This window comes from Clinocottus analis, unplaced genomic scaffold (assembly GCF_023055335.1).
Source record: "Clinocottus analis isolate CAN_PGR_092001 unplaced genomic scaffold, fCliAna1.0.p SCAF_3, whole genome shotgun sequence".
Taxonomy (NCBI): Eukaryota; Metazoa; Chordata; class Actinopteri; order Perciformes; family Cottidae; genus Clinocottus; species Clinocottus analis.
In genome coordinates this window covers 2,473,409-2,614,601 of record NW_027176042.1, presented here as the reverse complement: position 1 = coordinate 2,614,601, position 141,193 = coordinate 2,473,409, and the positions used below count along the sequence as shown (strand labels likewise).

The 141,193-nt window shown below is 47.9% G+C and overlaps 9 protein-coding genes and 1 long non-coding RNA gene across 17 annotated transcripts in view; 8 read left to right on the top strand and 2 right to left on the bottom strand.

Moving 5' to 3' along the window:
- The window catches only part of dlgap4b (discs, large (Drosophila) homolog-associated protein 4b), an 85,925-nt gene extending 56,882 nt beyond the window's left edge, over window positions 1-29,043 (top strand). For 2 of the 6 annotated variants that reach the window (XM_068593500.1, XM_068593501.1), the window contains exons 4-15: window positions 9,636-10,960; window positions 11,133-11,347; window positions 12,827-12,946; window positions 13,682-13,832; window positions 15,456-15,708; window positions 16,069-16,221; window positions 22,284-22,723; window positions 23,477-23,577; window positions 24,207-24,709; window positions 25,909-26,000; window positions 27,729-27,902; window positions 28,699-29,043. In XM_068593500.1, coding sequence (XP_068449601.1) covers window positions 9,710-10,960; window positions 11,133-11,347; window positions 12,827-12,946; window positions 13,682-13,832; window positions 15,456-15,708; window positions 16,069-16,221; window positions 22,284-22,723; window positions 23,477-23,577; window positions 24,207-24,709; window positions 25,909-26,000; window positions 27,729-27,902; window positions 28,699-28,941 — 3,696 coding nt within the window. In that variant the 5' untranslated portion in view covers window positions 9,636-9,709 and the 3' untranslated portion in view covers window positions 28,942-29,043. Of the gene's footprint in view, window positions 1-9,635; window positions 10,961-11,132; window positions 11,348-12,826; window positions 12,947-13,681; window positions 13,833-15,455; window positions 15,709-16,068; window positions 16,222-22,283; window positions 22,724-23,476; window positions 23,578-24,206; window positions 24,710-25,908; window positions 26,001-27,728; window positions 27,940-28,698 lie in introns of all 6 variants that reach the window. The other 4 variants (XM_068593504.1, XM_068593502.1, XM_068593503.1 and 1 more) reach the window with 4 other exon arrangements.
- Window positions 29,044-33,336: 4,293 nt separating this feature from the next.
- On the top strand, window positions 33,337-40,065 carry LOC137796534 (uncharacterized). Its single transcript, XM_068594522.1, has 3 exons — window positions 33,337-33,590; window positions 35,154-35,395; window positions 36,638-40,065. Exons 1-3 carry the CDS (start codon window positions 33,572-33,574, stop codon window positions 38,093-38,095), a joined length of 1,719 nt encoding a protein of 572 aa, XP_068450623.1. The 5' UTR covers window positions 33,337-33,571; the 3' UTR covers window positions 38,096-40,065.
- Window positions 40,066-41,025: 960 nt separating this feature from the next.
- myl9b (myosin, light chain 9b, regulatory) lies at window positions 41,026-44,865 on the bottom strand. The gene is made up of 4 exons (XM_068593800.1): window positions 44,778-44,865; window positions 42,118-42,320; window positions 41,321-41,482; window positions 41,026-41,207 (listed from the first exon to the last, which is right to left on the bottom strand). Exons 2-4 carry the CDS (start codon window positions 42,299-42,301, stop codon window positions 41,032-41,034), a joined length of 522 nt encoding a protein of 173 aa, XP_068449901.1. The 5' UTR covers window positions 42,302-42,320; window positions 44,778-44,865; the 3' UTR covers window positions 41,026-41,031.
- Window positions 44,866-46,978: 2,113 nt separating this feature from the next.
- On the bottom strand, window positions 46,979-48,530 carry LOC137796027 (low affinity immunoglobulin gamma Fc region receptor III-like). Its single transcript, XM_068593664.1, has 6 exons — window positions 48,397-48,530; window positions 48,188-48,223; window positions 47,758-48,015; window positions 47,375-47,656; window positions 47,199-47,303; window positions 46,979-47,091 (listed from the first exon to the last, which is right to left on the bottom strand). Exons 1-6 carry the CDS (start codon window positions 48,425-48,427, stop codon window positions 46,979-46,981), a joined length of 825 nt encoding a protein of 274 aa, XP_068449765.1. The 5' UTR covers window positions 48,428-48,530.
- A 1,453-nt stretch (window positions 48,531-49,983) lies between these two features.
- Window positions 49,984-52,702, top strand: LOC137796752 (uncharacterized). The gene is made up of 5 exons (XR_011078604.1): window positions 49,984-50,061; window positions 50,232-51,265; window positions 51,375-51,531; window positions 51,704-51,796; window positions 51,886-52,702. It is a non-coding gene; the product is annotated as an uncharacterized lncRNA (long non-coding RNA).
- Window positions 52,703-54,053: 1,351 nt separating this feature from the next.
- LOC137796026 (coxsackievirus and adenovirus receptor homolog) lies at window positions 54,054-59,634 on the top strand. The gene is made up of 4 exons (XM_068593662.1): window positions 54,054-54,120; window positions 56,502-56,864; window positions 59,169-59,525; window positions 59,627-59,634. Exons 1-4 carry the CDS (start codon window positions 54,054-54,056, stop codon window positions 59,632-59,634), a joined length of 795 nt encoding a protein of 264 aa, XP_068449763.1.
- A 2,281-nt stretch (window positions 59,635-61,915) lies between these two features.
- zgc:123305 lies at window positions 61,916-72,462 on the top strand. Of its 2 annotated transcripts, none has more exons than XM_068594639.1 (20): window positions 61,916-61,976; window positions 65,124-65,324; window positions 65,406-65,501; window positions 65,580-65,842; window positions 65,943-66,044; window positions 66,192-66,300; window positions 66,414-67,125; window positions 67,199-67,292; window positions 67,452-67,663; window positions 67,777-67,870; window positions 68,003-68,072; window positions 68,210-68,302; window positions 68,527-68,582; window positions 69,174-69,324; window positions 69,425-69,573; window positions 69,652-69,738; window positions 70,117-70,269; window positions 70,498-70,612; window positions 70,817-70,920; window positions 71,336-72,462. In XM_068594639.1, the coding sequence occupies exons 2-20, from the start codon at window positions 65,133-65,135 to the stop codon at window positions 71,484-71,486; spliced, it is 3,003 nt and encodes a 1,000-aa protein (XP_068450740.1). In that variant the 5' UTR covers window positions 61,916-61,976; window positions 65,124-65,132; the 3' UTR covers window positions 71,487-72,462. The 2 variants fall into 2 exon arrangements, with proteins under 2 accessions (XP_068450740.1, XP_068450739.1); XM_068594638.1 differs by having other exon boundaries at window positions 66,189-66,300.
- A 161-nt stretch (window positions 72,463-72,623) lies between these two features.
- trim107 (tripartite motif containing 107) lies at window positions 72,624-75,781 on the top strand. Of its 2 annotated transcripts, none has more exons than XM_068594701.1 (2): window positions 72,624-72,677; window positions 73,713-75,781. In XM_068594701.1, exon 2 carries the CDS (start codon window positions 73,748-73,750, stop codon window positions 75,221-75,223), a length of 1,476 nt encoding a protein of 491 aa, XP_068450802.1. In that variant the 5' UTR covers window positions 72,624-72,677; window positions 73,713-73,747; the 3' UTR covers window positions 75,224-75,781. The 2 variants fall into 2 exon arrangements, with proteins under 2 accessions (XP_068450802.1, XP_068450803.1); XM_068594702.1 differs by lacking the exon at window positions 72,624-72,677 and adding an exon at window positions 72,971-73,055.
- Window positions 75,782-76,519: 738 nt separating this feature from the next.
- tpra1 (transmembrane protein, adipocyte asscociated 1) lies at window positions 76,520-81,269 on the top strand. Its single transcript, XM_068595274.1, has 11 exons — window positions 76,520-76,659; window positions 77,246-77,429; window positions 77,592-77,724; window positions 77,954-78,040; window positions 78,563-78,635; window positions 78,727-78,806; window positions 78,887-78,997; window positions 79,088-79,148; window positions 79,266-79,368; window positions 79,487-79,567; window positions 79,677-81,269. Exons 2-11 carry the CDS (start codon window positions 77,257-77,259, stop codon window positions 79,945-79,947), a joined length of 1,173 nt encoding a protein of 390 aa, XP_068451375.1. The 5' UTR covers window positions 76,520-76,659; window positions 77,246-77,256; the 3' UTR covers window positions 79,948-81,269.
- A 363-nt stretch (window positions 81,270-81,632) lies between these two features.
- Window positions 81,633-123,639, top strand: LOC137796925 (MICOS complex subunit mic25a-like). Its single transcript, XM_068595185.1, is given in 10 exon segments — window positions 81,633-81,831; window positions 82,377-82,443; window positions 82,778-82,817; window positions 83,250-83,406; window positions 91,841-91,861; window positions 94,096-94,147; window positions 94,150-94,178; window positions 102,264-102,334; window positions 111,007-111,142; window positions 123,372-123,639. Coding segments are annotated over 10 exon segments (678 nt in total). The 5' UTR covers window positions 81,633-81,750; the 3' UTR covers window positions 123,396-123,639.
- The last annotated feature ends 17,554 nt before the right edge of the window (window positions 123,640-141,193 follow it).

The following is a 141,193-nucleotide window of genomic DNA, read 5'->3' as shown; positions in this document are numbered from 1 at the left end:
CTGCAACACAATAATTACAATGTGAAAATGGGGCAAACGTGACTGTAATATTTCACGGATCATTGAACATCTGCAGCAGCATTGTGTTGCTTATGGAAGGAGTGGATGTTATTATTGCTAAATATCATCCAGCACAAATCCACAAATGTGTCTCTGTCTCTTGAAAGTTCCTTGAAGAGCTTCTCGGCGTCTTCCTCTCCGTCAAGACAATGTGACACAGGGTTCATGCTCCTGCAGCAGGTTCACTTGCAGCATTTTAACCACAAGCATGATCCTTCTCACAGAAGCAATGTCGAGCCCTTCGTCCCTTCTCTTTGTAGTTTCTCTCAAATATTTGCATCGTATATCACACACACAGGCTTGCGTTTGAACACAGTCAGTCCTTGACATTCCCACACAAAGGCAGATGTACACCTCAGACTCACGCATGTGCACACGTATCGCCAGTTGTCTGCAGAAGCGAGGGTCCTGCCGGCGGCGCTGCTGCGGCGAGGAGATAACAGGATGCTCCAATCACAGCGCTCCCCTCCATCCTGCCCAGCAGGCCCCTGATGGACGCCTCCCTCAGGTGGAGGATGAGCAGCTGTAGCTGACATCACACTTACAAAGGGCCGCGCTCCAGGTGTTACAGCTGGATCTGGAGGACGCGTTTGACGCCGGCTTGTGGACAGTAAACGTGCACAAGAGGTGCACCGGCCCGCGGCTCGATAACAAATACAACTTCTCCCTCGGGCGGATTATTTTGTGCATTCCCCTTTTTTAGGTCAAAGTGAGACGCGTGGCTTCAGCCAAGGGATGAGCCGACCAATGAGAGAGAGAAAGGATGCAAACGCTGAGACGCGATGAGGAAAGCTGAGCGCAGAGCAGAGGAGGTCGGCTGCAGAGGAGGTGAAGGATGCGTTACTCCTTCCTTCCTGTCGGCACTCAGAGAAGGACAACGTGCTCATTTCCCTGAATTACAGTGCACGACTAACTGTTTCCCTTTGTCGTCTCTCTCGCTTTACTTTGCCTCACAAAGTGCTGCTCTGTGCTGTCAGAGGCCTCTCGTGTGTGCAAAGAGAGAAACACTTTGACCAGGACAGAAACACACAAATCATAAATTATCCTGAATTCATTCACCCCATTTATTGCCGCCTTAAATTTGTTGTATGCAAACATTTATGTTTGTCTACCTTTTGTTATTTATGACGCCGTAAAAGCCAAGATGAATCAGTTTGTGTTCCCACAGATGAGACGTGCTGTCATCTCTGAACCTCTGGATGAGTCACAGCCGTGGAAACATTTATTTCATGGATATGTTCTGTTACAGCGGGACAAAACTCACACTGCGAATGGAACGTGAACACACACACACATGAACGTCACCCTGTGTTACGATGTCAAGGTCGACATCCTCTCTGGCTCAACAGTCATGGAAAGCATCCCATGTTAGCGGCTGTGAGCAGTTTAAGAGCGTAAAGAGTCTCAGTGGGAAGGAAAGCTCCTGGGAAGCAGATGATTAGGAAGACTAATACTGTGGGAAACTGCCTCTAATTTATTAATCACACCTTGGAACAACACAACAAGGTAAATGGATCCCATTAATTACAGACGTTACAAAGAATTAGTAACATTCATACATTGTTAAATTGGGAATAATCTCAGCCCTGTGGCATTGTGTTCAGATTCAACTCTGCTCTAAAGAAACATTCACATAAATAAAACATTCAAAGGAAGAGAGTCACAAATAACTCTAAAGCTCATTAGAGACATCGTGAACATGGACACACATAACATGGATATGCATAACATGGATATGCATAACATAGATATACATAACATGGACATACATAACATGGATATGCATATAACATGGATGTACATAACATGGATATGCATAACATGGATATACATAACATGGATATACATAACATGGATGTACATAACATGGATGTACATAACATGGATATACATAACATGGATGCATAACATGGATGTACATAACATGGATATACATAACATGGATGTACATAACATGTATATACATAACATGGATGTACATAACATGTATATACATAACATGGATGTACATAACATGGATATGCATAACATGGATGCATAACATGGATTATGTCCGTGTTAACGTGGCTGCATGGGGTCGGATCCCTGGCGCTGCGTCTGTGTTCATGTTCTCCACAGACTCTGCATCAGTGCAGGGACGATGCCGACGTGGCTCTCAAGGTGCAAAATCGGCCTCCACGTTGCAATAACATACCTATATCGCACATGTATGTTGCACATGGGGGCCACGGTGGTGTGACGTTTGAGGGCCGTGGTCCTCGTCTCCTGAGCGTCGGCGTGAACGCGTCCCGTCTCTGCTGCTGCGGCTCATCCGAGAGCTGACAGGTTGACAGACGGCCATTAGAGTATTATTGTGACATCACGGGGGATTGTGAGCAACGGATTCGGGGCGTTGACCCACTTGGCATCCGTCGGGGCCCCTTGTCCTTCCTCCCCGCCATCAGGCGATCAATCCTCACATCTCGACAGGAAGTGACTTTTCACCTTTTCCTCTCGCGGCAGGAAGTCTCACAGCGCTGCTGCTTCCTCTGTCGGGGGGAGGGGGAGGAGGAGGAGGAGGAAGGAGAGGAGGGGGAGGAAGGAGAGGACATGGGAGGGGGGGTCACGGCTACGAGGATGTGTTCAGACTGAACCAGCTATTGTGTGTCAGGCCAAGGGCGTTTTGAAGTGGGTGAGGTTTAAGGCTTATCCCGGTGGGATTTAAAGCTGCGCCGCTTGTTCTGGCCGCGGGTGACTGCTCGTAGCTCGTAGCTCGTAGCTCGTAGCTCGTAGCTCGTAGCTCGTAGCTCACGTGCGACGCAGCGGCTCACTGACAGCGCAGGACGTCACTGAGCTGAAGCTCAGGAACAAGATTTGAGAGCTTTCATTAAAGCGTTCAGGAATTACCAAAGTGACAAAACATCAGAACTCTCTTAACCCTTCATGTGACGTAGTTTGCAGTCAAAGAACAGCTGAGGTTTATGGGTAACGTGTGCAGCGTCAGTATTAAAGATACCAAGATCTTCCAGTCGGTGAAGTGGATCTCCACTGTGTGTGTGTCTGTGTGTGTGTGAGTTCATAAAGATATGCTAATGTCTGGGTGCGTGCGAGCGTACGTGCACGTCTCCGTGTCTGTTTGCATTAGTCCTCGTGTTTGGCCTCGGGGTCCAGCGACAGAGGCCACAGCTGCAGCCCACAACCCTCTGCTCCCGCCGGGCTGCACCGCCATCGCTGTGTCATCCCTCAGTATAATAATACATCTGGGATGGAGCGGCACGGGGCCACGTCTGGTCACCGTGACTCCGGCTTCAAATTGGGCTCATTCTAGTTCTAGCATGAGGGTTAGCGTGGATGCTAATGCCAGGAGCTAACCCACTGTGTGTGCTCCCTGCAGATGAAACAGTGAGGTACAGTTTCACACTGTGTCAACCCCGATGCTACGCTAACACGCCCACCTGCACATCGACAGAGTCATTAGTTTAGTCCACCTGTTCATACCAAGCGTGAAGATTTATACAGTAGAAGATGGAGGAGTGTAAACACTCTGAGTGTGACGGGTTCAAGTCTTTTCAGGAGGACATTCCTCTCTGTGTCTGTGGCAACAAGAGAGCGAATGCTCCCACTGTAAAGTCCTTTTATGTCCAGTAGGAACAATGCATCCAGTCTGCTGAAGGGCATTTGTGTATTGTATTAACGTTTATTAAAATATGTGAATCTGCTGTTAAAATGACTGAATGAGCTTTTAGAAAAGCCGTGACGGACGTCGTTCAACGGCATCACGTCCTCAAGTGTAACTCTCTGTTTGTGCTGGTGATGACACACAGTCGCCTTCACACCTCCAGGTAGACCCGACGGAGCCGCAGGGGGTCAAGGTGAAGGTCAAAGAGGTGGGAGTGGATGATACATGATGGACCACGGCCCCTTGATAATGGCTGCCACGGATTAGAGGAGACGGTCAAAAGAATACGCTGCGTTACCTTATGGCTTTAGGATTAAATGAATTCACTTCCTCTGTGTTATTGTCAAAGCCACGATAGCTTTAGCTTACACCGATGAGACATAATGCAACGATGAATTAACATGTTTTTACATAAACATGCAAAACAAATGGTTGTGACTGCCGTGAAACGCTCATCCTTGAGCCCTCGCACTTAATAACTGCTCCTGAAACGCTGGATTTCTTTCTGGCATGTTGTTTATGTGTAAATATTGTGGAGATTAATGACATAATGCAGTGTGTGTTGACAGAGCTGACCTCTTGACCTGCTGCCCTGCAGGCGGATCACAGGTCAGCAGCTGAATAGAAAAACTATAAAACGCTGTTTGCAAATCGGTGCTTTATAGTCGCCTCCAGAGACGAGCGATGCTCATCAATACACAGCCTTGAAGTCTCTCACCGCTGCTGACAGATTATGAAAAATTCATAAATACTCTGCAAACGTCTTCCTTTACTGTGAAGCCCTCTGGAGGTCCGGTTCAGCTCCTCCACATGTTTTTCAGACTCCGTCGTCGTCGTCTAACGTACAAACAGAAATTGTTTTGAGGACGTGGAAAGTTCCACCGGCGCCGCTCACCGCCTCTCGCCGACTTCCTTTCTGGCGCGCGGTCTTCAGAGACGCGCTAAAACGAGTGGGTCATCCATCACAACAGAGGGGAGAGCGGTAAATTTATCGCTGTGGAAATGGGTCAGAGCGCCGCGCTGATGGAATAGACGGAGTGTAATTAGGACAAGGTTAGCCCGCTTCACACGCAGGCATGCGCACACGCACACGCTATTTATTATTAAAGACGTGACACACATACGTCGGAGGGAGTGTTTGTGCGTCTTCAGCGAGCGACACGTCACGCCATCACCTCTCACTGGAAGCCGGCTTCATAACTTAAAACAAAACCAAGTAAAAATCAAATCTCTCAAGCAGCCGTGATGAATTATTACACTGCACAGGCCTCACACGCACACGCGTGCATCAAACCCTCAGCCAGCTGACACACATCTCCTCCTGCAGCATCGTCTGATCGCTCTTCATCTGAAAGCTCTCAGTGTATACGCATGAGAGTGAACTCCCTCGCTCTTCCTCCCTCATGCTGCTCCTCCCCACTCGCTGGTTCCTGTCTCTCATCTTCCTCTTCATCCTTTACATTTCCTTCACCTTCCCTCAATGCACAGTTTACAACTCGTGCTCATTTTCACACGTCTCCGGTCCCTTTGGATGTTTCTCATTTCCACTGCCGTCAAAACGTCGAAACACCTTCCTCCCCACTTCCTTCTGTCCATTCCTCCTCTGAGACACACACACACACACACACACACACACACACACACACACACACACACACACAGCGCTGCCCCCTGTCGTCCGGGCCGTCCTGTAAGCCTGTGGAGCAGATGGGCTCCGGCTGACTGACTGAGCTGTGCTCTGACAAACTGTCTCTCTGTACAGTGTTGCTCAGATGAGGGATGATGTCCTTTGCACGGGCGCTAATCTAAATCTGGCCGCCCACAGACTTGCCAACGCAAAAGCTGGCAACCGGTCAGACAGATCTGGCATCTCGAGCGCGTCGACACAGACAACCCAGAGACGTGTTTGATACAGAAGAGCCATCAGTTTGACTGTTTCCAGGACGGCAGAGAAAATATTGGATGGAATAATTCTCACCCTGTCTTGGAGAGAGGGGTCCATTTGTTTTGGGAACTATTTCATGGCAGGAAATGTGTGAACTGGGTGATATTGTTGGAAGTGAAATCTTCATCTAGGGATGTTTTTTATCGTTAAACATTACCAGACAAATCCAGTACAGATGGCCAAAAGAAAGCACTGAGAGAGTAGTACTATATTAATACTATATATGTTAGATGTGACTCGTTAGGGTTCAACCCATCTGGGTTTGTGAGAATCAAAAGTTTACTTTTGTATTCATTCCTTCTCTTCAACATCTTGTGTAAACTTCGTCCCCGTGTCCCAACACACATCATCTGCTGCATTTAAAGCTACGACAGGGAACTCTGCTTCTGTGTTGGTTTTGGCGCCCCCTGTGGACGGACGTGGTGGTGTTCCCGGCCACCAGATTCCCTTCTCCAGCAGAAAATACTCCTCTCTCTGTTCGGCATCAGGTCTGAGTCTCAGTGAAGCTGCTTGACCTGCACAGTCGTCAGTATTACACTCAGACTGTTTCATAAGCAGTTAAAAGTTCATCATAATAACTTACAGTTCTAGTATTTATATGGCATGCTTCAATCTACTTCTACTCCACATTTCAGAAGGAAATATTGTATTTTTTACCTCACGTTGAGCTGACAGCAGCAGGAAGCAATATCTTAACTTTACAATATATAAAAGGCTTGTACAATAAAATGTAAATTAATATATTGTATTCATGTAAAACAATTACATTTAGCAATATGCCGTCACTCTCTGATTTATGAACATCATGAACAAAATGTTGGTGCGTCAGAGGCGACGTGGTTTCAGGTTGTGGGAATAATCTGTTTTTAATCCTAACCTAAACATTAACTTGACTCCCTGACAGACTTTTCATCACATCTCCAACGCTTTCTGTCAGACTCGGACTGACAAACAAATCCTCACAACATCCCGCATGAGCGCTTGTATTGAGTGTTGTCGCCCTCTCCTGGTCAGTAGCTGAACTGTGTGTGTCTGAGGGAGCGGTGGCTGAGAGAAGGAGTAAGGTCATGAGTTGGAGACGGTGCCAAACGCCCCTTTTCCCACTTGGAGAGCAGATGGCAGCTCCCCGGTGCACAAGGCTACCAGCAGACGCCCTCAGCAGGGCGTCCGACACACACAAACACACACATCAACAGTATTGTGAGTGTTATTCTCTACGAGCAGCGTACACACAGACGGAGACGCGCTCATGAATGCGGAGGCTCGACCTGAATTACTTTCAGCTTCATCCGGGTCAGGATGCGTCTCCAGCTCGAGCGTTACTCTCTGCAGCCAGACTCTGGCAGGTTGGAGTCACTCTTTGTTTCCTGCTCAGTGAAAAGTGTATTACCTTTAACAGCTGGGACCGCGGCCATCTTTGATCTCAACCCCTCACCTCTAAAGTTTCCTTGCAGCTATCGCAGTGACAACATCTGATAAAAGACCGGGCAAAGTACTCACCTCTGTGGTAGTTCCCACTACAGTCGCTGTCTGCGGGTCCACATTCTGCATATTCTAGGATGTATATATAGTATACTACATACTATATGTGCCTTTAATGATCCATGACTTTCCCTCTTAATGAGCTCCTAATCAGTGCTTTATTAAAGCCAATGCACTGGAAAAATCGATCACTTACTACTATAGAAAATGGCGCCTACATGACAAGGCTGCCGTCTATTTTCTGCCACAAATCTGGAAATAGAGGGATTGAGCTGTCCGTCATTTCTATGTCGCGGTCTATAAAATGAAAAACATACGTCTCTTCTCTCTTTTCCTCGTGTCTTCATTGGGTTCAGTACAGTTACCTGCTAACATTTAGCATAAAGAGCTAACAATCTGTGAACGTGCTAAAGCGTTGTAACTTTTGATTGACAGCACATCGTTTGCGATCCCGCCTCCGTTCACAACGCAGCTCACTGTCACGCCGAGGCGTGCTGGCTGACGCGCTAAGGAGGCTATGCTAAGCTCAGCTGAGTGGCGTGTCGCGACGGGATACGAGGCAGTTAGCTAATGTGGTGTAAAAGGATTTAGAGGATTTGACCCTATCAGCAGAGATGGCACTCAGAGAAGCTCTGTTAATGACTCTAAATGAGTCTGTGCCCGCAGCATGCTAATAATGGTGGCAGCAAAGCCGGGCTTATCATTTATATGGAGGTTGTTTTTTTATTTTTTTCTGCAAATAGTTATTTGCTGAAAGTGTTTTCAAGTCCATGTGTGTGTGTGTGCACAGTGTTATGTAAAGGCGCGGTAACACAGTGGCTTCTCTGGAACAATCGCAGCTTCTCACATGGTGCTGGTGTGAACTTTAAGGGAGCTGCTCTTCATCTTTCGGTGTCTTTGCCATAAGAGTCCGTAGAGTCGCTCCGGCGCTTCGCAGCCGACCGTCTGCAGCTGTGCCGAGCGGCTGAGAATGATTGAATCCGAGATGTCGGCGGCCGGCCCGGCTGACTTCCTCCGGATGAATTAAGAATAAATGTACCGTGCTGAGGATGAAATTGAGTTTTTAACCACTTTATTAGTTTCCTTCACATCTGCTGGAACTCTGCAGGGACTCCGGTGACGAGCTGTATCGCTCATCTTTTTTCCTCCCGTCCAATCTAAACCCAACACCCTCCGTGCTCTGCCACCATTCACTACAACTGCTATTTATCAATCTTGGAGAGGAATTTGACAGGAAAAAAAAGTGTGGGATAAATATATTAGATATCCGATGAGTTAAGCGAGGGCTGATTTAAACATTCAGCTGCAGCTGCCAAAACTAAACGGTGGATTCAGGAAACATGAGCGATCGCTAAGTCTGGGCTTTTAAACCCAAAGCAGAGCAGCGAGCATGCGTGCTGTTGCCTTTTCAATAAAGGTGCCTCAACATGCAGGGCTCCTAGTCAAAAACAAGAAAGATTGATGTACTTCATGAATTTATACATTCCTCATAAATCAGAGCATTGCCAAAGGAATAGTGGTCTTTTTTTTCTCAAAGTATAAGCAGCACAACAACTCTTTAAATTCTTTTACAGACAAATACAGACTGGATCAATGCATGAATACCAGAATATCTCTATCGCATTTGCTTTCATTTCCCATGCATGAAGTCCCATCATTGCAGGGCATTGGCTCAGCTTGACTGATGGGACAAAGAGGTGTAGCTGCCAGCTCCTGCAGCCCCCCCGCTGGTCAAATCCTCTTTACCGGTTTCACTATGACAGTCTGCCCCGCCATCCTTGGCTGGTCATGCAAAGATAGGACAGGAGCTCAGTGGCCAGTGCCAGCGATGCCCGCTAGAGGAGGGAGGAAGAGAGAGAGCGATAAACAGATGGAATAACGGGCAGAGAAAGAGGGCTACGAGCTAGAGAAAGGGCTCTCCCAGAGATTGGGTTGTTCTGGATCACAGCTACCCTGGAGGGTCTGCTGAGAGGCAGCAGGTCGACTATCGACTTCCTCTAAGGGCAAATTATTTAATATCCGATGTTTAATTCATTGATTGATCCACATGAATGGAAATGTTTGCGCTGCGTGGATTCATCTCTGAGAAGAGGAGCTACTTGTTGACTGAAAGCTGGCGTACGCTGCAGCCCCACATAGCTGTGGAGGTGTCTGCAGTTGCAGATGACTGCCAGCACTTGTTCTTTTCCCCATAATGTAATGTACGCCCTGGCCCACGGGCTCCAGCTCGCCATTGTCCCACACGTTGTTGTTTTCCATTAAACTTCCAGCATTTTAACGGCGATGCTCCCAGTGGGAGGCGGTGGAAAGCTGGCTCGTTCCCTTACAGCGAGCCTGTGTGCAGTTGGGCTCATGCGTGGGCGTGTTGTTGTGGCTGAGCTGATGGACGCTGTTGAGATTAAATGTGTGTGTGTGTGTTTTGTACACCACTATATTAACCAGCTCCACATTAAACCTCTTCCCTCTCTCCTGTGTCCTTCTATCTTCCAGGAATCACTTTCAAGGGAATCAGTCATCTCTTCTTGGCCTGGGGGTCTTCTAGAAGGTCGGACCTCCTCGCCACCATGAAGGGGTTGGGTACCAACCGTAACAGACACCTGTCTGACTCCTGTGAACCTTCCCCGGGCCATCCAGAGGCCCTCTACTCCCAGAAGACCAGCACTCTCTCACGCAGCCCCTACCTGCTGAGCCCGGCGATGGACCACTACGGCACGATGGACCCGCACCTCTACCCGTCAGCCAACCCGGGCTCCCTGCCGCCGGACTGCATGCTGCCCCTCAACAACCAGCTGTCCAACAGCAGCACCTTCCCCAGGATTCACTACAACTCCTACGACCAGTCCGACTTCTCCCCACCCGGAGACAGCATCGGGGGGATAAGCACGGGGACCATGGGCACGTCCATGTCCCTGGGCATGGGTATGGGCATGGGAACCGGTATGGGCATGGGAACCGGTATGGGCATGGGAACCGGGATGGGCATGGGCATGGCAGGGCTGAGTGGACGAGCGCCTATGATTACGAGCGGCTCGGCGACTATATCGCATCACATGACAAAGAACCAGGCACCGTCCAGCCTGATGGAGTTCGACAAGCAGCTGCCCGGAGGCCGCGACGGGTTCAGCACGTTGCAGTTTCACCGAACGTCTGCGGTCGCCGCCGCAAAGCAGCACACGGACAGTCCCGGTCGGATCCGGTACATGCTGCATTCGGTGCAGAAACTCTTTGCCAAGTCCCAGTCACTGGAAAGCCACAACATGAAGGGGAATTTCAACGGACGCTCCACCGGCAGCGGCGGGGGCTCGTCCGGCACCGAGGACGGAGGGAAGCAGAATCGCAGATCCAAAAGTAAAGATCGGGGTACGAAGTCAGAGGCCACCGCCAAGCGGCGGCCGCGCTCCAACATGTCCGGCTACTGGAGCTCGGACGATTTGGACAGCAGCGATTTGAGCAGCTACCACAACACCATGGCCATGGTGACTCTGGGGCGCCCGGCTGGCCACGATAGTCAGGGGGTGCAGGCCAGATACATCCAGAGTGGCTACAACACCATCAGCTCCTCCAAAAGCAGCAACGACATGAAGTATCAGACGCTCGCCGGGCCTGGGGGCGCGGGAGGCCGCGGACAAGGTGGAGCGGGAAGAATGGCCGTCAATGATAACGACTACATGAAAGGAGGGTCCTGGTCCACGCTGACCATGGGCCAGCCGAGGCCGGTGATCCAGAAGGGCTCGGCGACTCTGGACAGGTCCATGCTCAAGTCCAAGTCCTGCCAACCTGAACTACCTTGCAACTACCTGCAGGTTGGACGGAGGGTGAGTAGGCCTGGAGTGAATGTAGTGCTTGGTGAAAGGAACATTAGCAGAGGGTTTACTTGCCTTTTGACTTGGTTGCAGCAGGTTGACGAATATCAACGCGCTAACACAGTGCTAAAGGGATGGATTGTGGGTTGATTGACTCGTTGTGTCCGCTTCATGCCGCCTGCAGGGGGATTGGAGCAGCACGTTGGGCCGCAGCGGCGCTGCCAACGAGATCCCGTGTCGCCGGATGCGCAGCGGCAGCTACGTGAAGGCCATGGGAGACATGGAGGACAGCGATGACTCGGAGGGAAGCCCCAAACCCTCGCCAAAATCCGCCGCTCGTCGCCAGAGCTACCTCAGGGCTACACAGCAGTCTCTGAGCGACCAGCTACCCCAACGCAAGTAAGACCGCAGAGCGCCGCTTTGTTATGCAGGACATGTTCATATTCCACCGTAAGGGAGGGGGGAGACTCACGTCAGAGACACAATGCGCGGTCCAAATGTAAACCAATGCAGACACATGATCCAGAACACCAGACTGCAAACAGCTACCAGCAGGGGACAGGTGGTTGTTTTTATAAAGAGACGAACATGATGAGCTGTGAATGTTTTCTGATGCCATTACAAGTCTGTTTACCTCAGTAAAGTCTGCTAGAAAACCATAAAACAGATCTAAGCATCTGTTTAATTGCTTGATGTATAACTTGAAGGCCTTTTATCCGGTTTGAGATCAACTGTACTTGGTTTAAAAGATACCGTGTGGGCATTTTAACACGTGTGGCCATGAAAAGTGTTGCTTTCCAGGGCTCTCAAGAACACTGAGTTATGAATACGGAGTAGCACGCCTTCCCAACAGTCAGCAGAAAATAAAAACGCTCCTCTTTTCTGGACGTAGAGGAAAAGAAACCACGGCCGGCTTCACTGTGACAGTGTGCAGGAAGACACAAACACACACACAAACACACACACGGCACGCCGCGCTAACTCATGCATAGAATTAAGTGGTGTCAGACTCCCTGTGGTGCCCCACATGCCGGCCTTACTGCCGGAGCTCAGCTGTGATCCACCTTCCCACTGTTGGGCCCACAGAACCGGCCCAGAGGACGCAGGCAGCGCGGTGTCGTTTACGTCACATGACGCCGGCTTTTGTTTCCACTCAACCGGTAAATCACCAGGAATCAGCCGCCGCCTCTCCGGCCGACTGGCACCGCGCCTCGCTCGCCTTTAAATTACACGCTTTCTGAAGCAGACACGTTGCGCAATACGTCCGCTGTGCAGGCGCGGCGGGACGAAGAGGAGTCGACTGAAAATGACAGAAAATGCATTCGCAGTCTTATATTTGTGTCTGAAAGGCGAAGTCGAGCAAATGTAAGCGAGACAGAAGCACAACGAGAGATAGAAATACTTTGCACGTTTCTATTTGAACTGTCTGCAGGGTTTAAGGAATGTTTATCAAGACAAGACATAAAACGCAAACTTATAGGTCAACATATTGTCCTGAGCCAGAGGTGAATGGATAAACTTTCAGTTTTCATCAGCACATGAATATTTTAATCTTTTTAATGTTAACTCCAGAGATTGAACACTTTCTTCTTTACAGCACTAGTTGTTGTTGTCTTAATCTTATAAATATTAATATCTGTGTCCGCTCCATGCAAACACTTGATGCACATTCCCGGTTGCATCAGAGGAAGATTGATGGAAGGTTTCTTTCTCGTCCTGAGCGACACATGACACACATCCAACATTTCAAGTCCGTTTGAAGTCTATGTTTAGAAGCGTATGGATTTATTCTTCCCCGAATGCGTGCTTGAATGACTAACCCTGCTCCCCCTGCCGATCCCCGACCACCCGACCCCGCTCTCTCTCGCCGCGCTCCAGCCTGAGTGGCATGAGCAGCCGAACCCTGGACTACAGCTCGCTGCAGGGCGAGCTGGACGCCCTGTGGTCGCCCCTCCACAGTGTGTCCTCTCTGCACCAGCTGGGCAGGTCCATGAGCAGGTCAGTGATAGGTCTGTAAGCTCAGGAGCGCGGTGCAAAACAACAACAACAACAACAACAAAAAGGCTTTTTAGTCTCATTGGATCATTTACTCCCGATGACTTTGCACCGCCCCCCTCAGACGCCTGTGAAGTCAGCGGCGACTCCAAATGCCAATTCATGCCCCGCCGCTAACAACTGCCAACCTCCCTTCAGCTTGTAAATACCATCTGCCCGGCGCTCTCCGCAGAGAGGCGGCGGCGTGTGACACCGGTCTAATGGGAATGGTGGCTCACTGTCATGTTACCGTCACTGTGTGCCAACAAGGAGCATGCGACACGTGAAATGTGACTTTACAGCTGCAGTTTGATGAGACTCAAACTGCAGCTTGGTCTTTGCCTCCGTGGTGGCACAGAGGGCTGTACACATGCGCCGCTTTGCATGCCCAGATGTGACACTGGCCGGTGCCAAAATGAGATGAAATTGAATTGAAGAAGGATTCGGATTCACGGTGACTCATGAATGAACGTGGAAATGAAAGGGTGGCAGCTTGAATGACAACCTTATCCTCCTTTTATCTCTCTTTCAATGTTTTGGGTTTTGCTGATCATTCATTTTTCTCCCGCCATCCACGTTTCCCTTCATCGTACATTAACATCAACCTCCCTGAACATGTCTTCACGCGCTCCTGACGTTTCACATCCTCAACACGTCTCTTTTATCTTACTTCACCCCTCCCCTCCCCTCTCTTCCTAGCTGTCTTCCATCTCTCAGAGAGCTCTCCAACAACCGCAGCCTGGACAACCTGGACTGCATCGACGGCCCCGTCTCCTCCTCGCCACACTGGGACGACGATGACTTCAGCCAGGCCTGCAGCACCTTGGGCCGGCGCAGCTGCTTGGGCCAGGTGAGAGACGCTGAACACTGTTTGTTTGTGTCTCTCCTGCTCTCATTCGTTCAGCAGAGATGTTTCTAACGAGTTCAGAACACAATTCACACGACTTGGCTCCGAGCAAACTCTCTACTTTGGTATCAGTCATCGGTTTCAAAGACTCTTCGTCCGCCTTGAGCTACAAACACTCATTTCCGTGGTATAATTAGCATTTTTCACAGATACCGCTTGAATGACAGTCGTAAAATGTTCTAATGTTGTGAACCTAAGAGCTGAATGAATGGCGTTGGTAGTTTTGAGTCTAATTTATCTCCTGGCATGAGAGCTATTAGCCTCCCGCTGACGAGGTCACAGAGATGATGAACAACGCTGCGGAGCGGCTCTGATCTTTTTCAATGAACCAGTCGAATGAGGCGACGCCGGCTATTAACACAGGATTTACACCCAATCTCATGTCACATTACAACTAATGTGTCCAGTATATGAATTTATTGTTTTGAATGTGCACGCTCAGCAGCGTGCAGGAACGTTTCCGATGCAATATGATTTAGATGGGTTGAGGTCAAGTTGTACAACTTGGACGAGCTGAATCTCCTGCTCTCACCAGCTCACATGCTTCTGTTAAGTCAACCAGCAACTTCACTACCAACTCGTGTTTAACTCTGTCAACCAGCAGAGGACGGAGCCGTCATCTGCTTCACTCGCTTCAGAAGAAGCTTCAGTGACGTCTCTCGCCTCGGCTTTTCTTCTGCATTGTGTAGTAATCTGACAGGTCTTACGTCGCTGCAAGGAAGCTCAAAGAAATGAAAACGCATGTTACAGAGGACATGACAGCCCATCAAGAGACGCAGCAGAGGAGGAAGAACCACTGGTTCCACTGGTTGAAGACCACTCCATTTCATGTCATCCCATCAGATGGAGAACATCCTTTACAGAAGCTGTCAGCTGGGCGGTTACTGGTCCCTCCAGTGCTGGGAACATACTGGGATCAGAATGACCCGACTCCTACGCTACTGGTCTCCTGACTGCTAAACGACGCTAAATAAAATCATGGAAAGGATTTCCACACGATTAAACTGCTTTCTTTAAGAAATACGCAATTATGTTGGTCCAATGTAATTCACTTGAGTCGGATCAATTTAATTTATCAGCGTTAGTCAAACCTGAGTTACTTGTGCCGGATTAAATTAAGACAATTCAGTTGGTTTAACTTGTTTTATTAATGTTATTTTAGTCATGTAGAATTAGTTTAGCCAACCCTGTTAGGTGAGGTTGGACACAACCATGGTGCATGTGTTCAACATGAAGTTGAGTCATCATGAGGTCATCAGTGAGCCATCTCACAGCTGAAGACATTCATGCACATCTTTTTCTGCATTTAGATGATAATGGGTTCCTGCGAGCCAACCGGTATCTCCTCAGTCTTCTTCGTAAAGACCGGGCCGTCGTCTTGATTGATTTTCGCGGTCGAGCCTCGACACTCGATTCTCTCGGTTTATCTCAACATGAATGGACTTCATGCAAATCCTCCACGACTGGATCACGTTCTACATACATGTTACGCTCTAGTAACTCTAACAATGTCCTGTCTTTTTGGTGTGCTGTCTCTGCTCATGTTGGCCCTTGTGCCCCCTGCAGCTGCGGGACCTGGACATGAGTCATTATGAGGACCGCAGCTCCGAGTCCACCTTCAGAGACTCGCGTTCCCACTCTCAGGACAACCCGGAGCCTCTGGACCTGCCCATGCCCACATGCTTCCGCTCCCGCAGCCACAGCTACCTGAGAGCCATCCAGGCCGGCTGCTCGCAGGACGACGACACGGCCTCCATGGACTCGGGCTGCTCGCCGCCTCCCATCGACACCACTGTTCGCACCTACAGCACCAGCACTGGTGAGTCGCTGCAGGGAGAGCGAGTGCTGCATTTGCTGCAGATGTATTTATTTTAATTCGTAAACCATACGACGTGGCGCCTCGGACTTCTTGCTATGATGCAGTGATGTGTGTTAGCTAAATGTGACATTACACACACAATATGTTTAGTGCAAATCTGTTTTGCTTATTCATTTGGTTTAAGCTTTGATGATTTATTTATACATATTCCAGAGGGCCACCTTGTTGGCTTCAGTTGTATATTTCTCATAACTTTACTTTGACTGCTCTTCGCTGCCGTGATCCTGGGTGGGACGCTCGTCCTCCAGCAGGCACACAGCAGCGTAGTAGCTCAAATGCAGCCTCTTTTGCCCACGCCAGACGGCCTTTCTACACAGTGGAAGACATGGAAAGAGCAGTTTGGCTCTTACCTGATAGCCACTGGCTTGGACAAAGCCCCAAAGGAGAAACAGCTTGCAATTTTTCTTCAGCGTTTTGGGACAGACAGACAACGCATCCTACCCCCACACACAGGTAACACACTCACAGCTCACCTGTCCTCGTTGTTTTGTGTCCCCAATCAGTTTACCACATCAAGGAAGACGCAATAGTCACAAATAACTATCAAGACCAGCTTGGTGACAAGAGGCGCCACCGTGTGGTGGAGCCTCGTCAGTGAAACTGAACGAGCTGCTGCAGACTTGTGTGATGACGTGCATCTGCTCGGTTGATTATTACCGTGAGTGTCCACCACGTGGCGCTCTTCCCCGCAGTACACACAGACGTCAGAGCTTGTGTTGCCTTCAGGACGCTCGGACGTTTCATTCTCCATTCTGATGTCGCCGAAGAGCCCAAACACATTTAGGTTACAGTGGTTTTTGGGGGGAAATGAAGACTCTGATGTTATTTGAACATATAATATAGGAGAAAATATGCCGAGGCATCCCTCCCTTTGTCAAATTGTGTTGCTCTGAATCGTTTTTGTTTTTTTTTGTCCTGTGGAATAATGAGATCAAATAAAATAATCCTTTATTAATCCTTTAACGTACAGGATACAACAGCATACAGAAAAGTGCAAACAAGAGACATAGTAAAATAAATAAAAACAAATATTATAAATATGTAACAAACAGTAAAGTATAATAACTAAAATATAACTATGTCAAACTAGTAATGATGCTGATGATTCTTTGTGGTTCATCATCGAGCAGAAACAAATCTCATCTACAGTATCACGTCGTTATGAAATCGCCTCATCAAAAGTGCACCGAAAGCACCAAAATGACCTCAGCTCATGAAACTGAGAAGCTGGAGTGTCCGAGGCGGCCCTGAAGGCATCAGGAGACACGCCTCCCCGGCTCTCCTCCTGCGCGCGAGCCGGGGACGCGCACTCCGGCTGCGGCTGCCCGCGAGGTAATTAGTCTCCAGTCAGGACACCGCTGTGCTGTGCGTGTGCGTGCGTGCGTGTCTGTGCGTGTGTGTGCGTGTTACCGTGCCCGGCAGCAGGGTAAGTCTTTAAACCGTCATTATTGTCGTGTTCACCGGTAGTAGTGTCGCGCGCACTGTGTTTCCGTTCCCTCTAGAAGCGCGTGTCCGACAGTGAATCACTTTGTAGTGAGATGTTGTAAAGAAAACGTAAAGTTCATCATGTGCATTAAGTTCTGTCTGCGTCACACCGGAAACTTCATTAAATATGCGTTCAGTGCCGTGTGGATGACGTCAGAGAAGGCTGTGGGAGCGGGTGATGGGTGAGTGGGTGAGTGGGTGAGTGGGTGATGGGTGATGGGGTGAAAGGGTGATGGGTGAGTGGGTGCTATGAGAGCCGGATGAGGGTCCTGATGGAAGATCCTGTGTATTGCAACATGGATCAGATCCCCATGTCGAGGACACATTTAATGTAAAGACTGTACGGATGTGTTGTTGTTGTTGTTGTTGTTGTTGTTGTTGAAAGCACCCCGTGTGGTGATGCAGTGGAACACTGGAGTCCGGCTGGTTGCAGGTCGTCTCTGTCTTGTGGCTGTTGATGAATTAAACAAAGCAGATGGGTCGACTGGCAGGCAGCAGGCGACCTGGCAAGCGCCACTGCACTGTTAAATAACGCCAGCAGCCCTCTGTGCCTCTTTGTCTCTCATTGTCCCTCTCTTCTGTCCGGCTGCAACGCACACAGACACACACACACACACACACAGACACACACACACAGCACCTCAGCGAGCTGCATGTTGCTGTGAAAGGTTCAGTCTTCATGAGACGCTCTGGACCAGAACGGATCCAGAGCGTCTCATGAGCCTCACGGTGTCTGAGAGGTTTCACTGTGACAGCATGAAGAAGTTATTATTGTTATTAATGAATCTATTACACTTTACAAACATTTTAGACCCAAGTTTGTACACTGAATTATGGCGAAAAGCCCCAAATGTTTATATGTCATCTATGTTATCACAAGTTTTACTAAGGAGAGAAACCATTTGCCACTTCTCTCATAATTAACCAACATATTGTACGAGGTGTTGACCTCCAGGGTGTAATCCCCTCCTCCAAACCTTAGCATGGAGGTCTCTGTGCGTTGCTCGTAGAGGGACAGAGTGTCTTTTTTCTTTCAGTGTGTGAGCATTAAGCCAGGATATAATCTGCTGGTATGCGGTGACTCGGTCTGCAACCAGAGCGCTAGTGGACAACCAGCCTCCGACCAGACGGCACGAGCAGCAGCGCTCGGTTCAAACTCATCTGGCACGAAGCGTCTGCTGTCTCTGTTGTTGAAGTGCGTCTGCAGAGCGGCAGCACTGAGCGCTCTGCAGAGCGGCAGCACTGAGCCGCTCTGCAGAGCGGCAGCACTGAGCCGCTCTGCAGAGCGGCAGCACTGAGCCGCTCTGCAGAGCGGCAGCACTGAGCCGCTCTGCAGAGCGGCAGCACTGAGCCGCTCTGCAGAGCGGCAGCACTGAGCCGCTCTGCAGAGCGGCAGCACTGAGCGCTCTGCAGAGCGGCAGCACTGAGCCGCTCTGCAGAGCGGCAGATAAAGAAGACGCTTCAAGGAGAGAGCGTCTTCAGGCCCGTTTGTTGTGGCACTGTGAGTTTAGGGGAAGGAAAGGCTTCGTCCTCACTGGTCTCACTGGTCTCACTGGTCTCACTGGTCTCACTGGTCCTCTCACCAGTAACTGGTCCACACACAGTGTGTTTCATGCTGGCGCATGTTGGACTCTTTTCCTCAGATCCGATCCCTTTGCTTTACTTCTGTTCTGTCTATTCAACTTTCATTTTTCAGTTTGGGCAATTATTCAATTACAAATGACGAGTTTCACGGCTGAGGTCTGAGGCGTGGCATAACCAGTATGAACCAGTATGAACCAGCATGAACCAGTATGAGCAGTGTGTTCATAAACGTTGTGGTTAAACTCCAACTTGTTTGCATCGTGTCTGATCCCTCACGTCGTCGTCCTCTGCGTGCAATCCGTCTCGTAAAATCACAAAAACATAAACGGGACAAAAAGCCACAGAAATAATTGTCATTGAACACAAAGCACAGCGGAGGACGATGAGTAGTGTGAGTGGAGGTGTGTTAAGTCACACACACACACACACACACACACACACTACATGTTAACCCTGACATGTTCAGGGATAAGCAAAGCTGTCCCAGATGACCCTGAAGGCAGCATGAATGTCTGCGCCGCACGCCACAGCGATCCATCACAAACTACTGGATGTGATGACGACGCTGTCGCCACAATGCAGCTCAGCATCTTCCTGCGCTGCAGGTCCTGGTTCCTCTGGGCCGTGTGGAGCAGCGTCCTCACGAGCTGAAGGCGACTGGTAGTTTTCGTTGCGTCCGGCTGGACTCCAGCGCCTCGTCTAATCCCACAGGCAGCTGTCAGCTCTGCATGCAGGTTTTACTGGACCAAGCAGATTCTGTGGTATTAAGACTTGAGGGGGGATTTCTGTCCAGACTGACGGAGGCATGATGTGACACTTGGAGAACTGCAGGGCAGGTGTCCAAAAACACACACACACACACACACACACACACACACAGCGTTAGTGACAGTTCGAGGTGCAGATGTGGAGTCGGTGCCACATCAGCAACAATCCTGTTCTGCCCAGCATGCATCTCTGTCAGGAGGGGAGGCGTGGACACGGGGAAGCTGGGTCAGCAGGTTTTCCCAGAGTAAAGATGGAGGTCAGAGGTCAGAGGATGATCCACGGCGAGGTGCTTGTGGGCGAACGTCTCGCTGGTACTGAACTGCACGTCTGCGAAAAAATAAAGCTTCATAAGAAATATTTCAGCCTTTCAGGAAGAGCCAAGATGTGTTGTGTCTTTTAAAATGTGGAGCTGCAGGTGTGTCGTGTGTGTGTGTGTGTCTGTGTGTGTGTGTGAAGGTTCTGGATACGGGCCATCCTGGGTGTGATCTGGGTGTCGTCTCCGCTTCGTTAAACCTTAAGTGTTGATGCATGGAGCCGTTCAGTGTTTCAGCCGACACCAGCGCTCCTCTCTCTCTGGAACGAGTCGCTTGTAGAGCCGCTCTGGTGTGTTCACGGCAAAAAGAGGAGAGGGTCGGATCAATAGCAGAGCCGCTCTGTGAGAGAAGAGTTTGTTGGTTTGTGTGAAGCCGTCTGAACGACGCTGAACATCTCCTTACACACTGACGCTCTTTTGGTTGAATATCAGCAGACTGCAAGTGCAGCAGTGCACATTAAAGCAATAATGCACGAGAGGCAGTACTGTATGATCAATAATGTTCTGTTGAAGACTCAGTACCTCCCTCCTGGTTCAGCTCAGAGCTGCTGCGGCCGGACTTCAGCCTGCGCGTGAGGCCTCTCAACACCTTGATCAGTTCATTGTGGACGACACAGCACTGCCTCTCGTACATTATGGCTTTAGTGAGCGGGAAGAAGCTCCAGGTGGAGTTTGGACCGGTGCATTCAGGCTCATGCGACTCTCTGGAAGAGTTTGAGTGACAGCAGCGTGTTGTTGTGGCTCATGTGAGTCATTGTGTGTTCATGTGAGCTGAGACAGGTGAGCGTCTTTAACCATCAGAGAGGAAGCTGTGCATTACAACACACCGACTCTTCTGTTGGATGTTTCTCTGCAGCTCTCACGTTTGCTGCTTTTCTAAACCCTGGAGGACCGCAGCGCTCCGGTCGGCTTCACGCCGTCGAGTCGTTTCCTTTTTGCACGACAACGCAGGAAACTGTGATTATTCACCACAAACCCAGTGTCTATGATGATGTCTTTTTGGGCTCTTACACATGCAACAGCTTTTGGTGCACTATGGCTGAGCTTTATAGAAATGGTTTCATCTCCTGGAATCATATTTGCTGCTCATAACAGGCTGTGATGCCTTCACTGTCCCACTGATGTTACGGTGTGGTCTGCACCATGAAATGATGTCAAGGACTTATATTATTATCTGTATTCACAAATGATGCTTGTGCTGCAATAACCATCTTATTTAAAAAGTACTTTATTTCTCTCTGTGCCTCCTCAGTTACATGTTTCTCTCCCCTGAGTGGAGGTAAATAAAGCATCTGTTCTCACAGAATAGTACAGGACTCTCTCCCTCAGCTGCCTTCATGTGTCTGCAGCGTCTTGCTCATGTCCTCGTCTGCACGCTACACTGAGTCATCGTGGCACAGTGTGGAGCAGAAGCACCCCGAGGTGCTCTGCCTGTGTGAGGTGCATGCTGGGAGCTTCCCAGGTGAGTCGTTGAGGTCCAGTGACGGTTGAGTGAGAAGAAGACGTCGTCTTTTGCTTCTCAGCTGCTTGTAATTCGGCTCTCCTTCATGTTTTATTCGCGGCGCGTGATGGAGATCTCCTCTGATTCACCGTCCGTGTCCCTGAACTCTCGGGCTGGACGAGCTGTTTATTCACTTCAGCCTGTGAGGGAGCCGACCGGCGACCATCGACCTCGCCGCACGCCAGCAGCGGCTGGATGCTGCGGTGTGGCGGTGACGGGCAGTGAAATAATGCAGCGGGGCGTTCAGGGGACAGAGAGGAGTTGAGGATGTCATGACGTCAGCCCACGGTCCCACTGTAAGGAGCTCAGCTCCAGATGTTTAACCTGGTGGAGGCTGCCATGTGACCACGTGACCATGTGACCACGTGACCATGTGACCGTGAAGCTAAGCGTCGTAGCATAATCCAACATTAACAAAGCTTAGTGCTTAGCTTCTATGGGTTTTGCATCAGTTTTTATTGGCTCCCCCAGCTTTTTGATGTGTGTGTGTGTGTGTGTGTGTGTGTGTGTGTGTGTGTGTGTGTGCGTACCTGATTTAATTGGACGATGTGGGACTGTTGGCGATTCAATTTTTCCACTTTACGCGACGCCTCCCTGACTTTCCTGGTGTTTTCCAGCTCGTGCACGATCATCATGTCCAAACTAGTTCCCCGTAGCAGTGAAAGCTCCATAATCCATCACTAATAAAGCAGAAACTACTTGAGATGCTGTGCGGTGATGGCGTTCAGAGCCGCTCGTGCATCCATGATGTCATCGAGTTCACTCTGGACATGTGACAGTGAAGCCTCTTTCCCTCCGTCACGTTGTAATGCTTCAACCTTTATTCCTCTCGTGTCTTTTCCTCCCCCTCCTCCCCCTCTTCAGCCTCCTCATGCATCACCACCTGTAAGAAGGCCGCTCCTCCGCCAGTGCCGCCCCGCACCACCTCCAAGCCCTACATCTCGGTGACGGTGCAGAGCAGCACCGAGTCGGCCCAGGACAACTACCTGGACCAGCAGGACCGGCGGTCGGAGGTCAACAGCCAGTCGAGCCACGCCCACAGCAACTCCTCCGACAGCCTGGACAGCACCCGGGCCAACAGCCTGGCCCGCGGCCTGGCCCGCCCGCCGCACGTCATCCCCACCCCCGTCGCCATCCCCAGGGAGCCGTTCGTGGCCGCCACCTTCAACGCCTCCACGGAGACCAGCGACTCCGTGGTGACGCACGAGCCGCTGAGGTCGGGGCTGAGCAGAGGGGCCCTCGGGGCCGAGGAGCCCCACGTGGCGCCGGTGCCCAGACGGAAGCTGTCCTCCATCGGCATCCAGGTAGGCGGCGCCGGAGAGTCAGAGCTCCGTCAGAGCGTCAATGTGCTCACCAGCTGCAGGTCCCTCTGCCAGCAGAGCAGCTGTACATAACATCCTCTCCTCTCCGGTGTGCAGAGCTGCTCCTCTGCAGAACTCACTGACATCCTGACACTTCTTCAATTAATAATCCAGCACAAAGTGATGCAGATTCTGGTGATTTGGTTTATTATTTAGAAGATGAAAACACTTGCACATTTCCACTAGATCAGAGCTTCTCAAAATGTGGGGCGCGACCCTCTAGTGGGCTGCGGAGGTATTGCAGGTGAGGCGCGGGGGGAGATTTATTAATCCCACAGTGGGGATTATTCTCTGCATGTCACTGTCCTCAGTAATGAAGCAGCTTTGTGCTGCGGTGAAGCTCTGGGGCTTCAGTGCCTTGCTCAAGGACACTTCAACATGAAACTATGGGGGGAAAACAGGATCCAACCGGCTTCCTTGCTCATCTTTTTAGCCAAATATGAGCTATTTTTTTGCATCTATAACTTTATTTGCATTGTTTCAACACACGATGGAGCGATCTGGTTTTACATTTTCTTCAATCGGAGTCAGAAGGTTGGAGCGTTGTGTTCCCATGCTGTCGGGCCGGTGGGAACACTTTGCTTCCTCAAAGTGGAGTCAGAACCAGTTTGAGACCCGCTGCTCTCGCCGGAGTTGAAGGCCTGTGAAATCATTCGCTGCGGTGTTTTTTACGCTTCGCTCTGCGTCTGCTCTCAGGTCGACAGCATCCAGGAAGTCCCTCGAGAGGAGACGCCGCCGCCGCCGCCGCCGCTCGCCAGGTTTCAGTCCATCGGAGTACAGGTGGAGGACGGGTGGCAGTAAGTCCTCTTCCTGTCCTTGTAACAACGTGAGGAATTTATATTATAGCCACACACACCGCTCTGACTGTCCTCTCCCCTCCCTGAAGCTTTTGCCCATGTGAAACCGATGTGGATGTTGTGTGGAGACTCTCCCTGTGTGTCGTGCCGCTGGTGAACGTCGCGTCCCGGCATGCGTTGTGTTGAAACTCGTCTGCTCGTCGTGTATTTGAGACCCGCTTCTCAGTGCCTGTGCTGTGGGCGCTGTGTGCTCGTGGTGCCGTGAAAGCAGGAGTTTCCTCCTGGATCCTGTTGGTTCTGCATGCGGCTGGTGCTCCGACCCGTCATCAACAGAACCAGCAGAACCACAGCTCCGTCCTGCTGGACCGTGACGTCCCCTAAGCTGCTCTTGTCCTCTGATATTTGCTTTAAATTCTTCAGTCGGGCTCATAATATTTCATTCTCTGCAACTTGTTCAGCCCCTTTAGTCCACTGAGACTTCCCCTGATGCCACAGTGCAAATGATCAGCACTGTTTATTTACACCTCCTGACCAGCAGCAGTGACTCGTTGTGTGTTTGTTGGTGGCTCTGATGTTGCGTTGTGTAGCGCAGCAGTGTGACGGTGTGTGTGTGTGTCTCTCTGTTCCAGGCTCAGTCGCTCCAGCAGCATGGCCTCAAAACAGGAAACGGACTCAGACACACAGGACATCCCCGTCATCGCCCACATCAACAAACAATTTGAGAAGAAGGTCATGGTGAGCAGCGGCAGCCAGGCCGCCGGCGCCCCCTCTGGCGCCCCCTCTGGACGCGACTATTTAGACAACGGAGACGCTGCGGGCGGCGCCGCCTCCCCTCCGCCGCCCAGGCAGTTCCTCAACCGCTCCACCACGCGGAGCAGCTCCTCCTCCTTCTCAGAGAGCATGGACCCGGCGCTGGACCCCTCGTCTCTGCCGCCCCCGGACCCCTGGCTGGACAGCGGGAACGGGAGCGCCGGCGGCGGCGGCGGCGGCCCCCAGAGCGGAGGCGGGGGGACGCTGTGCCGGAGAGACGGCCACTGGTTCCTGAAGCTGCTGCAGGCCGAGACGGGACGCATGGAGGGCTGGTGCCAGCAGATGGAGCAGGAGACCAAAGACAACCCGCTCTCAGAGGAGGGTAAGGCCGAGTGAGGCCGAGTGAGGCCGAGTGAGGCCGAGTGAGGCGGTTCAAGGGTCATTTATACTCTTTAAGCAGAGACGCAAGCACACAAGACACACAAGGACCCCCTCGCGTGGTCCCAGCAGCCATCTTGCGTGCGTCACCCCAAATTTCTGACTATCCGTCAAATGCAAGCCCGCAAGGCTGTGATTGGTCCGATAACCACCCATAAAACCCGTCTGACGAGTATCAGGACACGCAGGTGGAGGTGAATTCCTGGAGGGAGATATCGTGAACGTCGGTGTGCAGGTCCACTCTACGGTCGTTGCGCCACCTGCTGGTCTGGAGCATGCGGGGCGCTCGCTCACTGCGGCGCTCGTTGCACGCTCCAATCCGTTTTTATTCCCTTCCCAAAATGTTCACGCAAGAAAGATTTCTATATTTTCTGTAGGTAACATTTTTAATTGTAGATTTGTCGCTGCTGGACCGGTCTGATGGTATCTGTGTAACTGATAACATCCAGTGACATTCTCTCGTTGGGCTAGAAGAAGAAGTTAATCTACTGTTTAATCTACTCAAAGTTAAATTAAATCATTTGGCCCAGAAAAAGACAGAGAAAAGCCGATTGTTCACTCAGAGCGCCGCCGCCGGCCCCCTGACTGAACCGGCGTCTTGAGCCGCCGTCTGACCTCGGCATGCGGTCCAGGACCCGGTGGCAGGTTCTGCCTCCACAGTCGCTCCCCCAGACGGACTCAGCGTGGAGGGGATGAGGCGGTAATACCTGGGTTACCACACGAGCAGGCCGCTAATCCCCAGAATTACACAAATCTACTCTGGAACTGATTAAACCTCCAGATTAGATCAGTGCTCCGGCATCAGCAAGTGAACACACACACACACAGATACTGTACACATAAACAAACACACTTTAGATGGTCAGTTGTGCATGCAAGTGTGTGTGTTTGGGATTAAAAATGATGCAAATCTGTCCTCCAGAGCTGAGTCTCACATCACAGTCATCATGTAGCTGGAACGTTGCAGTGATCAGATCACGGCTCCGAGTCTGATGTGATCAGCTGGTTCTGCAGCAGAGACTCGGCCTTGTGGTGCGGGAAGACGTTTGTGTGTCGTCCACAGCGTGAACGACACGATGCATGAGATGAATCATCATGAGAGTGATGTCACAGCCTCCTGTGTGTCGTGTGTGTCTCCCTCAGTGCTCGGGAAGGTCCGCAGCGCAGTGGGAAGCGCTCAGCTCCTCATGGCCCAGAAGTTCCAGCAGTTTCGGGGACTGTGTGACCAAAACGTGGTATGTGTGTGTGTGTGTGGCCCACCAGCACAAAAAACACCAGCTTATAATAAGCCCATAATCCATCCCTGTCTGACGCGTCTCACTGGCAACGGCTTCATGCAAATTGTTTCTCGATGTCTAAATGGATTATATCTGCAACAATATGAAATAAAATGACCTCATACAGACGTGCACCCTGTCACCGGCTCAGCTAATTAAACGTCTTTTATTCATATTTTGCACAGCGCAAACTGTCCGGAGGTCTTTGTGCGTTCAGTCCGTTATGTACGACGTCATACGCGCTCGTTTATTTTCTGTTTGTGGAACTTTACAGGTCCTTTAGCGCGTCAGCGACGCAGCGCGTGTTTTACCCAAAATGTCTGGACATTGAGGAACAGCCGCTCAGACAAAAGAGAAATGACGTCTTCATATCATCAAATGATTCCTTCATATGTGTAAACATGGAGGCAGCTGAGGGTTCAGTCTGTTGTTTCTTTTTAATCTTAACGTCCCGCTGGATCCTGAACGTTTGCACTTGTTTTTGTTGACATTATCATGAATGTAATGTGCAGATCAATATGTAGACTGATTTTATTTGTCTGTGTTGAAACATTTTCAGTGTTTCACTAAAAGACGAAGCGCTCGTTGTTCATTTTGCCTTCAGATGAAGTTTAGAGGTTAGTTATGAAATGTCTCCCTCTAGTGGAGAGAGAATGTTAGACGGTGTGTTGGTAATGCAGTAATGCAGGGCAGAGGTGTAGTCCAGATTTATTTATTTATTTATATATATATATATATATATATATATATATATATATATATATATATATACGTAAGCTGCACCCTGATGATGGGACTCTGATGCTCTCTCTCTCTATCTATCTATCTATCTATCTATCTATCTCTCTCTCTCTCTCTCTCTCTCTCTCTCTCTCTCTCTCTCTCTCTCTCTCTCTCTCTCTCTCTCTCTCTCTCATTGTTTCCTGTCATCACTCCACAACCTAAATAAATCATAAGCAGAAACCAAAACTCTAATCTAACCTAAAGAAACAAAAGAAACCTGCAATAAGTGAATAAATAAGAGAATATATAACTGAATAAATTAGTGATTTTATAAGTGATTTTATAAGTGAATATATATATATATATATATATATATATATATATATATATATATATATATATATAGTGAATAAATAAGTGAATATATCGGCGTGGACTCTAATTAGTTTAAAGACACAATTCTGCAGTAAAAAGCTTCACAAAGTGGACACATGTAGGACAAAGTATTTTTAGATGTATAGCCTAGTTTTCACTTGTGAGTTGAGTAAACTGTGTGTGTGTGTGTGTGTGTGTGTGTGTGTGTGTGTGTCCGTGCTCACAGTGGGGGCGTTGACAGTCACTCAGTTGTGTCTTTAGTGTCGTTCACACCGTTGAGTGCAGCCTGAAAGCAGAGCGACGTGATAACGACGAGCAGCAGACGCGTAGTGACCGCCGGCTCCGGCTGGCCGAGTGTCAGCTGGACCGAGAGGACGACTCGTAGCCGACAAGTGGAACGAGCCCGAAGCTCCGTGTGTGTGTTAACGTTTCCATTTCAGAGGCATCCGTCTGCACTGCTGATGTGAAATAATAAACTGCTCTGTGTGCTGCTGCTTCCTGTCCGGTCCATTGTATCCCTCCTCTCTCCTCCCTCCTCTCTCCTCTCTCCTTCATTGACTGTGCTTTCCTTCCCCCTCTCCGGGTCAGAATGTGAACGCCAGCCCGCGGCCCACGGCCCAGGACCTGGCGGGTTTCTGGGACCTGCTGCAGCTCTCCATCGAGGACATCAGCCTCAAGTTCGACGAGCTCTACCATCTCAAGTCCAATGACTGGCAGCCTGTGCCGCCGTCTGCGGCGGCCCGGTCGCCGCCCGAGCGGAAGGTACTTCCCACCCCTGCTGCCCTGTGCCCTGGCTGGGGTAGGAAAGCCGCCGAAACCGGCCTCTCTCCTTCCACGACCGCCACCATTTCTCCCACTTTCCTATTCTTTTCTTTTACCTCCCTCCCTCTGCGTGGGATGAACTCTTAACAGGGCCTCCCTGTCCAAGACAAAGGGGTCGGAGAGATCCCTTTAGGCATGCATGGAAGAGAAAAAATCATCTCAAAGAGGGCTGTGTGGTGTGTTACAGATGTGAAGCCCTGCTTTGAGCATGCATGCGTCACTTCCTGTGTGCTGGTCGCACTGAGCATGAAGATGGTCATGTGCAGAATGCAGTCCGGCTTTTACTGTCTGGATGTCTCCGCTTATGCTCGTGTGTGTGTCTCTGTGTGTGTGTGTGTGTGTGTGTGTAGCTGAGGTGCTCTTTCTCTCTGTGTGTCTTGTGATCCCTTTATTGTGCTTTAAGTTGGATCTAATGTGGTCATAATTCATGTTACCATGTTCATGTCGACAAAAATTGTCATATAAATGACTGTTTTTTTTCCTCCCAATGTTTTTACAAGTTGTCTTTCTGTCTCTGTTTGTGTGTTTAACACGTAAAGCCACTAAATGAGATTTCCGGCTTTACTATCGATACGATCAGCATCGTGAAAATGTCTTTGTCACAGTCCTGTCTGCCGAACCTGCCGAGACCACCTGAAGCTCCTGAAGACGGTTTCCATGTTTAACATTCTCTCACTGTCTCTGTCCTCCCTCCCTCTCTTCCTCCCTCCCTCCTCTTCCTCGCTCCACCCCGCAGGACGAGGAGAAGGAGGCCGCTTCAGCGTCAAAGAAGCCCGGTAAGGGCCGGCCGTCGCTGGGCCGCGAGAAGAGTGCGGACTCCTCCTCCTCCTCGTCTTCGGCCTCAGCGGAGAAGCAGAGGCACGAGGCTCGCAAGCGGCTCCTGGCGGCTAAAAAGGCCGCCTCGTTCCGCCAGAACTCCGCCACGGAGAGCGCCGACAGCATCGAAATCTACGTCCCCGAGGCCCAGACCCGCCTCTGAGACGGCGGGGAGGACGGAGCGAGCGAGCGAGCGAGTCAAAGGACAGATAAGTGTCGCTGGAGTACCTGCAGGAAGGAGCGGGGAACTTTTGCAATGCAAACGAGCTCCTGTGAGGAACGATGGAGGGGGGAGGAGGGAACGACTTGGGACGGGGCGGGGGGAACTGGGCATTTCACACACACACACACACACACACACACACGGTTATGGGCTGGTCCTGGTGGAGTCAAATACTTATCTAAAAAATAAAATGAGTAAAAACTTTTGAGGACTGGAGACGTTGAAGCAGGAGACTCCTCGTGAGGCTGCCATTGAAAACCTCATGAACTTTTGTCTTGTTCCTACTCTTGATATCATAAAATTGTTAATGAAGATATTGTCACTATGACAATTATATCCTACAGAATCTATACAAGACTGTTTTTAAGCGCTATAAGATCTATTAAGTGGACAGGAAGCTGTCGCCATCGTCCTCCTCTTCCCAGATCATTGGCCATCTTGTAGCTTTGCACAACAACCTGTGGCCATCTCACACACACACACACACACACACACACGCTGCACTCGCACACATGACAAACTCACACCTATGTATGTCTTCCTTGTATTTATTTCTTTACTCATCCTTTGTTGTGTATGAATCCATTTAGATCTGGTTGCTTTGAATATTTTGGGTCTGATATGATTGACGGGGTTCGTGCGCTTCCTAACGAGCGTGTTCCTCCAAATGTTCTCGTGTCAAATGTTTGCACACAGAGTCTGTAAAGTTTAGTTTCTTAATGATGTTTAATGAAAGCACATCTCTCGTGAGGATCTTTCGTCACGACGCTCTGGAAGATGATTTTCTGCTTGGTTGTCGTGTTTGTGCTGAAACTGCAGATTCAGGAATATTTTAGTCAGGATCGCTGTTCCATCTGTTTGTTTTAATGCTTCTTTAAGTGCTTTTATGAACCTCACTCAAGTACAGCAGCAGGCTGACGATGCAAAGCCGTGTGTTGTTGTTTGTGGGACGCACAACCGGACGGCTGTTATTTTAATACAACGCTTCTGATTCATTCTCGCTCATCAAATTCAATCTTCTTGTTCCCTCCCACATTGACCCTCATCCAAAGTACCTGCACTTTTTAATTCAAAGAAACACATATTTAATTAAAGCATTAGTCATGTGTTTTCATCATTTATTAAACGTGACCTGCCTTTTTTTTTTTCCTAATGGAAGACTGCATGAAGCCAAAGATGAATTCACCGTTTCAAATTCAACCGACGTATTTAAATGTCAGCCGCAGGGAGTTTAACAGTGGAGATGCAGTTCACTGCAGCCACAACACCAACATTGAGATATGCACACCAGCTCAGCTAGGAAAGCTCACCGCTACGACGGAGCTGTGCAGCAGCACCGCTACGACGGAGCTGTGCAGCAGCACCGCTACGACGGAGCTGTGCAGCAGCACCGCTACGACGGAGCTGTGCAGCAGCACCGCTACGACGGAGCTGTGCAGCAGCACCGCTACGACGGAGCTGTGCAGCAGCACCGCTACGACGGAGCTGTGCAGCAGCACCGCTACGACGGAGCTGTGCAGCAGCACCGCTCCCCTCTCACAGGACACCTCCCAGTCTGACCTGTAGGGGGCAGCAGGGGTCACATCCCTTCAAATACACACAACATTGTAGTGTCCTGAGCTGTATGCATGCAAGGAAAAGGCTTCACAAACACACGGTGTGCGTTACACATGTCCCCTAAACAAAGAGGCCGGTTTTTGTTTTAAACCTCACGTAAACTTCTGGGTTTAAGTGCTCGTCCCCGACTCTGTCTTCCACTCACATTTGGTTCCTTCCAAATGCTAAGCAAACATGACTTCCCCTTCCTAATTAGTTATGCTAAACTCCTACAATGGCTTGGCTTTGGCCTCGTTCTCACCTACTCTGACCCAAAATGCAGCCCGAGGCGTTGAATTAGAAAAGTCAGATGCCAACTGTTCTCGCTCCAGCTTGGAAAGAGCTTTCTCTTGATGGCAGGCCTTTGTTTGCCTGGGGATGACTCCCAGCAAGGAAAATGGCTCATGGGTGTCAATAGTCTGCTATCAATGCCCCCCCACCTCCTCCTATTCAGGAGGGCGGATAGCATCGTTAGCACCTGAAGGCCTTTTGTGTGATTTGCACTCAGTCGACGGCTTGATTTGATTTGTGACTGCCGGGAAAAAGTTGTCTGACGAGTTGTTTCTCTGAACTAAGCCGTGGTTTCGATAGCGGAAGTCCAAAAAAAACAGAGTGATTGACACCTTTTGATGATCTTAATGTCCCGGGTATCGCTGGTAAAGAACACGTCTGGTATCGCGTCTCCATCTCTTTCTCGTCTCCAACCACTGCCAGACTATTTTTAACATTTAACAGCGTTTCATATCATTTCCTTTTCTTCCCATTCGCCTCGTTCTCGGGGGCCTGAACCCGGCTGTCTGTCACCCTCCCTCACGCTGAAGGTCTGCCTGACGGATCAAACGCTGCGCGGCGTCTGCAGCGCGCCGAGGGAAGGAAGTTCCTCCATCTCACCGTCACAAACTGAGACGCAAAGCTTTCTGCAGCCGGTAAAAGTTTCATGTGGATAAAGCCAAGAGAGCTCATGCATTTAAACAAGGCTTCCCTCCAACACACACACACACACACACACACATCACTGAGACACTGAGTCTGAGTCCTGGACCCGTGAGCGGCTGCAGAGCCGGTGATGTGAGGCTGACTGCGAGCGTCTGCTCGCGCCATCGGGTCTCAGTGCGTCTTCATAGGAAAGTGTTTAGTGAGATGTTTATAATGTGACACTGGTCCACCTGTTACCTGTGATACCTGTTTGATTTTTCACTTTTCCCTCTGCAGAGGGGTCTGACATCGCACCGTGCTTAAAGTCTGGCTTCCCTTTGACATTGTTTTGTTTCTGCATTCCAGGACTGAGAGAATAGTTTTATCAACAGGAGGAGAGTTTAATCCCAGTGAGAGGAAACCTTCACTGGGAGACCACCAGTGAATCCACTCTACTGTAGTCAAAAGGCCTGCGAGCAGAAACACACAAGCACATTAGCATCTGTGCTTTGTTCCTTTGAGTCGGGCGTAGAAGTGAGGACGGGGTGAGGGGCAGCGTCACACCACGAGGAGGAAAGACAAGAAGCGCCTAAACATACTAGAACATATATTTTATGAAGCGAGCACTTATTTTAAAGAGTAGTTTGTGTAATGCGCTGTAGGCAGTGTGCGGGTTAGTGTAGACGGGTTGTGTTGTGTGAGACGATGAGTGAGAGGTTCTTAAAATGAGGTTTAGATTCTTGTCACTATACTCTGGTAACAATGTAAAGTATATGTGCAATACTGAGTAAAAAGGGTTCTTTGATATTAAAAGTAATGTACTAATCTTGCATTTCTCCCCTGTGCTTCTTAAAGTTGTCTTCTGTAAATAGACCGGACTGGAAACGTCATCTTTTACAATGCTGTAGATCTATTTATACTATTTCAAGGTTGTTCAAATGTATAATGGAGTAACATTCAATAAAATGCACACAATACTTTCTCAAAAAGTTCACCCTGGTTGTTGTTGCATCATTTACCAACGAGATGGCATTTTTATTTCCACTATTTTACAGAGATGCAGTACTTTTTATTGTTATTATAGGTTTAAATCTGTGTCAATATGCAATCTTGCGTTTTGTCTTTCTAGCATCAGAGGCATACGTATACATGTGTTTGAACACACGTTACAGATGTGTTACCACAGGTAAAGTGCACTTCTTCCCCTATTTCATGTGTTTGTGTGTTTGTTTGTTGTGATCTGGCTCCCGCTCCTGTTCCCGGGGCTTCCTCCCGGTGCTCCCGGCCCTCGGCGGCCTGCCCTCGGCCTCTCGCCGCATAACTTGAGCCTAATTGTGTTACGAGCCGCTCCAGCGCGGTCCCTTCCGACGCTTTCCACGTTTCTGATTTATGTAACCAGAACATTTTGCTCAACGTGACGTAAAGCCCGTGTCGCCGTCTCGCGCGGAGGGGAGAGAGAGAAACGACCACCGTGGGTCCCGCCGCGCTCCGTGGAGCCGTTCACGCGCGGGGATCGCGTCGAAGTGACCGAAGGACGTGAACGGCGTCGAGAAAACAACATTGTTTCAATGACTGCGCGGCGCTTTGAATGAAATGGCTCTCCCGTCACTCACCATTACGCGCAGACTGTCTGCTGTCTGGCGGAGCGCGCTGATTGGCTAACGGCTGGCCAGGAGGCGAAGGGGAGGCCCGTGATTGGTCGACGGCGGATGAAGGGGCGGGATCATTTCAGCTGCGACTGTCAAGATTGGTAAAAGGCAAAAAAAAAAAAAAACTGGCGCTGCTGCGTGCAGGTAAAAAAGGAACAAGCGACACAAAACAGACACATTCGTCTCGGTGGAGCGCGAGGACTGCGATGGAGACAGAGAAGCTGTTCCGCGCGACACAACACACACAGCGACGCGTTTAGGTCGGCGGAGAAGAGCGAGAGAAAAGCGCAACACCTTCGGCTTCTTGGAAGAAAGTGCCGTTGTGTCACCCATCGGCTGGCTCGCGGGCACGCTTTGTACGGCGAGCAACTTGGACAGCTGCGTGTTTTCAAGCGAGCCATCAACAAAGAATGAAAGCATTCAAACGAGGTGAGCGCGCCCGCATCGTGTTGTCGTTCCTTCCCGCGGCCATGCGCGTTTACGAGCCACTTAGTGCCCGTCCGCGTGCCCGGCTGTTGCTTTTGCTCGCTATGCGGGGCTTTTCCCCTCCTCCTTGTTGCAGCGTGTGTTCGTGCTCCATTTGGAGGGACAGCTAGCCAGCTAGTTATCTCTGGAGGCGGGCATGGTGTCCATCTGGCGGCGTGACATGCGGGAGGCTGCGCCGTCCTGCCGGCCCCCTTTGTGCGCTCCAGATGGCTAATTTACCGAGTAGCTCGGTCTGTCTCCAGTGTAACGTTGAAGCATGACTCTAGAAAGGGGGTTTTGTATTCTTTGTGTGGTTTGGTGTGTGTGTGTATCGCGTGCCCTCGTGAGCGTGACGTTACCGCTCAAGACAAAGCGAGCCCCGGGCTCCAAAGTTGATGTTTGGCGAGTAACGGTCAGACTCAAAGTGTCGGGAAGTTTCGGTCCCGTGCAGCGGTCCGGCCTCTCTTCGGGGAGAGGAGACTCTGCTGCTGATGTGACACAATGTACGAGCGGGATGCATGTGTTGCTTCCCGATGAGGCAACGCAACTTTGTTGTGGGCCACACAGTTGCTCTGTAGCTTCACGTGAGACGTCAACGCGTGGATGCGGCTCCTGAACGGAGACAGTCTGTTCATTTAGGACGGGAATGATTTAAATTAGACTTTATTTACTTCACAGTTTGAACACCGATTTTTGGTCAATATGACTAAAATCTATATTTTTGACAAATAAATGTAAAATCCCATTTTTTAAAGTGATGTTTAGTGCATTGAACCATGTTTCATGTTGCATTAAATCAGACAAAACACTGAACTAACAAAGTTTAACAAAAAGTGTTTTTCTGGTTATTGTAGCAAAGAAAGATTTAATTGGTACCACACGTGATAAATCTGTTCCACTAATTTAAATCAACAGCTTTCTCACATTATTTCCATGTTTTCATTCGCAGAAATTGGTGGAAATGCACTTAATTTGTATTTTTTTCATTATTTTTTAAAATAAATGCAACCCCCACTTCCCCGACGAGGCTGTAGAGCTCAGAAGGTTAGCCGGCAGCGCTGAGCCCAGTGGACGAGGTGCAAACGGCTCCTCTGATGGTCAATAGGTTGCTGGGCCGCCGGCCACTGTGATGTTGATATGCACACAATCTTCTTTGTGAAGACAGGCGCTGCCCCGGGGGTCAGGTTTCACCAGCCCCACAGAAAGACATTCACTGCATTTTGTGGCCCACCCCTGGGATCAGGCATGCTCCATTTTGAGGGGAGATTCTCTCCAGTGGCCACAGCCCACGCCGGCAGGACAACAAAGTTCAAGCCCCAAAAGCAGTCGACCGACTTTGTTCCCGCTTCTTTAAAATGAGTCAAATGTGGAGGTTAAAAGCAACGGAGTTGTGTGTACTTTTCACTGATTGCTGCCAAATCCGTATTGAGTTGAAGCGTCTGCAGGAGCCCGAGTGACCGCACAGTGGTGTAGCGAGCGCTTATAACACCGTAAATATTAATATTACTGTCTGTTTGTTTCCCCCAGCGCTGGAAGACGAGCGCGGCCCGGAGCAGGGCCACTCCTCCGCCGTGTCGGACAGCGATGACGGCGCCCCGCTGGACCTGTCGGGGAGGGGTCTCTTCGGGAAACGCCGCCGCCGCGGCAACCTGCCGAAGGAGGCGGTGCAGACGCTGCGCAGCTGGCTGTACGAGCACCGCTTCAACGCCTACCCGTCGGAGCAGGAGAAGCTGAGTCTGTCGGGCCAGACCAACCTCTCCGTGCTGCAGGTGAGGAGAGACCGTGGTTGTGTTTGCTGAAGCCGGCTGCGTGGCCGGTGCTGAACACAGCATTTCACCTCACCGCTATTATTCACAAGGGGTCATATAATTAAGTTATTACTCGTGTAGGAGCCCAAAAGATCCAAATAAAAGCAGTAATAAGTTATCAGGATAAAGTTTGATGGGGTGCGAGCTGCAGCTGTGTCGCTTCTCACGCGGTGAAGAAGTGAAAGCAAAAGCAGGATGCTGTTTCCTCCTCTCGGCTGCGTGGGGTCTTCCCTTCTCACGTCACGGCATCAGAAGGAGACGTTTCCTCTTCCCCCCTCGACACTCGCAGGCGTGCGCCGACGGACATTAAAGAGGCGTTACAGAGCGGCGGCAGAGTTTCTTGTTGTGTGTCAGTTCACTGGAATGCCTCTGGCTGGCTGCTCTGTGGCTCAGCATATTTCAGCTCAGACCTTCATTATTGCCAGCTGTCTGAGGCTCGTGTGTGTGTGTGTGTGTGTGTGGGTGTGTGTGGGTGTGTGTGGGTGGGTGTGGGTGTGTGTGTGTGTGTGTGTGTGTGTGTGTGTGTGTGTGGAGCGGCACCACTAGAGGGGGCGAGCCCGGCCTCGTGGACGGATGGAGGAACAATGTGTAGGTGGTGCTTAAAATCACAGTGGATCATTTTTAGCTCTTCAATTACAAAGTTATGGATCGGCCTCATTGAGTGTCTGACACTAGTGAGTAAAGAATGAAGCCCTCAAGAAGAAGAAAGTCAAAGTAGTTTCTTTTATTGATTTATTTCTTCAAAGAAATGTCTTTCTTTGTATTAACCCGTTAAACTGTGGAGCCAGTGTTGTCTCCAGACCTCTTCGTCGCAGGAACTCCAAATTAATTCCAATACTTGTGTTTATTGTCAGTATTTGTTCAGCAAAGTCTTGGGGGAAAATCACTTCTAAAAGATATTTTAATCATAACTATGAACATCCAGCATGATATGAGCCAGATTCCCCAAAAAAGCCTCCTGGAGCGTCAATAAGACACCTTTATGGAAAGATTAGGACCTAAAGAATCAGAACCTGCAACAACAATCACAATAAAACAAAGTCTTGTCCTGTTAGGAAGGAGTTTCAGTCAAGAAACTGTGTTGTTCAGTTCAAAAATAGAAAAACATTACGTATTCTATGTCAAACGGTTGTCTGAATGGGGCATGCTGTTCCAGTCATGTTTCAGTTGTGTTCATGCCAGAATATCTTCCTCTTTCCTCAGATATGCAACTGGTTCATCAACGCGCGCCGCCGCCTCCTCCCTGACCTGCTGCGCAAGGACGGCAAAGACCCCACAAAGTTCACCATCTCCCGCAAGGTCGGCGGGAAGAGCGAAGTCCACGCCGCCAACAGGGGCGGAGCCAGCTCGCCGGACACCGGCGCCTCCACCGGCGCCTCCACCGGCTCGTCTCAGCAGCGGCCGTCCGTCATCCGCTCGGCGCCGACGCTGGACCTCAGCCTCCTCGGCAACACGGCGACGGCCATCCTGACCGGAGCCGGCTTCCCCGGGAAGGAAGGCTCGGTCCAGGCGCTGATGAGGCTGGACACGCACAGTCTGCTGAGGGAAGCCGAGGAGCGGGGCGCCAACGTGGTCTGCCTCACCGGCACGACGACGGCCGCCAGCCCCACCGGCGGCCTCTTCAACACGCCGCCGCCGACTCCCCCCGAGCTGTTCCAAGTCCAGGACTTCAGCGACTTGCGGCTGCTGGTGGACGCCGCGCTGCAGAGGGCGGCGGAGCAGGAGAACCTGAAGCGGCCGCAGGAGAGCCAGAGCAGGCCCGCCGAGGCCGTCAAGGCCGAACCCGGGGAGGCAAAGCCCAGCGCCTACGCCGGCGACACGGGGCCCACGCCGCCGCCGGAGGACGGCCAGCAGGTCATGGATCCCTCCAGGGTGCAGAGTCTGATGGAGAAGGCCATGGCCGTGGCCCCAGAGAAGGACCCCGCGCCGCTGGCTTTAACGGCCTCGGTTCCGGCGCCCGTCTTGGCCTCCGCCCCGAGGCCGTCTCCTCTCCTGGTGAACAAAGTGATCCGGAGCCCTGCGGAGAAGGACGCCGCCAGCGCCCCCGGCCCGGCCCAGCCTCCACTCGTCCCGGCCCGCCTGCCCCCCGTGGTGCCGGGGTCCGCCCCAGTTTCAGGACCGCCGAATTCCAAGAAACCAGCCGCCGCCGTCAGCCCAGCTCCATCGCCCGCTCCGGCCTCCAGCTCGGGTCCGGCGCTCGTCCCAGCCACAAGTCCCGCCTCCTCCGGCGGCGCTCCCAGCCCAGTGTATTCCCAGGCTGTGGCGCTCGTTCCGGCCAGAGGAGTCTCGCTCTACCTGCCGTTCCACAAGTCGCCCTTAATCCCCGTCAGCGTTCCGTTTCCGTCGCCCGACTCGGCGGCGGCGGCGTCTCCGGCTCTGCTCCACGGCCCGGTCTTTGCCTCTGCGCAGACTCCGGCTCCTCTGCCCGCCGCGGCCCAGATGTCCTCCTCCACGCCTCTGCTGGGCCTCACCGCTCCTCTCCAGCCTTCCTCCTCCTCGTCCTCCTCCTCCTCCAGCATCAGCAGCAGGAGTTCTGCGGTCTGGAGCATGGTCCACGCTGACACCAGGCAGCCCAGCTCTCTGCAGGGGGTGAAGACCCCCATCGGCACGGTGTGGGGCTCGCAGCACGGCCTGCACACGGTGAGCGAAGCCGTCAACTAGGAGCCCAAAGCTGCCACCTCTTTCCTACATGTGAGTGTCTGGAGGAGAAGAGCCAACCGTTCCCGCTGGCTGGACAACACTGTACATAGGAGAATGTATCTTCGTCACAAGTCCCCCCGTCTGTCATCGACCGCACGATGAACTGGGACGAAGCGACAAACAAGAGGTGTTAGAGAGACTTGCTGTTTCAAGCAACTTTTTATTGTTTCACTATGTTGTCGTTGGAGCCGCCTGCTGGTAAGAAACCCTTTTTGTGATGTCACATCTGGAAAGCACTGTTCCTCAGTGCAGAGTCATTGTGTTGTACAGTTTTTGATGCCGTTTGTCTTTCCACGTTACGATTTATAAACGAGGCGGAAATATCCCTTAATTGTATACAATGTGGATTGGTGTCATTTCCAGGACCAGCAGTTCTCTCCAGTAGCAGTACGAGACTTTATTGAATGTACAAAACGCATTGATCCCATTGGCCGGGCTGCTGTCATCCACTTCCAGCAGGAGGAAAGAGACTTGTTTTCCCTCCACGCTCAGCAACAACGCCGTCGACCTCTTTAGTATTTCAGATGATGTTCTTAAGAATTTAATCTGTTCTGTCCTCTTTGCATTGCACCCTTTTGTTTCTTCTTCTTGGAAGTGACCAGAAGGGGAATTGATTGTCCTGCAGCGAGCCTGATTGAATGACTGTCTCCCCCCCTTCCTCTGCCTTTTTATAGCGAAGGAGATTCATTGTCATCTCAACCGCTCAACACCAGCTCTCCAGCGCCTCGTGTTCCTTTCTTCTGTTTATAAATGCGAGCCGTGTTTTTGCTGAAAGTGAAGCGGTTCTGTCCGTTTGTGCATCCTTGATCGGTTGTGTACGATCTTCAGGGACGATGATGATGATGATGGAGGAGGGCTGTGGGTATAGGATGAAGGGGTCACATTGGATCTGTTACATAAATCAATTGGAGCAGAGCGCCGCGGCGCTCCTGCAGCTCCCGACTGAACGCTTTCATTTGCCTTTCTACCTTTTTTTGGAGCGAAAAACTTTAAATGTGGGATCCTCTCCAGGTTTCCCCGTCGATTTTTAGGGCATTATGATTTGTTTAAGGTGTTTAAAACCTGAACGTCTTACTGGAGAACAGAGGACTTGGTGCGTTTAGTGTCTTGGCAAAAGCAAATGTAGCACCTGTACTGAGATAGCTGACATGTTGACTTGTTTGTTCTGTTGTTCCTGGTTCCACCTGTGTTTAGAAACGGTTTCTTTAGAGTTCTCATCACTCACAGCTGTAGTTTCCATGAAACTGTCTTTGCATCAACAACAATATATCTTGGGCATCTTTTTAACGGCGTGGAGAAGGTGCGTCAGTACTGCTGAGTACTGCCGCCTCACCACCGACAACGCTCCTCTTCTTCCTGCTTCCAGGAGGGCGTCTCCCTCCTCGTGCCGGTGGACGTCCCTGGAAGTGTTTTACTGGTTTTGTCTTCTGTTACAGGTACTCACTAGACTGCATTTATACCTCAATTTACACAGGTGATGTCAGGCTTGGGTCATATGTAGAATACTAAGTATTAAAGTAATATTTTTATTGTTCACATACTACATCACGCCACTGTGACAACACCTTTAATCAGACTGGAAACGGCTGGCTGAAGATTAGGCAGGCTGTTTTTTTGTTTTTATTATCAGTGTTTGTGTTTTTAGAGAAGCGACACTCCGATCAGACAATGTGATGATGCATGTAAATATTTTCAGTCATGTTTTTTTTTTTTCTTGTATTGGCATGGACTTTATCTCAAACTATGTAGTTTCTTTTCAGCCAAATGCATTGAAAATGTTTGCTGGTTCCTGTGGTGAATCATGACCGTCGCAGTGTGACTGGCTGCTGTGCCTTAAACCCACGACTGAGGGCCCGACGGCCCTTTTTATATAAAACCTTCAATAGTCTGTGCAATATATGCCTTAAACTTTAAATGTGTTTTGTATAAGCATTTCAAAGAAATAAAAGTTCAGTTTTTCAGAAACGCTATTTCAGTCTTTTGTCTTTTTTAATGCTTTCGTTTATTTCTATTGAATCTTGTGAGTCAAACTCTGTTCATCACTTTCTGACACGAGCCGTTTCTTAAAAAAAAAAAAACGGCAAAACATGAAGAAAATCTTCCAAACTTTAACTTGCATAATATATTAATATATTTAACTTTCTCTAAGGATCAATTGAAAAAATAAAAGGTGACGTCATCTAATTAAATGCACCAATCAGGTTGGATCCCATCTGAACCTCCTGACATCTGTTGGGTTGTTGGACCACGTGTAACACACACACACACACACTCGCACACACACTCAGACACTCTGTATAAAAGCTCCACACACACACACACACACACTCCGTATAAAAGCTCCACACACTCTGTATAAAAGCTCCACACACTCACACACTCTGTATAAAAGCTCCACACACTCACACACTCTGTATAAAAGCTCCACACACAGCTCTCGTCACGCAGAAGAACTTTAATGAGCACAATCAGATCAGATGATTCGTATCACAGGGAACATTACAGGCATGGAGACGCAGTGCAGGTGTGGAAGCTAATTAGCAGGTAAACAGTAAACATTGCTGGTACTGTATGTGGCACAAACACACACACACACACACACTGTTTAGCTGCACCTCAGACGTCCACCTCTCAGTCCGTGGAGCTATGAGACGCTAACGCACCTTCTATGGGACCCGTCAGATATTTCTGTGGATCCCAAATGAATCCCGAGCGCCGACATTTAACCAACACGTCTCCATCTAAATGACTTCAACACAGCGGAGCTGATGATGTGTCTTCATGGTCGGTGAAGGTCGGGGCTTGGGCTTGATTTGGGATCAGGGGGATGGATGGGGGGGGGGGGGGGGGTGGATGGGGGGGAGGGGGGGGGGGATGGGGGGGGAGCGGCGCCGCCTCTACTCGTCGTCCTTGTCCTTGGCGCCGTGCTTCAGGATGCGCGTGAACTCGGCGTAGTTGAAGTTGCCCTTGGTGTCGATGGGCGCCTCGCGGAACAGCTCGTCCACCTCCTCGTCCGTGAAGCGGTCCCCCATGGTGGTCAGCAGCTCCCGCAGGTGGTCCTCGTGGAGCACACCTTGACACACAAACACCTGTTAACCTCCACACACACTCTCTCACACACACACACACACACACACACACACACACACACTGGTGGAAGCGCTCAGTGTTCAGCTCCGGGCTCACCGGTGCCCTCCTCGTCGAAGCAGGCGAAGGCGTTGCGGATGACGTCCTCGGGGTCCGTCCCGTTGAGCCGCTCCCCGAACATGGTGAGGAACATGGTGAAGTTGATGGGCCCCGGGGCCTCGCTCATCATGCCCTCCAGGTACTCGTCTGAGGGGTTTTTGCCTGAGGACGAAACAAAACGCTCGTCGTCTTCATCTCGCAGGAGCAGGAAGTTCTAGAAGAACCTGCTGCACACAGGAGGTCCACTGAGAAGCAGGCAATGAAATATGCATCTACAAGATATTATACTGTTCACATGTTGCACCTTCACCGTTTGGAACATCCTCCCGCTCCAATTTTAAGACCCAGCATGCCCCATTCAGACAATCTTTTGGCTTAAAATACATAATTTTACTAATTTAACTGATCGACAGTGTTTTGACTGAAACTCCTTCCTAACAGGACAAGACTTTGTTTTATTGTGATTGTTGTTGCAGGTTCTGATTCTTTAGGTCCTAATCTTTCCATAAAGGTGTCTTATTGACGCTCCAGGAGGCTTTTTTGGAGAATCTGGTTCATATCATGCTGGATGTTTATAGTTACAATCAAAACATCTTTTAAAAGTGACTTTTTTTTTTGCAGATATACATTTTTTTACCAAGACTTTGCTGAACAAATACATACAATAAACACAAGTATTGGGATTAATTTGGGGTTCCTCACGACTCAAACAGGGAAAAGAGGTCTGGAGTTTAAGGGTTAAAGCACAGCGAGCTGCACGAGTCCCTGAGAGCCTCGGTGGGAGGAGGCCGGCGTACCCAGAGAGGCCAGCATGTCGTGCAGGTCCTCCTTGTCGATGAAGCCGTCTCGGTTCTGGTCGATCATGTTGAACGCCTCCTTGAACTCCTGGATCTGGGACTGGTCGAACATGGCGAAGACGTTGGAGGTGGCCCTCTGGGGCCGCTTCTTGGTGGTCTTTCCCTTGGCGCGCTTGCTGGACATGGCGGCGGCTGGTCTGGGCCTGCACACATTGGAAAGGACTCGTGGATTATTGCAATAATGCTGCTCATCAGGGACGGCGTGGCCTGGGTACGTTGCCTGTTTCCTTTCAGCATTATTTTTACAAGGATTTCATGCATATTTAGCATTTTACAGGTCTCAAAGCTGGGATGCATCCATGTGGCTCTTTTATATTTTTTCTCAGGAGAATCTTTTTCTCCGAGAGAGAGAATCACACCCGACATGTCGGTACAGGGACAGGTGTGAAAATGACATGTCTCCACCGTGGCACTGCAGCATCACATCCCTCCAGAATTAGACCTGTCACTCACGCTCAGGTCTGCAAGGAGTGTGTGTGCGTGTGCGTGTGCGTGTGTGTGTGTGTGTTTCCCAGGGGGAACGAGCAGACAGGACAGGCTGCAGGTGAGTGTGTCATATGGAGGTATGATGTCATGCCGCTGAGGTGAAGATAATTTATTCAGGTGAGATGTGAGATTAAACACGCTTTCCCAACATGCAATGTTTCGGTTCCACTCTTTAAATTTACACCTTGAAAATGACATTTAATAAATTAACGTTTCTCAGGTGTAGAAGTTTGTGCATACTATTTTCTTGTCTGTGATATTTGACTCAAAATGAATCTTTAAATGTGCTGCGACCTTTAAAACCCTCAAAAAAAACACACAGGCTCTATGAGGATAAGATCATAGATTCATAAAAATAAGTTGATCTCCAGTCTGTCAGGTGATTAATGTGAATAATCTGGTCAGATCAGCTTGATTTACAATAATTGAAATGAATAAACAGTTGACATAAGATGCCCTACAGTGTCTGTAGTGGAACAAACTTCATCACATATTTACTACAAGTTTAAATTCTTCTTCTGGTCCAACATTTGAACCCATCTCTGTGTTTTAGATCTCTACATTTATGTATTTTATACATAAATAACTTGTTCCTGAAGGTGTCGGTCACCATGAAGCTGCTCTGATGACTTACTGAAGCTTTGACTATTAACTCATCTCAACTCTTTCTGTTGGTCTCTATGCAAATTAACGCTCCGTATCACTCACACAATCATAACTTTACTGTCCACGCAAATTATTATGAGCAGCCGCTTCTGTCCAGAGTTTGTAATCTAGATTAATAACCTGATGTTTACAGTAACATTTACATAAAACACATCATGTAGAGGTTCTCAGGATTAAAGGTTACAGGAAGGAAACTCACAACACACAGACACAGACACACACAGACAGACACACACTGGTTCTTGTCTCTGGCTGCTTGTGTCTCATCGTGTGCCAGAAGAACAGAGACTTCAGGGAGGTGTGTGTGTCTGGGTGTGTGTGTCTGGGTGTGTGTGTGTCTGTGTGTGTGTGTGTGTGTGTGTGTGTGTGTGTGTGTGTGTGTGTGTGTGTGTGTGTGTGTGTGTGTGTGTGTATGTGTGTGTTCTCCATGGAACCGTTCCAGAGGAAGCTGGAAACAGAGCGCCGCCTCGCTCCTCTGTGAGGAGTCCGGCTGCTGCTCTGCTCCTGGAGGCCGAGCGTCTGCAGGATCCTCTGACCGGTGTGACTAGTGAACAACCTGGCGTCCAGGTGCCGGAGCGACACGTGACGCATTCTGCATTCTGCACCGAGCGAATCAACAAGGACTCACAAAGAGGCCGAGAACAAATAGTTTGGAGACTTCAGCGACGTCAGCGTGTTCTCTGTCCTGCAGCTCCTCTGTGAAGCCTTTCATCCAGCGGGAAGACAAAGCTCCTCTGTCCCTTCACCAGCAAGAACACACACACTCATGCACACAAACACGCACACACACACACACTCTCTCTCTCTTCCCTCTAACTCCAGGCCTCGCAGGTCACCACTACTCAAGTGAAGACTGAAATGCCAACGGTCAGGAATTCCAAAAACAAACAGAGTGAAGTGGAAGTTTAGCTCTCGTCGCCTATTAGAAGACAACAGAGGCGCATATGTCTGTGTGTAGAAGTGTGTGTGTGTGTGTGTGTGTGTGTCTCTGTCTGTCTGTCTGTCTGTCTGTCTGTGTGCGTCTGCCTGTCTGTGTCTGTCTGTGTGTGTCTAAATGGTTCACCTGCGTTCATAAATTCCTCAGTGTAATGTGCCGTAATGATGAGACAGAAGTACAGCACACATGCAGAACGTTTCCACTGCACGCGCACACGCACACACACGCACACGCACACACGCGCATGCACACACACACACGCACGCACACACACGCACGCACACGCACACGCACAGCTCGTTAATCAACAGATGAAACAAACATGATTGTAACTCATCATGGTAACTTTATCCTCTCTCTCTCTCTCTCTCTCTCTCTCTCCCTCACCCAGATGCTTGACCTCTGAGCTCTTACACATCCAAAAAGACAACAACACATGAAATAAGATCTTCTCAACATGTGTGTGCATGATAAAGAGAAGCCCAGAGAGGGAATCAGCGTCCGTCCTCACCTCGGCTTCAGGTAGAAAGATCTGGAAGTCCCTCAAACTCCTTCAGTCTGAGTCCAACAGCAGTGGAAGGGGAGCAGGCAGTCCTCCTGGAAAGTTTGTTTAAAGAACCAGACTCCCGGCGGGTCCCGCCCCCTTCCGCGCGCAGCCAATGAGCGGGCGGCATGTCCCCACGCACAGGCGCGCGGGCCCGCCGCGCCTCCATACAAGGAGAAAGAATGCGCTGCGCGCCGCCGCCGCGGACGCTGCTCGGGATGTTTGGGGAAAAGGCAGAAATGACAGGAACCACGATAAGGCTGCCTTATTTAGAAAGAAGAAAACACGGGGCCCAAACACCGAGAGGCGGCTCTGCAGTGTCTCAGAGCGGAGAGCCGAGGGGAAGCAGTGTTTGTGTTGCAGGGCTGTGGCTCTCCTTACATAGGCAGCTTGGCTTCCCCTGGGAACACCTTCAATTATGTTGTGCAGTTCACATGAAAACTACCGTGACTGGTCATGTTTTATGTAAAGATGAATGTGAAGTATTAGTTCCTACTGTCTTGATCATTCACGTGAATAAATCGTCTTCTCCTTAATTGGGCCGTGCGTAATGATCACAAGAGGGGCGTGTTTTTTTGAGTATTTACTTTAATTGCAAACACAATATTTTGTATTGTTTTTGCAACCCCTTGGCCCTTTTATTCTTTGTCAAATTAAAAAATATAACGCATACACAAACGTGTTTTTATCGTATTGTAAAACGATTTACTCATGTCGGTGTTGCTGTGATGGTCATGATAAGGTTCCTTGTGCCCAGACTTCATTTCCTTTCCTTCAATAGACCGAGGGTCCAAATGTCCAGACACATTGTAATGTCTCGTGCAGGGCTGTGAGTCAACAGTTTGAGATAAAACACACTATAATAACAGTAAAATGCTAAAATATGAAGCATACGGTGGTTTATGTGCAGGAAGGCGGTAGCATGCACAAAACAGAAAAGCATCAGATTGTTTTAAACAATGCAGATTTCCCAAATGTTAGTAAAAAAAAAAAAGGAGCGTAAAAGTTTATTTTATTGAGCGTAAATGAGGGAAAGTGCTCCAGAGCCTGAGAGCAGCGTCTCGGCGCGGTGACGCCCTCTGCTGGACACACCGGGATTATTTATGGCAGCTGACAACCTGTGAACTAATGCTGAGAATGAAATGACGTGGAGGGCTGTGGAAGTGTTGGTCAGGCTGCTGCACAGGAAGTAGAGAGCCACACTCGAGGTGCATATGAATCCTGTTTACAGTTCATATGTTCTCACACACAGAAACGAATCTCCCAGTGGTGTCGTGTCCCAGACATTAGAACATATCGTCACAGTTCTCTCTGGCTGTCTGTAAATGATGTCAGTTGTTCAATTACTTCAATCCACAGGCAATGCAGTGCAACATGCTAGTGTAGCATGTTTTATGAACCCTTATCATGGGACACATGTTCAAACACACATGCTTACACCATGCATTTCTCTTTGAACTAAATTGTGTCTGCATGTGTCTTTTGGGCTCCACTGCACCCGGAGCTCAGAGCAGCACCACATGTGGATCCACTGAGTGACATCTATGGATCCACAGGTGACACCCTGCCACTGGGTGACACCTGTGGATCGACTGGGTGAGAAGCAGCCTGCTGTCTGTCTGCAACAATGTGCAACATGTGCACTTCACAATGTAAGAAGAAGACATGGTTTGGTTTGGTTACTTTATTGGTACCCGAAGGTAAACTTGATTTGCAGGAATACAAACAGTAGAAGAACAACAAGGCATCCATCTTGACATACGTTAAACACAGACAACAAGACAAACATGATACAAGTACTCAGAGCTGCAGGTCAGTGCTGTTCACCTGTGTGACGGCTGCTGGAACAAAGCTGGTTTCATATCACACGTCAGAGTAAACACGCACCACAGGATGTATTATGTGTACAGGTGACTGAGGTCAACTCTGAGCTTCTCTAACTCATGTTTAAGGAGTTAAACTAGAACACGAGGAGTTAAACTAGAACATGAGGAGTTAAACTAGAACACGAGGAGTTAAACTAGAACACCAGGAGTTAAACTAGAACACCAGGAGTTAAACTAGAACATGAGGAGTTAAACTAGAACACCAGGAGCTCCACAGGGAGGCGTTCTGGGTCCTCTGGTTCTCTTCTAGGAAGGAGTCTCACATCTGAGCTTCCTGTCAGATCAGAAGTGGTGCTCCGTGGTGGCAGCAGTGATGATGTCATTGTAGTCATCATCCAATCCCTTCTCAGCATGAGTGGGCGGGGCCATCACCATGGAGACAGGCAGTTTATTTCCTAGAATTCAGATCAGGTTAGATTGAGATTGTGAACCAACATGAGAAGTTCTGTTAGAAATGACAATGTTCATGTCAATCCTGAACACTGGAGTGACTGATTGATACCTGTGTGCAGGTGTTGATATAGAGACACCATGAGGAAAGTGGAGATGCAGTACGGACAGAACACCACCAGGTGGCAGATCAGACTGATCGCAAAGTGGGAGGAGCCTGGGCCAGGGGGTGGGGCTGAGGCGTTAGTCGGCTTTCCTGTAGACAGAATCCCACCTGGTCAGGTGAACATCTGGTAAATGAAGAGGTGAAATCAAAGGAGACCTCCTCACCTGTGACAGACAGCCAGCTGGGTGGAGACTCTGCAGCTCCCATGCTACACCTGTAGAAGCCTTCATCAGACGTGCTGACCTGCCGGAGGGTCATGTGACCTGTGGGCTCCGCCCCCATGAAGGAGCCATCTTTATAGAAAGCAGCTGGGAGCTGGGAGGCGATCCTGGTCCTGCAGGACAGAGTGACGTCATGTCCCTCCATCACAGGGAGGACGGGGCTCTGCAGGACCACTGGTCCTCCTGAAGGCAGAGACAACATGCTGTTACTGCTGCTCTGCTGTGTGCTGACCCTCACAGCCTCTGGGGGGCGCTGGAGCTCAGGTGGGGTCGTCTGGTCTTACCAGTGACGGTGATGTTGATGGTGGTGCTGGTTTCTCCCTCCGTGGACTCACACCAGTAGACTCCACTGTCCAAAGGGACCATGTAGCGGATCTCACAGGAAGAACCAGCTGCTTTCCCCCAGTAACTACACTGGTCCCTGGTTCCTCTGGTCGTGGTCCTCATCACGGTCCATCCAGAGGACTCGTCCTCCTCACAGCTCAGAGAGACAAACTCTCCTTTGAACACCTGAGAGCTGCTGGGACTCACAGTGAGACGAGCTGAGAGGGAAAAGAGGACAGAAGACACAAAATGACCCGAAGCAGCTGAGACGTTTTCAGCTTAATTCACTGAAACAGAAGGAAGCTGGTTTCTAGAGCTCTGTCTTGTGTCCACCGGCTGTCTGACAGGAAGAGGTCAATAAGCTGAGAGACTGAGGAGACGTTCACTGACCCTGGTTCGTTGAGCCGCTCAGCAGTGAAGTCAGACCTGCAGAGAAATGACAGAACAGCTGAGAAGAGAAGACGGCGTCCACGCTAAACATTCTCAGAAACACAGCAGACTCTTCCTTTAATGGGAGCTCGAAGGCAACACGAAACAAACACACCCTTAAACATTGCTGCACATTTCTGAATTTGCAGGACCGATCAGATTGTACTCACAGATCAGCAGTTGGAGAGGTGTTGGTCCCATGGCAGCGCCCGCTGGTGTGACATCAAACCCTGACAATGATTCAGTCAGAGAAACTCAAACCACCACTTCCTCTGTGAGGGCTGGTGGAGCAGGCCTGTGGCTTCCTGTCCTGCAGTCTATCACCAAGGTACCTTCACCATCCGATCAAGTACTGTCATGAGGGATGGTTTCCTCACCTACACTCAAAGAAATGAATCATGGCATAGTTTATGATTAAGTGTTTTTATCTATTACATTTTATTTAAATACTCATATATTTAAAATATATGTATTCACATTCCTTAAAGTCAGCATGAATCTGTTAATTTGTAAAACAATTCAATTAAATCAGTTAAAACGTATAAATATGGTTTGACTACAGCTCGCTGCATGATCAATTAGTTGAAGTTTATGAGATTTGTTTACATATTCATTACGGGAAATGGATCATTCAGAAACGGAAGTGACACCGGACTTCTTTCGGCCATCTTTCTTCAGACCAACTTGCAGCCAACAGGTAAGTTACATCTGCTGTCATCTCATCTAGTCAGCCTGTTATCAGCGTATGGACATATTTTACGAGTGCAGTTGATATCATGGCACACTTGTATCGATATATTGACTGTCAAATCCAAGAAGTCCAACATTGCAAACTTGTTTGTCCAGTCAGCTAGCGGCACATGTTGAAATACATATCAACTAACTTTAGCTAGTTAGCGATGTTTTTTTAATTAGCTAACATCCCACGTATTACTAATAAAAAAAATTACAAGTCAGTAATGAAAGTCAGGTGACGTTAAAAGACATTTTATTAAAACGGACTCTGTGTAGTGTTAACGGCTAAGGTTTAACAGCATTACAGCGCACAGTTACCGTGTCACAGAGACATAGAAATGCTTTGCGTGTCGCGAAGTTGGTGACTGAACTAACGTGGTTTTAGATATATAGCGATGTATGACTTTAAGCCCTGACGATATCAGATAATCCTTTATTTAGGGTGACCAGATTTGAGTTTGTGAAAAAGAGGACGCTTCGTCGCGGGAGGGTGGCGAATTGCAGTCGGTTATTGATGCGGCTATATTTTATGCCGAACTCGTTTCTTCAGAGCTTAACAGGATGTTCGTCGCGAGTGGAGGTGACAAGGCTCAGTGTTGCAGATTGGAAATGGCAAAGTATCGTTCCAAAGGCTCAAAATGGTTGTGTTTGGAGGATAGTTATCGTTTATCTGGCAACCCTGAGATCGGTCGACCAACGACAGTTCTCTCTGCAGTCAGAGCTCGCGCAAAAAGGTGGACGTAAGATACCGTTTCAAAACGTATAAAGGCGTAATAACTAGTTTGTGAAGGACCCAGAGAAACACAAATATCCAACGAGGTAAAGTCCCGGACGTTTTGGAATCCCTGCCAGACTCATTTTTTTTAAGTCTCGAAAAGATGACATGTCCGGGAAAAAGAGGACGTCTGCTCACCCTAGTTTATTAGTCCCTTAGTGGGGAAATTACAGAATTACATCAGTACTGCTCACAAGTAATAAGGTAAAAAGAATCAAGTAATATAAATAAACTCTTGAGGAGCTGACTGATTGCTTTCCACTCTTTGCCTACACAGTTGGATATAAGTGTATGGTAACCCTGAAGAGAAACATCATCATCAAAGGTTTGACACTTTTTTTCTTTATTAGTAACTTAAGAAATAATTAAAGCAAAGAACCCTTTTCTATTTTTATATCACTTAATGGGGATGAGAATACAACCATCATGTTAAAAATGTTATGTGTTAACAAGACTAATACCTGTCTTCCTTGTGTATTTATGTCTGCACTTTAGCTTGACAAAGCAAGATGGCAGGACCAGTTACCTTCCGAGTCCTTTTTGGAGGGGAAGACGATGCCAGAAAACTATTCATTGAATCAGGGATGCCGACATCTGTGGAACAATTGGCTCTTGAAATTAAGACGTTCTTTGGAGTGATGGAGCAGTTCAGGCTCCAGTACAAAGACATAGAATTTGGGAATGAGTTCATGAATCTTTTGTCTATTTCCGACATTCAAGATCGGATTACTCTAAAAGTAGTATACTTAACTTGTGAGGCTACCACCTCCTCACCACTACCACCCTTTGATGAAACTTGCTCCATAATCTCAGCGAATCCCTACAGTACGTCCATTGACTCCGATACCAGCAATGATACCATCATATTGTCATTGGTACCTGTTGAGGCCCGGTCCTGCTCTTGGCCTGAGGCTTTTGTCGTGCCTCGCTTTTCATATTGTGCCGAGATGCTTCTTCAGAAGGGAAATGATGATCTCAGTGCGACTGGAACTCTCTTATCTCTTACCCCGAATGTCAGATCGGATATTCTTGAGGGACTTGCTGAACAAATTATAAATTACACAGCCTACCCAACAGATAGTCAGTTTGAAGAAGTTGCTAAGGCCTTAGTACAGACCCATCCATGTCTGCATGAGAAAGGAACTCGCACTGGGTATTGTGGATGGAAGCACTATGTGAAGATCAAAATGATGAATTTCCGGACCAAACTTGGCCGAGCTGGACACCCAGAAGTCCTTATCAATTCCCTCAAGAACAAACGGAAAGGTCAGGGGAAGCCAGCTGCTAATGTAAAAAAGAACGGGAAGGCCGAGGTTAATTTCTGTCCAAGCCATCCAAGAGGTGAAACAATGGAAAGCCTGGAGTTGGAAAGGGCTGCTCTATTGCTCGAGGTTAAAAAAAATAACAATGAGGCAGTGATCAAGGAAAAGATGCATCGTACCTTCTCGTACAGGCGACAAGATGTTCTCCAGGAGCCACCAATTACAGCGATTCAAAACAGATGGCCAGCACTGTTTGAAGTTGATGAAGTAAGAGTAGAAACCCTTTTTTAAATGTAGATGCACATTTTGCTGCAAATTACATTAAGGATAAACTTTTAACAAAATGTGTAAATATGTCTTTTCACCTCTCTTTCAGGTCCACTTGGAGTTCATGAGAATAACAACTGTTCCTCTGATGTCAAAATCCTTTGGACAACTGGACAAATACACTGATGACCTGATGAAGGTTTTCCAGACCAAGGGGGGGATCAGCAGGACAGAAAATCCGCAAAATTATGGCCGTGACATCTCAAGTAAGTGTGCGGTTTTCTTTTGTTTACGTGGCGGGCCGCAGAAAGTACAGCCTTGGTTGCTCTATACCTAAAATATGACTTAATATATGAAACTTAAAATGATGCTTTACTTAAACTGAAAATTAATTAACTAATACTTTTTGGGGGGATCTTGTTGGTATGCATTTTTCAGAATGAAGACATAAACGTCAAGCGTGACTGTATCCTGAGGAGCTTAAGTGTCTACCTCAATGAAGACATGGAGACACTCGTCAAAGAATATATGGTAAGTTTACATAACAGTGTGCTATTTTGGATATGACAATGTGACCAGCATGGGTACACAGCTCATTGTTCTCTTTGTTTATCCTCTAGGACTGCGAATCTACAGAGTTTGACTCGGGTATTAGACAAACCACGATGGGCATCTACCTCATTCGTAGAGAGGGTGCTGGCCCCGAAGAAGAGCCTACAGATGTTGGTGTTGTTCTTGAAGGCATTGGACTTCTGCAAAACCTACCATCTGTCACACATGGATGTGTGATGCTTTTCGGACTGATATATGCACTGAACTTGAGTTACCCCAAGGACCTCAAGTGTACATTTGAAGTATTTCAGAAAGTCTTGATGGAACTGGACACTACCAAGCTTTCACCAAAAGTCCAAGGACTCAAAATTAAACTGCTCAACTGATGGTGTAAAAGTGTCTCGATAAAAAGTGGAGGACTTACTGCAAATGTCGATACAGAGCTTGGTCAATGTAAATATTTTCGAGTTGTGTTTTTCACGATTATGAATGATATATTTTTGCTACAGATCACTAATTTTATATTTCTGCATGCATGATGCACGAGCCTAATGGCAATGTTATGGTGGTCCACATTTTAAAAAATGGATTTCCCGGATTCCGTGTAATGTTAGTGTAATGTAAGCATTACAGTTACCGGTCAGCACTGTTCTTATTCCAGCTGCGTGAGGCCAATGGCCTCGTAATGTGTTTTTTTTTTTTGGATCAGAGTTGTTTTGGCATTTATTATATCAAAGACATCTATTGTGGCAAAGAAAAATTACATCCTTTAATAGAGCACTTTCTTAACCTAAATAAGTAGAACATTTTCTTTTTTATGATTTGTTTCTTTGCACTCAACATGGATGTGAGTACTGGATAAATATGGATGGAATATTAAAAATACATTGGGTGTATTAATAAAAAGTACATACATTTAATGCATTTTAAGTAAATTGAGTTTATTGCGTAAACCTGATTATTATGAATATCAAACAAATAGATTTTATGTAAAAAGAATACATAGACCTACCTGGTTATGAATTTGAAACACATTAGACTTATTTATGCTAAATGCATAAATACAATGTTTGTTATATGTTCCAAACACATTGAGTTTATTGGTATTTTTACATAGATTTGATTTGTTTAATTCATGTTCAACTAATGAAAATACATCACATTAAGTTGTTTGTATTTTCACATTAAAACTATGTATTCCAAATGAATGGAAATTTTATATGTAATTAAAATACATAAATCTCATGAATTAGGCCTAAATATTTCTTTGAGTGTAGAGCAGCCAACTTTCCCTGAAGTTACAGACTTTGTAACCGCCGATGATGTCAGGTGTTGATGTAAAGGAGGACCCAAACGCCATAGCAACAGTGAAAAAAAAAGGCAAATTTATTCAAAAACTCGAACCAGGGGCACGGCAAAAACAGTCGCCGTAGGACAGGCACCAGGCGGACAGACGTGTCCTGGGTCCAGGAGGGAACCGCAGACCCGGCCTCAGTTAGTTGTTGGCTGGTTGGTCCATCAGGTTGAAAATCTTCAAAACACAAAAAGCAAAAGTCACACAAAAAATGTACATAAACTTCAAACAATTTCAATCCAATAAATGAATTGTTCCAGTATCAGGGTTGAACCATGAGTTGAGTCTTTGCCTCTCTCTCTCTCTCTCTCTCTCTCTCTCTCTCTCTCTCTCTCTCTCTCTCTCTCTCTTTCTCTCTCTCTCTCTCTCTCTACACTGGCGTGCTGGTGGTGCATTATGGGTTTTGCAGTTTTTTCTATTGTCTCGTTTTCATCCATTCAGAATGTTAATGTTTCAAAATACTGTCGATACAATTTTTGCTTTTTTTTAATAGTTATTGCAGAAAAATAAATCATGTTTTACTGTGACTTGTTGTGGAGGATAAGGTTAAAAACCAAACTTAAGAAAACTCTAGAAAGACTACTCACTCTTTGTCTCTCCCGTGACTTTATCCCTCCGTCCTGCAGCGTCCACCATGAGGCAAATAAGACGATGACGCCATTCAGCGACTTTCAGAACAGCCAATAGCAACTATCCAGCATGCATTGCACGCAGCCATCGCCTTCGATTTGATTCTGCGCACCTCCATCGAACCGCCTCATCGCGACGGTCACGTAGAGACTTACCAATACATACTTTTTACTCAAAACCTTCCGGGTCAGAAGGACGGACCGTTTGCTGGAAGACTCACCGGCCGAGCAGACAGAGGGTTTCTCTGCCGCCATGGCGTCCAAGCTGTTCCTGCTGTTCCTGCTGTTCCTCTCTTCATTGACCTCGTTGCTTTGCGTCGGTATGAAAATGTATTTGTTTAAGAAAAGTTGTGAGTGCGTTCGCTCCTGTCCAGTTTGTTTCTGCTGCTTTTACGTTAGTGTCTGTTTTACCTGCTCTTACATGAACAGAACACATGTTATTTAAACCCTTTTTAAGCTGTGAACAATGCCTCAGACTAGTCGTGGTTCACATGAATAACTGCTGTGAATTTACAAAGAACACACACTGAAAATGGTTCGCTAAATTAATTGTGTGTGTCTGTTAATGCAAAGGAGTAGCATTGTACAATAGGTTAGCGTGTGCCTTACAAACATCGGCATCACATGTGTTCACTTCCGTATGACAGAAAATCTCCTCGTCAGTTGTCTACTCATTGTGTTCAGAGGGAAATGAGAGCAGGGCACAAACAGAGGTTTTTACAGGTAAAAGTGAGAATCTATGAAACATCTTTAACATGGTTCACGTGGAAAGATGGGCTCATAAGAACAGAAGTGAGATGGCTTCCCAAAACAAACACCATCAGCAACCTCGTGTGGAGGGTATCATGAGGCCTTGAGGTGATCAGATTAGACCCGGACACGGCAAGAGGTTTAAAATACTGCATTACAAAAATGACACAAGTATAGGTACAGAGGTACCATCAAAATATACTTCAAATATAATTAAAAGTACTGATTGTGCTGAATAATATATTGTTAGAGAGCTCATAGTACCATATAAAATAAGATAATCCTTTATTAGACAGCACTAGGGTTGGGTACCGAGAACTGCAAGCGCTGTGATTGGTCCGCTCAGAACGTTATTTCCGGCAGTTGCTTTTTTTTTATTCTACTGGTCGTGCAGACCAACTCCGCAAACGTCTTCTCTGTCGCCTACGCTTCAACATTTGCACTTCGAATGCTCAACGACGGCGTCACGCCGACGGCGTAGTGACGCAGAAGCATGAACTAGGCTTAGGAGAGGTGTGAAGAGGAGCCGAGTGCTGCGGAAGGGGTGGAGGTTGCAGATGATGACGATGAGGGTTGCAGCAGCAGGGGGGTCTGGGATTAGGTGATTACCCCACTAGAGAGCTCATAGTACCATATTACCCCACTAGAGAGATCATAGTACCATGTTACCCCACTAGAGAGATCATAGTACCATGTTACCCCACTAGAGAGATCATAGTACCATATTACCCCACTAGAGAGCTCATAGTACCATATTACCCCACTAGAGAGATCATAGTACCATGTTACCCCACTAGAGAGCTCATAGTACCATATTACCCCACTAGAGAGCTCATAGTACCATATTACCCCACTAGAGAGATCATAGTACCATATTACCCCACTAGAGAGATCATAGTACCATGTTACCCCACTAGAGAGATCATAGTACCATGTTACCCCACTAGAGAGATCATAGTACCATGTTACCCCACTAGAGAGATCATAGTACCATGTTACCCCACTAGAGAGATCATAGTACCATGTTACCCCACTAGAGAGATCATAGTACCATGTTACCCCACTAGAGAGATCATAGTACCATGTTACCCCACTAGAGAGATTATAGTACCATGTTACCCCACTAGAGAGATCATAGTACCATGTTACCCCACTAGAGAGATCATAGTACCATGTTACCCCACTAGAGAGATTATAGTACCATGTTACCCCACTAGAGAGATCATAGTACCATATTACCCCACTAGAGAGATCATAGTACCATGTTACCCCACTAGAGAGCTCATAGTACCATATTACCCCACTAGAGAGATCATAGTACCATGTTACCCCACTAGAGAGATCATAGTACCATATTACCCCACTAGAGAGATCATAGTACTATATTACCCCACTAGAGAGATTATAGTACCATGTTACCCCACTAGAGAGATCATAGTACCATGTTACCCCACTAGAGAGATCATAGTACCATGTTACCCCACTAGAGAGATCATAGTACCATGTTACCCCACTAGAGAGATCATAGTACCATGTTACCCCACTAGAGAGATTATAGTACCATGTTACCCCACTAGAGAGATCATAGTACCATATTACCCCACTAGAGAGATCATAGTACCATGTTACCCCACTAGAGAGATCATAGTACCATATTACCCCACTAGAGAGCTCATAGTACCATGTTACCCCACTAGAGAGATTATAGTACCATGTTACCCCACTAGAGAGCTCATAGTACCATGTTACCCCACTAGAGAGATCATAGTACCATGTTACCCCACTAGAGAGATCATAGTACCATGTTACCCCACTAGAGAGATCATAGTACCATGTTACCCCACTAGAGAGCGAGATGAGCACACACTGCTGCACTGGCTCACCTGTCTTGTTCAGAAGGAAACATCACACGTTCTGACTGTGGAGAACTTTCTCTTCTGTTGTTTTTCAGGCATGAAGAACATCTCAGTGACGGTTGGACAGAACGTCACTCTTGAGTGTCGGGTTCAGGTTTCCAAAGGCGACGCCATCGGACTGTTGGAGTGGAAGAAAGAAGAGATGAATGAGTCAGAGAGATACGTCTACTTCTTTAGAGACGACCACCTTTACGACACCTACCAGAATGAACGTTTCATTGGTCGAGTGCAGCTCACAGACCCAGACAGGAAGAACGGAGACGTCTCCGTGGTTCTGAGGAACGTCACCGCCAACGACTCCGGCACGTACGAGTGTAAAGTCATAGTCGAACACAACAAAGAGAGAGCGAACCAATCCGAACTCGTCAGCACCGTGCAGCTGATCGTCACAGTGCCAGGTGGGTTCAAAGAGTTCAGCTTCATGTGACGTTACTTCTTCCTAAAGATGCTGTTGATGCTCTGAGTCCTGTGTCTTCTCTGTCGCCTACGCTTCAACATTTGCACTTCGAATGCTCAACGACGGCGTCACGCCGACGGCGTAGTGACGCAGAAGCATGAACTAGGCTTAGGAGAGGTGTGAAGAGCAGCCGAGTGCTGCGGAAGGGGTGGAGGTTGCAGATGATGACGATGAGGGTTGCAGCAGCAGGGGGGTCTGGGATTAGGTGATTACCCCACTAGAGAGATCATAGTACCATATTACCCCACTAGAGAGATCATAGTACCATGTTACCCCACTAGAGAGATCATAGTACCATGTTACCCCACTAGAGAGCTCATAGTACCATATTACCCCACTAGAGAGATCATAGTACCATATGACCCCACTAGAGAGCTCATAGTACCATATTACCCCACTAGAGAGATCATAGTACCATATTACCCCACTAGAGAGCTCATAGTACCATATTACCCCACTAGAGAGATTATAGTACCATGTTACCCCACTAGAGAGATCATAGTACCATATTACCCCACTAGAGAGCTCATAGTACCATATTACCCCACTAGAGAGATCATAGTACCATATTACCCCACTAGAGAGCTCATAGTACCATATTACCCCACTAGAGAGATCATAGTACCATATTACCCCACTAGAGAGCTCATAGTACCATATTACCCCACTAGAGAGATCATAGTACTATATTACCCCACTAGAGAGATCATAGTACTATATTACCCCACTAGAGAGATCATAGTACCATATTACCCCACTAGAGAGATCATAGTACTATATTACCCCACTAGAGAGATCATAGTACCATGTTACCCCACTAGAGAGATCATAGTACTATATTACCCCACTAGAGAGCTCATAGTACCATGTTACCCCACTAGAGAGATCATAGTACCATGTTACCCCACTAGAGAGATCATAGTACCATGTTACCCCACTAGAGAGATCATAGTACCATGTTACCCCACTAGAGAGATCATAGTACCATATTACCCCACTAGAGAGATCATAGTACCATGTTACCCCACTAGAGAGATCATAGTACCATGTTACCCCACTAGAGAGCTCATAGTACCATATTACCCCACTAGAGAGCTCATAGTACCATATTACCCCACTAGAGAGCTCATAGTACCATATTACCCCACTAGAGAGCTCATAGTACCATATTACCCCACTAGAGAGCTCATAGTACCATATTACCCCACTAGAGAGCTCATAGTACCATATTACCCCACTAGAGAGATCGTAGTACCATATTACCCCACTAGAGAGATCATAGTACCATATTACCCCACTAGAGAGATCATAGTACCATATTACCCCACTAGAGAGATCATAGTACCATATGACCCCACTAGAGAGCTCATAGTACCATATTACCCCACTAGAGAGATCATAGTACCATATTACCCCACTAGAGAGCTCATAGTACCATATTACCCCACTAGAGAGATTATAGTACCATGTTACCCCACTAGAGAGATCATAGTACCATATTACCCCACTAGAGAGCTCATAGTACCATATTACCCCACTAGAGAGATCATAGTACTATATTACCCCACTAGAGAGATCATAGTACCATATTACCCCACTAGAGAGATCATAGTACTATATTACCCCACTAGAGAGATCATAGTACCATGTTACCCCACTAGAGAGATCATAGTACTATATTACCCCACTAGAGAGCTCATAGTACCATATTACCCCACTAGAGAGATCATAGTACCATGTTACCCCACTAGAGAGATCATAGTACTATATTACCCCACTAGAGAGCTCATAGTACCATATTACCCCACTAGAGAGATCATAGTACCATATTACCCCACTAGAGAGATCATAGTACCATGTTACCCCACTAGAGAGATCATAGTACCATGTTACCCCACTAGAGAGATCATAGTACCATGTTACCCCACTAGAGAGATCCTAGTACCATATTACCCCACTAGAGAGATCATAGTACCATGTTACCCCACTAGAGAGATCATAGTACCATGTTACCCCACTAGAGAGATCATAGTACCATGTTACCCCACTAGAGAGATCATAGTACCATGTTACCCCACTAGAGAGATCATAGTACCATGTTACCCCACTAGAGAGATCATAGTACCATGTTACCCCACTAGAGAGCGAGATGAGCACACACTGCTGCACTGGCTCACCTGTCTTGTTCAGAAGGAAACATCACACGTTCTGACTGTGGAGAACTTTCTCTTCTGTTGTTTTTCAGGCATGAAGAACATCTCAGTGACGGTTGGACAGAACGTCACTCTTGAGTGTCGGGTTCAGGTTTCCAAAGGCGACGCCATCGAACTGTTGGAGTGGAAGAAAGAAGACATAAATGAGTCAGAGGGATACGTCTACTTCTTTAGAGACGGAAACAGGGGCCACCAGAATGAACGTTTCATTGGTCGAGTGCAGCTCACAGACCCAGACAGGAAGAACGGAGACGTCTCCGTGGTTCTGAGGAACGTCACCGCCAACGACTCCGGCACGTACGAGTGTAAAGTCATAGTCGAACACAACAAAGAGAGAGCGAACCAATCCGAACTCGTCAGCACCGTGCAGCTGATCGTCACAGAGCCAGGTGGGTTCAAAGAGTTCAGCTTCATGTGACGTTACTTCTTCCTAAAGATGCTGTTGATGCTCTGAGTCCTGTGATAACCTTCAGCACATTCTGTTCCTCAGACATCTGAAACCTCACTCCTGTTCCTGCAGGTACTGCTGGAGACCAGGGAGGAGGAGACCATGGAGGAGGAGACCAGGGAGGAGGAGACCAGGGAGGAGGAGACCAGGGAGGAGGAGACCAGGGAGGAGGAGACCAGGGAGGAGGAAAGCAGGGAGGAGGAAAGCAGGGAGGAGGAGACCAGGGAGGAGGAAAGCAGGGAGGAGGAAAGCAGGTGCCTGTTGTCATTGTTGTCATTTGTGCCATTGTTGTCATTGTTGTCATTTGTCTTTCGATCAAGAAATTCATCAGACGGAGGAATAATTCAGACCAGTCTGCTGGTAGTGACAATGTTGAACTAGAAACATTGCGTTCTGAAGAGAGACGCACACAATAATTAAAATACGCTGATACCAGCACAACAAAACAAGGCTGGACTAAAAGGACTCAATTGAAAGAGTCCTAGAATATTGTACTGAAGTACAAGTATTTTTACTTAAAGTACTTCTACTCTGAAGAGGCGTTATCAGAGTGGAGCTGTGAGGAAGCAGCTGCAGTTAAATATTAAACACTTTACAAAGTACACAAAAGAAACCAGACAGCAGCCAGAGCGACGGGATCTCTTTATTCAAACACTTCAATAACTTTATCAGGAAATATTTAAACATATGACATCATAACTTGAGGTGTAAATGGTCTTATTCTGATTTTCCGTATTCTTGTTTGTGTGTTTATTCAGTCAATCATTACAACACAATAAGTAAAGCCACAATATAATATACAAAACAGAAAGACTGAAAAGGTATAGGTAGAAGCAAAAAGGCTTATATCATCCATTAAATCAGATAATTATGTTGAAATAAAGTATTTGTACACTATATTTGTACACAATATTTGTATTTGTACACAATATTTGTATTTGTACACAGTATTTGTACACACTATTTGTATTTGTACACAATATTTGTATTTGTACACAGTATTTGTACACAATATTTGTATTTGTACACACTATTTGTATTTGTACACAGTATTTGTACACAATATCTGTATTTGTACACAATATTTGTATTTGTACACACTATTTGTATTTGTACACAGTATTTGTACACAATATCTGTATTTGTACACAGTATTTGTACACAATATTTGTATTTGTACACAGTGTTTGTATACAGTCTGGCAGTGACTTAAGCTCTGTACATTGTCTGCATTATTTTATAATGTAACAAATCAAGAGAGAGAGAGAGAGAGAGAGAGAGAGAGAGAGAGAGAGAGAGAGAGAGAGAGAGAGAGGGAGAGAGAGAGGTAGAGAGAGGTAGAGAGAGAGAGAGAGAGAGAGAGAGAGAGAGGTTGATTCCCTTATTGCCTTTTTTCTGTTACCATTCTATTGATTATTTATATTACTTGTTTCTTTTATGTTATTACTCATTACTTATGAGCAGTGCTCCTGTAATCCTGTAATGTCCCCACAGAGGGACTAATAAAGGATTATCTTATCTCTTATCTTATCATTAAATTCCATTCATGCATACAGTTTGTGTAACAATAAGTTGAATGTTTAGATGTTTTATAGGCTGACCTCCACACTATAAGATACATATGGAAGTATAAGTGAGCAATACGTGATGTGCGAAGCCTTAGAAGTTAAAATAACATGAAAACTCAGATTTGTCACCTTCAGATATTTTCCAAGTCCTTTGAATATTATTTTTACTATCCTCTAGTATTTTATTATAGTATTCCTTCTTCTGTGATCTCATAATGGAAGTCACTTTATTCTCATACATCTTATATTTTCCTTCACTTTCATTGGTTCTCAGTTGTAAATATTTCTTCAATGGATTTATATATTTCATTCAACACTGAACTATTAAAGTATTTAAACTTTTAAAGTATTTAAAGTAGTAACGTTATAACTTGTCATTCTCTACTGCGCTATAGAAGTAATTAAACTATAAAAGTATTTAAACTATTAAAGTGATGCACAGGTCCAGGTCGCTCACCGCGCAGCGCCAGTGGACCTCACGCCGCGTGGAGGACCCTCACAGGCGGATCAGCTCCTGTTGGACCGAGGAGCAGCTTCTGGACCTGAGGGGGCGGGGCGGTTGGTGGTAGACCGAATAGAGGACCTCTGGGTCCGGACCGCCAGCGCTCATTCTCCGCTACGATGTCGGTCCCGGTCCCGGTCCCGGGTCCCGGGTATGCGTCGTTGAACGCTTTGTTTACGAATGAACCCGAGGGGCGGGTCCTGTTTTCTCTCCTGTTCGCCCATTGGCTGTTGGGTGTTTGACTTTTTCGCGCGCATGCGCAGTGTACAAGGAAGCTACGAGGATGTCTGTTATTCTGTCAATCTGAAAAGCGACACGAAAGGTAATCTGCGCCTCCCGTCTCTCTGTTGTGTTCGCGGCTGTCTCTCAAGATGTCAGAGTTGTTGTGTCCGTGTTTCAGACTAGTCGTACATGTCTTTTCATTACTTGTGTGAGTTCATGGGGTCCAGTCCCGCGGACCGCGGACACGTAACCGGGTCAGGAAGTTGTTTGCGGTCGTGGCGGAGTCGCGTGATGCAGTTTACGGAAACGCACGATGGGATTTACGGGGATTAAACCTGTTTTTAACTTCTTATCTCAAACGATGAGGGAATCAACCTCTCTCTCTCTCTCTCTCTCTCTCTCTCTCTCTCTCTCTCTCTCTCTCTCTCTCTCTCTCTCTCTCTCTCTCTCTCGCTCTCTCTCTCTCTCTCTCTTCAAAGTGCTTTATTTGGCTTGAATGTTACAAAAAGACATCATTGCCAAAGTATTAGATAGCAGCACTACAATAAATAAGTTAAAAGAAAAGTGTCTGTGTGTGTCTGTGTGTGTGTGTGTGTGTGTGTGTGTGTGTGTGTGTGTGTGTGTGTGTGTGTGTGTGTGTTTTCACTGTCCCTCAGGGCAAAATATATCGTGATGTTTACCTTCTCTGATCTGGTTTATACCAGTTTCTCCCATTTCAGTTTATTTGTTGTATTTTAGGAGGAAGTGCATCTCCGTCTCTAACTCACCTGTCAATCAGAGGACACATATTATTATTTTGGGAGCCTTTTTCAATAGCCAGGTGATCTTTGTGCGTGCGTGTGTTTGTGTGTGTGTGTGTGTGTGTGTGTGTGTGTGTGTGTGTGTGTGTGTGTGTGTGTGTGTGTCTCAGGAGAGGGATGGGTCCCGAGGTCATTAACAGCCTCCTCTCTCTACACACCTGGCTTGTTATTAACTTTATGAAACTGGTATATCAGGAGTGTGTTGGCACATTAGTCCAAAGCATGTGTGGAAACAGTGAGTAAAACTTATCCCATGTTCATATTAGTCATACTTTTGCTTTATCACTATTGAGGATGTCATTTATAAATCTTTCAGAGTTAGACGGCGGGTCACCCAGACACTATTTATGACATTTCATGTACAGAGCTACTAGTTGTTAGCTATTAGCTCCATGGTGAAGACGGTGACTGTGTCGTCGTCATCATTGGGATGACTGATGGTTGGTTCTGCCACATGATGAGACGCATGTTTCATCCATGACCGCTGAGCTCCTGCTGCAGGTGGAAGCGTGATGCGTGGACACGTCGGCCCTCGTCCTTCCCCCTGTCGTCTGTCTGCTGGCCTACATTTGGCCATTGTCTCCCTCGTGGCTTTTGTTCCTCCTACTTTTTTAAATTCAGCCGACACGGCAGTTCCCCTCCAAATCAAATTCAGGTAGCGAGGCCGGCCCGGGCACAGAGAGAGGTAAAGCACACCAGAAGGCCATGAGCAATGCTGATGAGCTGCCCACGGCGTTGTTTTGGTCCTGCGTTGTTTTCCACCTCGGGCCCTCCCTTTCTGTGGTGTCCTCTTCCTCTGGCACCAGTGATGACCTCTCTGTAAGTCCTCTCAACCTGTGGAGGGTTCTCCAGTGTTGGTAGAGCACCGCCTCATCGCTCACGGCCCAGAGAGCTGTGGTCAAGCCCAGAAACTCTGTGGTCGCTCAGTTTGAGTGTGTGTCTGTGTGTGTGTGTGTGTGTGTGTTTGAATAGCCTTTCAGAAACTGCTAGTCTGGCTGTCATGTGCAGTGCAAGTGGGGAAGTGTGAATTTGGTGTGACAGGAGGGTGTGTGTGCTGGGGAAAGCGTGAGAGATGGAGGAAGCGTCGGCGTGTGGCTGAATATACCAGGACTCTCTTCACAGAGCGGACAGGACGAGAGAGGCCTGTCCAAAAGTAGCTCCCCGGTTCGACCGCACCATCTTTTGTCGCTACATCAAAGCTAACGACATGTAGCCTTACATCTACAGACAGACACTGGGGTGTGGGGGATGTTAGGTTAGCTGGCCTTAGTCTTGACAGTCAGCCGAGCATTCTGGGTAATGGAGTTGATGAGTTCCCGGAGATGGACGTGAGGTTTCTGGAGACGGTTCCTGAGGTCCGGCGGTGGGAGACGCCCCGATAGAGGGGCCGCATGGCCGAAGGGAGGTGGAGGGAGTTTGGAAAGGGACGCCGGCATCCTTCCCTGTGGGTAAGACACCCGCGTGGTGGTGTGGACTTCAGACAGACGATGCGGTGTGAGTCACTGTGCAGGTGTGTGTGATGAGGTCATTGGTTGGGTGTTGAGACCATATCAGCTCAGGTGAGTGACACATCCTGTCAAATTGTGTCAACAAAAACTAAACGTATCATTTATTGGTATGGTATTCCTATCTCTAACAATATGTGTATGTTTTATTAGTTCCTGAATATCACCGTGACGGTCACGTCCTCTGGCCTCCAGCTTGTGGCTTCAGTTGGTTGGAGAATAAAAGTATTCAGGTTAATTTGAATTAAAACGTAAAATAGTATTACAAGGTAATAAGCACTGTATGGATACGAGAGAGGACATCACTACTTCTTAATCCCACAGAAGTGAAGTCCAGGCCGCATGTGATGCTTTCAGTCTCCTTTGGTGAACTTTGACTTGCTGCTGTCAGACACAATGGGAGGACTGGTGTTGGTCCTGGTTTCAACCTGACTGTGGTGAACTGTCCAGATCGCGTGTGCGTTAGCGCTGCATTAGCACTGCGTTAGCACTGCGTTAGCGCTGCAGGGTGTGGACTGAACCTGTTTCTCATAACCACCTTGCCAGGCCCAGACGATGGCTTCTGTAGTGACAAACGTTTAGATAAGTGTCTCTGTTGAATCTTTCCTCCCGGCTGTCGACCTTTAGCCTGTTAATCGTGCCAGAGATCCGGTTCCAAAGGTGAACTCGGTGTAAAAAGGTTAAGAATGAGTTCCCTGCAGTGATTTAAAGGGCAGTCTTCTTCGCTTTGAGCAGATTTGAACTTACTCTGACATGTGGATTTAATTTATACAATGTGTGCTAAAGTAAGCATTTAAAGGAAGCTACATGAAGCTTCATGTTGTCTTTGCTGGATTTGAACGTTCTGATTCTTTGATATATCGACTTTGAATGGATGGCTGACAGACAGGAGGCAGAAGCGCTGACCCGTGGTTCCTCTGTCACTCCTCTCACTCCTCCCAGTCCCAAACCATGAACATCGTGGGCCAGTTTGCGGAGACGGTGTTTGTGACGGTGAAGGAGCTGTACCGCGGCCTGAACCCGGCCACCCTGACGGGGGGGATCGACGTCATCGTGGTGCGGCAGCCGGACGGGTCCTTCCAGTGCTCGCCCTTCCACGTCCGCTTCGGGAAGCTGGGCGTGCTGCACTCCAAGGAGAAGATCGTCAGTGCTTTTCCTCCTCATCTCACTTCACGTTGCAGTGCTGTGGCTCTTCTTTCTTTCTCACATGCCCCGTGATCTCAGGTGGACATCGAGATAAACGGAGAGTCGGTCGACCTGCACATGAAGCTGGGCGACAACGGGGAAGCTTTCTTCGTGGAGGAAAATGAAAACAATGAGGTGAGCTGACCTTCAATCTTGTGGGAGCGTCTGTTGGCGTCTGTTATCTTGGACTCATTTCCTCTCCGTCGCCCTCAGTCCGAGGTCCCAGCCCATCTGTGCACCTCCCCGATCCCCCTGGAGAGCCCCGAGGAGACGGAGGAGACGCCCGAGGGGTCCTCCATCGCCGGGTCCAGCAGCCGCAGGAAGAAACGCCGGCGCAAGCGCATCCGCTCCGACAGTCACCTGAGAGAGGAGGCCGGCTCCTCGTCGGACGAGAGGGTACGAGAGAAGGAGTGGGAGAGAGAGAGCGACCCGGCCGGGCGGGAGAGTCCCGCCAAAGAGACCGCTTTGCATATCAGGTCAGTGGGTAAAGAAGAGGAGAAACACCCCTCATGGTTCAGTGTTCACGCCGACAAGCCAAGGCAGGAGTTCAAATGTTTCCTCTTGCATATGTTGAAGTAAATCAGTGTACTACTCGCTGTCCGAGGAGCCAATCGAGGAGCCGGGGACCAGAGACGCTCATCACCCTCACTCGGAGGGAGAGCAGTCGTCCTCGGAGAGGTGAGGACGCTCCATCTGGAAGATGTGTTGGTTTTCTTTTGAGCGGCTTCATCGTGGCAGTCTGAAACACAGCGCCAGTTGTCGTCCTGAATTATTCAGTGAATTGATCTTCTGCTCTTTAACTCTCCTCCGCCTCCTTCACAGCAGCGTGTCCCACAGCCGGCCGTCCTCTCCCAAGAGCGACTCGGAGCTGCTGGTGAAACCCAAGGAGGCCTCTGGGCCTCAGATGCAGTGGAACTGGGGAGGATTTCCCATGGTATGGACACACACACACACACACACACACACACACACACACACACGCACTCTTGTGTGCTTCTATTGCCAATCCTCGCTGCAGATATCAGAGCTCCCTGTCCTCCCTCACAGCTGTGTCAGTTGGAGAAGCCGCCCGTGGGGCTGCAGCACATGTCCCCATGCGGCAGGTCTCACTTCTGCACCATTGAGAGACAGGACTCCTTTGACAAGGGCTACGAGCCCGTCATCATCTGTGGCAGAGCGTGCGGCGTGACGGTGGTCCGGCCTCAGCCCTGGACTCAGTCCCTGGACCTGCGCAGCCACATAGAGCAAACCTTCCCTCTCGCTTTGGGGGAACTCTCTCACGTCGCTCGTCCCACCCCCGGTGACCTCTGCGAGTCAGTGCCGACGGACCTGACGGCGGCACTGGAGTCCACGTTGCAGGAGGAGGAGAGCGGCGGCTCGTCTACTTGTCTCCTCATTGACGCCGAGCATCTCGCCAACAGCGAAAGCTCAATCAGTGTCGAGCATGTCGGCGCCGCGACCGACGGTGCGACCGACGGTGCGACTGACGGTGCGACCGACGGTGCGACCGAGCCGAGCGGCACGGAGCCGTCCCATCCAGAACAGGAGGGCGCCTCGTCGGAGCAGAAAGAACCGGAGTCCACGAGCAGCCCCCCGGTCAGCGAGGGGGACAGCGGGATCGACCCGTGGGCCGAGGGCGGGGAGGAGGACGGCGGCGCTGGAGGGGCCGAAGAGTCGGCGGGATGCTCCCAGACACTCAACGCGGAGGAGACGGCGAACTCTGCTGAGGCGTCCTCCAGCGTGGGGCACAAGAAGAAAGGTGGCGCTCTCATTCATGCCGCTGGACATGATTGTGTTCGGTGTTCGCTCCTTCATGTGTCATTTCGTCGCAGGCAAACGCAATCACCACCTGGGGCCGACGGACATCTACCTGGATGATCTGACCACGCTGAAGCCCGAGGTGGCGGCGCTCTACTTCCCCAAGAGGTAAACGCATCACTCGCAGGTCGATGAGCTGAAAGGCAGCGACGACACTCGACTCCAAAGCATTTTGGTTTCCATTCGAACCGACTTAACGACCCAGTAACCGCGCGCTGCTCTCTGTGAATCGTCTCCTCTCTGTCGGGTGTCTGTGGTCCCTCGCAGCGAGGCGGAGGGGGCGTCCCAGCAGGGGGCCGAGCAGGGGGCCGAGCACGGGGCCGAGCAGGGCTCCGGCTCCGGGAGCCAGTCGCCTCAGTCGGTGGGCAGCGGCGCCATTGACAGCGGCACGGAGTACCTGTCCGACTCCGCCTCCTACAACATGGACATCAGCATGTCCCTGTGCGGGCAGGAGGGGGACACCAGCCAAATCACCAAAGGCAAGTGAGAGCGTTGTGCGTGTGTGTGTGTGTGTGTGTGTGGTATAAGGGAGTGGGCGGGGCCTCAAAGCGGCACGATATCAGCCGTCATGTTGCTTTTGTCATTGATCCAGAAAAGTTCACGGAGCACCTGGTGACGTACCAGGACTTTGCCAACAATCCAGAAATCATTGAGGATCCAAGTCTCGTGATCTGCATCCACTCAAAGTGAGAGAAACTGATAGACTGCATCGCCCTGTCTGTGTTCACGTGTATTCATTCACGAGGATGTTGTTATGTGGTCGTTCTAAACAAGATCAAGTCTGTGATTATCGTGGCTTTCACTCGTTTGTTTCACAGCTACTATAACTGGGCGGTGGCTGCTCCGATGGTCTTATCCATGACAACGTTCCAGAAAAGCCTTCCTAAGGTGTTGTATTGTTTCCACACGTTAATGAACAACTTATGCCGGAGTTATTATAAAAGTAGTGAATAAAGTTATCGTCGCGAGAGCGCAGCGTGCTGGTGGATAAGAGGCCCGGCGCCATGTTCCTCTGTGTCTCTCAGAGCACGATAGAGCGGCTGGTGAAGGACAAGATGCCCAAAAAGTCTGGCCGCTGGTGGTTCTCCTGGAGGAAGCGAGACATGGACCATAACCAGGTACGCTCGCGGTGATTCATGCAGCGGCGAAGGTGCGCCTGCAGGGAAAGACACGCAGCGTGTTGGCACCTGCAAGGACTGCATGCGATGACCTCCATTACATGACGAGGGCTTTGTGCTCGGTGCATGAGAGACATGAGATTAGTTATGGAGATGGAAGTGATTGAAGGGTTAGCCCTTGGTTAGCACGTAGCTGATGATGTCATCTCCTGGTTTTCCTGCAGAAGAACTCCACTGAGGGGCGGAAGGTGTCCTTTTCAAGTGAATCCTCCACAGTGAAGTAAGTCACCTCACTAATAAATGTTGTAACTCAACTTAATAAGCAGACGCGCTGCGTTCCAGCTGATCCACAGTGGACTGCAGGACGTTCAAACCTATTGCTGGACAGATGAATACAATGACTGCAGGACATGTTTTACCCTCTTTATTTGGCCTAAAGTACTGGCATTTTGTTTGTAGCTCATCTGGCAAATGTAACAGAGACTTTGATAGAACCACAAGCGGCCGCAGAAGACACTTGTACATCCAGACATTGAAGCTGAGTGTTGCTCCATTCGGCTCCTCTGAATGTAAAATCAAGACTTTTTTATCACGACTTCTGAACTCCTTAATCTGTCTCCAAAACACAAGACCTGATAAATTGGGGCAAAACTAATTAGCATTATTCTATTTTGTCAACAAGTAGTTTACCTTTGCGCCTCCACATCGTACATTATTCAACCTATTGCATGACACGCGGCTATGATGAAATCAAAGCTCAAGATGTCTGACGAGCAATCAACCATGCACATCAACATGTTTGTGTGTCAATAATCATCGATCACTGTGTGACAGAGAAATAGAACTAATTGTGTTTGTGCTGCTTCTCCAGAGCCACGCTGGACGACATCAACAGCGACGAGGCGGCGGGCCTCGGCCGCAAAGCCATGATCCCGTCCAACCTTTCAACAGACACGCTGAACGCCACTCAGTGCATCACCCAGATATACCGCAAATCGCTGCGTCTGACCTCCAAACAGATCGTAAGACACACACACACACACACACACATCTAACTCTGCTGCCTCGTGCATGTACACGCTGCCTGTAGGCGTGACTTCCTCTCTCCTTTATCCTCCACAGGAGCACCTGAACCTGCGTGAAGGAGCCAACAAAGTGGTTTTCAGTGTGACCACGCAATACCAAGGCACCTGCCGCTGTGAGGCCGCCATCTACCTGTGGAACTGGGACGACCACGTCATCATATCGGACATCGATGGCACCATCACGAAGTGAGAGCAACGGTTCATAGACGATCACTGTGAAAGAGCAGCTGTGGGACGTTGTGACATGTTCTGTGTCTCCTGCAGGTCTGATGCTCTGGGTCATATTCTACCTCAGTTTGGAAAAGACTGGACACACAAAGGCATCGCCAAACTCTACCACAAGATACACAAGTAAGCAGCTTCTCCTTTTTCCAGTGACTGAACCTCCATGGGCATTACTCACTCCATAACAAGCAACAACAAACAACACATATTCACTGCTGGTGATTTCATCCTGATGTCATTCAGTTGCAGCTGAGAGTCTCATCTGCATCGCCAGATGTTCCCCCTCTTTTTAAATGCCTTATGTTGGGCTTTTAAAGTGATCGCAGCTGTTCGGTTCATTGAAAAAAAGATTGAATTCTGTCTTTTAATCTTTTCTTGCGCATATCTGAGGAAACGGGACGCGGCACCACCGTGTTGACGAGCGCTCAATGCTGTGGATTTATGTCCAGGACTTTTCTGATTTGCTTTTATTAAACTACAAAGTTGCCGCCCCTCCCCTTGCAGAAATGGCTATAAGTTCCTGTATTGCTCGGCGCGGGCCATCGGGATGGCCGCCATCACGAAGGACTACCTCCAGTGGGTCAATGACAAAGGCATCGTCCTCCCTCAGGGCCCCGTGCTGTTGGCTCCCAGCAGCCTCTTCTCAGCGCTGCACAGGTAACCAATGAGGCGTCCCGCTCGTACGCCACAGGGTTAAAATGAATAGAAGGTCATAGATTACTGTGAGATGTTTCATAGCTCTCTGAGAGCATGTTTGTTGGAGTCTGGCGATGTCCTGCTGCCCTCTAGTGGCCACTCCTCTGCATGAAACGCCGTGTGAACCACATGAACGTCTGCAGGAAGACAAACACACTGACCATGAGCCGTCCGTCCTGACTTGTGCAGGGAGGTGATCGAGAAGAAGCCCGAGGTGTTCAAGATCGCCTGCCTCAGTGACATCAGGGACCTGTTCAACCCGCACAGGAAGCCCTTCTACGCGGCGTTCGGCAACCGCACCAACGTAAGCAGCGCTGCAGGCGGACGCTTTACTCAGGCAGTGAACCTCAGCAACGAGGCTGTTGGCAGTCCAGGGTCTCGATGCCCATTGAAAGGACCGATCCAAGTGTTTAGTCTGGGGTTTGCTTTGTTAAGTATTAGTGCTGTGACGTAGAGACAGCAAAGTTAAAGGATGTTAACTGCTGGTTCGCTGCCTCTCCTCTTGCAGGATGCGTTTGCCTACAAGCAGGTCGGGGTGCCAGACACCCGGTTATTCACCGTCAACCCCAAAGGAGAGCTCATCCAGGAGAAGACCAAAGTCAGCAAGTCCTCGTAAGTGTGCCACAGAGCACTCATGTGCAGTTACTTTGAGCGATGCTGACAAAGCGACACGGTGACAGACGTCAGAATGAAGGAGCTGCTGTCGCCTGCAGCTCATTACAAGTCCTCGTGTTCACTGGACGGAGCCGTCGTCTTCTCCTACGTCCTCATGACTTCTCCTTCACTTGTTTCCTGGACTTCGTGATGTTACATCGGGGTCAAGCTGAAGTAGTTAGCAAAAGACCGCACTCATTTTCACTGGGATCGTACAAAATAAAACCTCATCATTTAAAGCACGACAACCTGGCGCCTGCAGCAAGACGAGTTGTTGACGATGAGGAAGCAGCTCGTGCAAACACTATTCTGTGTGTGTGTGTTTACTATGCCCTCTGCTCTGTGTGTGTGTGTGTGTGTGTGTGTGTTGCAGGTACAGCCACCTCAGTGAGTTGGTGGAGCATTTCTTCCCCATGCTCCCGGTGGAAGGAAGCACCTCCATCGCTCTGGACTGTCCCGACTACAGCAGCTTCTCCTATTGGAAGGAGCCTCTGCCAGAGCTGGACCTGGACGCACTCCTGTAGACACACACACACCTGCCAGCAGCCACACACACATTTTAAAGCAAGCACATACACTCTCTTTGCTTTCTCCTTTTAAAAGTTCCTCACAGCGTGCCTGCATATTGCCTTCTGGGTAAACCGGGACAGGAAGTGGCGAGCGTCCCTTCTTCGAGAGACTGAGCTGCATTACGTCATCGTGAGCATGGACGCAAACATCAAGCAGAACTTAGTTCTCACATTGAACACGACACAAGTGGACAATACGCCTCGGGCCTGTTTGTGTTGTACCTGTGTCATGTTATTTAAATACACAACTCTAACCTGCATTAACACTGTCTTCTTTCCAGCTGTATCCACTAACCAAAAACACCTCGAGGTGCCTCAACCCTGCACATGCTGACGCTGGCACCTGTTTTCTGTCGCTGAGCTGGAAATGTTGGAATATAAAAGCAGTGCGTGTGTCGCTGGCAACGAGGGGATCATTATAGCAACACATATGGTGTGGGAATGTATTTACATTGTTTAGATTGTTATTTCACTTGAGTAAATATGAGTACGTTGAGGTTTATGTCCATCACAAGAGAGTTTTCTAACTGCCTTTGACTCCCTGAGTTGTATAGATCATTATATGAATGAAATGTGTTGTAATGTGTGTTAAGATGTTTGGATTTGAGACGTTCAAGTGCTGAATCAAAGCCTGCAGACGGTTACCAGTTGGAGTTGGTTGATGCGTTATTCTTTCCATAAAGCCTGAGTGTAACAGGTGACGAGCATATGATTGAACTCCAGCGTGCACATTTCAGAGCGAGGAGTCGTCCATTCCAGACGAGTCCACACACCTCGTACACCAGCAGCTGCCTTTATCCCTTTGGACTATGACGTCATGATATTTATTACTGTTGCACATCTTTTGTCATCCAGTTGGTGGAGCTGAAGATGTTTACTTTACTTTTTAAACCAAATGTATTAAATATGAATAAATTCAGATTCAACACTATCTGTTGTATGTGTTGTACTTCATGCATGGGTCCGTTGAGCCTTCTCCTGCGTTATTACTGAGCAACAAGACAACAGAGCGCTGGGGGCGTGCCCGTGCCCGTGACACAGCAGGTCAAAGGTCACGTGGAGACGATGATCTCACCGAGCTCAGCGGGACGCGGCGCTGCCGAGGCGGGTCGAGTCTCCAGTGTGTCCGGTTGGAGGACGGAACAGGTGAGTGTCCCAGCTGAACGACCACCTGCACGCGGGGAACCACGAGCACGCGCCTCGATGTGACGTCATGTACAGCAGAGCAGCGCGTGGGCAGCTTTATTACACGGAAGCAACAGAAACTCAGACTTCCTGCTCGATGGAAATCGAAACTTAAGCAACGCCTCGTGCGTCTCTCAGGACCAGTTACACGTCTCCTTCACCAGTGAGAGGTTCCCGTTCCCAGCAGACGTTACTGGGAACGCTGGTCCGAGTCTTTTCTCCACTGGTTGTCTTTGTGTCGGTGTTTAGAGAGCACGTTGCTCGCGCTGCGCTGCGTCACGCTGCGCGTTGGTCACTTCCGGAGTCTGACACCTGCGAGCAGCATCCACCTGCGTTCAGGTGTTGTGTTTATATATATAACTAATATATAACTAACATGTAAGGTTGTGTGTTAATATAACTAATATATAACTAACATGTCATGTTGTGTGTTAATATGAATATATAACTAACATGTAATATGTGTTAATATAACTAATATATAACTAAGATGTAAGGTTGTGTGTTAGTATAAATAACATTTATATTAATACACAACATCACATGTTAGTTATATATGTATTAAATATATAACTAACATGTGATGTTGTGTGTTAGTATGAAAATATAAATAATATGTGATGTTCAGTCTGCAGCAGATTACATTCAGGACGAGAAGAAACACAACAACACTTTACACACTGGATTTGAGTTTATTATACACAATAACACAAAGTATGTGTGTATATATGTATACATGTATGTGTATGATATGTAATATACATATATTGAACGCAAGATGACCGTATTTGGTGTTTATAACTTTCTTACGAAGAGGGAACTATGACCCAGATGTGTTTATATTTTTTACTACATTTTATTGTATTATTTTTGACCATAAATCATTTCCACGTGTGATGAAGTCGTCACACAGAAAGTCTCCAGTAAGTCAGCCGAGTGTAGCTGATGAGCTGTCCTCGTTTCCTTGAGTCTCTCCTTGCTTCCTCTGCCCTGCAGACCGTCACGACGTGAGGCTGAAGCAGCGTTTCATCATGGAGCATCCGGACGCCTTGGCGCTGGCGCTCTCCTGCCCCATCTGCTTGCAGCTCTTCTCAGAGCCGGCGTCTCTCCCCTGCGGTCACGTCTATTGCTTGGCCTGCCTGCAGACCATGGGAGAAGGCCTGGACCAGCACAGCTGCCCCGAGTGCCAGGCGGAGTACCCGGGCACCAGCGCCCTGGTGAAGAGCCTCAGGATGAGCAGCATGGTCGAGACCTACAGAGCCGCCGCCGCTGGGGAAGTGGCTTCCACCGGCCACGCCTCTGACGAGGGCCACGCGGCGCTCAGGGGGGCCGACGGCTGCGTAACAGCAGAATCACACACACAACAGCACCGGGACGCAGCCGGACCGAGCCTCGGATCCACAGAGCCGCCCTCGCCTTTGGATCGAGAGCAAGGCGAGCTGAAAATGGCTGAACCTAAATTCAGAATGGCGTCTCAAGTCACAGAGCTGAGCCTGAAGCTGGAGATGGCCGAGAGCGCGCTGAGGAAGGAGAAAGAGCGCGACGTCGAGGTGACCGCCGCTAACGGTCAGCTGAGGGCCAAAGCGCAAGGACTCTTGCGGCAGATGGCCGAGCTGTCGCAGAGCTACGCCGCGCAGGTGCTGCGGCTGATCGACCAGGAGCTGCGCCCGGGCGAGGCCAGCGGCGCCGCTCGGGTCGCCGAAGCCGCCGAGCTGACGAAGCGGCTGAGGCGAGCGATGCTCAGGGCGGAGTCCCTCCTGACCGAGGACGACGAGGCCGCGTTCAGGGACGAGCTCCGCACTCTCCAGCCGCACATCGCGGAGCTGCTGGCCGCGCCCGCCGGGGACGAGGACGACCGCGCCGAGCCGAAACTCGACCCGGCGCGCGCCTGCCCCGAGCTGGAGAGGATGAACGGCGAGTTCAGGGAGAGGTCTGGGGAGATCCAGCGCTCCCTCCGAAACGCCCTCAACCCCTCCGAGGTGACCTTTGACCCCGAAACGGCCCACCCGAACCTCGTCCTCTCGGGGGACTTGAAGACGGTGACGTTCAGCGCCGCCAAACAGCCCTACCCGACCTCTCCTCGGAGGTTCACCAACTTCCTGCAGGTGCTCAGCTCCCAGAGCTTCCACGAAGGGGAGCACCGCTGGGAGGCGGAGCTGGAAGGTTCCCCGTGGATCTTCGGCGTGTGCTACAGCGCGGCGCTGGCGCGCAGCGGGCTGCCCTCGGCTCTGGAGAGCAGCCGCTGCTCCTGGTGCCTGATGTGGTTCAACAACCAGCTGACGGCCTTCGAGCGCGGCCACGACGTGCCGCTGAAGAAGACCACGGTGTCCTGCCGGCTGCAGGTCCGACTGAGCTTCAAGACCCACCGGCTGAGCTTCTACAACGTGAGCGCCGTCAGCGGGACGAGCCACGTGTACACGTTCAAGGCCAGGCTGACTGAGCCCGTGCACCTCGCCTACAGGATGATGTCAGGGAGCGCCAAGGGCCGCGTCACCGTTCACTCATAAGCAGAACTTTATGTCATCAGTGAATGTGATGCGGGAAGAGAAGCAGAATAATATGTTTCACCTGGTTTGTATGATGATTTTAAGTCTTGATAGAAGACACTGACTTTTTGAAAGCTTTGAGTGGTTATTTGACTCTTTATAGGAATAATAAACCTGAATGCGACTGAATTACTTGTTGCCTGAAACATAGTTTCATCATAATGTGCCAGATATTGTGTGTAATGTTTTAATATTTCCATCTGATAAACTCTTCACAGCAGACTCTCGTGGCTCCGTTCTGTTCTAGTGTCCGGCTCAAAATGAATGGAATATTAATAATAATCTTTATTTATATTGCACATTTCATACACGTCGCTCAAAGTGCTGTGCATTTAAAACAAAAAACATAGAAAAACTTTATTTTAATAGGTCATGTTTTTTTGCACCAGGTGAATTAAAACCTGGAAAACATTCAAGTTACAGAAAGGATTGTGCTCAACGTGCTCTTGAACCAGGACGCTTCCTGACTCGTCCAGCAGCAGTTTTCATCATTTGCAGCATCAACAGCTTTTTGTTTTACACAGATCAAGTGCTCGAGTCTGAGATGATGATGTGTATTTATTGTTCTGCATCTTGCTGAGTCAAAAAAAGATTGTACTTTCACAACGTGTCTCAGATGGATTAAAACCAACAGACTTGTTACTTTCATTGTGTTTGAGTTCAGCCACAATATTTTTGTTGTGAGATTTTGTTTAGAAAAGAAAGTGCACCTCTCACAGACTTCATATAGAAACAAAGACTTTGCCATAATTGAATTTTTTTAGCTCTAAAATAGAGACATTTCTGACAGTGACAGTTATTTTAATTAAAAGGATTTACGATTTGATTTGGGGCAAAAAGGACTTAAACCTACATTAGAAAATACTTCAGCGTTTCCTCACATTTGCACCTTTGTTTTTCCAACTGACGTGAAAAACCTCTTTTATATTTCAAGCTTGATAATATCCATCAAATTCCTATTATTACATAAAAGATGAGTTAAAACACTCCAGTCTTAGTCCCGCAGTGGGACGTTTCCGGGATGACATCAGAGAGCAAAGTCAAAACAAGAAACAGCAAAAAAGAAACCGGTTTAATAAATAAGCAACAAATAAATAAAACAGTAAATAACCTTCAGCAGATGATTCGTAACGTGTATTTTACAAAAAGAGAAGAAACAGCCACAGCCTCTTCTGCAGAAACGAAAACAAAACACGTCACAGGACATCTCGCGAGACTTGGCCCGCTTGTTTGCTGAGAGTCAGCTGACCTCGTTGGGGGAAATGTGTTCAGGAAACTCTCCCTGCAGCCATGTACTGTATCGGCGATCGATTCACTGATCGATACCAGCGCGCGTGAGCTGACGTCATAGTATTTCTAGAAGCACCTGTACCCGTGAGCGCGAGGCTGCTGACCCGGTAAGTTGTGTAATCATTCATGAGCGTGTTTACCAGCTGGAGCGGCCGTCGCGTTTGTGTGGAGGCTCCCGTGAGCCAGTCGGCTTCTACAAACCGGAAGAAGAGCCGTGAATCCCCGTAAGCGTCCCTGCGGTGTGTTCCCGGTTCGCTGCGTCGTCTCTCCGTGTTGGTCCGTGTCGGGGTGGGTTCGGTTACGCGCGGCGCGTCGCCGCAGCGGGGAGCCGCGGGCCGGGCACCGAGCCGCGTCCCCCCGCTGCCGAGACGGGATTACCGCGCACGAGTCCGGTGTACCGTCAGGGGCTCCGAGGGGAGCACAGCAGTCGCTCCCGCTCCACAATGTGCGTGTTTACGCGCGGAAAGCAGCCGCAACGCCTCTGTGACGCGCGCGGAACAGCACCTGAACTTCTCCAGTGTTCTACTCTAGTCACGTGACAAACGAGCGAGGCCTTGCTCATGGGTTCCTGCCATCAGGCCTCAGAGGATCCAGCATCGTCCCCATAACCCACTTTACAACTTGAGCTCTCTCTCTCTCTCTCTCTCTCTCTCTCTCTCTCTCTCTCTCTCTCTCTCTCTCTCTCTCTCTCAGAGTTGGACACCATGCTCCCCGCAGTGACCGCTGTGGTGAGGTTTGCTCAATACAATGGCAGCGTTTCACCGACACCCCTGGAGAACGCGTCAACGTTCCCAACCTGGCAACCCGACACCGAGGCCAACATCTCCAAGCCGCACAAATGCCTGCAGGTTTTGTACGAGGACATCGGAGACTCCAGGTAAAAGACTTCAACGAGAACGTTCTTTACTTCTGATGCGTGACGGTGTAATGAATCCTAAATGCACTGCTGCTGCTGACCCAACATGTGTCTCTCTCTCTCTCTCTCTCTCTCTCTCTCTCTCTCTCTCTCTCTCTCTCTCTCTCTCTCTCTCTCCATCAGGGTGCGGTTCTGGGACATCTTGCTGCTCGTGCCCAATGTGGCCTTCTTCGTGTTCCTGATGTGGAAGCTTCCCTCGGCCAGGGCCAAGATCAGACTCACCTCCAGCCCCATCTTCGTTACCTTCTACTTGCTGGTACGACCAGAAGCAGCAGGAGGAAGCGCAGTCATTATCGTGAACCTCATGATGAAGAGTGATCCAGACCTCCACCTGAAGATGAAGGGGCGGTGCTCCTGGTGCTCCTTTCAAATAACCACAGAGCTGTGGAGACGTGTTTCATGGAGAAGACGACTCTGACAGCTTGTTTTCCTCTGTGTGTGTGTGTGTGTGTGTGTGTGTGTGTGTGTGTGTGTGTGTGTGTTAGGTGATCGTGGTGGCGGCGGTGGGGATCACCCGGGCCGTGGTGTCCATGACCGTCAGCGCCTCCAGTGCTGCGACCATCATCGATAAAGTACGGAGGAGGAATAAACACACGTCCACCTTTTGGGAACAATTTCTGGGACTGTGAAGAATTTAACAGTTTACTCACAGTTCAAACAACAAGAAATAATGTTTTTTTAGCAAATAATTAAGATCAATTTGGATTAAACATAAATCAGTGTCCTCCTCACGAGGCGGCCATCTTTACTGTAGCGCAGGAGGAACCTCAGTGTGGAGGCGTTTGTGTCATGAAGTCCTTACAAACAGTCTTCTCTGTCAATTAATTTGTAATATTCACTGTTATTAAATGTCAGATTTCTGCTGCGGAGCATAAATGCTTTGGTAGCTGTCGCCATATGCTCTTCTGTTGAGCACCCAGAGGTGCTGAGAGGAGCTTCAGCAGGACTCTGTTTGGCTTTCATGTCCAGAAGGAAACATTCCTGACATTCCTGACATACCGGACTGATCCCTGTCGAACACAAACACGCGCGCGGTCACATGATGTGATGTCACAACACGCAGCGGGTGCTCATTACGTCTGCTGCCTCTTCAGGTGCTGTGGGAAATCACACGCTTCTTCCTGCTGGCGATCGAGCTCAGCGTCGTCATCCTGGGGCTGGCGTTCGGTGGGTTTGCTGCGCTGGCTTCACTCCTGGCGTCCTCGCCGCGTTCCAGCGGCGTCTCGTTCAAACGGTTAACTGTCTGTTCCTCCGTCAGGTCACCTGGAGAGCAAGTCCAGCATCAAGCGAGTGCTGGCCATCACGGCCGTGCTGGCTCTGGGCTACTCCATCACGCAGGTAACGCCCGGTCTCAGGAGGCGGCGGGGCGCTTTGGGGAAGCTGTGGTGCTGAATGACGCCATGTGTTTCTTGTCCCAGGGCACGCTGGAGATCCTGTATCCAGACAGCCACCTGTCCGCCGAGGACTTCAACATCTACGGCCACGGAGGACGCCACTTCTGGTTGGCCAGCTCCTGCTTCTTCTTCCTGGTCGGTCGCCTGTTGAAACCAAACTGAGAACTCTTATTCCAAAAGAAGCCGTGTAAATGAAGCAGATGATGATGTCATCCTTTTCTCCAGGTGTACTCTTTGATTGTGATCTTGCCTAAAACTCCAGTGAGGGAGAGGATCTCTCTTCCATGTGAGTTCTGCTTTTCACTGCAGCAGCGCTCAGAAATGAGATTTGAGGTTAAGAGACGCCGCCGCGTGATGTCACACAGGTGACGTAATGAATGATGGTTGCACTTCCTGTGTCCAGCTAAGAGGAGCTTCTACGTGTACGCCGCCATCCTGTCCCTGCTGAACCTGGTGCAGGGCCTGGGCAGCGCCCTGCTGTGTGCCGGCATCATCGAGGGACTCTGGTCAGTGGCTCCTTCCTGCCTCCAGGAGAACTGAACCCATGCTTTGCTTCTGGATTGAACCCTTTGTGGCTGGAGGTGGTTCACGCGGCGTGTCTCTGCTTTGTGTTTTGTGAAACAGCTGCGTGGACGTCACCACCTTCCTGTACTTCTCCACCTTCTCCCCGCTCATCTACGTCACATTCCTCAAGGGCTTCTTCGGGTTCGTACAAGCAGCCGTGTGATTATATCAGCGACTGCTTTACGTCTGCACGACCACAGTTGACCTCGCTTTCTTCCCCGTTTCACTACTTTCCTCTTCCCCCCCGCAGCTCAGAGCCCAAGATCCTGTTCTCTTACAAGTCGCAGGTGGACGAGCCGGACGAGAGCGACGTCCACCTTCCCCCGACCGCCGCCACCACCCTCGGCCGTAAGGAGCCGGGCGACCAGGGCCTGTTCTACTCCTCCACCCAGATCGACGGCTCCGGGCCCGGCAGCTCCCGCATGGTGGGGGCGTACCTGGACGACGTGGCGTCCGGGCCCTACGGGTCGGGCAGCATCAACAGCGTGGAAGCTGACCGCTGGAGGCCGGTCAACGCCTGAACCGAGCGCCAGCGACGCCAGCGTCTGAGCAGCCGGACTCGGGTTGGTGTGCGTGTGTGACGCAGGCTGGACGAAAGACGCAGAACGGGTGATCCCGGCCTCGCTGCGACGCGAGAGGAGATGCCTCTGCTGGCCAATCATCTGCAAGGAAACTGTGATTTACCGACTGCTTTTGCAACACTGTTGCCAGAGTGCGACGCTGCTGCGACGCCGCTGCGACGCTGCGGCGCCGGACGGGATCAGTCCACCGCGCTCTGGGATGCGGGAGCTTCCCGACTCGTCATTCCAGCATCGAGCAGCAACCGCTCGGTCCCCAATATTTAAGTTTTAACCCCATTTTTAAGTCCCAGAGTCTTTAAATTTCTTCTGTTGCCAGCTCAACGTCTGTACATTCCAGCTGAAAGCTTTGAGCGGCGGCGTCTCAGCGACCTGGTCTGCTTCCTCCTGGGAGGAGACAGTCTGCAGAGGGAGGCTTCATCCTCATGTCTTATGAAATAGGAAGCAGTGTGATGTCTGTCACAGATAAACATCTGTAGTCCAGGCATGGCGTTCCCGCTCTCCTCCAATCAGACGGCGGCTCTGCGTCTCGGCTGCCAGCTCACTATGTCTGTCATTTAGTTTTGCTTTGATCATTCCTGCTCCTGAAAGCTAGCGTTAGCTTCAGTCATTTAAAATGTGTGATTTCAACAGCGATCTTTTTATTTTGTGTGTTTATTCCAAATCCAACATTCCCTCGTTCCTCGTCGGCTGGAGCTCAGCTCTGCTTGCTGCTGCAAAGCTTTTAGTTTTATGCCAATATCTTGGCGTAGAAGTGCTGAAACTGGTACAAAAACAATATCGCTAAGTTTTATAGTATAAAATTGAAGGTATTGGTGGAGTTTAACCGTTCAGAGCGGCTCAGGCTGCCGGTGCGTCTGAGACGTGCAACAGAAAGTCCTTTTCCTTTGTTGGGCTCAGAAAAGCAGTTAATCCAGACCTCCTGGTATTTCCACATTGTCATATTTAGTCTTCATGGACCGCCACACATCACACGGACCTGTTCCTGCTGAGGACGCGTGACGCGCGTTTCCCCCTGAATGCAACACGTCTGCTGTGAATGGATTACTGGATTTAAGCTCCGCAGTATTCCTAGACCGTGGTGACCTGGATGCAGAAAACACAGAGAAACATTTATTTTTTCATCACTTTAAACGCCGTGAAGAAGCAGCGTGTGTTTGAGACGTGACAGTATTTGCCCGACTCTTAGAAATATTATATATTCCCATTTGAGTGGCGGTGATTCCTGCTCTCTCTCTCTCTCTCTTTCTCTCTATCTCTCTCTTTTCTCTCTCTCTCTCTTTCTCTCTCTCTCCACACACACTGTTGCTGTCGGATCTGTACATTTGCCTTCTTAAGTGCATTAATTGTATAATATTCAGCCCACATTAATGCCGTGTACTGTGTGACCTCCAGAATAAAGCGTGGACTCTTTCCTGTGTGTGTTGTGCTTGAACATGACGTCACAGTGTGCCGCTCACACTGCTGTTGGCTCCTTGAACGTCTCTGTTTCTGTGCGTTGGTCTTTAAACGCATCACATTAGTCGCACTGGTTCTCCTACAATTCCCATCGACCCCTTTAATTCATGCGACTGCGAGTCACGAGTCCGAATTATTTGATCCAGCCAATGAGATGACGCGATACTGGAGCGCCAGTTTGACCTTTATTGGATCATTTCAACCGGCGCTCGCTGCTCAGGCGGCCGCCGTCCCGTCCATGCCACCCGGCGAGCCGTCACCTTCACGCGGGGACACACCGGCGCCGCCATGGGAGGCAACGGCAGCACGAGGAGAGTCTCTTTCGGCCTGGACGAGCACGAGAAGGTCACGCTGGTGGAAGGAGTGAAGGTACACGCGGGCTGGCGTTTCTGACCATTGTGAAGGTCCTGTTGCGCGCGGCGCGCTGACGCGGCGTCCGGGGGTCTGTGGCGGTCTGTGGCGGTGTCCGGTGGTCTCTGAAGCGGTCTGTAGTGGTCTCTGCGGCGGTCTGGAAGGCTGCCCGGTCCCGTGTCCTCGCATGAACCCCCCCCCCCCCTCCCGGTGGTCCCGGTGACGGTGGTCCGTCAGCGACGTCACGACGTGTGGAGCGTCCCCTTAAAGTCACGTGACGCAGTCCTTATTGACTTTTCACGCGCGCGCGCCTGGTGTCAGCTCTTTCAGACAATTTGCAGCGTGTTGCAAAACATAATGTTGGACAGTTTAACTTTCATCACCGCGTCATGTGTGTCGCTCCAGTGTTTCACTTTTAAGAACAGTGACGTCGCAGAGTAAATTCATGTGTTCACCACACCGGGCAGGCAGGTTGTGTGTCTTCAGGAGGTCAGAGGTCACGTCAGAAGAGGCCTCCATGTGTGTGTCTGTGCACGTCTGTTAATGCTCACATTCCTGTGCAGCTCTCAGAGGACGTGCTGCGGCGCATGAGGGAGTCTCCAGGGTCCGACAGCGCCAAGACGCCTGCAAGTAAGTCCCAGTCCCAGAGCTTCCACTGGTCCCAGAGCTCCCAGTGGGGGGCCCAGTGTGTCAGCGACACGTCCTCGTACAAGCTCATCGTGTTGCTGTGTGACCGGTTCAGGTGGTTCACACAGAGGACAGACGAGTAAACACAAACTGTGACATTTAGTGACTGACATGAGAGTTGACGCTGTGTTTCAGGAGCTGTCCCGCTCTGCGTTGCTTAAATAAGTGTTGCTTGAATAAGTGTTGCTTAAATAAGTGTTGCTTAAATAAGTGTTGCTTGACGTTGCTCATCGTGTTCATAATCATCTCATTTTATTTTCCGGTCCAAAACCAACAGAAGCCTCCGCTACAGAAGTCCAGGAAGAAATCCGCAAAAAGTAGGTCGTCATGAAGTCGAGGTCTCTGACGTGTGGTTACGACCCGCTGTGAGTCTGTGTTGGCTAACTGGGGGATGAGACGCCATCCCATAATACATTTGGGCCCCGAGTGTTGACGCAGGCCACTAATGGCTCATGAAGGATGTGTGAAGTAGCACACACGTGATGCCAGTGTGCAATGTTTATGGACACACACCAGCTGCTGCGTGTACTGGAGTATTTTAGGTTTTTGTGCAACTGGTATTTGTCGTGTGATTCAATACAAAACTGTTTCTTTTCACTCTAAAACCTAATTTTATATTAATATTCTAGCTATAATTGTTCTTGTACAGCAACAGAAGCTCGTATCTCTTGCTCGTGCCTCTCATGTTTAACACGTTCACTGGGTGAATGGATGAAGGTTAACGTGTGCTTTGTCTTCCTTCAACGCAGCTTTGAGCGTCAGCAGGCTCTGGTGCAGGAGCAGCTGGCCCGGCTGGCCCAGAAGGAGAGGGAGATGGAGACGGGAGCACCCGCGGGTGAGCTGAGCCCCGCGCTGCTCATGGAGAGAGGAAAAGCCCACGAGGAGCAAGAAAAGGCAAAGATGCTGGTGAGCGATGTTTTCTGGGTCCGTTCCAATTGTGGAAAGTAGAAATGAATCCATCGCTTTGGGGGATATCCAGGAAAATGAAGCAGAACATCTGTGTTACACAGCAGCTGTGACCATGTGACCATGTGACCATGTGATCATGTGACTTCAACAAGACGCTCCTTCCACTTCTACTCCATCAGATTCATCTTGATGCTCTTATTTGCTTTGGTCCTTTCCTGAAGCTGCAGCATAAATTAATTTAACCTTCATATTCTGGCTGTTTTCAACAAAGCTCTCCTGGTGAGACAGTTCTGCATTTTTAAGCTGAAACTCTCTGTTGTTTTATGCAGAGATTTTAAAATTATTTTAATTTAAAAGTTTAAAACGACTTGTCTGGTTTCCTCATGTCAGTGTTTAGTGGACTTCAGACAGGTTGAGTCCTTAAGACAAACATTAATATTTACAATAAAGACATAAACACTAATATCTCAGTGACACTTTTAACATTCAGATTTTATAAAATATATGCATCTAAATCAAATTGTGTCTCCAAAGGTGAAGTCGTACTGATGCACATGAGTACAGTGTATATTTCCTTTGTGTAGCTCAACAGCTCCCTCTGCTGCTCAGAGCTGGAACTGCACCTCACTGAGTCGCTGCTGAAGGATCAGGACGTTTAAAACACAGTTTCTTTATCGCAGAGAGCGAAGCAGACGCTTTTTATAAACACACTGGACCAAATATTCAAGTAAAAGTGATTAGAAATGTCTGAATATGATTCTCTGTGCGTGTTTTATTGTTAGTAACACTGAAGTGCTCATGCTCAGTGTCACAGTGTTAGTGTTTCATCAGTTTTATTTATCCACGCTCCGTTTGACCTTGAAGTTATATTCTTTTTGTCGTTCAGATAAAATGTAAAACATGTCCTTCAGTTCAGTATCTATAATCAGTTCTCACAGCTGTTGCAGGTTATTTGTTTGTGAGGACCCTCGATGACAGAGTCTCTGCCCTGAAGAGGTTAAAGTGTGTGCACTAGTTTAGATTATTTGCACAATTTAAAATATACACAAATATAACAGATAAGTATGATTACAGTGCAGGAAACCCACTGAGCTTGTTATAAAATCATATAGAATACAACCTCGATATTATTTATTATGCAGGCTCAAGATTTAAAAAGCATTTGTATTTGAGTCTCTCAGCTCTCCATCATCCTGTTTCCAACAGCAACAACACAGCTGGATGCCTTTAAATAGAAAAGTCTCTTCCCCATCTCACGATAAAACACTACACACACACTAGTCTGGGACGGCCCTAATCCCAGAGGAGACACACACACACACACACACACGTACTGTTGTGACCCCGTCACAACACGATATATATATATATATATATATATATATATATATTTTTATAAAAAACAAACAGCCTATTCCCCCACATGCACTCCTGGCCCCCAGCAGGTGGTGTGTGTGTGTGTGTGTGTGTGTGTGTGTGTGTGTGTGTGTGTGTGTGTGTGTGTGTGTGTGTGTGTGTGTGTGTGTGTGTGTGTGTGTGTGTGTGTGTGTTGCATTGAGGGGGTGTAGAGGCAACACCTGTCAGAGACCTGATCCCCACATCGCCTCAGGCTGCCTGTCACAAACACTCACACGAGCCATTTACTCACGTCTCAGTGGGGACTGTGTGTGTGTGTGTGTGTATGTATATATACACATACATACATACATACATACATACATACATACATACATAGGCACTGAAGCAGACACACATGTATTTCATACATGTTTTAAAGCGGTTAGCATGTTGCTACAGCTAGCTTGGTCCTCTCTCACACGACACATTGACTGTATTGATGATCTATAATCCATCGATACTCGCGGTCTCTGGTTTCCTCTCGGCGTCGCTCTCACTTCCTGTCTCCGGAGCAGCATTCATACTTCTGCAGTCAGAGTCAGATGAGCGGGAACCGTGGCCGAAGACGCCGACACCTTCGCTCCGTGACGCTGGTGAAGTTTGCAGAGATATTCAACGCACAGAGAGCAAAGTGGCAGGTTGAGCGCTCCTGGGTCTTCTCTTTGTTCCCTCCTTCCCTGTGACACCAAACCCCCCCCCGCCTCCCTCTGAAGAGGTGTTTACAACTCGGCGGTGTCGTCCTCTGTTGTTGTGCGTCTCCATTTAGACCGCAACACTTCCACCTCTCCTTCCTTTCATTAGCACCTCCTGTGTGTGCTCCCCCGGCCGTCCTCTCCGCCTCAGAGGTGTCACTCGTGCTGCTAACAAAATACTATTAGTATGCGCAGGCACTCACACACACACACACACACTCTCACACACACACACACACACACACAGACGCATCTGCTTTAAGCTTGAATGTGAGAAGCTCTGAGGTGTGTGAGAAGAATTGACTTTCCTGTTTGCGGGTGAATGTTTGTGTTATTTTAGTATATTTTACAATAATGTAATTTTAGTCTGTTTATTTGCCTTCATTCCTGTTTACAAACACAGCATCAGAGCGTACCGTCCCGTGTGTTTGACTGTAAATAACACAATTGGGAAGAAGCTGCAGGATCATTTGCATGCTGCTGCAGTCGCTATGAAGTGGTACAAACCAACACATCTTTGTTGAAATGAGTTTCTTTGTCTCGCAGACGTGCACGCTTTAGTATTACATTTTTATCTTGAACGTCTGCATCAGCAGGAGTCTCCTGAATGCCCTCTAACCTCCTCTTCTATCCAGGCGAGACGTTTAATAACCCCGCAGGCAGTTTTCATATTCATTTGCGTGTAGAAAATGTGTTATTCTTCACGCGTCATCTTCCTCTCCTGCGGTGTGTTCAACCCCAGGAGGGACACACACTCCTCATTGAAGTGAAACACATGTAACCGCTGGACGCTGCTTTCAGGCGCCGTATTTTCTCCGTCATTTAAATTTCCCACAATGAAAACGTGGCAAGAAGCCGAACCGGCGCTCGATGCATTAATAAAAGCCGACGTCGTCTATTTAACCGTAAAGAACATCTTGACGTGAGGATGTTGTGTGTGATGCAGTCTGAGCTGAAGTGTGTTCCTGCTTCCTCACAGCGGCGCGTTCCTGTAACGAGCGAGGTCCTGTGAACGCCGAGTTGTGTTGTTTTATTCACGTCCTGCGTCTCAGTGAACGATCAGCTGTGCTGGTTTCAGAGGGATTCGCTGCAGTGTGACATCACCGCTTGAGGGGTTTCCTCCCATTGACCTCTCTGCTCCCTCACATCACATGTGGCTGCAGATGTGGAGTTACTGGTTTGTCTTGTGGCTGGACGTGGAGGCGTGACGAGGCTGTCCTGCTGTGAGCGGCCACTAGATGGCAGCGTTGATGCACGTGTGTGTGTTTAAAACGCTGCACAGCAACATGTGCGACCGGTTCTCCAGCCAGTTATTCCTTCTCCACTCCCTCATTGTGCATCTCTCGTTTCAAGCCCTCAGTCCCTGTCCTTAGTGTGTGTGTGTGTCTGTGTGTGTGTCTGTGTGCGTTTGTGTGCTCTGCTGCTGAAACACCAGGAAAAGACACTCGACCAGGATGGAAATGTTGAGTTTTGCACTGAATATTTAGCCAAGATGTTCTCACTAAGCAGAAGGCCTCCTGCTCTCTCCCTCTTCCGTTTGTATTTGATGAAATATAATCCTCAAATACAGTTTCTCTAACTTCCAGTATGACACACCTTTCATTTCCATTCCATATGATTGATTCTGTGGCTTCATCATGAATGAAACCTTGTATTTGAAGTCGATCAGAGCGATGCGACCACCACCGCGGTGCTCGCTCCACCAGCCGGTGGACCCTTCGGTCTGTCTTCACTTCAGCTGCTGCCGGGTTCTCTCTCTCGCACCAGATGGACGCGCTGCATTAACGGCATTCAGCCGGTGCCAAAACAACCCGGATGGATTCCTTCCCCCTGTTGACCCGACGGGACAACGTGGATCTAAAACGACGGCACGTCACCGTAGAGCAGATTACAAAGCAACACAAATCACTCGGCAACGCAACAAGGAGAAGCCTCGCTGTGCAGCCGCTCCATGTCCGTTCATCGTGTGGTGCAGGTTCACTCAGATGGGGAGGAAGGAGGTCACTCCGCCTGCATGTGCACATGCATGTGCACATCGTCCCCACACGTGAAGCCGGGCTGAAGAGGGATTCTTCAGCGACATGCAGCAGCATCGGGCCGGAGGAACTCGCTCAGGGACGAGCTATCGGAGCGGAGAGACGAGACTCTGGAAGGTGCTGATATATATTCACACGTCTGACTCCGACAGCCAGGCGGCTACATGCTAACGCTGCTCATTAGCCAAAGACATGACGGTGAAGAGGAGCCGGAGTCTGGAGGGAGGAGGAGGAGGAGGGTGGATCAATGAAATGGAGAAAGATAAAGCGACACAGAGAGAGAGAGAGAGAGAGAGAGAGAGATGTATGTTGAGTGGAGCTTCACCGTAGCGACGGCCTCTGAGTCAATAAGTGTGACATATGTGTGTGTGCACACACACACACATATATGAACACACACATTATATGTATTCCTTCCCGTAGAAACTAACAATGCAGCGGTTCAGACGCACACGTTCACACGCGGCTGAACCTCTTATCAGCGAGCGTAATCACAGACTCGACATCTTTTCTGCATGTTAACGCAGCTAAGCCCTTTGTGCACGCTCTCACACACACACACACACACACACACACACACACACACACACACACACGTACACACACTCCTCCAGCGGCGGTAATTGCTGACGAGCAGAGCGTTCTGAGGAGCTTTTGAAACCTCGCGGTGTGACGTAAGGGGAGCTCGTGCACGGTGAACCCGTCTAACGCCTGGTGCGGCCCGGTGACCTCTGACCCTTAGAGAGGGCTGAGGGAAAGTTCTGATGAAGTCCTGTTGGGTTCAAGAAGAGAAACCTCAGCAGAGACATTCTGATCATACGCATCCTGATATTCTGCAGATATTCTTGGTTAAAGTTGAGGTGAGCAGGTCAGTGAACAGCTGTCGTTGTGTCTGACGTGTCACCTGTTCATCATTCTGCGCTCGACAGGATGGAGACAGTTAAACTCTGCAGGTGAGATCTTGGTGTGTGTTACACTTTGCTGGATGGAGAGAGAGGGAGGGAGGGAGGGAGAGAGAGAAGGAGAGAGAGAGGGAGAGAGAGAGAGAGAGGGAGAGAGAGAGAGAGAGAGATGTTTTCTCTCATTTGCACCGTCCTTTATTTTCTCCACAGCAGCAGACGTTCCTCTTCTTCCTCTCTCTGCATCCTGTTTCCATCTCTGCCTTTTCCCCCCCCCTCTCTCTCTCTCTCTCTCTCTCTCTCTCTCTCTCTCTCTCTCTCTCTCTCTCTCTCTCTCTCTCTCTCTCTCTCTCTCTCTCTCTCTCTCTCTCTCTCTCTCTCTCTGACGGTCTGCGCTGTGAAAGACGGCTGATGATGAAGCGTTAATTCATTTAACTTCGTGGTGACTAGAACACATTTAATGAGCAAACAGTGAGCGCAACCGACTTTGAGTCACACCTGAGTGACTCAGGTGTGACTCAGGTGTGACTCAGGTGTGACTCAGGTGTGATGTGCATTTTGAGTATTTTATGCTCCTTTTTTATCCAGAAAACAATCCAACTCTGAGCTGATTAAGTTCATGAAGGATGAGGAACAATGAACCAAAAGGTCGTGGATCATTTCTGGAGGTAAACATGTTTTATGGCTGTAATGTTGCGCAATAACGGCGTGTTTAAGGATCCCAGAGTCTTTTTATTCTACATTATTCTACATGTTATAGAAGCTTCTTTTGAAAGAGATGCAACATCACACAGTTCATTGTGTCTTCCCTGGAGGATGATCACAGAGGGAAAGGTGTATCAATGACATTTATTATTAGCACACATGATGAAGGTGTCGCTTGTGTCCGTAGAGAAACGACAGACTGTCGGTGATTTATCTCTCACTTCCTTCTCTTTGTTTGTTTTTCTGCTTTTCCTCTTCATTAAAAAGACAAATCAGGAGTGTGACTGTCTGCTGGAGACGTCCTCCAGTCTAATCCTCATGGTGACCCCCCTCCCCCCCCTCCAACAACACACAGATTTATTCAAATGTGTAATTTGCATAATTCAGTATTTACATAATTGATTTCCGAGGAAGCGCATCTCACCACGTGAGGTGGTGTTAGAGACCAAAAGGTCTCGTCTCCTCACATTTCTGTCACTTCTTCTCACACACACACACACACACACACACACACAGCTCCATCATGGTGCTTCTGCTGGTTCACAGCAACACGTGCAGGTGAGCGTAGATAATCGATGCTGTTGATACCGTTCAGTCGGGGGTCAGAAGCGCTTCCTTCATTTCAGCAGGCTGGTAAATGATTCGCCTCTTTTCACCTCTAACAACACGTTGTGTAGCGTTGTTGTCGTCATGCGTTGAACATGCAGCTCAGCCGGAGCTCCTCTTGCTCTGTGAGCGTTTCATGAATCATAACCTGATAAGTGTGACGTGGAGCTGTGATCTCTGCACGTTCAGGACCAGGATGCAACTGATGAACCTCATCAGAACTAGTTTGTAGTTGTTGGTTTATTGTTCATGGAGCGGACGCATGCATCGTTAAAATATGGACATAGTGGTGTTTACTTTCATGAGGAGCTGTGGCAGCTTCATGTGTGTGAATGTGAAGATGATGTCGTGATAATATTCACCTGGGTCTCTGTGTGTGTGTGTGTGTGTGTGTGTGTGTGTGTGTGTGTGTGTGTGTGTGTGCATCTGCACCACACCAAACCTTCACCTCACTTCAAAGGCCGATCATCGATAGAAATGGGACCTCCGCACTTCTGTGAGCGTTCCACACACACACACACACACACACACACACACACACACATATTGAGTTTAGGGCCTGCCACCAAAAGTGCATGGAGGTTAAACAGATGGCATTGGTTGTATCCGTTATGCAGATTACCCAACACACACACACACACACACACACACACACACACACACACACACACACACACACAGTCTCCTGTGCGTTCACCTCATTTAACTGAGCGGTGTCTTCATGAGGCGTGGCAGCATGACAGCCGCTGTGACCCTGCAGCCACACTGGGGGCGATGGGTCTGAGTGGGCGGGGTTACCTGAGTGGGCGGGGTTACCTGAGTGGGCGGGGCTCGACACGCCCAAATACAACGTCCTGTTTCCTGCGTTGGAACTGAACCAGTCAGGAGTGCGTGGTGGTCCAGCATGAGGCTCCTCTGCATCACACACCACATGAACCAAGATGCTTGAACCTGTTTGGATCTCCATCAGGTTCACGTGATGGCCGAGGCTCATCCAGTGAAGCATGCTGGGAAACGGGGGGCAGTGATGCAATATCCTCTTTCAGAGGAGTCGTATTGTGCTGAAACCCCGTGAAGAGACGTCTGAGACACATCTGCATCGTCTGGATGATGACGAGCAAACATCCTTCCTCAGGAAATCTGAATTGATCATAATTCTGCTGATGGAATACTGAGATTCAATCAGACTGCTGTGATGTGTGTGTGTGTGTGTGTGTGTGTGTGTGTGTGTGTGTGTGTGTGTGTGTGTGCGCAAACGTGTGGATCTGGAAATATTTATTCATGCCTGGAATTTCACTCCAGCCCATTTTCATTTTTCATTAAATGAGAAAATACCTTTTAATGTGTCAAGTATTTAATTCACACTGAGGAAAACATGGTGTGTGTGTGTGTATATATATCTATATATATATATATATATATATATATATATATATATATATATATATATATATGAGAAGCAACAGAATGCTGCTAGTTCTCCTTTCTAATTACTTCTGTTTGTCATTATTTGGTTTTATTGTGTTTTTAAGAGAGAGATATTGTCTCTTTGATGGGACGTTGTGCAGAAGCTCAGTTTTTTACGAGCTGAGCCGCCTTGAGACTTATGAGTTTTACATGGTTTAATATGTAATAGCTCAGTGAGTTTTCATCAGATGTTTCACCCGATGCATGAATTAAATGAGCAGCCGAAGCCGAACACTGAACTGTTGATCTGTGTTTGCGTCGCGTGAGGAGAGAAGAAGCACCTTCCTGCTTCTGTGATGAGTCATTACAGATAGTTTCATACGTTTCATACCTTCATAAACCAGTTGCTTGGTGTCAGTATGAATGTAGGGAAGCGTTGGATGCATTATGAATATTAGAGGCCAAAATGACATTCATATATCTCATCATCAGTGTGTTAAACTACCCAGCAGCCCGTACAGGTGTTAGCTTCTCTGTGACTGTTAACCTCCCTCTCTCACAGACCTCTCTGATGCATCTTCTCTCCTTATTATTCTCTCCTTTCTTTATCTTCACTTCCTTTTCCTGCCTTGCATCTTTCCTCGTTGTCTCGTGATCTTCCTCACTAACCTCCTCCTCTGCCTCCTAGCCAGCAGATCTGGATGCCTGGGTAAGCAAACACTGCCGGTCTCTCTCTCTCTCTCTCTCTCTTCTCTCTCTCTCTTCTCTCTCTCTCTCTCCTCTCTCTCTCTCTCTCTCTCTCTCTCTCTCTCCTCTCTCTCTCTCTCTCTCTCTCTCTCTCTCTCCTCTCTCCCTCTCTCTCTCTCTCTCTCTCTCTCTCTCTCTCTCTCTCTCTCTCTCTCTCTCTCCTCCATTCAAATGTCATGTTTTCATTGTGCATTAAAGCGAGGCCGTGAGCGCCCGCCATTCCACACAACAACACTTTGGAGGTATTCAGCTAGAAAATTACACATCATCTGTGCTGCTGGCGGAGGTGATTTTACACACACACGCACACACACACACCACACACACACACACACACACGCACACGCACACACACGCAGCCCTGAAGCAGCAAACCGCCGCTGGAGACGGGGAAGTGTAGCGCGCACCGTGCAGGGATTTACAGATGTGCTCTTTGGGGATGCATGTGTCTGTTAAGTTAAGGCTCAGATTAGTTTGGATTACAATGCATGTAATGTGTGTGTGTGTGTAACGGTGTGTGTGTAACGGTGTGATGTCTGCAAAGAGCTCAGACGAGTAGATCATCCGGAGAAGATGGTGTTGCTCCATCTGATCTGTATCACGCTCACTAATGCACAACTCGGGTGTCGCAATCTGTCAACATAACACCATGGCACAACACACTGTACTGTGTGTGTGTGTGTGTGTGTGTGTGTGTGTTGTGTGTGTGTGTGTGTGTGTGTGTTTGTGATACACACCATTTCCATCATACATCCATTTATGCCCCATTTTGCCTTTTCTCTGCCGGCGTCCCTGTGTTCATGCCCCACAGTGTTGCTGGTGAGAGGGTTCAGCCCTCCTGTGTCCTGCATGTACATGCTGCCTCTCCCGTTGTGCGTTCAGCGTTGTGCGTCGTGGCATTCACACCGTACAGCTGTTGATGTCCTCTGAACGGCCGCACGCTGTCCTCAGCACGACCAACCTCCTCTCAGACGCAGTATTGTCCGTCCAGCGAGCTGCAGTCAACTTTGTGGATGTAGACGCAGCGCGTGGTGTGTTTTAAACGCACCACACCTCACACACCGAGTGTGTGATCGTTGCTTTTATGTTGTGTTCGGATTGAGTAGTGTAGAAAGAGAGAAAGACATTGAGTTGATTGCATGGCGACGACTCGTTCCTCCAGATGTTCTTTAATACCTGTAAGACGCCGCTGCGCGCTAACCACCTCGCCGAGTGACAACAGGGATTTCTTTTGTAGAAAAGTGCTGACGTGCGTCTCCTCCGGCCGACGTTACCGATCACACCGGCCGCTGCTGTGCAACTCAGCAGAGGGGGAGAAAGAAGCAAGATGGCCGACTCGTTGGCCACTTCAATCATCCGCTTCGGCCTGATGACGGCAGGAGCTAACGAGCTAGCGCTCTGCATCCTTTGCTGGCAGCACTCGATCCAGCAGGACGCCTCTCTGATGCTCCTCTGACTAGACCTGTTGTTTTATTTCACATGCAAATAGCTCCTTGTACTCCTTCTCTAATTCTGTTCTCGCTGTTATTTGATCCACTTTAGTGGGAATGTGTGAGCACGTTGACACACTGAAGAGTCCACGTTGTGTAGCTCCATCTCGTCTTCTGGTGGATCTCTTCCTAAAACATGAATCTTTTTGTCTCAAAGCGTCCTGAAGCCGGCGGCTTGTCTCCTCGGTGCTTCTCCTCTTCCTGCTTGCATGCTGCTCCTCTTCCTCCAGCCGCTCTGCCTCCATGTTAAAGCCTTCCTCCTCATCCTCACGCCGCCGCCGCGTCACTCACATGCCGCCTCGTTAGCTTTGTAAGTTCTGGACGCCATCTTGTGTTTTACTTTGTGGTGTCGAGGAGAGAAACTTAAGCATCGTGTTAGACTCTAGATGTGTGATGTTAGAGAGGAGAGGACGTAAGAGGTCACACAGGTGTGTGTGTGTGTGTGTGTGTGTGTGTGTGTGTGTGTGTGTGTGTGTGTGTGTGTGTGTGTGTGTGTTCTCATCAGCTAAGAAGGGAATTTTATGTTTTAGTCAAATAAAACATGTTTTTAGTCTAGATTGATTTTCTTTTCTTACTTTTTGCCTTCACAGGTCATGTTAGTGTGGGAAACGATCACTTGACTACAGCTCTTCTTCTCCTCCTTCTTCTTCTCCTCCTTCTTCTTCTTCTTCTTCTCCTTCTCCTTCTTCTTCTCTCTCTTTCTCAGAAAAAACAGCTGATGAGGAAAGAGAAGGAGCTGGCCGCCATATCCAGCTTCTATAAGAGCAGCTGGAAATACTGGAGAAGAAGGTGAGAACCTTTTCCATCTTCTAAACACTTCCACCAGGAAACGGAAACATGTTTCCTGAAGTGTGTCCATGAGTTGCGTTGATTGAGTTGCATGAGTTGAGTGGCATTAATTACCTTCCAAGACGTTAATCAAATGATTCTTTTGCATTGAGAGTAGTACTTATGAACTTATGAAGGAGATGAACGTCCTGCAGACGTCATCAGGAACATCATGAAGTCCTAACGTGACATCTTTCTGCGTCTCCTTGGGGAGGAAACTCTTGAGGAGACACTAGACGCTCTTTCCTCTCGTGGAAATGTCAAGCCGACTCGCCGGAGTCACAAAATGAAGTGAAACGTTCAGAGAGTCATGACTCACTCTGGCGTCTAATCCAATGTCCTGTTCCTGCTGCCCTCCAGCTGCTCTTTCTCAACAACAAAACAGTTTGTTGGTGCTTTTAAGAAATTATGACCGTTGTTGCTGCGTCTGAGCACTGATGAGCTGTTGATGTGTTGCACCCTGTGGGAGCCACTCGGTGGCTTGATGAGCGTTGCTCCACTTTGTGAGGACGAGGTCGAGTTCAGGCCGTCTAATCTCAGCCTCGCCTTCATCACCTTCGTCGTCGTGTGCGGGGCTTCATGATGGAGTTCAGAGGTTCAAACTGTCAGGATTCATCTTAACATTACATATTCCTGGATTACATTGAGCAACAATCAAAGTTTAAAATAGAATAAACAGCATGTTCATAACCTAACGACAGACACACAGGAGTTGAGCCTTTAACCATTTAACAGAAATGATAAACAATAATCTGAGATTAAATTAGGTGAGGGACTCATAAGAATAATGAACACATGAATGCTGCTTCCTTCTGACACTTAATGATAAGCAATGTTTTCGTGAAATGTTGTTAATATTGAAAAAAAGGGTTTTACAAAGATATTTGATTACATACTTATTTATTCCAATGCCAATAATAATGATTATTATTATCGTTGTTGACATTGTCAGCAGTATTTCTCTTTGTACACATCCCAAACAACAATGTATTGTTCATAATTAACAGGCTTTCATCTTAAATTAGCGTCATAAAAAAAGAGACCGGGTGTCTTTCACGAACAACTTCTTTGTGGTGCACGAACCGACAGTTGTAGTTCATTTATTCTGCACCAAACAACAGTTGTGTTGCGCTGTTCGGACGGACGGAGCGTGCAGGTGAAGTGAAGAAGACTAACGGGTGAAGTAAGATGTACTTCTTTATTAAGGATGCATCATAACTGAGAGCAGCTTATGCAGGAAGGTGAAACGCTCAGGACGACGCGTCCTCTCCCTCCAGTGTTCAGGAGACTCTTTTGGACTCGTCTCCCCTCCCTCCCCCGTCTCCCCCTCCATCCGGCGGTGCCGTCGCCCGGCAGCCGAGGGACCTTCTTATCTGGTCTCCTCACTCGCCTCCTCTCGGCCTCTGAGGAAACCTTTCACGCGGCCCGTTGAAGGGAAGGGCCGCTGCACGCCGAGCGGCGAGCAGCGAGCGCTGCAATGCTTGACGGAGGAGACTGATTGGCAGAGGAGTGCAGGACGCTCTATCTTTCTCCGCCGCAGTCGCCTTTTTCTATCGCTTTTTTTCCAGCCCTCACTTGCTCGCAGCTGACCTGCATGTGGATGAGGAAGTGAGAGAGGGAGAGAGGGACTGAGAGCGGCAGATAAAGAGGCGGTATGGACGGTGCATTAAACGGTCTCTCCTGAGCCGGCGTCCGTCTCCCTTCCTTCATTTTCCAATCTAGCTCTCCATTCATCCAGCCCTCCTTTCCTTCCCCCCTATTTTTCTGTCCTTTCACACTCTCATACCTGTGGCAAATAGCAGCTGGGCTGAAATAAATGGCCACTTAAATGTTGAATTGTGTTTTGCATTCATGTATATGACCCGTGTCAGTCTCAGTTTGCAGCAGCGGTCGGTCTCGCTCTCCTCACGGCGAGCGCGTGAAGACGTCTGTGTTTGAATCTCAGCCGGCGCTCCAGCTCCTGAGCAGAACCTCACAGCTCTTTAGTGTTCCTGTGTTGTTGGGGAACATTAAACACACACACACGTGCACAATCACACACTCATCCAGCATGCAACAGCTCTGATGTGTTGATGATCTGAAGCCGAAAGGCGAGAGCAGCGAGATTAGAAGCAGAATCCGCTGGTAATTGGTGTGTGATCTTTCCCTGAATCAACATTTTACTTGAGCTTAGCTTCTGACAGCTAATAGCTGCGTGTGTGTGTGTGTGTGTGTGTGTGTGTGTGTGTGTGTGTGTGTCCAGTTTGCTTAAGGGATGAATGGCGATAACAGACTGTTGTGTTTGTGGAAAGGCTGTGGATGTTGTTAGAATCCACCGCCGACACATGCGTGTGTGTTTGTTGTGGCGTGTTTGTGTGCGTGCCGTCACGTCAGGAGTGATTGTGATCGAGCGGCCGATCCAACGCACTGCTTTGCATCCCTCCTCTTCCCAACACGCCAGTGCATCCTCAACTTCTTCTGGCTCCCAGTCCTTTCCGCGCCGTGCATGTGTGCACCACGCCTCCCTAATCTCGTGCCAGTGTGCAGGTGCAGCATCTCTGTGACTCTGTAAACAAGTCTCAGTTTAAAATTCACCTCTTTTAATCCCACTCCCCCCCAGCCGACTGCTGCCTCCAAAAGAAAGAGGAAATTAATCCTTCGACCAAGCGTGGAGCGTGAACCCCCCCCCCTCTCCTCCTCCCCCGCCCCCACCATCCTAACATCATCTCCATCCTCAGCTGCTGGATGCTGTTCAGACGAGTGTGTGTGAGGATCATCTCAACACAGGCATTCATATACAAACACAGATTTAGTCACACACACCTGCATGCATGCGAGCTTACACACACCCACAGCACGCATGCACCCACACTAATCCCCGCCACGAGTCCTCCCAACACCCCCAAAACCCCCAAAACCCTCGCTTTCCCCCCGTTGAGGGTTATCACCCCCCTCCTGTCTCCACGTTGGGCTTTTGTCCCCCGTGGGTGCAACATGACAGAAGAGCTCGGCATGTGAGCCGGTGATAGCGCTGCCACTCCTCTGGTGTCATGGGAGCTGGGTCTGTTCTGTCAACACACACACACACACATGTTGAAACACACAGAAACAACAGACATCCTCTCTGTCCCCTCCACTAAGCTGCAGTCCAAACACATTCACGTCTTCATTCATATTCCTCTGTTGATCTGAGGCGCAGCATCGCCGTAACTGATAATCTGGAATAAAATATTTGAGGAGCACGGACTTCAAGCAGCATTTTAGCACTTAAACGTTTGGTCATGCGTTGAATTCACTTCAATCCTATAGTTGTATAGTTTTTATGGATCAGAGCTGCAGGATGGATTGGTTTATCATGTGGACGACGGCGGTTCGATCCCCGGCTCTGCTCGCCGTGTTGTGTCCTTGAGCAAGACACTTAACCCTAAATTGCTCCTGTATCTGCGCCTGCAGTGTAACTACCTTCTCTCCTCTCTTTACTACCTTCTCTCCTCTCTTTACTACCTTCTCTCCTCTCTGTTCCCTACCTTCTCTCCTCTCTTTACTACCTCATCTCCTCTGCTAACCCTCTCTGGGGCTTGTCAGGGTGCAAACAGCTGGAACAGAGCAGATCCCTCCACGCTATCGTCTTCCTCAGTGGAGTCACCACATGACCTCCTCTGACCTCCTCTGACCTCTCTGAGCCTCGGCCTCGTCTCTGAGAAGTTTCCTTTAAACCTTCTTCTTGCTCCGCTCTCGGTGTCCTGCATAATCCGAGGCCCTGGTGGGTTTAAGCCCCTGTGGAGCTTTTTTTTTGTGTTATCTTGGCTCCAACACTGGATGTCCCACAAGGCAAACAGACTTTCAAGTTCCAGCTCAGCGTTCCTGTGTGGAGTCCCCACTGAGCCCTTGACCCGAGGCTAAAGGCTAAGACGCTAAAATGTAGTTAGCTTCTCCTCACACATCCCCGGGGAGCCCTGCACCAGCTTTAGGAGGGAAGCTCACTCTCTCTTTAATGTTTATAATTCCAGGACTTGATTTCAAGTATCAGGTATTTTTCTTGGTCTCATTTACAGACATGAAAATCCCTCACCTTTCGGCGAAATTCGCCGTTTTGAAACCAAAATAGGTGACCAATGTGAATCGTGTAGATTCGATGAGTTTTTTTTGTTGGGTTGGGGGGTGTTCAGTGAACTGCGAACAGATGCGAGTGCATGGTAATATAATATTTCATGGCATATCTAAGTTAAGTTACCCAGGAGCTCTGTTGACCCGTGTCTACTACCGCGCACTTGTGCACTTCAAGCACTGACATTCAGTGCTCAGTGCGCCAAACTGACAAAACCAGCAGAATTCAGTGCACTGAAAGTACCCGGATGGCGCACTGCAAACGGTCAAAAAATGTAGTGTAAAGCGATGGACACTACTCGCACTGAACGGGCGCCATCTTGGCTACGTAGCGGAAGAGGAGGAGCCATTTCGCCAGCTTTTTATTAATTTATTTATATCCTCCTGCCGCGATTGTGGAGGTGTCGCAGTTTCCACATGGGTTGGAGAAAGGGGAACACAAGGGACAAAACTAGGGTAAGAAGTGCGTAAATTTTGTCAGTTTTAGTTTCGCGGGTATCGCGAGCAGATTTGCGGACGTCACTTCCGGCTTAATTTTCGCGGGTGCCGCGAACAGATTTGCGTCCGTCACTTCCGCCAATTGGTTGACGTAAGTGTTCCATTTTATACAGCGCTTATCAGCGACACAGTGCACTACATATGTTAGTGCTCTGTGTTATAGTGCACTGTATCGCAGTATACTTCGTAAAGTGTTCGGTAGTAGACACGGCCGTAACAGTTTGATGAGTTGAGTCATTGAACACAGCAGGAGAGAACGCGACGTTAGCCAGCTAGCTAACGCTCCGGTGGAAAGTTATTAGCTAACGCTTCCGTTATTGAGGAGGTAGATTCTGAGGTGAGGGGACTGAGGTGACCAGACGTCCGGATTTAGGCCGGACAGTCCGGGTGTTCAATGCCCTGCCCGGCGTCCGGCGCAGCATCAAGTCGGACGCGTATTTGTCCTCCTTTTTGGAGCCGCGCGACCGCGCCAGCGTTTCTGAGATTGGACTCTGAGACGCAGAGAAAAGTTGATGTTATCATCTTCATAAAGAGAACATCTTTGATGTGATGCGTCGAGTCTTAGCCAATCAGCGTTAAGATGTCTCCAGCGGCCGTTTCTCAAAATGAGATCTTTGTACTTGTCAAGAAAAGAGCCGCATGACATATAGATCTATATATATATATATATATATATATATATATATATATATATATATATAGATATATATATATATATATATATATATATAGATATATATAGATCTATATATATAGATATAGATAGATAGATATATATATATATATATATATATAGATATATATAGATCTATATATATATATATATATATATATATATATATATATATATATATATAGATATATAGAGAGATATATAGATATATAGATATAGATATATAGAGAGATATATATAGATATATATAGATATAGATCTATATATATAGATCTATATATATATATAGATATATATAGATATAGATCTATATATATAGATCTATATATATATATAGATATATATAGATATAGATCTATATATATAGATCTATATATAGATCTATATATATATATAGATCTATATATAGATATATATATATATATAGATATATATAGATATATATATAGATCTATATATATATATAGATCTATATATAGATCTATATATATATATATATAGATCTATATATATATATAGATCTATATATAGATCTATATATATATATATATATCTATATATATATATCTATATATATCTATATATATATATATATATAGATCTATATATAGATATAGATATATAGATAGATATATAACTATATATATATATATAACTATATATATATATAGATATATATATATATAGTTATATATGTATAGTTATATAGATATCTATATCTATATATCTATCTATATATATATCTATATATATATAGATATATATATATATATCTATATATATATATATCTATATATATATAGATATATATAGATATAGATATATCTATATATATATATATATAGATATATATAGATATAGATATATCTATATATATATATATATATATATATATATATATATATATATATATTTTTTTTTTTTTGGAGTAAGGTGAATTCCACTCCCTCCCCCGTAATGTCCTTCTCACCTTTTTCATCCCTTACCCGTTTTCATGCCTGCATTTAGTTATGCCGAGTAGATTAATGCTGAGTAGATTAATAAAGCAGGCGGGCGGAGGGTCGGAGGTCTGGAACTGTCTTTTATTCCAAAGGTGCTCGCTGATTGGATGAAGTGCGCTTCATCTCTTCAGAGCTGCCGTCGAGGCGTTTAAACCCACAGCACATCTTCTGGAATCGTGAGACTGAGCAGCGAGAGCAGCAGCATCCTGAGTCCTGTCCCCGAAAACAGCTGCAGGGAGGACGTTTCTTAAGAAACGTACACTGGAGTTGGACACATTTATGTGTTTGTGTATCTTAGTTTCAGATGGCGGAGTTGCTGCCACAATATATTTTTATTGATTTAAATAATACGTCGGTTTCCGAGCCAAACGCAGGTTTTCATGCTGAAGAGAGGCGACGTCATCTTCCTTCTCCAAAGCATCAAACATGGCAAAGTATGGATGAGCAGTCCATGATTTATAATAAGTAATGTAGTGTATTTCCTCAGTCTCCCTGTGATTGGCTGCAGGTGAACGACCTCTCCTCCTCATCACTTCTTCACCGTCTCCTGTTTAAAGAACAGGATTGAGCTGCAGATTATTTCAGTGTAGTAGCAGATAGGATTAAGGGGAAGGATGGATCTGACATTACGTGAGTCTGTTCCAACAGCAGACGTTCAGATCAGGAGCAGCGTGAAATAATGAGATATGAAAATGACTCGGGGGGGGGGGGGAGGAGTGGAGGGCCGGGCGCTGTGGAGGAGGTTTGTGTTTGATCCCATCTCTTTTCCTGCTCCGTCACTTCAATTATCTTCCTCTCCCGTCACCCCATCTACTGGGAATATGGGGAATAATTAAGTAAAAGCGTGAGCGCTTTGGTTATTGGTTTAAGACGGTGATTACTGCGCGGTGAAGAGATTCGCTCGTGTTTGTTTCACGACAAACTGCCTTCAGTGTGTTCTGACACAGTGACTTTAGGAGAGGAGGATTTTAAACACTCGCTCAGCGCTGCAGACCGCCGCTCACGCCGTGCATCTGAAACCACTTGAACGTGCAGGAGCGTGAACACCAGGTGTTTTTCCCTCAAATTAAGTCCAATACTTGTGTTTATTGTATGTATTTGTTCAGCAAAGTCTTGGGAAAAAAATGTATATCTGCCAAAAAATCACTTTTAAAAGATGTTTTGATCATAACTATGAACATCCAGCATGATATGAGCCAGATTCCCCAAAAAAAGCCTCCTGGAGCGTCAATAAGACACCTTTTTGGAAAGATTAGGACCTAAAGAATCAGAATCTGCAACAACAATCACAATAAAACAAAGTCTTGTCCTGTTAGGAAGGAGTTTCAGTCAAAAACTGTGTCGATTGGTTAAAAAATTTGAAATATTACATATTTTATGCCAAAAGATTGTTTGAATGGGGCATGCTGGGACTTAAAATGGGAGCGGGAGGATTTTCACACAGTTTCCAAAAGGTTGAATGCATGAAAACAACATTGTAGAGCAGCGTTCAGATGTGTGAGTATCACTGTTTTAACCAATGTGACATTCGATGAGGTGCGTCATGCACTTTGTTGTCATCGTTGGCGGATTACAGCTTGAACTGGAGCTCAGAAAGTGTTAATGTGAACGAGATCATGCAAGTTGTGAAGCTCTGACTCGTGGGACTTGATTTGAAGACTTCAGACAATTCAGTTTTGTGTTTTGCGATAATGAGATGTGTGAATGTCATAACGTAGACGCCTGCGCTGGGTGTAAAGTGAAGGCGTCGCACCACTGAGTGACGGCTCTCTCTCTCTCTGCCTGCAGAACCTGGACAGCTACCAGCGGACGTCCGAGCGGTACGACCAGGCGGCGGCTGCAGCCGAGGCCTCCATCCGGTAAACACGAGCTCTGAGCTGCTCTGCGGAGCGACACGCTCACAACATCCATTACACCGCCTCTGCTCTCTGCCGCGGTGCTGCTGGATGTGTGCCAGCCTCTCGCTAGCTGACGTAGCATGTTAGCTGAGGGCGGCGACTCTAAATGTAAGGCAGACGTCGTGTGACGCCCTCAGCGGAGGAGAGAGAGAGAGGCCAGAGGGTGAAGGCGCCCTCAGTTCTGCCTCACAGGTCAAACAGGCTGAGTGATGATCATCTAATAGCTCTTTATGCAATAAGACTGTCACTCAATGGAGATTTTATTGTGTCTCTTTGGATGAATGACGAGTTAAATACTTCTGACAGCGGTCACTGCTTGAAATAAAAAATAATATAGACATTTAGGATTGAATCAAATATGTCAAACATGTGCTGAACATATTTTCCATCATGTCATTTTGTCATAAGATGACTGTAACAAAACACTACTTACATATGCTGTACTTTCATCTTTATCACCAACTCTCAAAGTACAGTTTGCCCTCATGTTGTTTGTATTGAATCATTTCTAAAAATAACTTCATGGTTAATCATAAACATCTGCTGCTTATTTAGTCTTTATTTATTGTTTCTGTTCAGTTTTGCTTTCTTTTAAAATGTTTCTTTTTCCTTTTCCAAGTCTAATGACATTCACCAGGAACACACAAAACACAACAAAGAAATGTACAACAATCTCCCTGCAGAACAGTAATAATGTCATTTTGCGGTTAATTGGAAAGTTTTGCGTTGATATTTAAATTGATCAAACGCTGCAAACAAACAACTTGAAAACCTCTCGACTGGAAACCAAAACGCACAAAAACTACACGTCACAAATCTTCCCTCGACGTCAACGCACAAACGGGAACGTTCCCGTTTGTGCGTTGACGTCGAGGGAAGATTTATGTTGTGTAGTTTTGTGGCGCTCCATAGCTCTTCTTCTTCTTCTTCTTCTTCTTCTTCTTCTTCTTCTTCTTCTTCTTCTTCTTCTTCTTCTTCTTCCACCAGCTAGTCTGGATTGTGGGTCAGGATGTCCAGTACTTGTATTATTAGAACAATATTATAATAATAATAATAATGAATGAGACACAACAGAAACCTAACCTTCTGTCTCTTCACTCTTTCACCTGCATCCAGAGCTTTATAGCGCTGTGCTAGCAGTACATGTATGAATAGTGTTGTCGCGTCTGCTTCTCTCCTGCAAGCAGCGAGAGGAAAAACTGTCTGCTTGCTCTATTCGCCCGCGTTGCAGTGCATGATGGGTAGTAACCTCTGCCATCTTCTCGCACCTGGTCCGTTAAATTTAACAGCCGACAATTCGCGTCCCAACATTTTGTCCAAGTGATTACATTAGCGAGGATCTGCTATTGTGCGTCGCTGCATGGAAGAGGTCCGGGGATCAAACCGCCGCCGGTTTGCCAAAAGAAGCTCATCTCGTCCTGCCGCATTGTGTCGCTCATTATTTCCGCGCACACACAACATTTCCCTCCCGTGTTCCTTGTGTATCTCTGCCGCACACGCAGACACGCGTCGTGTCCTCGTGCTCGCCGTGTTGGCGGCGTCCGGGCAGCGGTTCATTGTGCCGCGGTCACGCTGTCATTCCTCACCACGCTGACCACTCGCTCATTATTTTCTTTACCCGGTGAGGCGGGAGGACACACTGCCGCTTGTGTAGAGAGAAGATGTGTCTTTCTTCTGTCTCTGTGTTGCTCTCTCTTATTGTCTGGCTTTCTTAATTATTTGACATTTCTTCTATCTCCTCTCCCCGTGGTTGTAGTTTTTTCTCCTTTTTATTTATTGTCCTCAGCATCTTTTTCTTGTGACTTCCCTCCTGTTGTGTCTTCATATTGTCTGCTGGTGTGAGGATGAAGAGGAGTGATTTTAAAGTATTCTTCCTCTGGGCAGCTTGGTTAGAACGCCTCAACGACAACAACACAATGACAGGTAGTGAAATAAAGAGTCAGGACTCCATAATCCTGTAACTATGAAGAGATCATTGAAGAATGAATTGCTTAAAAAATACATAACATTTGCATATTTGAAGGGAAGCAATGGAGGGATGAGACTGCAGCACATTACTCAGTGGAGGTCTCAGCTCTGAAGGAAGGTGTTGTTGACTAATGGCTTCGTCTGAATGAAGAGGTTCAGGTCAGTGGATTCACTGAGGAGCAGCAGAGGAAGACATTTATTTATGTATTTCATCTTTATGTGATAGGGACAAATGCATAATGCATGGAGTTGCACGACAATTACTCAATGCAATGTTTCACAGCATTTAAAGCTCCTAACTCCCAATTTTGCTGGAAGGGTCTTTCAGGTGCAGAGCTTTCAGTTAGCTATCACCTTTACACCTTGCTTTAGTCGTTTCCTGTTGTTCATGAGCAGTTGTCGTCGTCCCACTCTGGCTGCTAATTCCTCGCTGTGACTCTTTTGAGTGTAAAAGTTTCCTCTCACACCTGAGGACGCCTCCTGGGTTCCTGTCCTCCTCTTCCTCCTCTTCCTCCTCTGGACGGCTCGCTCTCTGAACTAAAGCATCATCCTCCAGTGGGGACACGCTGAGTGGTCAAATGTTATCTCGGGCTATTTTCTCCCCGCCTCGCCCTACATGGGACATCTGAGGGAAGTTCATCCATTAGCCCGGCCTCGGGGTGTCAGACTCCACAGAAGTACCTCACCTGAGAGACCCACAACATTGCAGCTTAGCGTACCTCATAATCTAAAAGAAATACATTAATCCTCTTAAAAAGAAAAGTTGTTACCCTCGAAGCGTTGCAGAGACAGAAGCTGAGTGAAGCTCAGGTGCACGTCTGAGGGAGGATTCAGCAGGAAGTAGCTGCTGACAGGTTGTGGTTAAAAGCCTTCTTTCATGTGGGTTGGTATCTACTTTACTTTGTGTGTGTGCCTTTTCTCGTTTCTGTATGTGTGTGTGTGTGTGTGTGTGTGTGTGTGTGTGTGTGGGGAGCGTGTCCAATTAGTGAAGCAGACAGGTAGCCCACTGCACGGATCTCTGTGGCCCAACAGGTAGTCGACTCCTCGTCATCACAAGAGACAAGACCTGTCTGCACCGCGTGGTCCAGCAACGAGTTTCCATTAAGAGAGAAGCCTGCAGCCACTTACACACTCTGTGTGTGTGTGTGTGTGTACACAAACAACCCTGAAAAAGAAGTAGACGGGTCAGACCTGGACCGTGCCGTTGCAGGAGGTCTATGAATGTAAATTCAGATTTCCAATGGAGCTCCTTTATCAATGAGGCTACCACACATTCATCAATTCAGTGCAATAACAGATGTGTGATAACAGGACAAGCAGCATTTAAAACACAGGAGAACACCAGCGTGACGTGCAGCCGGTTGTATGAACCACAGTCATTATGATAGATTATTAATCTTTGTTGCACAGATTTGAACGCTGTAGTGTTTTTCTCTAAAAGATCTTTATTTATTTTTTTAAAGGAGAAAAAAAGGAGCTTACAAATTAAAAGACGGCGAGCTGGAATAGCAGCAGTGGAGATAAAAGGGCGAGCGATGGCGGCGATAGCAGGAGGCGCCTCAGAGAGCTCGTCTCACCCCACATCACCCCGACGGGAGCGACTCGTCCAACCGCGAGGGCCGCTGATTGAAAAGCTCTCAGCGCCGATGTCACACGTGCACACGCCTCTTATCTTGTTCCCGCGTGTCACCTGTTTTAATGAAACGCTGCTTATCCCCTCGCATCGCGCTCCCTGCACTGCCTCAGACTGAGTTTGCTGGGATCGATCAGCCGGGCTCACAGAGCGGGTCCTTCTCAAAGCTGCCCGGTTCCTACGATCCCAGATTTCTTCTCCTGCGCTCGGGGGTGCCTCCGATCCCAAGTTCCTTCAAACCTTCCATTCTAAGATGTTACGTTCTCTGGTTTCTACGTTCCCATGTTCGTACGATCCCAGTTTCCTATCCTACGATCCCATGTTCCTACAAACCTACGATCCTCCAATCCCACAGTCCTACAAACCTACAATCCCACGTTCCTATCCCAAGATCCCACGTTCCTACAATGTTACGTTCTCTGGTTTCTATGTTCCCATGTTCGTACGATCCCAGTTTCTTATCCTACGATCCCACGTTCCTACAAACCTACGATCCTCCAATCCCACAGTCCTACAAACCTACAATCCCACGTTCCTATCCCAAGATCCCACGTTCCTACAATGTTACGTTCCCTGGTTTCTACGTTCCCATGTTCGTACGCTCCCAGTTTCTTATCCTACAATCCCACGTTCCTACAAACCTACGTTCCTACAATCCCACGTTCCTACAATCCCACGTTCCTACAAACCGACGTTCCTACAAACCTACGTTTCCACAATGTTACGTTCCCTGGTTTCTACGTTCCCATGTTCGTACGATCCCAGTTTCTTATCCTACAACCTCACGTTCCTACAATCCCACGTTCCTACAATCCCACGTTCCTACAAACCTACGTTCCTACAATCCTACGTTCCTACAAACCTACAATCCCACGTTCCTACAAACCTACGATCCTACGTTCCTATCCTATGATCCCACGTTCCTACAATGTTACGTTCCCTGCTTTCTACGTTCCCATGTTCGTATGATCCCAGTTTTCTATCCAACAATCCCACGCCCCTACGATCCCACGTTCCTACAAACCTATGTTCCTATGATCCCACGTTCCTACAATGTTTCCTGGTTTCTATGTTCCCATGTTCGTACGATCCCAGTTTCATATCCTACAAACCTATGATCCCACGTTCCTACAAACCTACGTTCCTACAAACCTACAATCCCACGTTCCTACAATCCCACGTTCCTACAAACCTACGTTCCTACAATCCCACGTTCCTACAATCCCACGTTCCTACAAACCTACGTTCCTACAATCCCACGTTCCTACAAACCTACGTTCCTACAATCCCACGTTCCTACAATCCCACGTTCCTACAATCCCACGTTCCTACAAACCTACGTTCCTATGATCCCACGTTCCTACAAACCTATGATTGCACGTTGCTACAATGCTACGTTCCTACCACCCCACAATCCTCCGTTCCCATGTTCTCATGTTCCCGTGTTCCTACGTCCGGTCCAGGTCTAAGTTGTCTCTGACTGCTTCTCCTTTGAGACGTCGTCCTGGTGTTGGTGGACTTTAACGCTGTGAGGTTTTGGGCTGTCTCTCAGATTAGGAGCTTATGGTTGTCGTGTGTTGGACCACTTGCGTTTGGATAAGTGATTCATGATGACTCCCAGAATGCTTTGCTGTGATTGTGAAAGTCAGGGTTATTTCCGTTGAGGTGCAGAGTGGTGGATGTTATCCTCGTGGTGTCGTACAGCGTTACAAAGCCTCTCACTACACAACAGCCGGCTCTGCTATTCCCTTTGATCGCAGCAGCAGTGACTTGTGATCCAGCCCCTCCACTCAGCGTAATGTTAAAACACAAAAGTGCAGCGCTGTGGCTGCTTTAAAGGGAACCCAAATCCTTGTCATCATACATTAATAACTGTTCTCACACACACCAACTTAGACACAGAGAGAATAATAAAATGCTGCGCCCGTACGATTTTTCCTTTTTCTTCTTATTGCTTTATTCCCTAATGTCACGCTTTGCAGCAACTCAGAACTTGAGCTGTCTTCATGACACCCGCACGCTGCCGAGGTGAGGCACAAAATAATGAAATACTTTAACAAGCTGAACCTAATCTGGCCCGACCTCCTGCACGACTTCTGCAAACCGCTGCGGCCGATGGCCGCTTCTCTCCGCAGGAGGCGGCTATCGGGCTAGCTGGGCGGCTAATGCTTTCCTAAGAAGAGCTCACCTTTAATTTCTGTCACACGAAGCAGTTGGCGGAGATTAGCGTAGGCAATTTTCTGCTTCAGATTCCATTATTAAAACACTCTTGGTATCAGAAAGTTTCTCTTGCTGAATAGTTTTTCTTCTATTGGAGCTGCAGTTAATACCTCGGGGCTATTGTTGCTGCTATCTGCGACTCTCGGGCAGTAATTCAGAGATGTGATTGAATCCTGCTGGCGACGGGTTTCAAACTGACCGACACAACAAAACAAATTCTGTTTTTTAATGGCCGACCTCTGAAAATCCTCTTTTCAAACTCATATATATTAAAGAGCTGTTATGTATTTTAATAACAGCTCAAGCCAACACACACACACACACACACACACACTCGCTGTAATGTGATTGTCGCTCTTATGAACAGTGGATTCCACAGACCGTGATAACACCTCGTCAGTGATCTGTTGGCCAAACATTACGCAATGTGCACCAACGCTCGCTGTGTCCTGAGCGCAGAGAGGAGGGGTCAGTGTGTGTGTGTGTGTGTGTGTGTGTCAGCTGCGTTATTTATCATTTAATAAGTCTCCGTCACGTCTCTCAGGTTGCATTCACTTCTCTCTTCATGAATATTCTCTCCGCCAGTGATTTATTTAATCCTGTCGCTCTCCCCTCCACTGCACATGCAGACACACACACACACACACACTCTCACTCGGCCGACACAATATGCATACCAATGCAGAGGAACAGTTAATCTCACACACGCGCACCGCAAACACACACACACACACACACACACATCCATTGTGTGCATTTGTCAGCGAAGGCTGAGCTCATTCGTATGTGCATGATTCTGTAATTGCTTTGAGGTGTGTGTGTGTGTGTGTGTGTGTGTGTGTGTGTGTGTGTGTGTGTGTGTGTGTGTGTGTGTGTGTGTGTGTGTGTGTGTGTGTGTGTGTGTGTGTCAGCTGGTCAGCTCCCCAGCATAAATAGGCGTGTCCCATCCTGTTAAAGGATGCCGTGCTTCTGTCAAATTAAACTCTAATTCTTACTCTGTCCATCTCTCTCTTGTTCTTTGTTCATTGTTCTTCTCTGTCATTGTTTCACTGGAGCAGCGATATGTTTCACTGGAAAGCTTTAGTGATGAATGTCTCCATGAGGTGTTGTCTAGCGTTACACACAGGTAGAGGACCTCTGTGTGCGTCTATACAGTTATATATTTATTATATATATTATATATATATAGTTAGTTATTGACCTTAGTAACAGCTGTTTGAGTTTTGTAGTTTTATAAATCTAAAAGCTGTGAAAAAGCACAAAAAGATGTTATTTGATTGACTATATGATTTATTTAATAGACTCATTATGTTCTCTTCATGTTTGTCAGTTTCTTTCTATTCTGTCGTTTTATTTTCTATTATATTCTGGTCTATTTTGTTCTATTCTAACCAGTTTTATTGTATGAACTCTATTCTCTTATACTCATTATACAGTATAACAGAATATACTGTATTCTGGTTTGTGCTAATATGTTGTGCTATATTCTGTTGCTCGTGGAGGGAGCATGAGAGGTTGTACTGTGTGTGCGTGTGCGTGTGTGTGTGTGTGTGTGTGTGTGTGTGTGTGTGTGTGTGTGTGTGTGTGTGTGTGTGTGTGTGTGTGTGTGTGTATCCATATCCCAATCCTTCCCGTTACGAGTTCTGTCACAACAGCAGGTAAATTACTACGAGCAACAGAGCACTCAAGGATTACCCTCATGTAGGATTAGCATTCACTACCTGTGTGTGTGTGTGTGTGTGTGTGTGTGTGTGTGTGTGCTTTTGTCTGCACAGACATGTACTGTATGCGTTGGGGAGATAAAAAGAAAAGAGAAAGTTTGACTTTGCCTCCTGAGCTGCTCTGTGGATGCATAATTCATGTCTCTCCACGCCTTTGAAACTCTCTCAGCTTCTCCAACGATAACTAAAACAAACCATAAACAAGTGATTCTGTTTGGCTCCTCGTGAGATGCCATCACGCATCACTGCTGCTCACACTGTGGCAGGAGGTGAAGTCACACGGTCGCATGTCATGAAATGAAATGAACAAACCTGACGTTTGGAAAAATCCCATTTGGCAATCCCAGGAAACCTTATTGACTTATTGGTAATAGTTGTTGGTTTGAAACCAAGTGAAATCCTCAAAGCGACACCTGCTGTATCTTTTCATCCGTCGGCGCCTGGACGTGATGGCTTCTGCTGCTCTTATCTCCACGCAGCGAAGTGCTGGACGTGTTCAGGGCTTCACGCCGTGTGACTAAACGTGGAAGGAAAGTTCTGCGTCTCTTCTTCCTGCCTCCGTCTTCTTTTCATGGCTGTTTCTGGTCACGTGACCGGTGACGCTGCTTCTGTTACGGCCTCGTCTGATCTCAGCTGAACGTGATCATGATAATCAGGAGGAAGAGGAGGAGGAGGAGGAAGCTTCTCTTCCCATGGTGAAGGAAAGTCCTCTCACGCCGTGAGCTTCAAAGCGAGCAGAGACTTCCTGTTAGGAAATAAAAAGTAGAACGCCTCGCTCTGAGTTCCAGAAAATTTCCTAACGCATTCATCTGAAAATTGCATTTTCAAAAGGAAGATGAAGAAAGAATTACTAGTAAATGTGACCGTCTCTCTGTCTGACAGTGAACACGCAATCAGTCATGTGTGTTGATGTATTTGTCAATACTGAGCAAATCACACAATCCAGTGATGAAGACATTGTCCTCTCTCTCTCTCTCTCTCTCTCTCTCTCTCTCTCTCTCTGTCTCTCTCTCTCTCTCTGTCTCTCTCTCTCTCTCTCTCTCTCTCTCTCTCTCTCTCTCTCTCTCTCTCTCTCTCTCTCTCTCTCTCAGGCCTCGTCAGATGGCGGCCGTGTGCTCGGCGCTGCAGGACGAGGTGCTGCGCTGCTACAGAGGAAACCCTCAGCAGACGCTGCGCTGCTCCGGCCTCGCCCGACAGTACGAGAGCTGCGTCCAGCAAGCCAAGCAGGTGTGTGTGTGTGTGTGTGGGGGGGGGGGGGGGGCTCACGACTGTGTGATGGTGTGTGTGACTGTGTGAGTGTGACTGTGTGATGGTGTGTGTGTGAAGGCTGAATTATACTCCTGCAACTACAACTCCTTCTGGCCACGCAGTCGGATCAACGGACTCGTGTTGGTTTATAGTTCCTGTGTTTTTCATACTCCAGACCAGCAGGTGGCGCAACGAGCGTTTAGAGTGGACCTGCACGCCGACGTTCACGACATCTCCCTCCAGGAATTCACCTCCATCTTTGTGTCCTGATACTCCGTCAGGTTTTATAAATGCTCATATTTGACCTCTTCAGCCAAACGTTCTTCAACAGGATCCATTGTTCATGTTTCTGCTGTGGCTTTTAAAAACAGAGGTATGATGCTGTGAAACAGGAAATGAGAGACCCAGAAAGGACGTGGTTAGCGGACCAATCACAGGCTTGTGGGCTTGCGTTGCTTTGACGGATAGTCAGAAATTTTGGGTGACGCACGCAAGATGGCCGATTCGACCACGCGAGGTCGGCCATGCTGTCTTGTGTGCTCGCGTCTCTGCGTAAAACCAGAGTATAAATCAGCCTTAACTGTGTGTGTGTGTGTGTGTGTGTGTGTGTGTGTGTGTGTGTGTGAGTGTGTGACTTGTCTGCTCTGTGGGGTCAATGACCAAAAAAAGCTTTAAAAATGTCATTTTTACAAATCTAATTTCAAACGAGATAATATGTATTTTTTTGTGTTTAAAAAGTCTCGTTTGTTAAACAACTTTTCAAAGTGTTGAATGTATTTTAAAACCTTTTGGACACCAAGCGTAAGCAGCCTCCACGCCACAAAACAAACACAACATTCAGTTTTAACGTTTCCTTCTAAACAGACGCACATTCCTGTCCCAGCATGCACCACTCAGACTATGTTCTGCCATAAAATATTTAATTTTTCTAGTTTGAACTGAACGACACAGTTTTGTGACTGAACGTCCTTCGTAACACCTCCATGATTTGTTTTATTGTGATTGCTTTTCCGATTCTTTAGGTCCTAATCTTTCCATAAAGGTGTGTTATTGGTGTGTGTTGGTGTTAAAGCGGACACGTCGGGCAGCGCTCCAGGAGATCTGGTTCATATCGTGCTGGATGTTCATAGTTATGATCAAAATAGAAGAAAATTCACTAATAAATACTGAAAAAAAGATATAAAATAACGTGATAATAAGTATTATAACTATGTGGGTTCCTACAATGGGCTATTCTCAATGCATGTTATTATTAGCTTTATTGATAATAAAGCTAATAATAACATGCATTATGTTATTATTAGCGGTGCAGCCACATATTTATAAATATATATTTTCCTCTGAGTAACAGAGGACTCGAGTAGCTCCTTTTCCCTTTCAAGATAGTTTTATTGTATTATTAGTCTCCCTTTAAAATGGCTAAGTGACAGGAGGAGAGCAGGTTCCTGGAGCTGGTGACGATGACGAGGAGCAGAGAGGTGAAGGGACAGATAATCCCTCAATACGTAATCTGTTACCGTGTGAGGGTTGTAATCTGCATGTTTCCAGACAGGAAGCTGCAGCGGCGAGACGCAGAGTTAAAGTCAGCAGGCGGCTCTGTGTTTGGGAACTTTCTGATAGGAAGATTACACCGTTATTAGTGTATTAAAATCAGTTTTGGCATCCGGCTCTTTGAAATGCATTCTGCTCTCTGCTGATACTTTTTGCAAACAGTGTTCAGACCCGGCGCTTATCTCCAAAGTGCTTATTTTACCCAATTTCTCCATCAAAAAAAAACAATAATGACTGAATGCAATTTGCACATTATTATCGTGACAAAACGCAGTGATGCTGCCGCGGAGCAGATAAAGGGTCGATAACAGCAAGACGGCTCACAATAAAAGCAATCAGGCTTTTTTAAACTGGTTCAAAAGATCCATTTGCCAGTGGGACGGCGCTCTTTGAGGGGAAAGTGTTTCTTTGTGGGTCAGTCTCCTCCTTGTGTGAGCGTGTGTTGTCTAAACTCAGCTTGTGGGTGTCGGAGTAAAGGCGAGCTGCGTGTTGAGGCTCTTGTTTAATCCAGATTCAATCAGGCGGATCCTTGACGGAGTGAGTGTGAAGAGAGAGAAAACACAGAAGAGACAGAAAGAGAGAGTAAAAGGTCAAACGAATGAAACGGAAAGCTGGGCTCCGTATCGAGCGCATCGCCGCCGCCGCCCGGCTCCGTCCTCTGAATAGCAACGACCACGAGTCCTGCAGGAGCGGCGGGACGCGAGCGGCGGGACGGGCGCGTGAGCGACGTTGATAAATGAGGTCTGGTCCCTTTCAGGCGGTGGTTGAGAAGCCAAACGTGACAATGAGACCTCTTGTCTTCATCCCTGTTAGTGTCAGACGCTGCGCATCCCCACGTTCACCCTCCTGGGACAAGATTCGGCACCTTTCTAAATTCCCCGTGGCGGCTCTCCCACTTTGAAAAAGACACTCTTCATCCAAAACATTTTATCGGCGCCGTCTTCGCCGTCTAACCTTTCTTTTTTTTTTTGGGGGACGATGTAACAGATATGAAATGTGGCTCTTTAAGAGCGACTCCTTTTGAAGACGGCTGGGTTTTCAGGTTGACCTTTGAGACTTCTGAAGAGCTCCAAACTCCAAACAGACACATCAATGTTTCAGGATTTCCACGCGGACGCGTAGGACACCTCACATTTAGGTGTCCGATTGAAGCACACGTCCGATATACATCTTACATTTTATCCTTTACATCTCGCACACGTCGAGTATCTCCTGCTGCTTCTTGGGTCTTTGTTGATCCGTCTCTCTTCACCAGATCACATCCTTCATTTCTCCTTCCTCACGCCGAGCCAAAATAGTATTGCTTACAGTTATTTGCATTTGTTTAATACATTTAGACTGTGTGTAAAGTACCTTGTGGCTACACACACACACACGCAGTGTTGGAGGAACTCAACTTTTTGAGTTCACTAACGTGAACACTGCCCCGACAGACATGTTTGAGATGCCCTGTGGGAAAGAGGGCAGTTTATTTAAAACAAGCTAAATAAACAGGCTTTGTTTGGGTCGACACATAGCAGAAAAGACGCGCGCTGTAATTGGACGCTGTAATTTTTCAGCTTTGTGCAACAATAACACAACGTTAAGGGCGGCGACGCCTCCAGCCGGCTGAAACCTCGCGACAGCTTAAGAGCTGCTCTTTTGTTGTCTGTGTGCTTTTAAGGACTTTTCTAAAGCAGATGCATTCTTCCCTGTGATTAAAGGAAGAATGGTGTATTCTTCTCCCAAAATGCATTTTTTGTTGTTGTTATCTTTCTCTCTTTTGTCTCTTTCTGCACATGAACGCCTCTAATATCATCCGTCTGCCTGAAACCTTAAACAGTCATCTGCTGGACTCACGCTGACTTGTACCACTTTCTCAGAGTTTATCCATAAATAAATAAATAAATACTTACTTAAAAGACTACAAACATGAATATATATACAATATGTGTGTACATATCTATACATACACATACATACAGCTGTTCCTCAGTCTGCCAGTGAAGCCAGTGTCTTGATCGCAGCATCACGAGTTTCTATCTCACTATTTCTCTTTCCCGCTTGAAGTCCACACAACTCCCTATCTACAGTGGCACAGCCTTCTTTATATGTCACTCAAAAGTTCTTTTATGTTTAATGATTCATGCATACACACACACACACACACACACACACACGTTTCACCCAGCCTGCCCTCTGTCCTCCATTTAAGACAGTTGCTTCATGATGTGGTCTTGCACCACTCCACCTGTCTCTGGCTGGGCCATTGTCATGCATATGTCACCTTATGAGTGTGTGTCTGTGTGTGTGTGTGCTAGAGTGTGTGTGCTAGGGATGCAGGCTAAATGTCAGCTCACCAAGGCTCCGCGCTGCATGAAGCTTTGGGGGTTTTGTCCTTTTTGGTTTTGACGTTATCTCAGATATTGTCAGTATATGGTCTTTGTGATTGGGAGTTCTTTTCATATTCAGAGTGTGTGTGTGTGTGTGTGTGTGTGTGTGTGTGTGTGTGTGTGTGTGTGTGTGTGTGTGTGTGTGTGTGTGTGTGTGTGTGTGTGTGTGTTAGCGTGAGTGGAAGCCTGTGAGTGTTTTTGAGTGCACCCTTTACTCTTCATCTTTTCTCTCTTTCAACCTCCGCCTCAGCGAAACAAAACACACCCGTCCTCAAAGTCACATTCAAGAACAAACCACCACTTACTGTAAGTGTCAGCCGCACACACACACACACACACACACACACACACACACACACACACACACTCAGGCTCCAGCACCGACCATTTGCAGAACGCTAGCGCTGTGCCATTTAATACCATTAGCAGCGGCCCTTGGAGCCTCATGTTGACCCACTTGAGCCCGGCGGCCTCTGAACGCAGCGTCTGCCTCCGGACCTTTGAGCAAGCGCTCTGAGGCGTCTGTTGAGAGCCTCTCTGGTCCGGCTCTGATCACAGAGGCAGAACCCGAGCGTTGCTGAAGCACGACAGTGTGTACCGGACGCATTTGCACTTGTTGTTAATGAATGTCGTCAGATGTGTTTAAAGGGACAGAACACATGAGGACCTGGAGGCGGGGAGCGTGATGTGTGAATATGGATGGGATGGATCATAGTTTGTGGTGCAACATCACACTGAAGTCCCGGTTAGGTTCAGACCAGAGTTTAGGGATCACATGTCTGCATGAGGTTGCTTTCTTTTCATATCGTTGCAACACTCAGAGTCACAGACCACGTCCTCTCTCTGGGGACACAGCTGGCGTTTTGCCCACCGGCAGCGCTGGAAACTACTTCCATGAAGGATATGATGAACATATGAAATACACATGCTGTTTTACAGTGTACGGACTCTTCTCCCTCCTGAGGAGGATCTCATGGTGTTCATCAGGGTCGTAGTCAGCTGGCACAGCTTCATTGTGACATCATCAGTGAGGTTCTCCATCACAATGTTCTCAACCTGTTTTAGTGAGGATGGATGGATGGATGGATGGATGGATGGATGGATGGATGGATGGATGGATGGATGGATGGATGGATGGATGGATGGATGGATGGATGGATGGATGGATGGATGGATGGATGGATGGATGGATGGATGGATGGATGGATGGATGGATGGATGGATGGATGGATGGATGGATGGATGGATGGATGGATGGATGGATGGATGGATGGATGGATGGATGGATGGATGGATGGATGGATGGATGGATGGATGGATGGATGGATGGATGGATGGATGGATGGATGGATGGATGGATGCTTTATTGATCCCCGAAGGAAATTCAGGGTCCAAGTAGCTGAAGACATCACACAACATAATGTATACATACACACACTATTAAAAAAAATGTCTGATTTAATATATAATTTAATTAAAATTCAGTTAATGAACTTGCATTTATATTTTATTGAACTTCTTTAAATAACTATTTTCAAAGGATTTTTTTACCGGATGCTAATTTTAAGTAGATTTTTGTGTTTAATCTCTCGTCAGTGTGTCTGCTGCTGCTACGCTAACAAGATGCTTCATCATGTGAGGAAGAGGAGGTCGCAGTGATTGTGTTGCTTATATTTGTTGAACAGAAAAAAAGTGGTTTCAATGTGAAGTTTGCTCATCCAGGACGTCCTGCTGCTCCTTTTCATGCTGAAGGTTCATGTGCACATGAACTCACTTAATACTCAATCAATATGTTGATTGACAGCCTGGCTCTGGGCAGCGATGTTGAGCTTTTCCCTCAATGTGAAAGCAACAAGGTTCAGAGGAATAAACAATAACGTGATTATTGATGCCGGGCCGTCGCTCCAGGATGTGTTGAGGTCAGAGCAGCTCTGATGGCAGCGTGGAGACGAGGAACACGTCAGCTGGTCCTCAAGAGGCCCACGACCACGCCAGGAGTGTGTAGGGAGGGAGGACAACGGAAAGTGTGTGTGTGTGTGTGTGTTTGATCACCAGTACAGTGTGAGCGGTTTGCAGATGGATTCTGCTGCATTTAAGTGCTACTCTCTTAATGTCACCTTCATCAGAGTGTGTGTGTGTGTGTGTGTGTGTGTGTGTGTGTGTGTGTGTGTGTTTGTGTGTCTGGAGCTTTCAAAACATCTCAGTTGACATTTTCCAAAGCGAACACTTTCATCCATAAAATACCTCCACAAGGTTTTCTTCAGGAGCCGTTGACTCTGAAGTCCAGCGGCGTCTTGAGCTCCTCTGAGACCACGGCCACACCTCCAGGAGCCGAGGAGGAGGAGGAGGAGGAGGCGGAGAAGAAGAAGAAGAAGAAGAAGACGTCTCCATTAAACCTGTTCTGTCCGGCTGGAGATGATCGGAAAGAAGAAGAAGAGTTCTGCCATTTGCAGCTCAAAAAGAGAGGAAAAAAGGAGGGATGTGTTTCTGTAGCCGGGACGGAAGAGGAATAGAAGGTGCCTGTCAATGGATGAAGACTGATGGAAGAGAGGAAGAGTGGGGAGGAAGAGTAGGGAGATGCAGCTTAAGGCTGTCAGTGGAGAAGAGTTAATAGAAAAGTGTAACGGAGAGATCCAGCAGGAACGAGCACATGATGGAAGGAACGGAGAGGATGAATAAAGAGGAGAGGAGAGGGATGACAGGAAGTATGGAAGCAAGAAGATGATCTGTCAATCACCACTGTGGGGAAGAGAGGGAATGAAACCTCTAGGTAAAGGTGTGTGTGTGTGTGTGTGTGTGTCTATCTGCAGCTGCAGGTGTGAGCTCTGCCCCGCCGGCTCACTCTCATCCGATAACACACACACACTCTTCAGCAGTAGACACACACACTTCAGCAGCACACACACACACACACACCGTCATATCCCTGTTATTAAAATCTGCATTATCGACTACCAGCACACTGATTACAGCTGTGTGTGTGTGTGTGTGTGTGTGTGTGTGTGTGTGTGCCTTTCCTCTCTCCAATAATGAACTACAGTTATTGAGATTTCCTTCCTCATAGTTTATAATAATCTATTTTAAAAACTCTCTCTGCACAAATGTTTTTATTTTCTGGTTGTAGGATTTCTGCACTTCTGACTCATTTCATATTGATTAATGTATTGACTATTTTACAGATTAGTCTATTGATCTCAGCTATTCATCTCATTTGACAAACTGTCGATGATGTCATCGTGTCATGCAACAGGAAACCAAACGCGCTCCTCTGACATCTTAATAAAGATATTATAATTGATAATTACATTTATCCCTGTCTGTAAATTAAATATTAAATGTTGGATAAAGCAGCATGAATATTAATAACACAGCAGGAGACATGCAGATGAACTCGCCCGCTCAGTAGGAAATATGATATATTACATAACATTACAGTGAATTATAAATGTCCAATTTGTCGTAATAATCATAACAATTGCAACTTAATTCTCTTTTTACATTTTAAATGCAGGTGTGGAAGCTCCAGATTACTTTAGATTTAGAGTCTTTTAGTTTATTCCTTCTTCTCATATCTTTTCCAATAAAAGTCAGAGCTTCAGCAACACACCTGCAGTGAAGCGGTGACACACACCTGTGTTGTGACGTAACACACACACACTCGGTTCTTGTATTCCCGTCGTTCCCTCCGTCCCTCCTCTCCGTCATGTCTCCAGAGCACAGCCTCATAAAGATCAGCTGTTCCCCTTCGTCCTCTCCTCCTCTTCCTCTCTTCACTCCGCGCGATGCTACGTTAGCATCGTGCTAAACGTCTCATCCTGCTGCTCTGCGGCGTGCGGTCGCTTCCTTCACTGAGACTCAGACGGCATCTCACCTTCATGCGGTTAGACATCTGCTCACCGGCATGTTTTCATTTGGTCTTTTCATGTGCAGACGATGAGAGAAAAGCTTCATTTTGGATCAATGAAAAGTAGGATGAGCGCCGTTACTGTGACATTGTTTTGATGGATATTAAAAAAGTGACCTCAGTCAATCTAACAGCTCCACAGGAAACAAAACAAAAGGTCCAGAGATGAAACATTTTGGCAAAAAGATCAATTAAAAAGAAATGCAACGTCCCATACGGTGACAATATTTAACCCTTCCCTGTTTAATAGATTATGAATACATGAGAGTGTGTGAGGTGTGATCTTTGCATGAGAAGTCAGGGATCATCCTCTGGGAACCTTGACTGTCCAATAGTTCAATCTGCTCGTCCTTGAACTTTGTCTTTACATCAAACTCCATCTCTACTCAACACATTAAATCAACCACTGCGTCTTCAGCGCTGGAGGATGAATCTCATTATGCGGCTGATTTAAAGGAGGTTTCTGCACCTGGAGGCTGAATCTGGAGACAACAGGAACACATGTTGGTGTCTTTCCTCACCACGTTGGAGCCGGTTGGCTGAGGAGCAACATTACAATCTCTGATCTCTGACCCGCCAGCCGTCACCTGGTGAGGATTCAGCTCCAACGGTTCAGGATGAGCTCGTCAACGCACTGACTGGGAAACCTCGTGATCGAACACGTCGTCTCTGAAGTCTCAGGTTGCAGGACAGCGAGCGCTGAGGAGGAAGCCTGGGCCCGGATGCTCCTCAGGAATCCTGCTCATTCAGCCCCAGAAGGCTTTGCTGTCCTGGCATCGATACCCGATGGGCTCTGAGGCTCTGCAGTAAACAACTGCACCCGGCCTGAGCGCCCTCACGGTGCAGCGCTGCATGTGGCTAACTGCTAACCAGCTGACTGATTAAGAGGCCGACTGTCTCAGTGGCCGCGTAATCAGTGGAAGTTGTGTCTTTATTAAGCGTCCTGTGAGCGTCTGATTGACAGCGCTGCCTGGAAACTGTCTCCATGCGTCCAGAGACGAAGACGACTGAGCTGTTAGCGCTCAGCAGAGAAGACACTTATTGATTTTTGACTTGTCTATTATTTTTGTTTTTCGCTGGGAAAAGGCAAGAGTGTGTGTGTGTGTGTGTGTGTGTGAGCGTCTCCTCACATTGGATGCAGATGTGTTTACGTGGGGTCTGCTGTCAGTGTTGTTACCTTCCGACTGGGGAAGTGTGAACTCGCCCATCGTGTTCTCCCATGATGCCGCGGTGCAAAGTTGATTCGCGGCCAACAAACAAGGATCTCTCTCCTCCTCTTCTCCTCCTCCTCTCCTCCTCTTCCTCTCCTCCTCACGCTGCTCACTAATTGGATGGAAGCTGGCAGGTGGATGAAAACAGGCGTTAGTGTGTGTATACGCTGTGTGTCCGTGTCCGTGTATACGCTGTGTGTCCGTGTGCACTAAATCCAACCTCAACGGACTCTTTTCCATCCCAGCGAGTCGGCGATGAGGAAGTGAAGGAGTTTGGTTTCGCCTTACGCTGCTTGAACCGACATAGTTCCAGCTCTCGTGAAGCGGCTGAGACAGAAGAAATGATTCCCTGAAGCTAACGTTACATCCACGCGACGAGACAATGTCAGATTAGAGTTTCTTCCTTCAGATGCTGGCAGTGGTTCGTCCCAGCTGTTTGTGGATTATATTTTACTAAAGTCAGTTTCTTCTCTAACTGGTTATGTCATTTCTATTAAAGCCAAATGTTTCTATTAACAGGTCAAGAGCGCCGCCTTTCAGTTCTCGAGCGTGACTCATTGATTTCACCTTGAACCTCTCACTCCGCTTTGATTTCCTTCTTCTGCTCGATATGAATCATGTATTTATTGTTGCTTGAACAGATTTCCTGCAACGCCGCTTCAGCCCTTCTGCTCCTCGAACGTCTTTTCTCACATTTCTACTCTTCTTCTCTGCACATTCTCCAACCAATAGAAAGGCAGCTGTCGCGTTAACCAGTGAGTGACCCCTCCCTGGCTGCTTCCTTATACTTATATATAGTTGTAGATGTAGTTAATAATCCCGTTGGTTGGGGAATATTGAGTGTTATTGCACAGAGCAGCAGAGGGGAAATCACCCAGAAGCAGCGTATGAGAGTTGAGGAGAAGGACTTAAGCTGGAGGAAATCTATGCAAGCAACAATAAATCTGCAATATCAATATGCCGAGAGCAAGCGAGGGCTGCTTGTAGCGCGACAACAGAGCTCTGAGGGAAAAGCTTACGAAATCAATAAGTGGAGCTCTCACCTTGAGTCCTCGCTCCTGAACGAGAGGAAGAAGCTCCGTCCTAAATCAGCTTCCCAACAAGATATTTTTGGAGCTTCAGTCCACAACATGGAGCTAAAGTTAGAAGTGGCTCTCAGTATAACGGCGCCACAAACTGTAGAATCAGCTCCTCTTCAAAGTGTTTCCACCCGAGCTGAACATTACACCTTGAGGAAGGTGGGATTTATTGTTGCATTGGACCTCATAAACTGAGGCCACGTCTTAAACTGGGCTCGCAGACCTTGAGCGTGCATATTTGGCTGCCCTCCCCGCCCGAGTTGCCGTGCATAAAAAAGCTTTTCCTGTCTTTAAATTATCCCGGAGTGGATGGCAGAGGTCCAAATGTGGACCAGGGGCACCACGTCGAGCTGTGTGCACTGCTGAGGTGCCGGGGGTCAGATTAACATTCAGGAAGTACTTCATCCTCTATGCATGAGACATAATGTCCCATCACACTGCTGTATACCAGCGTGGCTATACCTGCACACACACACACACACACACCTGCACACGTGTTAAAGCACACATGCAGACGCACAACGAGCTGTAAGTCCTCTCATCCTCTCATCACGGCCCGGGCGGCGACGCCCTCGGCTGCACTTGGCGAGGGAACAGCTGACCTGGCGGCGAGCTAGTTAGCATGCCAACGAGCCCGCCCAGCAGGAAAACAAATACTTTTAGTGGATGTGCAACGAGCTGCAGCTCCACGCCGTCTGTTTAGCATCCGCCGTCTGCGGCGCGCTCGCTCAGCACTGGACCGCTTTCAAAAGATCTCCACTGAGACGCGAGAACATTGGAAAACACTGAAGTTGCTCTTTCATTTCATGCAAATCATTTGCATCCGCTGAAGAAACAGAGTTCACGTCGTCTACAACATGCAGCAGTGACATGAAACAGGTCTTTAATCCTACTTCATTGTTTCTGAGACAATATAAATATGAAGTAAAGAGGGAAATGACAACGCTGCAGTGAGATGATGACGTCACCACGTTTTGAAACCTGGAGGGATTATTTGTAGTCCAGTTAAGACAATAGTCTCGTTTAAGTAGCCATATGAAGCTCTTTAGCATTAACTACTCGAACCACTGCATCAGATGCAGGTACACACACACACACACACATATATATACACACACACACACACACACACACACACGTGCACACACCACCTCCTGCTCCAAATTTGGCCTGACAAATAGAAAATAAACCGTTTTAAGCGCTCTTTTCCTCTCAGCTTCAGCCTTTCTCCTCCAGTCTGCTGCCTTCACATCGCTGCTATGGCAACAGTACGGCGCCGCCATCAGCGAGCAAAAGGCGAGCGAGCGTTTTGGGTTTTGAGGTGGAGTGAAGAGCATCCTGTCTGTTGCAGTTCCTGCTGTTGCACCGCAAAAAAAAAACACTTGACAAAATATCGTATCGTGCTAATAATCAAGTTTCCCTGCAGCCGCTGAGTCTGACGAACGGACCAATCACACGCCGGCTTCATGATGTCATCACCTATCACCGCGTCCGTTCCCTTTTTTCACCCCAAAGTTAAAGTTTCTTCAAAGCCTCGTTCCCTGAGTCGTGATCAGACTCCTGTGAGCCGCTTCATGGGTTCACATAAAAAGATGGAGGTGGTTATTGTGTCGTTGCCTCTTCAAGGTGCTGCAGCTGCTCCTGTTTGTTCCTGACGCGTTTCATCAAAGATGAAAGAATATTAACCTCATCGGCACTTTTATACACAGTTTTATTCCATCTGTATATTTAATATTCTTCTGTTTAATTTAGTTTTATTACTGTTTATTAATATTACTTGATCTTTATTTGTATTTACTTGTGAGCAGTGCTGTAATCCTGTAGTTCCCGCGCTGAGGGACTAATATAGGATTATCTTAATGCTACAGCGCCCCCTGTGGTGGGAGGTCCAACACGATCTGAACATATCAACTGAGCTGCATGTGTGATGTGCAGCGTGGCTCTTCTGCCGCTGTGTTTAAGGGAATGCATTTCCCATGATGCATCCTGACTTTGGTGTGTGTTTGCTCTCTGATCCCAGAAATGTAAATTTGTGATTTGATGGTTTCTGTTTCCTCCCCTCCCCCCGTTTGTGTCCCTTTTTCTTTTCAGAGCTCGCTGACGAATCACGGCTGAGAATCCCAAAGCGAGGAAGAGGATGAAGAGGAGGAGAAGAAGTCCAGGAGGAGAGCGCGTCCCTCCATCGCTCCATTTATTTGTTCTTCATCACTGAGTGGCCCCTCCTCTTCCCCTCTCCCTCCCTTTCTGAGTGTGTTATCTTGACCTGTCGCTTCACGCTGTGTGATGTGTTGATTTGTTGTCGCGTTGCGGCGGCACGCCCCGACCATGCTGAAATAAAGCCGGCGCTGATGAGGCTGCAGGTTGTGTGTCTGTCTCGTGTGAGTGCGGGCCGCACACGCGTGTTCATTACGAGAGAGACGAGGAAGCACAGCGAAGGAAACGAGGAACAAATGAAGTGGAGGACACGTGAAGAGGGAAGTGATGTGGATTATATTTCTGCGTCTGTCTCCTTCCTCGTGTACTCGCACTGCAGCGAACACACGCACATACGTGTCGTCACGCGAAGGCTCGTGTGAACACACACACACACACACACACACGAGCGCCGGCCGGACGGGCCGCACGGTGGCCCCGCGCGCTGTGTTTCCATGGTGACTGCAGGGGTTGGTGCTCGCAGCAAGGTGTGAAGGAAGCAGATAACCTGAAGGTCAGCTGACTGCAGAGAGAGAGAGAGTGTGTGTGTGTGTGTGTGTGTGTGTGTGTGTGTGTGTGTGTGTGTGTGTGTGTGTGAGAGAGACTCCCTCAGTTAAGATGCATTTCCACTTCTACATGGACATGGTTGGCCCCTCATGATGACAGAGGCGTGTTATAGCACACACACACACACACACACACACACACACACATATTGATAAGATAATCCTTTATTAGTCCCTCAGTGGGGAAATTACGGGATTACAGCAGCCCGTATTCACAGATGAAGTGATATAAATAAACAGAACAGTAATAAAAACACAATTTAAAAATTAAACGGTAAAACACAAAAATATGAAATCAATGGTAAAAAATGTGTATAGAGTGTAAAAGTATAAAAGTACACACACAGTCATACAGCAGACGCACACACACATATTGCACACACACACACACACACTGCTCACGTCGTCATCACGTCCTCCTAGTTGTTCCTAGATTAAAGTACACATTCACACCAGTGGATGAGTGTGTAGTGTCGTGTCGTGTTGTGTATTGTAGTGTTGTGTATTGTCGTGTCGTGTTGTGTATTGTAGTGTAGTGTATGAGTGTATTGGTTGATGACGGCCGTGAGGAGCGATCTATTGATCACAGTTTGTCTCTCACTGCCGTCACGCCATCGATCAATACCCTCAGCGTCGTTCACCGATCCATACGATCCACGCTGTCATAGAGACCTAGTAAAGTGAAATACCGAGGCGTGTGTGTGTGTGTGTGTTCATCATTTCAGCCAGCCCACACTCCCCAGCAGGGATTAGGCCGCTCTGACCCGCAGACATGATGCCCGAATAATGAAGCTCGGTACGAGAGGCTGCAGCCGTGACTCTCATATCCCTCCTTCCTCGCTGACATTTCTTTACAAATACCAGCCTCCATTCATCTGTTATTGCCTTCTCCCATTCAGCAGCGCTCTGATTAAACACGCCCCTGAAAGCCCCGGCGCCGCTATCTGCCATTTGGCTTTTATTAGAAAGCCACCGCCTTTAATTAAAGTGGCTGAATTACAGAAATATCGTGGATATTCCACCAATATGCGGGATGAGGCGGCACAATGGGAGAGGAGGAGGAAGCGGGAGTCTCTTTATGAGATGCTGCGGCTGTGGCGTTGTGGTGAAATGAGATAAACACAATCTTGATGGTCCGCTGCTTCTTTGAGGAAGTTTGTTGCATCTGGATGAGAAGCTGAAACTCTGTCATCTGCTTCATGTCATGTGGGAGGATCTCCAGATGCTCCAGATGCTCCGTCCTGCAGCCTTTTCTTTTTTCCCGCCTTATTGCCGTGGAAGGATTGGGGATGGAGGTTGCCGTGGTAACAGGCCCAGCTTTTGATTGGCGGAGCCGGCGAGCGGCGTGCCGGCGGGAAGACGGCCGCTCGCCGGCTCACAACGCACCGCCGTGCATTTCCCAGTTCTCAACACTTACTGGTTCCCAGTGGACGACAGCGGGGAGCGAGAGGAGCGTGCACGAGCAGGAGGAGCGTGCACGAGCAGGAGGAGCGTGCACGAGCAAGAGGAGCGTGCACGAGGAAGAAGAGCGTGCACGAGCAGGAGGAGGCGGGGTCACTGTCACTTTCTTTCTTTTCTTCCCCTTTAAGTGCAGCCGTTTATCTAGAAAAAAAGATTCTTTAAGTTTCACTTCTCAGACTTCCTGAAGCTGCAGACGAAGCCGTGTGTGTGTGTGTGTGTGTGTGTGTGTGTGTGTGTGTGTGTGTGTGTTTCAGCTGTGTGTGTGTGTGTTCCAGGACTCCTTCCTCCTCCAGCTGGAGGTGTCAGCCCAGGAGGCGTCTCTCTCTGACTAACTGCAGCTCTTTGAAAGACTAAACGGGAAGAATTCAATAAGTAAAGTTGGACACTTGTAGAACACACACACTGTCAGACAACGCTCACACACACACATTCCCACACATGCTCTCACACACACATTCTCACACATGCTCTCACACACACATGCCCACACATTTTAGCCTCCTCCCTCCTCTCCCTCGCTGTCTGCTCTCCTCCTTCCTCTCCTCCCTCATCTCCTCCCTCCTCTCCTCTCTCTTCTCTTCCCTCCTCTCCTCCCTCCTCTCTCCTCCCTCCCTCCTCTCCTTCCTCCTCTCCTCTCTCCTCCCTCCTCTCCTGCCTCTTCCTCCCTCCTTTCCCTCACTCCTCCTTCCTCTCCTGCCTCCTCTCCCTCGCTGTCTCCTCTCCTCCTCTCCTCTCTCTCCTCCTCCCTCCTCTCCTTCCTCCCTCCTCTCCTCCCTCCTCAGCCGGCTTGGCGTTGCCGTGTGAGAAGTCGTCAGTGAGCCTCATTGCGGTGCGTCTCCATCATGACAGTCATCATTCTGCTGGAGCTCTCAGGGGCTCTGCAGCTAATTGAATCGTCTTTTATTAAACTGTGTTAATGTGAACTGGAACTGGCTGCTGGTGAATCGAATTAGACCCCCCGCCACAACCACACAACCACACAACCACACGCACAACACACAACGTACGCAGTGAAGCCGATGGACGGAGCCTCAGCGTGGAGGAGAGGAGGGAAGGAGGGAGGAGGAGAGGAAACAGGAGAGTGTTAGTGCTTCATGCATTGTCCTTTGAGTGTGAAAGCTTTCTGCAACAGGTTTGTGGTAAAGTGAAGTTTGGATGGATGCAGTTAAAGGGCCAGATCGCCCAAATCCACAGTGTGATGTGCTGTTAGCACACACATACACACACACACACACGGCTGACACACACACACACACACACACACACACACACACACATGTTATTCATCCAAAACTCTTGACTTTAATACATGATCGTATTACTCCTCAGCAGAAGTAATCATTTAAATCGTTCATTTCCTTCACTGAACAACAGACTGAAACCACCCGAGCGCTGGAGAGGCGTCATGTACTGACCTCCAGCTGCTGGTTTACTCATGCAGCCCAAACAGACCCACAAAGACGCTGACGGACCTCAAAAGCAGACAAATCCAGAACCAGCAGGGTCAGATAGCAGGAAGGGACATTGTTCTAGTAAATCTTTGTGTTACTGAACCCTTTAAGTTGTTGACAGTCAGTGACTTCAGACGCACAACAACAGGAATCATGTGACAAACAATGTGTAGAAAACAACATGCTCAACAACACCTTTTACCAGGTAACACAAGAAGAAACTGGAGAGAACAGAGGGATCCCTCTCCTAACATATGCATTGTGTATAGATGTATATATGCGTATTGTATGTGTGTATACGTGTGTGTGTATAAGGTTTCCTTTGATGATTGTTCTGCATCCAGTGACGTGATGAAGTGGCTCCCATCAGTGCCGTCTCCATTCGACCCTCAGGGAGACCACTTCCTGCTTCACAAAGACGGAGTGGCAGAGTACAAAGCAAGGTGCCGCCGGGAGGCAGGAGAGAGAACCAGAGGCCCGAAGACAACAACCCCACACTGTCATGGCCGACACCGGACACGCAGAGGACCCGATACGCCGGGAAGAAGAGAGTAAGGAAAGGAAACAAGGTCAAGGTTGTTCGGGACGAAGGATACAGGGAGCAGAGAGAGAGAGAGAGGTTAAGGAGGGAGGAGAAGAGAAGAGCGCTCCCTCTCTTCTGCTTCATCACACTGGTGGATAGAAAGAAGCCGACGTCCTCTGAAGTCGTTACGGCCGCTTCACCCGCTTCACCCGCTCAGCACTCGCTGCATGAGAGGGTTGAAGGACTGAGCAGGCCTGTGTGTGTGTGTGTGTGTGTGTGTGTGTGTGTGCCTACACACACATTCACCAAACTAAAGTGGCGCATCACTTAATCCTCCCCAGTGAGGATAAGCCACCAGTCTTATCTTTCCTTCTCCCTCTTCCTTCTTTCCTCCATAAAACTATTGTCCCTTATCCCGACGTTCCCGCAACACACACACACACACACACACACACACACCCCTCCCTCTTTTATTCCTATTATTATTATTATTATTACCCTCCTCAGCCCCAGACTTTAATCACTCATTATTCTGTATTTCGGGCCTGGCGGCGGCGGCAGCCATCATGGATTCTGCATTTCTTCGGCTCCTTGTCAGGATTTGAGAGCATCTTTCCAGGAGAAGAAGGATTTCGCCGCCATCGTCAATCACGCCGCTCGCTCCCGGCTCGGCGGGGTGTTTTGACGCCCGGCCAGGAAGCGCGTCGCCACATCTTCGCCCTCGGGAACGGAGCGACAGGCTGAGGAGTGTCTGAGGTTACGCCGGTGCGTCAGAAGGCGTCTGCAGACGGCAACACCAGCAACACAAACCACTACACACAGTCACAATGACAACATTACAACACTGCAGTTTAGTCTGGAGGATGAGATGGGATTGGTGCCAGCATTTTATTTCATTTCCTCTCAAACATAATATTCTCCTGTTTCCCTTTCAGTCAGCGTTCATTCTCTCCAATTTAATAACATGAAGTGGCAGGAAAATATATGTAAAGAGGGCTGAAATGCTGTCGTAGCTCTTTGTGATTAACATCGTTGTCTCTACTCCATGCAGCCTGTCAGGCTTTTTTCAAATGTTGTGTTTATTTTACATTTTATGTTGTGTTTACATACATTCATTACCTCATCCTGTGCACTTTACTCTTATTATTATCATTGTTGATCGTTCCCCTTTATTTTTTATTTTACTTGCATCTTTACTTGTTTTTTATCCAAATGTTATACTTTCACTTGTACAGTTAAATGTTCCTTATTTTGTTGTTGTTGTGTTTTATGATGCATCTTCGCCAGGACAAATTCCTTGTTTGTAATAACTTACGTGGCTTCACCTCCGTCTGCTCATGCAGTGACATTTATGTATTTAACACACACTTCATACTCAGTCACTCGTGGCCTCACACACAGATGCAGTGTCAACAATGACAATGGGTGCTGTTTGTGTAACGATGCTATCGGCCCAGAGTGACAGGATGAGTGGATCACACACACACACACACACACACACACACACACACACACACACACACACACACACACACACACACACCAGCCCTCCTGCTGCGGCCGCCTCCCACAGACTTCCTGTGTCAACAGCAGCTTTGATTAACCAGAGACTCGCCTTTGTGTCGCTCGGACAAAAGTAGAGTTACACCGTGAATTTCTATTGAAGACGGCGCGCTGCATGCTGCATGCTGCACGCTGCATGCTGCACGCTGCATGCTGCACGCTGCACGCTGCACGCTGCACGCTGCGTGAAGGATGTGCTGCAGTATGCAACGGCATGGAAGTTGTTTTTTATGCTCCTTGTTTAATACTCAAATATTTCATAAAACAACTTCACTTGTGTCGTTTCCCATCTCGTACTTTCAGCCAGAACATAAATGAAACACTTTCCCTCTTTAAGAGAGGTGTGATGTCACCTTAAACGACCAATCAGCAGCCTCCATCGCTCTGCAGAGCGGCTTCCTGCCACCTCATGATGTGCTTCACACGCTGGGATCAATGGAGCTCTGATTGCAGGCGCGTGGGCTGTACCATCACACCCGGCTCATGACAGCTGATTTCAGTGCACAACTTTGTGGATGCTGTGTGTGTGTGTGCTAGCATCGCTCTGAAGGCAGGAAGTGTGTGTGTGTGTGTGTGTGCCAGCAGGTAAGTGACAGGGTTAAGGACCCCTGAATGATGCCCTCAGCCTCTTTACCTGCTGGCAGGGTGTCTGCCAGGTGAGAGGCTGGCCGGTGCCAACAGGGCAACCGGATGCCAATCAGCCGTGGCCTGCAGGTCTCCACCTGTTGGAGGAGCGGGTGAGAGGCTGTAAAGTGGGCTTTGTGATGCTTTAATGATCGATACGCGGGCGTGTAGCTGCTTAGCAGGCGTGCAGGACGTGGTGGTGGAAGCAGGAGGATGGTTGGGACGTGGTTTAGTGTCGTCTGCAGAGGAATGAAGGTGAGCCGCGTCGAGCCCATAGATGGCAGCATTACACTCAGAGTCCTCCAGAGTCACACCCCTCTGACAAGTGTTTCATTGCAGCACAACACAGATCTTCTCTGTGACACTGTTGATCCCTGAAGGGAAATTCACTTTTCACATCACACAGGGGTCGACACAGGTTGCGGTGTCCTGGAACCGCTCAGTTTCCTGCTGGAGGACACGAAGGCCTCCCGGCTCGCTGCTGTCGCTGCTTGGTGGACTAGACCAGACTGGTTTTAAATGCACGCACGGTCACTTTACTGTAGTGTTGCATCGCTGTCATCACGACGTCTTCTTTTCCAGAGAGAAATCCAGGAATTCTGTCGACTCGACGCTTAAAAAGATCTGTGAAAAATCCACAACGTTCTCTCTACACTTTGTCCCCAAATCTAACGACACATGAACACATGAACACATGAACACATGAACACAGCTGTGAGCAGTGTGGAGGCCATGAAGGATGCAAAAGTTCCTCTACTTGAAGGTTTGTCATCTCCAGTGTTCACCAGCGCTTTAGTGCATGTGGATGTTACATGATCTTCATCACCAGGCACACAAGTTCAATATGTTTTCTCACTATTTTATGTGATGATGAAGCAGTAAAGAGGCAACAGTTATGGTCTGAATATCTTTATTGATCATTACGAAAGAAAGAAAAACGCTCAGTCTCAGTCTGGACCTGTTGGTCCTGCAGGATCCTCTCCTGACAAGAGCCTCCAAACTCTGGTCTACTTAATCCTTCAATATACTCAGTGACATTCCAGCTTTGTTAGCTTAAATACATTCATACCTCCAGGCAATACAGTTGAAAAGTATTCTGAATACTACCAGTTACCGTGCAGCAGCGTGTGCTGGGTGCATTAAACAGCTTGTTTATCAAAACCTTCCCCCAAATGAATATTAATGTTCATTAGCTGCTTGTTTTCTGCTTGCATCGTTTTTAGATTCAGAAGACAAAATAAATTCCCGTAGTGAATCAACATGTTCATTGTGCGTGAACGTGGCCGCAGGTTGTGCACGGCGGCCATGTTGCTTTCAGCCTTCATGAACGGGGTCACCTGACAGGTGCCTCTCCCTCTGTTCTCCGTCACGAGGACATGGATGCTTTCCGTCGGTGTGTGTGTGAGGTTTTCCTGCGTGGAACAGGTCGTCCTCTCCACGCAGCAGCCGGGACGTCTGTGTTGTGAGCGATATTCTCATTTCATGGTTCATTTGTTGCCTCACGAGCGCCGTTAATAAACACGACCCTTTGTTGCCTGTGTGTGTGTGTGTGTGTGTGTGTGTGTGTGCGTGTGTGTGTGCGTGTGTGTGTGTGTGTGTGTCGGCTGTCAGGCGGCTGTGTGGGATGAGGTGCAGTGTCGTGCTCATCAGCTTCCTGCTGCTAAACTCATCTCCAACTTAACCATCAGCCGTTTATGGATTACAAGTCAAACACTGAGACGTCAGCAGCTCGTCTCTTTGCTCTCGACTGCAGGACAATAGATTTATTCAAGATTTATTATGTTTTACTGCCATATAGATCGCACACACAGTTATTCTGTACAACAAAGACACAGAATTACAATAAACTTAAGGTAAAACATAAGGCACAAAATATAAAAGACATAACAGTACTGCACAAAAATATGATCATAGCATTGCTATGATAAATATGACAATATAATAGCATTGCTATGATAAATACAATAATAAAATAGTATTGACATGATAAATATAATTGGATAATAGTATTTCTATGATAAATATGATAATAAAATAGTATTGCTATGATAAACATGATAATATAATAGTATTGCTATGATAAACATGATAATATAATAGTATTGCTATGATAAATATGATATGATGATATGATTATAGTATTGCTCATTGTATCTTCATACATATGCACGGCTACAACATTGCAATTTGTCATAAAGTTCACGTGTATTTCCAGAGGAAATTAATGAAAAAATGGACTATTTTGTTCCTTTGTTGTGTGATTATGGATCTGTGATGTAAAACAAATGTAACTCTAGATGCACCTGTGATGAGAGGAAGAGCCGTGCTGCTGTCTTCCTCTCCTGTTTCAGGTGTTTCAGGTGCTGAACATTATTCTCTTCCACAGCTTTAAGAAGTACAACAGAACATTACGACAGTAACGACGGCCGTGAAGATCCTCAGACTAGTGGAGGTTTTTCTTTTTAAACATGTTTTTAAAATGTGTTTCATAAAGCGGACACACTCGTGATGATGATGACGAAGAGGAGACCGCAGTAACTCACTTCATGCCGCACTATTAAAAAGCAGTTTCCTTGGAGCCTCACGTGGAATATTGTCTTCATGTTTCCTCTCAGACAGCATGAAGGAGTGTTTATGTGTCGTGTTATTAAAAGGGAGAGAGCGGAGACAGTGACTAATCTGTTTCCTTTCAAACAGCAGCCAGTAATCACTGCTCCATGGAGCTGCTCACTCATCCATCCATAATGTTATCAAGACGCATTATCTGTCTGTGTGTGTGTGCATGTGTGTGTGTGTGCGTGTGTGCATTTTAAAAAGTAGGTGTTGTAAATGCTTGTGTTGGCATTTTGTGCTGTGCGGGAGAGCACGTGTGTGTTCGAGTTGCAGGCTGTGTGTGCTTTGGTGTCGTCGCTGCAGAGGCGAATGCGACGCGTTGGCCGCAGCCGGCGGCGCCATCGCACGTTGTGGAGCAGCGAGGTCGAGCGGCGAGGTCGCGCTCTAATGTGTGAACATCGGCCTCCGCCCGGCCTGAGAGGCGGGCGAGGCTTTCTGCTCGCACGAGGCCACAAAGACACACCGAGGTCTCTTTCTTAGTTATGGCTGTGGCGTAACCGTGTGTGAAGTCAGGTTCAGAGCACGTGCAGGTGTGCGTTAGAGACGGGGATGCAGAGCGTCAGGACCTCGACCTCCACGTGACCTCGCTCTGCTTCACTGCCCGTCAGCACCTCCACCTGTCGAGCCCGTTAGCGTCGGGACGCCGCCACAGGACGAGTTCTCGCTCTGACCTTTCTCTGTGAACACATGACGAACGGCACGGACTGTAAACTCTCCTGTTGGTGATGAGCAGCTGCTCTGAGGCGTGAGGGAGTCCACCGTCAGCTGCAGGAGGACTCAAACACTGAACCCGTCAAGAAGACTTCTCCTCACATGCTGAGAAGACGCAGCACTACATCATGTTGTATTTCATACCGTGGAGGGCTGCAACTTACAGCTGTTTCCATTGTGGAGCGATCCAAATAGTCCAAATTACAATTAACAGTGATTTAAATCACAGAAAAGACGCTTGTGGCATTCATAACACAGCATACTAAGACAGTAACGTGGTTGTGTAACAATAACATGTTCCTGATCTACTGCAGAGAGGAAGAAGACAAGACTGGAACAAGGTGCATTGTGGGTATGCAGAAAACCTCAAAGACACATCAATTGACTGCAGTTTATTCACTGTAGTTAAATGTATTAATGACACATCAGTAATGACGTGCATTCATATCACGTCATGCATGGTTGATGAGTGGAATATGGGAATGAGGATTTGAAGCTACACGAGGTGTTCCTCCTGCAGCAGGCCTGAGGTAAAGGGATATTATGGGATATTCGGGGATATTCTGGTGAACAGAGAGTCACGCACCGGTTCTCCTGCTCTCCTGGACTCGCTCCTCTCGGGACGCCGTCCTGTCAGACTGACGAGGACGACCTGAGAGGGAAGCGGGCGTTTTGAGGAAAGCTTATTTATTGAGCTGCAGAGACGTTGTGATTCACTGACGCACAAACACACAAACACAAAGCGTCTCCTGGTGAGACGTCCAGGATATCTTCCACCAAACGCTTTTCTTCCGTCCTCTCATCCCGCCGTTCTCTCTGACTCACCAGGAGCTTCTCCTCCACGCCGCCGCCACTGAGGCGTCCACCTCTTTTATTTAACTGCAGTATTAATAGAAAAAACTGTAAGCAAACAACCTTCCAGGAGCTGAGAAATACACTCATTGAATGTGCCCGTGTGTTTGAAGTGAGGGATGAAGATGTTTTTCTAAATTACGTCAGAAAAAGGGCGTTTCTGAGAATAATTAAGAGAGAATTAAATGTGAATTTAGTCCCATTATCAGGCTAAAAGTATGCAAATAGACATGAATCCAGTGATAGCCAACAATGCCGTCATTTAGGAGTAAATTGTGTCTTGTAACAAATGAATAATACTAAATTAAAAGCAGATACACATCAGCGATCATCTGGAGGCTTGTTTCTGGTGAGTTTCTCTCCTTTTAGCTGTTTTGGTCTCCTGAGGGAAATGTTTGTCACCTGACCTCTAAATGCTCGTTTGCTTTGTCTGTCGACTATTGAGCGCTGAGTCTGTGCCGTGGATTCATCACAACTTTATTGAAAACAGCAGCTGGAAACAATGAGAAGTGAAAGTGAAGGAAAACAATGAGCTGAGAGTTTGAAATGTGAAGAGGAACTGCAGAGCGGGTTAATGATCACCTGTAAGTGTGTCAGCACACGTGAGCTCGCTCACACTGTTTGATCCCATCCTGATATTAAAAACACTCGACAGACATCTGCAGTTGTGTTCCACATGCATCCTCTGAGCGAGTCTTTCTTCATCTTTGCTCTGCAGGGTTCAACCTCTCAAAGTGAACAAAGGAGCGATGCCTCCAGAGCTTCATGAGAAACACACAAGCCCCGCCCGGCCAGCGGCCCGGCTGATCTGATGCTTAGCGACGTGACCTTCATGTCTTGCCCGGCACCATGGAAAGCCCCCCGAGTGCTCTCACCCCACCACACCCCTCCCCCACCCGTTTGGGCTCTTCCTGCTCTGGTCCAGTACCTACTGTCACTTGCTGTTCAGGGACAACACATGCACAGCTGCGTCACAACGCACAGGTGCAGCCGAGCATGACTAAGACACATCAACCGGGCACACGCGTGACACACGTGGAGAATCACACGCACACACACGCGTGTTCTGAGAGTAAATACGTGGGACACCGGTTGCAGGAGGGTGAAGACGAATGTGCAGCTTCTATTGTGCGACGGGTGAAAGTTCAGTGAAGAGACGGTTTAAAGGACCTGCCACACCCTGTGTGTGTGTGTGTGTGTGTGTGTGTGTGTGTGTGTGTGTGTGTGTGTGTGTGTGTGTGTGCTAACAGACAGGATTGTAATCGAGCACCAGGCTGTCCTGTCCCGACATGAACTAGCCACTTACGATCCTGAAGACGCGCTCATTGTGACAGCTTACATTATAATTCATGAGGAGGATGCTAGTCTCCTCCACACACACACACACACACACACACACACACACACACACCCCATATTTAACCTTTGGCGCTGGTCGGCAGCAGTGAGGTTTCCTCTCTCAGCTACAGAGACTCTCCCTGCAGCCTTGCTGTGTTTTGCTGCAGATATAGTTTTGCTCACCGCGTCAGCAGATGAAGTAGATTTGTTCTGTTGCTGGTGTAAAACACTGCAGTCGTATTGTTGCAGTGGTCCAGCATCTTCTGGCCAGGTGCATTGTGTAATATGTTCTGCTGAGGTAAAGGCTTCAGGAGCAAAACAATGACCTCATGTGTGAGATGCGAGAAAATGCTAATCTTGGACTGCTATAATCAGAAAATAATCTCAAACCTGCTAAATTCTTGCTAAACTTTGTTTTCTTTATGACCAAATACATGCAAACTAAGAACATGACAATCAGTAGCTAATGAGCTAACGTTCACATGCTAAAGATGGGGAACATGACAAAGAAAACATCTGCATGTTAGCATGCTGGCGTTAGCATCATGGCGTTAGCATGCTGGCGTTAGCATCATGGTGTTGGCATGCTGGCGTTAGCATCATGGCGTTAGCATGCTGGCGTTAGCATCATGGTGTTGGCATGCTGGCGTTAGCATCATGGCGTTAGCATTATGGCGTTAGCATCATGGTGTTGGCATGCTGGCGTTAGCATCATGGCGTTAGCATGCTGGCGTTAGCATCATGGTGTTGGCATGCTGGCGTTAGCATCATGGCGTTAGCATTATGGCGTTAGCATCATGGTGTTGGCATGCTGGCGTTAGCGTTTAGCTGGAAGCAGCTGTGCCTCTCTGAGGGTTAGCATGGCTACAGACGAGCCTCGTTGCTGGAGGTCTGCAACACATGCATCGACTCATCCCTGAGTTCATATAGTTCATATATTTCATGTCTTTCAGTCGACCGAGTTGTTTGTCGTCCATATAGAACAGAATATTTGTTAATGCATGCAGAATATGTACAACTATTTCAACACACTAAGCTGGAAAAATAAGTTGAGAGTTACTTTTTCATACACAGCACAAACTAAAGCGTTGACACCAGAACCAAGTGTGTGACTTTGTTCCGTCCTTGTGGAACAAAGGCCTGACGCGACTGTGAAGAGGGAAAGTTATCCTCCATGATGCTTTTCAGTGAGAGCATCAGATGTGCCACAAAGGCTAAACAAATAATCAGAAATTCTGTCAGTATATATAAATGGAGCCTGAGATGTAGAAGCCGTCACTGGGATGTGAGGTTTACAACAACAGGAACACAAACATGGCGCGTCAGCTGTGACAAGAGAAAAACAACAAAACAACCCAGAGAGCCGTGGCTGTTTGTTTGCTCGTCAGCGGCTTCTTTCCTTTCCCTTTGCTGCCCGTGTTTCCTTCACTGGCTCTGTGGGAGAGACTGGAATGTTACTGCGTGTGTGTGTGTGTGTGTGTGTGTGTGTTGGCCTCTCAGGGTGTGTACGTTTGAGAAGTGAAATTGCACTTTGGTCCACAAGCTTATGAATGCATGTATCTCCCATGACACCTCCGTCTGGGGGAAAGTCCAGGTCAGCCTCTCTGTTTTTCTTTTGAGGGTTAGAAAAACGTGTGTGTGTGTGTGTGTGTGTGTGTGTGTGTGTGTGTGTGTGTGTGTGTGTGTGTGTGTGCATGTGTGTGTGCATCAGCGTCCCTCTTGGTTCAGGAATCTCTGAGGTTTTAATTTACAAAATCCTCTGTCCATAAAAAGCTTAATTGTTCCACAGCTGCTGGGATGTTTTTCTGTTGTAATCTTCCTACGAGGCCGGCGTGAGCACATTCTCTGGGTTTGTGCCGCGCTGGAATAGACGCTCGATCCCATCTGACCTCACACAACCCAGTACATGAAGTGTGTGTGTTCACACACACCCAGATGTGTGTGTTCACACACCAACAAAGTTGAACTGAAAACAGGATTTAAAATAAAAACTTGGGCCAGTTCTTCTGAACACAAAGTCCACGGTGCTAGACATCGCCAGCGGGCTCAAGTGTGTGTGTGTGTGTGTGTGTCTTCGTTACGGGTCTGTGCTTCTATGTGTGTGGGTGTTTGAAGGGGTGACTGTACTATGAGAGAGTATTTATGCATAATGTGCAGATGAAGGAAAATTCTCTTTCCCTTTATTACCTCTGTCCAATTTTCATAGTTATTATTATTATTAGGTTTTGTAACATTTAACTCTTTAACTTCATTAATATGTTTCCCACTTTGTTGTGCACATGCACGACAAAGTGCATGTCCATTTCCACAAGACATGTAGCTGTAGGAACAGGCAGAATATCATTTTACAGAAAGCAGGTTTGGGAGGTTTGTTAGGTAAAGATCGTGGTTTTAGTTCTAATAAGTTGAGGTAGATAGTAACTGACATGTTGGCTGCTGCAGTCTCACAGCACAGACCTGAATGTGGTGTGAAGCCAGCGTTCAGCACCAGGTATCCCTTCATGGAGCCGGACTAAGACCCCATGCACACCTGCTGCTGTCATGCCGTCTGCATTATGCATTAATACCTGGATCTGTATTCAATGTGCAGATTAGTAAGTGATCAGAGGACATGACGCGTCTCCCTGCAGGACAGCGACGCTGCTGCTCTTCTCTTCTCTTTGGTCCACGGCTTTCTGCAGAAGTGTCCAAACACGTCATTCTGTGTAGCGATGCATGTCTATACCTGTACGTGTGCACGTGGACAGTCACATAAAGCAGTGTGACATGTGTACAGTGCAACATCAAATCTATAGCTGGTTATGAAAGTATCTGCTTCTTTCTGCCTCTCACACTCTCAAGAGAGCAGCTTGTGCTGGGAGACAGGTGCACTCGTCTTCAAGACATTTCCCTCTAATATCTACTTCTGCATATCTCTCTCTCTCTCTCTCTCTCTCTCTCTCTCTCTCTCTCTCTCTCTCTCTCTCTCTCTCTATCTCTGCAGTGTTCAGGTGGGATGGTGACGCATCGGCTCAAGCAGGCGTCTTATTAGCTGAGCGCTAACAGGAGGCCTGTGTTCCCGTGGGGGCTGAATGCTGCTGAGTCATGCTGTACGAGCTTCTGCTTGACACACACACACACACACACACACACACACACACACACACACACACACACACACACATATGCACACACACACACACACACACACACACAGGGAGCTGATATAAACTCATGCACATACACATGAGCGTCTGATTTGCTGGATACCAATGACAGTTTTACTGTGTAGGTGCATCAGGTCCAGCGTGTGTGTGTGTGTGTGTGTGTGTGTGTGTGTCTGTGTGTGTCTGTGTGTGTGTGTCTTTGTGTGTATGTGTGTGTGTGTGTGTGTGTGTCATCTCCGTCTCCTCTCCAGCCGATCGGCCTCTTCTTCCGTCTTCATCACCTGAGAGAGAATCGGCCGGCCGCTGTCTTCATCAATCACAACCTCCTCATCTGGAGGAACTCTATGAATCGTTTGTTTGGCGCTCGTGTCTTTCTGCTGGTTATGACATCACATATTTGACTAGCTGCTGTTAAAGGAACCACATCTTTTTTACATGGAAATGAGTTTTACACTTTTAAAACTGAAGTCTGAAACTGACATAAGTAGTTTGTTCATTGCACTTTCCAGAACCTGGTGAAATGCCAAGTTAGCTTGTACTATGTTAGCTCTTATGTTAGCTTGTACTTTGTTAGCTCTTATGTTAGCTTATACTATGTTAGCTCTTATGTTAGCTTATACTATGTTAGCTTGTACTATGTTAGCTCTTATGTTAGCTTATACTATGTTAGCTTGTACTATGTTAGCTCTTATGTTAGCTTGTACTTTGTTAGCTCTTATGTTAGCTTATACTATGTTAGCTTGTACTATGTTAGCTCTTATGTTAGCTTATACTATGTTAGCTTGTACTATGTTGGCTCTTATGTTAGCTTATACTATGTTAGCTTGTACTATGTTAGCTCTTATGTTAGCTTATACTATGTTAGCTTGTACTATGTTAGATCTTATGTTAGCTTATACCATGTTAGGTTATACTATGTTAGCTCTTATGTTAGCTTGTAGTATGTTAGCTCTTATGTTAGCTTATACTATGTTAGCTTATACTATGTTAGCTCTTATGTTAGCTTATACTATGTTAACTTGTACTATGTTAGCTCTTATGTTAGCTTGTACTATGTTAGCTCTTATGTTAGCTTATACTATGTTAGCTTATACTATGTTAGCTCTTATGTTAGCTTATACTATGTTAGCTTGTACTATGTTAGCTCTTATGTTAGCTTATACTTTGTTAGCTCTTATGTTAGCTTATACTATGTTAGCTCTTATGTTAGCTTATACTATGTTAGCTTGTACTATGTTAGCTCTTATGTTAGCTTGTAGTATGTTAGCTCTTATGTTAGCTTATACTATGTTAGCTTTTATGTTAGCTTATACTATGTTAGCTTGTACTATGTTACCTCTTATGTTAGCTTGTACTATGTTAGCTCTTATGTTAGCTTATACTATGTTAGCTTGTACTATGTTAGCTCTTATGTTAGCTTGTGTGTTTAGCATACGTTTTTGTACATTTATGCTCTTGTGTTTTTTAAACTCTTTGTATACTCAATGTACACCACTTTGGCATGTTAGGAAATACATAAATAACCTGGCAGGCTCCTTTGATGAGCTCCGGTTGGACGAGGCGCCATCTTTGCAGGCGATGTTCTCCGTGTTAACAAGGCGAGCCGCTCTGCTGAAGTCACTCTGCTAGTGTCTGTCTCAGAGAGAGTTTCTATCTTTCCCTCAAATAAAATGCCAATGTTGGCTTTACACTGAGAAACAAGCGGGTTTCCTCAGCCGACAGAACACTTACTTTACACTGTGAGTCTCGGTTGTGCACACCGGGTCCAGTCCATGAACTCACCTGATAAACATCCATCAACATCTCCTTCCACCTCATGAATGTTTTCATCCGTTCCTGACGGCGTGTGAGGGAGAGAAAGAAAGGTGGGTTTATGTGCATGAGCGACAGAGGAGGAGGAGAAAGAAGGGAAGAGCGAGCGAGAGCAACAGCAAACAGTCGAGTGATCAATGAACGCCCGACGTGACTCAGCTCTCGTTTGCCGGCCAGCATTTCCATGACTGCCTGCACGACGAAGACAAACGACCCGGCGATGAAGGAAAATGAGGATTTTATCACCCATTTCCCTCTCGCATGCGCTCCCCGCACTGCTCGTGTGTGTGTGTGTGTCTGTGTGTGTGTGTGTGTGTGTGTGTGTGTTTTCTACGCTGGGAAGTTAACCAAATGTGTGTCCTGTGTTCCTGAAAGGCTGCTTATGGTCGCACGCCGGCCCGAGGGAGCAGTTTAGAGAAATCACTCACTCAGCTGGAGACTTGTGGAGGAATGCCCGAGGTCTGGAACATCTGTACATTACCTGTGTGTGTGTGTGTGTGTGTCCGTGTGTGTGTGTGTGTGTGTGTCCGTGTGTGTGTTTAAAAGGACATCTATCTCATCCCAGATATAATTACACGGCTCCGGGGTGGAGGGGCGTTCTCTCCTTCTCCCTCCTCTTTCTCAAACCCCTCCATCTCTCCCCCTCTTCCTCTCTTACCTTCTCTTTATCGTCCCGGCTACGAAAGACGATCCGACTCCGCCGCCGTCCTCGGAAGTCATTATGGGATTAACTCATTCCCAGAGTATGGAATGAAGGGGCCTCCTCTGTTCTTCGCTTCCCCCAGACACGGCTCACCCTCGTCGGGGTAATGGAGCAGCGGCGCTCCCTCCTGCAGCCTGGAGCTCCACCTCGTGGGAAATCTCTCCAGCTTCTCCTCGCTGCATCCTGAAACCTAAAGAAGTGGCATTAATTATATGAAATTCTTCTGGAAGGAGGATTATAGCACTCGCTGGTGTTTTAGTTTTAATGTTCCCCGTGTGAAGTGAAGCTGCTGCAGCGGCAGAAGCAGCGAGAGCTTTTGGAGCGATGATAACGGCGTTCCCTTCCCGCAGACCTGAC

Bases quoted from the DNA above. Each gene is read 5' to 3' on its own strand.
- LOC137796534 (XM_068594522.1), top strand. The intron at 35,396-36,637 runs GTGAGGAGAGAC...CTCTTTCCTCAG, and splicing joins CCAACCTCTCCGTGCTGCAG to ATATGCAACTGGTTCATCAA.
- myl9b (XM_068593800.1), bottom strand. From the start codon at position 42,301: ATGTCCAGCAAGCGCGCCAAGGGAAAGACCACCAAGAAGCGGCCCCAG. The intron at 41,483-42,117 runs GTACGCCGGCCT...TTTCGTCCTCAG, and splicing joins CGACATGCTGGCCTCTCTGG to GCAAAAACCCCTCAGACGAG. The intron at 41,208-41,320 runs GTGAGCCCGGAG...TTGTGTGTCAAG, and splicing joins CTTCGACGAGGAGGGCACCG to GTGTGCTCCACGAGGACCAC.
- LOC137796027 (XM_068593664.1), bottom strand. From the start codon at position 48,427: ATGGGACCAACACCTCTCCAACTGCTGATCT. The intron at 48,016-48,187 runs GTCAGTGAACGT...TTTCCCTCTCAG, and splicing joins GAGCGGCTCAACGAACCAGG to CTCGTCTCACTGTGAGTCCC. The intron at 47,304-47,374 runs GTTCACCTGACC...CCCCTGGCCCAG, and splicing joins CACCTCTTCATTTACCAGAT to GCTCCTCCCACTTTGCGATC.
- LOC137796026 (XM_068593662.1), top strand. From the start codon at position 54,054: ATGGCGTCCAAGCTGTTCCTGCTGTTCCTGCTGTTCCTCTCTTCATTG. The intron at 54,121-56,501 runs GTATGAAAATGT...GTTGTTTTTCAG, and splicing joins GACCTCGTTGCTTTGCGTCG to GCATGAAGAACATCTCAGTG. The intron at 56,865-59,168 runs GTGGGTTCAAAG...GTTGTTTTTCAG, and splicing joins GCTGATCGTCACAGTGCCAG to GCATGAAGAACATCTCAGTG.
- zgc:123305 (XM_068594638.1), top strand. From the start codon at position 65,133: ATGAACATCGTGGGCCAGTTTGCGGAGACGGTGTTTGTGACGGTGAAG. The intron at 68,303-68,526 runs GTACGCTCGCGG...GTTTTCCTGCAG, and splicing joins GAGACATGGACCATAACCAG to AAGAACTCCACTGAGGGGCG. The intron at 70,613-70,816 runs GTAAGCAGCGCT...CTCCTCTTGCAG, and splicing joins CGTTCGGCAACCGCACCAAC to GATGCGTTTGCCTACAAGCA.
- trim107 (XM_068594701.1), top strand. From the start codon at position 73,748: ATGGAGCATCCGGACGCCTTGGCGCTGGCGCTCTCCTGCCCCATCTGC.
- tpra1 (XM_068595274.1), top strand. From the start codon at position 77,257: ATGCTCCCCGCAGTGACCGCTGTGGTGAGGTTTGCTCAATACAATGGC. The intron at 78,998-79,087 runs GTCGGTCGCCTG...CCTTTTCTCCAG, and splicing joins GCTCCTGCTTCTTCTTCCTG to GTGTACTCTTTGATTGTGAT. The intron at 79,568-79,676 runs GTTCGTACAAGC...TCCCCCCCGCAG, and splicing joins TTCCTCAAGGGCTTCTTCGG to CTCAGAGCCCAAGATCCTGT.